Source organism: Mizuhopecten yessoensis, unplaced genomic scaffold (genome assembly GCF_002113885.1).
Source record: "Mizuhopecten yessoensis strain PY_sf001 unplaced genomic scaffold, ASM211388v2 scaffold9109, whole genome shotgun sequence".
Lineage (NCBI taxonomy): Eukaryota > Metazoa > Mollusca > Bivalvia > Pectinida > Pectinidae > Mizuhopecten > Mizuhopecten yessoensis.
The window spans coordinates 1361405-1505583 of NW_018407883.1; the positions used below are offsets into that span (position 1 = coordinate 1361405).

General features: G+C 35.4%; 9 protein-coding genes and 1 long non-coding RNA gene across 13 annotated transcripts in view; 4 read left to right on the top strand and 6 right to left on the bottom strand.

Moving 5' to 3' along the window:
* Window positions 1-692, top strand: part of LOC110457363 (dihydrolipoyllysine-residue acetyltransferase component of pyruvate dehydrogenase complex, mitochondrial-like) — a 15216-nt gene extending 14524 nt beyond the window's left edge. The window contains exon 11 of the mRNA XM_021508590.1: window positions 1-692. This exon is cut by the window's left edge and continues 497 nt beyond it. The gene's annotated coding sequence lies outside the window, so the exon portion shown is untranslated.
* Window positions 693-3574: 2882 nt separating this feature from the next.
* Window positions 3575-12808, bottom strand: LOC110457391 (U11/U12 small nuclear ribonucleoprotein 25 kDa protein-like). 4 transcript variants are annotated; one of them, XM_021508641.1, is made up of 6 exons: window positions 12688-12808; window positions 11645-11870; window positions 7480-7603; window positions 6322-6427; window positions 5626-5700; window positions 3575-5368 (listed from the first exon to the last, which is right to left on the bottom strand). In XM_021508641.1, exons 2-6 carry the CDS (start codon window positions 11840-11842, stop codon window positions 5308-5310), a joined length of 564 nt encoding a protein of 187 aa, XP_021364316.1. In that variant the 5' UTR covers window positions 11843-11870; window positions 12688-12808; the 3' UTR covers window positions 3575-5307. The 4 variants fall into 4 exon arrangements, with proteins under 4 accessions (XP_021364316.1, XP_021364319.1, XP_021364317.1 ...); XM_021508644.1 differs by having other exon boundaries at window positions 12742-12794; XM_021508642.1 differs by lacking the exon at window positions 12688-12808 and adding an exon at window positions 12098-12243.
* A 45-nt stretch (window positions 12809-12853) lies between these two features.
* Window positions 12854-15024, top strand: LOC110457362 (DNA-directed RNA polymerase III subunit RPC10-like). Its single transcript, XM_021508589.1, has 3 exons — window positions 12854-12997; window positions 13377-13464; window positions 14282-15024. Exons 1-3 carry the CDS (start codon window positions 12887-12889, stop codon window positions 14407-14409), a joined length of 327 nt encoding a protein of 108 aa, XP_021364264.1. The 5' UTR covers window positions 12854-12886; the 3' UTR covers window positions 14410-15024.
* A 23061-nt stretch (window positions 15025-38085) lies between these two features.
* On the top strand, window positions 38086-51858 carry LOC110457369 (androgen-induced gene 1 protein-like). The gene is made up of 6 exons (XM_021508602.1): window positions 38086-38252; window positions 41056-41205; window positions 42960-43061; window positions 44930-45045; window positions 47734-47885; window positions 48792-51858. Exons 1-6 carry the CDS (start codon window positions 38100-38102, stop codon window positions 48839-48841), a joined length of 723 nt encoding a protein of 240 aa, XP_021364277.1. The 5' UTR covers window positions 38086-38099; the 3' UTR covers window positions 48842-51858.
* LOC110457370 lies at window positions 45050-46159 on the bottom strand. Its single transcript, XR_002463689.1, has 3 exons — window positions 45880-46159; window positions 45529-45610; window positions 45050-45131 (listed from the first exon to the last, which is right to left on the bottom strand). It is a non-coding gene; the product is annotated as an uncharacterized LOC110457370 (long non-coding RNA).
* Window positions 51859-64151: 12293 nt separating the features above from the next.
* Window positions 64152-81806, top strand: LOC110457328 (calmodulin-A-like). Its single transcript, XM_021508549.1, has 5 exons — window positions 64152-64303; window positions 74104-74172; window positions 75241-75384; window positions 77076-77321; window positions 81289-81806. The coding sequence occupies exons 2-5, from the start codon at window positions 74115-74117 to the stop codon at window positions 81324-81326; spliced, it is 486 nt and encodes a 161-aa protein (XP_021364224.1). The 5' UTR covers window positions 64152-64303; window positions 74104-74114; the 3' UTR covers window positions 81327-81806.
* Window positions 81807-87304: 5498 nt separating this feature from the next.
* Window positions 87305-93583, bottom strand: LOC110457357. Its single transcript, XM_021508585.1, has 7 exons — window positions 93559-93583; window positions 93254-93428; window positions 92455-92491; window positions 88768-88869; window positions 88480-88601; window positions 88086-88310; window positions 87305-87491 (listed from the first exon to the last, which is right to left on the bottom strand). Exons 1-7 carry the CDS (start codon window positions 93581-93583, stop codon window positions 87305-87307), a joined length of 873 nt encoding a protein of 290 aa, XP_021364260.1.
* Window positions 93584-102788: 9205 nt separating this feature from the next.
* On the bottom strand, window positions 102789-107670 carry LOC110457390 (serine protease inhibitor Cvsi-2-like). The gene is made up of 3 exons (XM_021508640.1): window positions 107567-107670; window positions 103510-103644; window positions 102789-102979 (listed from the first exon to the last, which is right to left on the bottom strand). The coding sequence occupies exons 1-3, from the start codon at window positions 107607-107609 to the stop codon at window positions 102873-102875; spliced, it is 285 nt and encodes a 94-aa protein (XP_021364315.1). The 5' UTR covers window positions 107610-107670; the 3' UTR covers window positions 102789-102872.
* A 1137-nt stretch (window positions 107671-108807) lies between these two features.
* Window positions 108808-114262, bottom strand: LOC110457329 (serine protease inhibitor Cvsi-2-like). Its single transcript, XM_021508550.1, has 3 exons — window positions 114134-114262; window positions 111852-111986; window positions 108808-109017 (listed from the first exon to the last, which is right to left on the bottom strand). Exons 1-3 carry the CDS (start codon window positions 114174-114176, stop codon window positions 108875-108877), a joined length of 321 nt encoding a protein of 106 aa, XP_021364225.1. The 5' UTR covers window positions 114177-114262; the 3' UTR covers window positions 108808-108874.
* Window positions 114263-124999: 10737 nt separating this feature from the next.
* LOC110457330 (serine protease inhibitor Cvsi-2-like) lies at window positions 125000-129679 on the bottom strand. Its single transcript, XM_021508551.1, has 3 exons — window positions 129573-129679; window positions 127513-127647; window positions 125000-125227 (listed from the first exon to the last, which is right to left on the bottom strand). The coding sequence occupies exons 1-3, from the start codon at window positions 129613-129615 to the stop codon at window positions 125052-125054; spliced, it is 354 nt and encodes a 117-aa protein (XP_021364226.1). The 5' UTR covers window positions 129616-129679; the 3' UTR covers window positions 125000-125051.
* Window positions 129680-144179: the final 14500 nt, after the last annotated feature.

Consider the following 144179-nt stretch of genomic DNA (forward strand, 5'->3'; position numbering starts at 1 on the left):
ATTTCAGACCGAAATGTCCATCCGATCAAGATACAGCATTTCTCTTCAAGGAATATTAGGTTTCTAGTTTTGTAGAACAATTTTCATGGGAGTTATCAGATCACTTGACTAGCTGCGAACCAGGGGACAATACTCTAATGATATTTGAAGTAGGAGTACAGACTTATGGGCTCACTACGGTAATAGTCACAAACACAACACTACAAGTTTACTTCAGAATTATGGTGGAGAATAATGTATTTTCTCCAATTATAACATGATAAGGAAGTAATAGGGAGTTGTTTTATAGATAGAGGAAGTTTTATATTTTAACAACATGTTACTTTAGTGCTATTTCATTTGACGAACAAGTTATCATGTTGTGTTTTAGGATTAAAATTTTCCCCCAGACTACTAATTATACTTTTGTACTTGTCATTGATGATGAGTAGGTATTTATGAAGACAAACATCCTGTATTCCAGCAGGCAGCACATTTGTGATAACTAGCCACGAATGTGTCGGTTACTGATGGTACTAACCCGATACAGTATGTATGTAGTACATGGAGACGTTGATGTTTTATGCTTTATATTAGAAGGATGTCGGAGGAAGGACCGTGAGGGTGAAAACCGAGACATTGTTAAAATTGTGTTTTACCCAAACATTATGTTTGTATATAATTTATTCAAATTAAATGTTGTAAACAAATAATCTGTAGATTCCAGTTGTTTTTTTGTATTAAAGTTTGGTTTATCACTGTTAACACGTGTGGAGTTTATCCCACCACTGATCTGAATGAGCTACTATATACATGTATATACATCCACTTTATAATCCAGCCACCACCAATTCAATAGTGCTACCAGAACTAACCTTGTAAAAATCCAGTCACTGCACCACTGCTAATCTGGTTGTCCCACTATCCAACCTCATTAATCCAGCCATGTCCCAATTATCTGATTGTGCCATTATCTAGCCTGACATCCTAATATATGGCACCACTTATATATTTATATGATAGTGACACTTTCTAGTGTGTCGTCATAATATATGGCAGCACTTATATAATTATATGATAGTGCCACTATCTAGCCTGTCGTCATAATATATGGCACCACTTATATAATTATATGATAGTGCCACTTTCTAGCCTGTCGTCATTATATATGGCACCAATTGTATGATAGTGACACTATCTGGCCTGACATCATAATATATGGCACCACTTATATAATCATCCGATAGTGCCACTATCTAACATGACATCATAATATATGGCACCACTTATATAATCATCCGATAGTGCCACTATCTAACATGACATCATAATATATGGCACCACTTATATAATCATCCGATAGTGCCACTATCTAACATGACATCATAATATATGGCACCACTTATATAATTGTATGTTAGTGCCACTATCTAGCCTGACATCATAATATATGACACCACTTATATAATTATCCGATAGTGCCACTATCTAACATGACATCATAATATATGGCACCACTTATATAATTATATGATAGTACCACTATCTAGCCTGACATCATAATATATGGCACCACTTATCTGATAGTGCCACTATCTAGCCTGACATCATAATATATGGCACCAATTATATGATAGTTCCACTATCTAACCTGACATCATAATATATGGCACCACTTATCTGATAGTGCCACTTTCTAGCCTGACATCATAATATATGGCACCAATTATATGATAGTGCCACAATCTAGCCTGACATCATAATATATGGCACCACTTATCTGATAGTGCCACTTTCTAGCCTGACATAATAAATGGCACCACTTATCTGATAGTGACACTATCTAGCCTGACATCATAATATATGGCACCAATTATATGATAGTTCCACTATCTAACCTGACATCATAATATATGGCACCACTTATCTGATAGTGACACTATCTAGCCTGACATCATAATATGTCACCACATATCTGATAGTACCACTATCTAGCCTGACATAATATATGGCACCACTTATCTGATAGTGACACTATCTAGCCTGACATCATAATATATGGCACCACTTATCTGATAGTGCCACTATCTAGCTGGTCATCCTAATATATGGCACCACTTATCTGATAGTGCCACTATCTAGCCTGACATCATAATATATGTCACCACATATCTGATAGTGCCACTATCTAGTCCGACATCATAATATATGGCACCACTTATCTGATAGTGCCACTTTCTAGCCTGACATCATAATATATGGCACCACTTATCTGATAGTGACACTATCTAGCTGGTCATCATAATATATGGCACCACTTATCTGATAGTGACACTATCTAGCTGGTCATCATAATATATGGCACCACTTATCTGATAGTGACACTATCTAGCTGGTCATCATAATATATGGCACCACTTATCTGATAGTGACACTATCTAGCTGGTCATCATAATATATGGCACCACTTATCTGATAGTGACACTATCTAGCTGGTCATCATAATATATGGCACCACTTATCTGATAGTGACACTATCTAGCTGGTCATCATAATATATGGCACCACTTATCTGATAGTGACACTATCTAGCTGGTCATCATAATATATGGCACCACTTATCTGATAGTGACACTATCTAGCTGGTCATCATAATATATGGCACCACTTATCTGATAGTGACACTATCTAGCTGGTCATCATAATATATGGCACCACTTATCTGATAGTGACACTATCTAGCTGGTCATCATAATATATGGCACCACTTATCTGATAGTGACACTATCTAGCTGGTCATCATAATATATGGCACCACTTATCTGATAGTGACACTATCTAGCTGGTCATCATAATATATGGCACCACTTATCTGATAGTGACACTATCTAGCTGGTCATCATAATATATGGCACCACTTATCTGATAGTGACACTATCTAGCTGGTCATCATAATATATGGCACCACTTATCTGATAGTGACACTATCTAGCTGGTCATCATAATATATGGCACCACTTATCTGATAGTGACACTATCTAGCTGGTCATCATAATATTTGGCACCACTTATCTGATAGTGACACTATCTAGCCTGACATCATAATATATGGAACACTTATCTGATAGTGACACTATCTAGCTGGTCATCATAATATATGGCACCACTTATCTGATAGTGACACTATCTAGCTGGTCATCCTAATATATGGCACCACTTATCTGATAGTGACACTATCTAGCCTGACATCATAATATATGGCACCACTTATCTGATAGTGTCACTATCTAGCCTGACATCATAATATATGGCACCACTTATCTAATTATGCCACCTTCTAGCCAGCTATTATTCAATTATAGCCTTTGGCTGAGGTTGATAAATCCAGGTATTGACCGAAGTTAAAGGCACAATTATTTTATTATTTTACAAAACAGTAATGTAAGCAATCTGTAAAAAAAAACACAACAGAAAAAGCTTTGGAAGTGGGACGGTGCATTGTTTTGGAGACACGTCATAATTCTATTTATAGAAACATCCAGTCCTTCAACAAAAATCATGAGCTCCAAGTCAATATCAGTTTTTATCGGTGGACACGTGATGCACTTCTAACCAATCACTTGTTTGGGAATAATATGAAAAAATAATAACATAATATATGGCACCATGTATCTGAGTGTGCCACTATCTATCCTTGTTAATCCAGCCACCATGCATTCTGATTGTGCTTTCATATGGAAGCTTGTAACTTTCAACAAATTATGAATTACACATCTAAAAGATGGTTTTCATTCCATTTACATTTAGTTCTTTTGTGAAGAGTGTGCATAGAGAAAATTAACTTAAATCTCTTGAATCATACAGGATATGGACCAGATCTCCCTCAAAATTCTAAAATAAAATGTTTTACAAACTAGAACGTGCCTGCCCCGGAACTATCTAGGTTGTAGTCATTGATGCTACCCTTCACACTGCCAGTGAAATTCATTTAGCCAGTTACCTGTAATGGACTGCTCATACTCTTATAACAGTACACCTCTTGACTTTGTACAAATGTAACTGAGATGAGCCAATAAGTACATGTAGTCTAGATCTGTGTCACATAATCTTTACTATAAAGATGAAAAGGTGTCGCAGATCTACATTTGCAATTCATACGAAGTGAATTCTATACATTATTGTTCCTACATAAGATCTACAATACCATACAGCTATAAATACAGTAACGGGTATAATTAGTGTGAACGCCTCCAGTATCTACAGCTCTAGATTGTGAATCTCTCATCATAAATCCATTGAATCCCTCCAGTATCCTGTGTATTTTAAATATCTTTGTACTGGGACTTGTCAACAATTTGAAAATGATGCTAGGACTCCCCTGAAATATATCCTAAAAAATCACTAGTATCCAGAGCTGAATCATAATGAATCCAGTAAATATGTGATCATGTCTTTATTAAATACCTACAATGTCCATATCTTAATTGAACATGTCCAGTACCATTGTACTCTGTTGGATATCTTCAGTGCCCACACCTCTAGGCTCTAATGAACACCTCCAGTGTCCACATCTCTGTTGAATACTTCGATGCCCACACTTCTAGTGACCACCTCCAGTGTCCACACCTCTATTGAATACTTCCATGCCCACACCTCTAGTGAACACCTCCAGTGTCCACATCTCTGTTGGATATCTTCAGTGCCCACACCTCCAGTGAACACCTCCAGTGTCCAAATCTCTGTTGAATACTTCCATTGAATACCTCAAGCTCTATTGAATACTTTGATGCCCATAGCTCTACTGAACACCTCGAGTATCCATAGTTACATTGAATACATCTCCGAAGTCCACAATTATGTTGACCGTTGATGAGTATCTCTGTTGAATACTTCCAGTGTACACCTCTATTGAATACTTTGATGCCCATAGCTCTACTGAACAGCTCAAGTATCCATAGTAACATTGAATACATCTCCAATGTCCACATTTCTGTTGAGCACCTTCACTGTCCACAGATGTATTGAATACTTCCAGTGTTCATAGCTCTGTTAGATACCTGCAATTTCCACACTTTATTTCCACTTTACAACATGGGACACTGTTTTAATCTTGTATTTGAATATTTGTTCTCTACTCTTGCTGGACAAGATGCTCACCATGTTGTACACAGACCTTTAGACCTGCCACAAGTTGGAGAAACAGGGACAAGTTGTTGATGGTAAAGATCTTTACTGGTCCTGATTCAATGGCCAATAGTGTCTGGAGCTGTTGTGTAGGGTCAGTCCTACATTCAGTATATATTATTTGACGGTAATCAATTAATGCTGTCATCCATGGTCTTTCAATCTCTTCATAAACGTTACCTCGTCCTTGTTTCTAATCTCGTACCTGGCAAATGATATGAAAGAATTTACATTAACTGGAAAACAAATTTAAGATGTCTTTAAGACAAAATGAAAATCATGATATTTACAATAGCATAATAAACCTTTACAAAACTCAAATTCCTCAATTTGAAAACTTCTTAATATCATTATTAAGGTACTCAAATTAAGTAGTGTGATTACTGACAAGCATGATGTGTACATATTTTTTAAATTGTGACAGCTATAAACCCACTTCTATATCAATTTAAACTGACTTACTGCTTCAACGTTTTTCTGTCATCAGAAAGTTTCTGAGAATTGAAGTATAACCAGTACCTCTTCCATATATATCTCCTGTAAAGAGAAGGTCGGACACAACCATAAATAACAAAATCATAATTCAATCTAATTAGTGGATACTGAATATATATGAAAAAAAAATACTAAACCTAAAAGTCTGAATATTATAAACTAGATGGATCTACTAGCTGAATAAAATTCAAACTTGATGCAGAAATTCAAAATTTATCTGGGATCTGATTGCATTCATACATATAAATACAGAACTGTATCTCATTATCAATGCTTATCCTTCGTTTTGTAGAGATAAGATTTTCATATTGGATAACCAATAACCTTGTACAACTATCAGCTACAAAATAATTCAACGTACCCATTTTGATTTTTAAAAAATTCCTGCTTTTAAACTACTCACAGTACTTTAAGTTATCTTTTTAGCAGAAATATACCTCACATTAATATTACTATAAATAAATGCTGATTCAACATACCAGCAGATATTAAACCGATTAGCTGTAAATCAGCCTACATAATATATGTATGCTACAAACTTTTATTCAAACTACATAACAACTATCCGGTATACATAAAACAATGAATAACCTATTCAACCTACAGTGTATGCTACAATATACATATGTATATATATAGTATAAACCCCTTTATTCAACCTACCAGCTAATATGCAGCTTTCCTCCATTTCGCATCTGCCTCAGAGTGATGTAGCGCTTGATTGCATGTTTTAAATCCAGCACTGTTGCATTCTGGGTAACTACTACCGCTACAACAAAAAAGTTCAATCTCAGACAATTTTTTACATAATTAGTTAATATATTAAAGCATCAGTCACCTTTCATGCATGCTGATCTAAATTTTAGTCAGTATGATGACGTACAAGATACGATAGTCCGAATTATTCTGACGTTTTATCGACTTTTTTATATCGGTCTGTCGTCGATTGACGTCAGAACTCCGGCCCTCTATAATATTCGGGAAATAAGCGACCCGCACCCGGGTCGCACCTCAAACTGATATTTTAGAAACAAATCGTCACTTTCACACATGTCGCACATGGATCGAAAGATCTATTCTTTATGCACAAGATGAACATAAAATACATGCCTCAAACAACCAATACAATCACTAAAAACATATTTTTCAAACTTACTCTGTTTTACTCTAGTTTGTTTATAACCCTGCCTTCTAATGCCACGTGACTAAAATCTCGCATGCCTACGTCATAACGTTGCGAAATACCTTCGGTAAAGCGAGAGCTCGTCAAGTCGTGTGACATTGCTCATGCCCTAATTTCCATTAAAAACATGGGTTGGTATAGAAAATGTTGGAAAATACTGTTCGTAATGATCTTTGAAACATGTTATTGATACCACCTGGTGCATAAAGAATAGATCTTTCGATCCATGTGCGACATGTGTGTGAAAGTGACGATTTGTTTCTAAAATATCAGTTTGAAGTGCGACCCGATGCGGGGCGCTTATTTCCCGCATATTACAGAGGGCCGGAGTTCCGACGTTAATTGACGACAGACCGATATAAAAAAAGTCGATAAAACGTCAGAATAATTCGGACTAAAGATACGAGTGACATAGATTACAGTCCTGATTTAGTGCAGTGGGTCAGGGATCCTTAAATAGTGTAGCATATTAACTCATTCACCCCTTAAGACACATTTGAACCCTTTCAATTCAAAGGTTGGAATAGTTCATTGTGAAACTTCAGGGGTGAATGAGTTAATGCAATTGTTATCAATTACTTATATATTATCAATACATTTTGATGTCAGTAAAGCACACTTGCTAGTTACAATCTTACCCATCACCTCGTCATCGGCCCGTCGTACATTCACTACTATTGCTTGTCCATACTCCAGGGCCACACAGGAATTCACCTCCTCTAAGGTCACTTGAGGGGGCAGGTCAGACAACAGTGGGTCCTCCTAGGGTCAAAGGTCAAATATCACTTATCATCAATTGCTAACAAAGTCATTTTATGACAAAGTGGATCAAGTGGGGTATTTTCTGTTTGAATTTTCCATAACCTGCAGGTGAACCTTTAGGATTCCTTTACACCATATCATGTAGTTTGAAAAAAAAATGATTTTGTATTTATGTTAATGCCATACTTGTTAATATAACATTAAAGGAATCAAAATTTAAGACAATCCCAAAAATTTGAAAAAAGTCTTATCCTTCTAACATACAGTCCGGAGATGATCATCACTATCCGTACACAAAGAGGGAGTTACATGTAGTTAGTGTTATGAGATTGGCCATCACTCCGGTACTTGGAATGGACGCTCCACCGCTATGCAAACTTCCGGCTATAAGATTGGCAATCACTCCTGTAATTGGAATGGACCCTCCACCACCAGGTAAACTTACTGTGATCATCACTATCCATACACAAAGAGGGACTTACATGTAGTTAGTGTTAGGAGATTGGCCATCACTTCCTGTACTTGGAATGGTCCCTCATCCCCCGGGTAAACTTACTGTTAGAAGATGGGCAGTCACTCCTGTACTTGATAACCTGCAGGAGAACCTTTAGGATCCTTTACACCATATCAAGAAGTTAAAAAAAAAAATGATTTTGTATTTATGTTAATGCCATACTTGTTAATATAACATTAAAGGAATCAAAATTTAAGACAATCCCAAAAATTTGAAAAAAAGTATTATCCTTCTAACATACAGTCCGGAGATTATCATCGCTATCCGTACACAAAGAGGGAGTTTCATGTAGTTAGTGTTAGGAGATTGGCCATCACTGCCTGTACTTGGAATGAACCCTCAACCCCCTCGTAAACTTACTGTTAGAATATTGGCCATCACCCCTGTACTTGGAATGAACCCTCAACCCCCTCGTAAACTTACTGTTATCATATTGGCCATCACTCTTGTACTTGGAATGGACCCTTTCAATTCAAAGGTTGGAATAGTTCATTGTGAAACTTCAGGGGTGAATGAGTTAATATGCTACACTATTTAATGATCCCTTCCAAGTACATGAGTGACGGCCAATATTATAACGGTAAGTTTACCTGGGGTTGAGGGTCCATTACCAGTACAGGAGTGATGGCCAGTATTATAACAGTAAGGTTACCTGGGGGTTGATGGTCCATTCCAAGTGCAGGAGTGATTGCCAATCTTATAATAGTAAGTTTACCAGGGAGTTGAGGGTCCATTCCATTTCAAGTACAGGAGTGAGGGCCAATATAACAGTAAGTTTTCCGGGGGGTTGAGGGGCCATTCCAAGTACAGTAGTGATGGCCCATATTATAACAGTAAGGTTACCTGGGGGTTGAGGGCCCATTCCAAGTACAGGGGTGATGGCCAATATTCTAACAGTAAGTTTACATGGGGGTTGAGGGTCCATTACCAGTACAGGAGTGATGGCCAATATAACAGTAAGTTTTCCGGGGGGTTGAGGGGCCATTCCAAGTACAGGCGTGATGGCCACTCTTATAACAGTCAGTTTACCTGGAGGTTGATAGTCCATTCCAAGTACCGGAGTGATGGCCAATATTAAAACAGAAGGTTTACCGGGGGGTTAAGGGTCCATTCCAAGTAGAGGTGCGATTGCCAATCTTATAGCCGGAAGTTTGCATAGCGGTGGAGCGTCCATTCCAAGTACAGTAGTGATGGCCAATATTAAAACAGAAGGTTTACCGGGGGGTTGATGGTCCATTCCAAGTACCAGATGCTCGGATTCTGGAATATATGTGATATATTATCGCACCCCAGTACTTGGATTAGAACCTCAACCCCCCGGTAAACTCATTTTTATAATATTGGCCGTCACTCATGTACTTAGATTGGCCATCACTGCCTGTACTTGGAATCGCCCCTCAACCCCTAGGTAAACTTACTGTTATAAGATGGGCCATCACTCCTGGACTTGGAATGGACCCACAACCCCTAGGTAAACTTACTGTGATCATCACTATCCGTCCACAAAGAGGGAGTTTCATGTAGTTAGTGTTAGGAGATTGGCCATCACTGCCTGTACTTGGAATGAACCCTCAACCCCCTCGTAAACTTACTGTTAGAAGATGGGCAGTCACTCCTGGACTTGGAATGGACCCTTTCAATTCAAAGGTTGGAATAGTTCATTGTGAAACTTCAGGGGTGAATGAGTTAATATGCTACACTATTTAAGGATCCCTTCCAAGTACAGGAGCGATTGCCAATCTTATAATAGTAAGTTTACCAGGGGTTGAGGGTCCAATCCAAGTACAGGAGTAATGTCCAATCTTATAACAGTCAGTTTACCTGGAGGTTGATAGTCCATTCCAAGTACGTGCGATAATATATCACATATATAAACTTACTGTTATCATATTGGCCATCACTACTGTACTTGGAATGGTCCCTCATCCCCCGGGTAAACTTACTGTTATAGGATTGGCCATCACTCCTGAACTTGGAATGGACCCTCCACCACCAGGTAAACTTACTTTTATAAGATTGGCCATCTCTCCTGTACTTGGAAGGGATCCTTAAATAGTGTAGCATATTAACTCATTCACCCCTGAAGTTTCACAATGAACTATTCCAACCTTTGAATTGAAAGGGTCCATTCCAAGTTCAGGAGTGATGGCCAGTATTATAACAGTAAGTCTACCAGGGGGTTGAGGGTCCATTCAAATTACAGGAGTGACGGCCCATCTTATACCAGTAAGTTTACCAGTGAGTTGAGGGTCCATTCAAATTACAGGAGTGACGGCCCATCTTATAACAGTAAGATTACCTGGGGGTTGATGGTCCATTCCAAGTAGAGGTGCGATTGCCAATCTTATAGCCGGAAGTTTGCATAGCGGTGGAGCGTCCATTCCAAGTACGTGCGATAATATATCACATATATAAACTTACTGTTATGATATTGGCCATCACTCTTGTACTTGGAATGGACTATCAACCTCCAGGTAAACTGACTGTTATAAGAGTGGCCATCACGCCTGTACTTGGAATCGCCCCTCAACCCCTAGGTAAACTTACTGTTACAAGATTGGCCATCACTGCCTGTACTTGGAATGAACCCTCAACCCCCTGGTAAACTTACTATTATAAGATTGGCAATCACTCCTGCACTTGGAATGGACCATCATCCCCGAGGTAAACTTACTGTTAGAAGATGGGCAGTCACTCCTGGACTTGGAATGGACCCACAACCCCTAGGTAAACTTACTGTTATGATATTGGCCATCACTTCCTGTACTTGGAATGTACCCTCAACCCACAGGTAAACTTACTGTGATCATCACTATCCATACACAAAGAGGGACTTACATGTAGTTAGTGTTAGGAGATTGGCCATCACTTCCTGTACTTGGAATGGGCCCTCAACCCCCAGGTAACCTTACTGTTATAATACTGGCCATCACTCCTGGACTTGGAATGGACCCACAACCCCTAGGTAAACTTACTGTTATGATATTGGCCATCACTTCCTGTACTTGGAATGTACCCTCAACCCACAGGTAAACTTACTGTGATCATCACTATCCATACACAAAGAGGGAGTTTCATGTAGTTAGTGTTAGGAGATTGGCCATCACTTCCTGTACTTGGAATGTACCCTCAACCCACAGGTAAACTTACTGTTATAATATTGGCCGTCACTCATGTACTTGGAATGGACCCTCAACCCCCAGGTAAACTTACTGTTATAATATTGGCCGTCACTCATGTACTTGGAATGGACCCTCAACCCCCAGGTAAACTTACTTTTATAAGATGGGCCATCACTACTGTACTTGGAATGGACGCTCAACCCCCTGGTAAACTTACTGTTATAAGATTGGCAGTCACTCCTGTACTTGGAATGGACCCTCAACCCCTGGTAAACTTACTGTTATAAGATGGGCCATCACTCCTGTACTTGGAATGGACGCTCAACCCCCTGGTAAACTTACTGTTATAATATTGGCCGTCACTCATGTACTTGGAATGGACCCTCAACCCCCTGGTAAACTTACTGTTATAAGATGGGCCATCACTGCCTGTACTTGAGACATGGCTTCTACATGACTCAGAGACTGATCACTGGAGGGAACTATAGCTTGGGATGATGCTGGGACTATGGCCGTCTCCACATTGGACTCCACATCCTGTTCTGTCTCACAGTGGCTATGATCATCACTCTTGGATATCACATTGTTCTCTGTAGAATCCATGACTCAACTTCCGCACTAGGATCGGGTTCTAAAACAAGACAAGATTGCCAGCATGATATTTTAACTGTTTTCACTAATATGATTTTCACAATGAAATTGAATCACAAATCAAAGAGAATGTTAATTTTCTATTAAACCTTTGTTTTTGTATATTGACATTTGAAGAGTTAATCACAGACTTAAATAATTTATACATATGTAACAGGAGCAAAGAAATGCATGGCCGGACTGGGATTCGAACCCAGGACCCTTTACTCTAGATGGAAGATCTATCGATGGAGTCAACGGTGAACGACCCAGTCCAGTTATGCTTCATTCCTCCCTCCTGTTTGCAAGTCTTCAGCCCTAGTAACACTATTTACAACACTGAGCTAATAAAAGGGAAATTCCCTACAGCTGACGCTTGTAAGGCAATTATCGATCCACATCTTTTACAATATTATCGCACCCCCTAGCTTATACTAATAAATCATAATGCTTAATTGGGTTCTGGAATATATGTGATATATTATCGCACCCCACTAGATATCGCACTCCCTTTAAATCATCTGATTTATTAGTATAAGGGGGTGCGATATCTAGGGGTGATGAATTTGTATACGTATGAGGGGTGCGATATCTAGTGGAGTGCGATAATATATCACATATATTCCAGAATCCGAGCATCTGTGACGTACAGGCACTACATACCACAGGGGCTAGCACTGTACGTACAATCAGAGACATAAAGCTAAACGTCTCTGGTACAATGTATATTTCTCATTGACTTGTAAATAATACATTTACTGGTCATGACCCATAGCAACTTAAATGTTCTGTATACAAATATCAATACATTGTTTTACCTTAAAGATTATTTGATCTTTAAAATTTCGTTGCAACTAAACCCTGACAGTTACCACGGAATTAGGTTATCTAAGTCCGTGATTACACACCGCCATTTGAAATCGGGTATACTGGCAAATACTTCCGATTCAAACGCTACAATGGTCACGATGAATTAAGCGTCAAATAGACGGACTTCCGGTTATTGATGTGGCGAAAATGTTGATGTTCTGTCCCACATGTTCTAATGTTTTAGTTGTTGAGGAGGGGGAGAGATGTTACAGGTTCGCGTGTAACACTTGTCCTTATATACAGAACATAAAGCGAAAGGTAAGTAAGTCAATATTAAATGTGAAAACAGACATATGTCAAATTTAGAAGATTCTAATTAAATTATAAGATTTCTATTAGACCAAAGACGTATACTACGTCTCTGATTAGACCTACTGTTCCGTATTGCATCATTTTTATGCAGAACAGACCAGACATGACTCTGTTATTGCGCAAAATTTATTTTTGCTACCATTAAACTATTTCTGATCGAATTTTATTAAATTAAAAGTATTTGCTGTATATATATATGTACACAAACAAAACTTTTACGTTACTTTCCTTTATATTTGCAAATGTATGATTATGATTTGATTTGTTACTTGTTTGCAGTAATAATTGAAAATTACCTTTTAATCGTGATCTATTTGGAAACTAGATTAGTAACAGAAAATATCCTAAGCTGAAAGAAGTGGACGATGTGTTGGGCGGTGCAGCAGCCTGGGAAAATGTGGATAACACAGCAGGTAATTTTAGTTGGATGTAAAACCAATTATAATTGATTCACTAGAATTTTTAATGTGATAGTTAAACTCTGTAGCAGGGGTAAGCTTGCGATAGATTGACTAAAACGATGGAGCGTCCTTAATGTCATCTTCGCTAGCCAAGTGTTCGCTTCGTATACGAACACTTGGCTAGCGAAGATGCATTAATGTATCTTATAAGTGACATACATGACATCTGTTCAAGTGAGTGAGAAATTAATCTTCTGCCAGATTTTTGAACTATAGAACAGTCAATAGCTGACTTTAAACAGTCGACCGATCAGAGTTTTGGAGACTGTGGTCAGTTTTAGCGGACTAGGCCAGAATGGGATTAGAACCCGGGGGACCTGAGGACCCTCAAAATTCTAGAGTGGTGACTAGAGATCAACCTGACATGTTTGTGTGCGGAAAATTTTGTTGTGACGATCGACAATTGTAATCTTGAAAAAGTGCATTATACCTTTATGTTATAATGCATGTGTCAAAAATAAAGTGAAAAAAGTGTGGTAAAATAGTACAGCTGTTGAACTAGATGTCAACCCTGTAATGTCATTTTGCAATATGTACAAGAGAATGCACTCGACTTGGATGAAAATGAATCACTCTTGTTTAAAAACTTAATATTGATTGTGCTATTCATACAACTATATTAATAATTAAAAGTCATATTTTTGTGTTAGAATTTAGTGTTTACTTTAATTTCTGTTGCCATTGCACTAACAACAAAATAAATGAACTTAAATGTATAATTGAATTTAGTAGTTCTACAGTAGAGCTTAATCTTTGGTTTTTTTTCCAGAAACCTGTCCAACATGTGCACATGGCAGAGCATTCTTTATGCAGATACAGACTCGGTCAGCAGACGAACCAATGACAACATTTTATAAGTGCTGTAACATGAAGTGTGGTCATAGATGGAGAGACTGATAGGCCTTTAACTCATATGGTATGAAGTGGGGAACCAACCATTGTGTTCACAGTGGCACCTGTTCCTTAATACAATGGTACTGGTTCACACCAAGACATGCAGTGTACAGCAGAAGATTGTTATTCCATGTACTACATGAAAACTAGAAAACTTATTCTCCTCAGGAATTTATTCTGTGTTTATCTTGAAAAGTACTGCAGTTACTAATTGCAGACTGCTTGTTTCCTGAAAAGAAAAAGACAAATGACATTTGAATTATATGTATCCTGCTGTATTACTGAGTATGTTGAATAGCTTCAGGTCTGTGACCAGTTACATAAAGATATACAGCCGGTGTGGTGATCAATGATTCATTCTGATGGTGGAGCAGTAAGAGACCATGGAGGTTTGTAGCTGAAAATTGATTTCCTTAAACCATGATTTTGTCACTAGAATTCTTGATACAGGTACTGAAGACTCACTGTGATCTCCATGTATGATAGTTCAGTAGAGTAGATGGATGAAGTTGTATGAGAGGGCAATTTGTTTGATTTATATACATTGTACATGTATATACATTGTATCAAGGATGTGAAAATTATTTTTATGTAGGAGTTGGATTAAAACATTCTAAGGAGATTTTTTTATTTATTTGTATAGTGTATACAAGTTTTAGTACATAAGTCTTACAAAGGCTAATTTATTGTGTGTGTTGGTGCAGAATTAACTACATTAAAGAAGATGGATTTGGGAGTTCGCACTGCTTTATACCAACTGTACTGCTTACAAACAAGCACCCATACTAGCTACATCATGTGCATTGCATATACAGTCAGACGTCAAAAGTCTTTCATGTTACATCCCATTAATTTCTATGTAAATTGTTATTATTTTTTGGGGGGGGAAATTTCTTTTTATGACTTCCCTTTCATTTAAAAATTGATGAAAGTTGGCAAAAAGGGAGATAATTATTTAGTGGTTCTGCTGACGATATTTTTTTCCATTTCATAGAATTCCTACCATGATGAGTTGACTGGCCAAAACAACTTTTAAAGCAAAGTTTAACATTGTTTCTGCGGGAACAATGTCTTAATATAATTTTCATGCACGGATGAAAAGTGATATCACAGCATCAGAGCTCGAGGCACATATATTTATAGAAATAATAACACAAGCAACACTTGATAATTCTACAACACAATACTACATTTTATGAAAAGATTAAATAGCTTAACAAAAGGACCAAGTCAGTCTTGAAACATTGCAACACGTTTAATACATACATTGTTTGTGTATAAAATAAAACTGATCAAATACATGTATAACATAGAATACAATGGGAAACTGGCGTATAGTAATATGAAAAACTTGACCTTTGGCAAACTTGGTTTGGTTGTATATATATATATACATGTATGTGTATCCTTGTGTACACGTATGAAGAAGGGCTTCTCAGTTCTGGTTGGTAACAGGATACCAAAGTGGTCAAAATCACTGCATATAAGAGCACTATACACAGAAGCACGAACTTCAATATATAAGTTAAATTTGACAGATTTTCAGCAATAACTAATTTCGACATTTTAAGTGCTTCAATACACCTCAGTAAGACTATATAGCTACTACAATTTGCAATACATGTATACAATTGTAGCAGTAGTCTTTGCTCTCAAGTCAGATGTTTTTAGCTCACCTGAAGGACCAACATGAGCTTATATGCAGTACCACAACATCAATCTATTATTTGATCTTTTTTTCATTAACAATTTCTTCAAGCAACTTCCTTTTCTGAAACACTGACTGGAAAATAAGTTTAAGTGGTGGGGAAATCAAACTTATTCAAATAGAGGGTCTGACCCTAGGATCAGAGCTGGGATATTTAAGTAACTTCTCCTCTGGAACTATGAGATGGATATTGACTGTTTGGTTGGAAGCAAAGGTGGCTTGCTTCATATTTGTACAAATGGTGGGGCTTAGGGTTGTGGCAATAAAAGTGGAAATCATCTAAATGTGGTTGAGATCCTCTAAATATTGTTGTAAGGCGTGAAGAGACTAATAGCATAACTTATAAGAATCGTCTCCCCTTCAGGTCCGACCCTGACCCTGGGGACTTTGTAACTGAATCATAACATGGAAACTCTCAAGATCTCCAGCCCATAAATGTATATTATATTGCAAGTCAGGAATAAAAAATGACATTTACACTATACCATGATTGTTTCGGGGCCCTCATCTGGCCACAGAGACATAATCTGTGGAGCATAGCTCTATCGTCTGGCCCCACCTGTATGGATTTGTCCCAGGGTCATAACATGGAAACTATTGAGATCTGCACTCTTTAACAATACACACGTGTACATATCTCTAACAGTCTTCTATGACGAATCTTTAGTCCTCGGTACATTGGAACCCATTTTAAACAACTCAATGTGTGAAAACATGAAAAGTGTATCAAATCCATTAATTATTGTATACTGATCACTTATTATTCAAAATAACTCTTATCTGGGTCCATTTCCCCTCATAAGAAAATAAATAAATACATTAACTGTTCACGAAATGAGTCGCACCTGCTAGGACACATCATATTTAAAACAGACTGAACAGAGGCAAGAAGATGTAGCATTCCAGATTGCAGCCTTCCTGAAAGGACACCCATTATTCAGCTACAGACTCCATTACAGATGAATACCCTCGGAGTCTTCCTAGATGAAAAACTCATTAGGACGAATAAAACGGTAACGACAGTGCTTGTTCAATCGACTTTGACTGGAATCAAAACAGAAACGAATTGTAGGTGCGGTAAAGTCTGCAAGAACCTTTGGGGCTTGCACATCCATCAAGCAAAAACTGTGTATGGGCGCACGGCACGGCAAGTTAGCAGCAGCGCTCAGGTTTTATATCTGGTGAAACGATGGAGGATCCTAGTAAAGAACAAACCTTCTGTGCTGGGGACCTCTCAGCGACTGAGAGGCTTCGTACCAACACACATCAGTCAGATATGGAGGTACAAGGAGAAGTATTTGATGACGACGAACCACAATCGGCGTTATTAAAAACGCAGAGTGGAAACTCGGACTTACTGCCCGCCATCTAACAGCAGGTCACAAGGCGGATGGAATGCCAAGGAAGCCAAGACTATTCTGTCCCAAGACTGCAGACAAGAAAGCAAGGAAAGATAAAGACGAATACCGTCATCAAATACTTGAGACAATACTTCAAGGTGCCGCTGAACGAAAACTGGAATCCTAAACAAGACGTTTACACCGTCGGGATAGAAAGATTTGGACAGATCCTTCAGAAAACTCCAAAAACAACTGATCAGTCAGACAGAAGGCAGCGGCAGATCAAGGACATCAGTTGTGTTCTGAAGGTCTTATAGAGATATAGAGAGGCCAGGGAAGAGGAGAAGTCACAACTTATAAGCCTTCGCAAGGCAGAGCAGCTGCGTGACAAGAGCAAGAAAAGAGACCAGCGTCGAGCAGAGTTCATATCAAATCCATTCAAGTTCTCCAAAAATCTGATTGATAAAGATAAATCAGGCAAGAGAGATAGCAGTATTGAATAAATCACTCAATTTGTGATGGAAATGCACTCTGATTATATATGTCCGCGACATACCATTGGGTAACTACAAGATGATTGCTTATAACTGCCTATAAGGTATATATAAGATATGTCCAAAGCTTCTACGACAACTTTAGAATATCTTGAACGTGTTTTCGTGGAAAGTCAATGTACCAGATTGTTGGCAATAGAAAGAGGAAATATTTACACCAAAGTAAAGGGGTTCAAAGAACACAATTCAGAACCATCTCTTACCCGGCGTGGAGGGGAAAATATTCTTTGTTATGCTGGCCAAACAAATGACAACTTACCTGATATCAAACCAGTATATTGACACCTCAATGCAGAAAGGAGTACCAGGTTTCTTGGGATGCGTGGAACACACAAGTGCCATCAGATCATCATCAGAGAAGCTTAGGTAAATCACAACGACATCACAGTTGTCTGGCTATACCTCGCCAACGCATATGGTTCTTTACCACACAAGCTTATCGAAACCGCACTGAAGCACTACCACAGCCCATATACTTTTCAATGGATCATCAATTGCTACTCCAACAGTAGGATTCAACTGCGGTTTGCTTTTGGTGAACGGTTAACACTATGGCAGGAGCTTTTCAGTTACTATTTCAGTTGTGTTATTTGTGATGGGGATGGGCTTGATAATCAATGTAGCAAAGAGGGAAACCAGAGGACCAAAGACACCCTCAGGGGTATACCTTCCTTCTAACAGCGGTTTCATACATGTATATGACCTGACCATAACTCCAACGGCACATGTGCAAGTTCTTTGAGTGAGACAGTGACACATGGGCAAAAATGAAGTTCAAACCAAAGAAGTCGAGGAGTCTGGTAATCAAGGGGAATGTCACACAAAGATTCAACCTCCAGGTGCAGGGAGAGGACATGCAATATATAGTAGACAATCCTATAACAAAGTGCCCGGGCAAATGGTATGATGCCAGCCTGAATGACGCATCAAGAACCAACTCCAAGAAGGTCTGAAGCAATAGATCAAACATATCTCCCTGGCAAATTTAAGGCATGACGATTTGAACATGGACTGTTATCAAGACTCATGTTGCCCTTCATGTTATATGATATACCAATTTCTACTGTACATGTGGAAGGCCTTGAAAGAACCATCAACAGATATCTTCACCAGTATATGTCTCTATGGAAGAACCAACAGTTACAACTCCCAATGTCCTCAGTTGTGGAAGAGTGCAAGGTTTAGAAGGCAAGATTAGTTGGAGAAAAGGGACGACTAAGGAAAGATGTTGGTCTTCCAAGAGATTGTCCAGACCACACAGAGGGCAGCCATTGTGATATAGTATGCTAAAGACAAGAAACTGGTGCCAATAGATCTCACTGTCCCATGGGAGTCAAGGTGCGACACGGCATATGCGTGGAAGAAAGCCAAGTATACCGAGCTTCTAGACTAGTGTATTCCCCGCACAATCAGTGTGGAGAAGGCTAAGTGCCTTAGGGATCAATTGAATCGATAGAAATCGAGCTGTTGGGAGCTTGGGCAGTCAGCAGAGAAAGCACCCAGCTGGCCGTGGATCAAGAGCTGGCAGTTAACCACTGGGCAGAAGTGCTTGATAAGTACTGCGCTTCCAGCGCCCGAAGAGTGTCGGATGCAGTGTAATTCATTTGTTTGGCAAATTGTAAATTTTAAAGGTACAATCTACTGTGTATATGTATACATCTATCAACTGTGGACCAAGAATAGAAACTTGTTGAACATCTGAAATTATATCAAACGTTGATCAAGAACAGAACCTTGTGAAACACCTGTAATTATATAAAGGTTGTCAAAGAACAGAACCTTGTTGCACACCTATTATTAATTTAAAGTGGACCAAGAACAGAACCTTGTGGCACTCACAACTAATTGGTTAAACGCACATGCCCTCTATTTCAACAGTAATTTAGACAGTCAGCAGAGAAAGCATTTAAAGTTAGCTGTGGGTCAAGAGGGAGGAAAGCTGGCGCGCAGCTACCCACTGACCTGTTGATAGGCGGCTCCCTGCAGCTGATAAGTCAGTATTTTATGCAGCACACGCTGTATACAACACATTATCAACCCAATATGTGAAAACACGAAAAATGAATTAAATCCATTTTTAGCTCACCTGCCCGAAGCGCTAGTGAACTTATGCAATGGCGCGGCGTCCGTCTGTCGTCCGTCAACTTTTCCTACAAATTGCTAACGTTACTTTTCCTAAACGACCCAACAGATTTTTACCAAATTTGGTCAGAAGCATCCTTAGGGGAAGGGGAACACATTTGTATAAATGGCAGGTCTGGTCCCTGTGGGGGCTGAGGGGCGGGGCCCAATAGGGGAAATATAGCAAATTCTTTAAAATCCTTCTTCTGTAAGAATGAAAGGATGTGTTCCATATTTCGTCTGAAGCGTCCTTGGGTGAAGGGAAACCAATTTTTTATAAACCGTGGGTTTGGCCCCGAAGGGCCAGAGGGGCGGGGCCCAATAGGGAACACTTAGTAAATTCTTTAAAATCCTTCTTCTTCTGTAGGAATGAAAGGATTTGTTCCATATTTGGTCTGAAGCATCCTTGGGTAAAGGGGAGCCAATTTTGTATAAACCGTGAGTCGGGCCCCCGAGGGGCCTGAGGGGCGGGGCCCAATATGGGAAATATAGCAAATTCTTTAAAATCCTTCTTCTGTAAGAATGAAAGGATGTGTTCCATATTTCGTCTGAAGCGTCCTTGGGTGAAGGGAAACCAATTTTTTATAAACCGTGGGTTTGGCCCCGAAGGGCCAGAGGGGCGGGGCCCAATAGGGAACACTTAGCAAATTCTTTAAAATCCTTCTCCTTCTGTAGGAATGAAAGGATGTGTTCCATATTTGGTCTGAAGCGTCCTTGGGTGAAGGGAAACCATATTTTTATAAACCGTGTGTCTGGCCCCGAGGGGCCAGAGGGGCGGGGCCCAATAGGGAACACTTAGCAAATTCTTTAAAATCCTTCTCCTTCTGTAGGAATGAAAGGATGTGTTCCATATTTGGTCTGAAGCATCCCTGGGTAAAGGGGAGCCAATTTTGTATAAACCGTGAGTCTGGCCCCCGAGGGGCCTGAGGGGCGGGGCCCAATATGGGAAATATAGCAAATTCTTTAAAATCCTTCTCCTTCTGTAGGAATGAAAGGATTTGTTCCATATTTGGTCTGAAGCATCCTTAAGTAAAGGGGAACTAATTTTGTATAAACCGTGGGTCTGGCCGCCGAGGGACCTGAGGGGCAGGGCCCAATAGAGAACACAGTAAATTCTTTAAAATCCCTCTTCTGTAGGAATAAAAGGATTTGTTCCATATTTGTTTTGAAGCATCCTTTGGTGAAGGGGAACCAATTTTGTATAAACCGTGGGTCTGGCCCCCTGGGGCCTGAGGCGCGGGGCCGAATAGTGGAAACATAGCTTATTCTGTAGGAATGAAAGGATTTGTTCCATACTTGGTCTGAAGTATCCTTTCGTAAAGGGTCTGGCTCCCCAGGGGCCTGAGTGGCGGGGCAAAAAGGGGGCAATTGGGCTTTATTGATTTAAGCGACTTCATCTCTGGAACTTAAGAGATGAATATTAACCATATTTAACTGGAAGCATCCCTCGGTAGTGGATATTCAAAATTGTACAAATGGTTGGGCTGACCCCAAGAGGGCTGAAGGGCGGGGCCAAAATGGGACAATTTGGCTATATTGCTACAAACTACTTCCTCTGTAGAACTCTGCACTTGATATCAACCATTCTTGACTGGAAGCATCCCTAGGTGGTGGGGATCCAAAATTGTACAAATGGTTGGGCTGAGGGGCGGGGCCAAAAGGGGGTTATTAGGCTATATTGTTATAAACGACTTCTGTAGAATAATGCCATGGATATTGATCATATTTGGTCAGAAGCGTTCATGGGAGGCAGGGATTAAAAATTGTTACAAATGGCTGAAACCCCCCCCCCCCCCTTCTAAAAGGTGGGGCGAAAAAAAGTTTATTACTCGGAAATGATTGAGATCCCCAGAGTATAACCATATATACAATTGTGGAGTATAAAGAGAAGAATGCACATTTGCTTCCAGAATGGCCTAGGGTCTGGCCCCACCCTTTGAGACATAGTCCCTGGGTCATAACTTTGAAACAGTTGAGATCCCCACCCCATAACCGTACATTAAATTGCTCGACATGAAAAATCTAATACAGACATACTACAAGAATTGGCATTGGGGTCTGGCATATTCCCTAGGATCTCATTTAGAGATTTTTTTTTACCATGATTGCTTAGATATTCAGCTGAGCGATACAGGCCCTCTGGGCCTCTTGTTTACTATATGTTCATTATTTATTAATTCAGCGAATTTTAATCTGGTCTATTTCCACAAATAAGATCCGCTTACTAGCAAAACATGTATGGATATATACTTTGTCATTTTAATACGCCAATCGATAGACAGTACATATTATGTTTTCGGTCGGGCATTAGTTTCCGCTCAATAACTTGAGTGATTTTGAATGGATTCATTTTAAACCTAATAGGAAGGATCATTGCTATGAAAGCCCGGACAAATTTGATAACCAAAATTATTTACCAGTTATTTACACAGTTATGGCCCTTTGAAGAATTGCCGAAACAGTTTCCGCTCAATAGCTTCAGTAATTTTGAATGGATTCATTTCTAACTTCATAGGAAGGTTAATTTCTATGAAAGCTTGCACAAGTTCGATAACCATTATCCGCCTGTTATTAAGGGGCCCTTTTATAGAATTGACGTAACGGTTTCTGCTCAATAACTTAAGGTTTATTTCTACGCAAGCTTGCAATAACCAAAACTATTTGCCGATTATTTACGGAGTTATGGCCCTTTGTATAATTGCCGAAACAGTTTCCGCTCAATAACTTGAGTAATTTTGAATGGATTAACTTCAAACTTGGTAGGAAGGTTCATTGCCATGAAAGCTCGGACAAGCTTGATAAGATTTGACGCTTATCTCTTCAAAATTTATGCACTTATGGCCCTTTGTAGATTTGACGCTTATCTCTTCAAAATTTATACACTTATGGCCCTTTGTAGATTTGACGCTTATCTCTTCAAAATTTATGCACTTATGGCCCTTTGTAGCAAACTGCTCATTCTACATCTGATGGGCGTATCATGTACTGTCTCGCGGAACTCTGTACACGAATACGATTGCACCTGATAATACAAATCATATCCACTAATAAACAAAAACTACAAATGAATGTTTTCATTTTCACTTTTCACGAATTAGGTCGCACCTGCTAGGGCAAATCATATCAACGCAATATGTGAAAACATGAAAAATGCATTGAATTCATAATTACTGTGTTATTTACTTTTATAAATCATATTAGTATAAGAGGATGCGATATCTAGTGGGCTACGATACCTAAACAGATGATGTTATGTATATTCCAGAACCCGAGCACCTCCGGTACCAAACGGTGTCATCGAAATCCCTATTTGAGGTGTTGTCGACAGTAGTACTGTTCTTTATTTGGTTGTTTTTTCCTCATCTGTAAAAGACATTTTGTGTAAGTCTACCTATAGTTTCATTTATTGGCTTATATGTTTCCTCCAGTGCATCATTTCCGTCGCTATTGAAATCCCTATTTGAGGTGTATTAAACATCGCCGTGCTCCATTTGAGCGTTCGGTGTTTTCTCATCTGGAAAAGATTACATGTCGTTGTGTGTGGGTCTGCCTATCTTTTCATCGATTTGGTACTAAAGGTCCTCGAGTGCATCACTCCTGCAGGTCTGGGATCGGGAAAAGAATACAGCTGCTGTTACCTACTGCATGTATCGTAGGAGGCGACTAATGGGGAACCCCCTGCAGAATTGGGGATTTGCTTTGGTGTCCTCAATTTGGGGACATAAAGCGACCAAAACAAATCTGCTGCACCCATTGCAATATTTGGGATCTTTATGTTTCTTTTTACTTCTAACTACCTTTTATTTCCTAGGCTCTTGCTTGGAAGCACCTCACTCTTGGCTTTAACGATAACCGTTCGCCCAGGAGAGGAATGCAATGGGTTCTGTCCCCAGGCCGGGACATAAAAAATCCTTAAAAAGTGGTAGTTGTTATTCCCTGCTTAACTTTCAGCATTAAGGGGAACCGCAACAACTGGTTCACCCGTTGTCAGTATAATGTGACCGGGCGGAATGTTGTGCCTGGTTCCTTCGGCATAGTAGTCCAGTGAGATAGCACAATAAAGTCGGCATCAGATCCGCGCTATCACCAGGAGGCAAGCATACTAACATACACTACACACGTCATAAAGGAACATCCGTAAATGACATTAGCTGTTAAAAGGACGTAAAACAAAATTAAACCAAACCAAACTTTTCCTTCGCTATCAGAATTCCTATTTGAGGCGTTGGTTGCACCGTCGTGCTCATTTGTGTTTTTCGTTCTTTTATCGTCTGGTACTGGTACGTTATCGTCCTTGACATAAGCTAAGCAAAATGCGCTGTAAATGTTGTTCTTGAATCATAACACTAGCATAGTGAACCCCTCTGTCTTCTGGATAATAGCCAAAGATTAGACCCATTTCGCGTATTCGGTTCCACCTCAAAGAAAACGACAGGCGCAGATCTGAACCGAGGCTGACCTCAGGAATATTTGGCACGTGTTAATTGAATGGTCCAGACGTGCCTGCCCGAAACTTAAATGTTGGCTATTGCTTGTTTGCGTTATTTCTTTATAAAACAATCGAGATGCAGATTTTAAGATATACGTTATCAGATAATTCAGTGAACGCTTAACATAATGACTTGTTATTCTTGATATAGTGTTATTTATTCTCCAAATCTGTGCATTTTTAACTGTCAACAGTTCGGACCAAGTGCATTCGTTTATCATTGAATATGTCAGCGCCACCTGAACAGTTTCAATCGGGATACGCGAATGCGACCTAAGAACTGGAATGTCCGGATCGTAGCGGCCCGTGTTTGAAACAAGTCGCGGTTATGCAAATCTCACTGGGAATTTGCAACAAAGGCTTTTCAGTTGAATTCCCTACTTATGGCAAACAGGTTTTGTGGTCAACGTATGTGACCTGCCTTGACACTCTGGTTGTGTAGTTCGCTACGCTGTCAATGTCGATGAAAATATTAATTTTGTCGAATATGTTTCACTGCAAAACTTCAGTAGTTATTGTCCAGTACTGTGGATGTCGATGCGAGCTAATTGATTGCATCAAATTGTCAATTTCCAAAATTGGAAGATTTTCATTATGGTTATATTATGGTTATCAATTATCTACGTTCAGGCTGAACGAGTGACATCGCTTTCATCGTCACGACACGTGTAGTATTTCTCTCTGTGGCCACGTTTTTATGTTTTGATCTCCCGTCTTTCTATTTCCTCTTTTGAGGTCATGCTAGTCACGTATTCAACTGGAATCCTGCAGGTAGGGTGTAAGAATGTGTGCTGCCCCCATTGCATGATCGTAAAAGGCGCTTAAATTTGGGATTTTATCTTTTCTCTTCTTTCTAAATAACCTTCTTCTTCCTAATGTCTTCCTTGACAATGCTTCGTTTTTGGCCTATAGTTGAGCGTTCGCCCCTGTCAGGAAGGCTTTGGGTTCTGTCCCCTGGCCGAGACCTACCAGAGTCTGAAAACATGGTAGCTTCTACTCCTGCTTAACGCTCAGCAAATTGGGAGTGGGACGACTGGTTCGGCCGTTGTCAGTATAATGTGACCGGGTGGGGTGTCCTGCTGGGTGTCTTCGGCAGTATGACTCAGTGAGGTAGCACTATAAAGTCGGCATCACTTCCGCGCAACCACAAGGAGACAAACACGAACATATCGCAGCCTCCCAAAACACACACGCATACACTTCACGCATGCATCTTGCACACAGAGAAGGCCGTCCTTAAAATACAATAGCTGTTGATAGGACGTTACTAAATACTAAACCAAACCAAACGTATTCAACTGGAACCCAGTCTGTGATGTTCTCTCCGCCCTTTTTAACATGGACTTTGGATTTACAATATGCTCTGCTCCTTTTTAAAACTGTAGCTAAAAGTACAATATTCTTTTTTGGCATTCTTCTTTTCTTGTATGGTACTTTTATTAGGACTCTCTCGCCTTTGTAGTAGATCAAGCAGCACGTCTTGTTTGAGATCCCCAAAGCGCATCATGCTGATGCCTCGTCTACCCTTTGTCGTATTTGATATAAAGACATTGCTTTACTTTCTTTTCCTATTTCAAAACAAACTCTGAATGGCGTCTGATACCCCAATGTTTCTTTTGACTGGTGATGTTCTTTGCCCAGTTGAATCCCTTTGTTCTGTAAAGAGCAGAATCTGATTTTCTGTGTAATGGATTTATCCATGCGTTCAACTTTTCCTTACGACTGGTGATGATATGGACGTCCTCTTATTATCCTTACACCCTTTTCCGTGAGAAAATTAGAAAAGGTACCACGGAATTTAGGTCCGTTATCACATTGATTGATATCTGGTTACCCATGTCGGTACACATATTCTACTAGGCAGCTTTCTGAACACATGCTACACATTTGTTATGTAATGGTTTCAAGAAAACAATCTTCGAAAATGTTTCGAGGACCATTAAAATGTACCGATATTCCACACCGTTTAGTTTAACTAAGTCCAGGTTAAGGCCTAACAAAGCAAGCTGTACCGTTTCAAATACTCTGCTTGAGTGGATATCTGTGAGAGGAGGCCTTTGAAAAAACGGGCGTTCATACGCCCATGCCGTTTGTTACTGGGCAAATCTCTTTATTCTTCTGTCATTCATTCCAGTATATTTTGTCCTTATCTTGTGCGAGAGAGTCCTTGCTCCGCATCCCTTTGCTCTGTTGAACTTTCCTCAAAACCTTCGTAAAACCTGCCTGATTAAATATTTGTTTTCTTTCGAACCATATTTGTTCTTATCCGTCAATATGTTCTAAAATAAGTGCGTTTCTGTGACGATAAAACTTTAAAAAAAAAAAAAAAAAAGCACTTCGTTCAAACTATTTTGGTCTCCGTTTCTCCCTCATGTTGGAAAATCTTGAGCTGGGAATATTAATGTAAACTTATTTCAGGAATAACAAAATATTTTGAAATGTTATACAGTACTAAGTAATTAACATACGGTGATTAATGGATTTAAAACACTTTTTATGTTTTCACATTTTGGGTTGATATGTCCTTTCAGGTGCAACCAAATTTGTAAAAAACGGAAACAAATATTTTTGATGGTTTTGCTAATTAGCGGATCTCATTTCTTGAAATAACCAAGGATAAACTTGGTTTAAATAATAATTAACTAGCGTACAGTAATAAATGCATATGATTTGTATGATCAGGTGTAACCCAGTTCATGAAAAGTGAAGATTTTTTTTATTTGAACTATTTGCTTATTTGCGGATCACAATTGTGGAAATTGTCCAGATTAGAGTTAGTTGGGTTGTTTTCACACATTGACACGCTACAACCCATTGCTGTGTAAAATAAGAGTGTATGTAGCTTCCCTGAGGACTGGGCCCAAGTCCGTAAATATGCTCTTCTTGAATAGTTTATCACATTTCAACCAAATTTGCTATTTGCTGTATCAGCCGTGAAAAGTCACGATCACTGCGGTCGGAGTCAGAATCATTGTTGTGTGTCGTACTGTGACCTATAGAAACCGCTGCTTTTGGAGGGTTTCGGCCACGTTGTGGAACAGCTTACCATCTGCTACTACAAAGTCAATACCCTGGCCAAATTCAAGAGGGACATCAAAACTCACCTCTTCACGTCTGCATTTTTTGGCTCTTTGCAAAGACGTCAACATACCACCCTTTATTTATTCATGTATGTGCACATTGCGATGATTATCTGATTGCTTAATGTATAAAAGTGATTGTAAGCCTTTGTTTTTGTTTCACAATTATAACCAATACTTTTATGCATATGTTTTAAAGCGCTTTAGAGTAATTTTACAAATTATATAGGGCGCTTTATAAATGTTGTATACTACTGCTATGAAGCCTCCGTTGGACCAAGGAATCGAATGTTCTTTAATAGAAGTATGTTTCTCCCCTTTCTTGTTTAGAAAAGAGTGGCCAATTAAAATCTATCCAAGCACTTGCCACTGATGCTGGTATTGACAGCAGAGTTTGGAAAAGTAAAATGGACATACGCGCTGAGTGTAGGACAGCAACACATATGTATATTCTGGACATATAGTGATACCCTATAATAATGAAGTACAATGTACATGTGGAATATACATGTAACATAAAAGTTTAAAAGCGCCCAACATCCAAAAAGGAAGGTCACGGAATACCCTTAACAGCACTATCCAAATCCAAGGGTTCCGATCTCAATATCCATATCTTCGATACACCATTGGAGCCATTCTCAGGATTGCATTGGTTATACTCGATCACATCCTTGGAATATGTCATTACGGAATCGAAGGTACCGGGAAATCCTTGTATATCTGAAGGATAAAGTGGACAACTTGACGAACACGCCACAGAGTGTGTTATGTTATTCATGTCGCATGTAGAAATAAACACATACACCTGTGTATCATGTCCATATTCCATTTATTCGTTGTCCATGTCACTAAGGCATTTGTCTGAAATGTATCAGTACAAACATTCAGTTTTCTCGCCGACAAATCATACCTATATACAGTCATGAGAAAATAATCTAAGATTGATTACCGAATAACATTTTGACAATAATTCTCAATGAATGGCTTGATAATTACCACACTCATACAGCTGTAATTGTTCATTTACAATTGGTGCACACTTTAAATTTTAGATTACGTGTCGATATTGCCATAAGTTACACTGCAGTAATACGACATATTAACAGTAATCACAAATAATTCGTTCACTATGAACAGTATAACTCACCCTAAGGAAGGTTTGGAGGAATTCACTGTTTTCCTAAATTGAGTAATATCGAACAGCCTGTGGTAAACAAATACAAGCGTTCAATGACACGTACCAATGCACATATCTACAGGATTGAAAAATACAATATAATCAAATTAGCTAATCTCTGGGATTCGATCCAACGACTAAGAGGTACGAATGAACCTGACGATTACACGGCTACGACGTTATCCATTACGCTACTGCACATCCTATGTTATACACAATTAATGAATATACCGATAGACACTTACAATGAGCTACATGCCTATAGATATAGTTGAACACAGATATACATATAGTAACGCACACAAATATGGAGTTGAAACCAATATACCAAATAATCTAAGTAAATCCTATAATTAATACTCCATATACTTATACTCAATCATAAATAGATATATTACTCACGTATTTCTTATATTCCTTGTCGGAGATCGATGAGCTTGAATATATTCCAATTACATTTGTACGTCCGAATGACCAGCTGTCTAATCTGACACTGCTCACCGCTATCCAGGAATTTACATTTGAACTGACCGCTTGATTGTGATTGGCCGAGATAGTTAGTAAATGTCCGTTGATAGAAATTTTAATCAGTATGTATCGGCGATGTAATTAATCCACGTAGCCAATTGAAAAATCATAAACAATATCTATAAAACTAACTAGTAAAAATAACATTAATATAGTGTTAACGTACTTATATGTCACGTTATCGTCACGTAATCCAGACAATTACGGAATCTACGTACTATATTAATAATGTACATTACAGAATAGGTAACAAGTAAATACAGAGCGTGTACAATCCACATTGTTACATTCTTCCCTGCTTAAGGCTGATGTCTCAGCAACCTATTATCTTAAACAAATACAACAGTATCGCTATTAAATTCACCTCTAAACAATGTACAACAAAACCCTTTGAAAGTTGACCGACATTCTCATATGTTTCTTCAAATTAATAACCAAGCTGATTAAGCTACGGAAAATTATTTGACACACATCCTATCCGATACAACCAGCAGAAACATGTACATTACTTACTAAAAGATGAAAAATCGTTAAAACCTCCCTGTAATGTTCGTCCTAACGAACTACTCAGAGATGTGCCTAGCATGGCGACAGTTTCACTGAAATCCTGAAAATTTGGAAGACGACCAGGCCTTAAAAACACCGACATCTCGTTGTCGTTCATAGACGTTGTAGGCTTCACCGCCGACTTAGGAAGGTGATGAGGATTAGAGTGTTGTCCTTTGGTCCGACGTTTGGATTTCCTCCTTCCTGATGCTTGGGTCTCCGCCTCCGTCCCAGTCTCAGAATCAGTTTCTGCTGTGACGTCACTAAGTCGCTGACGTAACTGTTCTCGCGTGATTCCTGCGATGGGAGTTTGCACCGTAGTAGGTTCAACGCGTTTGAGTGACGTTTCATCATCCCTGTCTTCGTTTACAGGCGAACAAGTTTTGACTGACGTTTGATCGCTGTCTCCGACTAGATCGTCCATAGTTTGACGTTTTTCCTGACTCCTCTTCCCTGCTTTGTCAGAAGCGTAGCCCCGAGGGAGTCCACTGTACACGTCCCAGACACTGTCATCGGACTCTTCCGTCATACCACAGATTTCCAGTCCATTTCTGGGCGATTCTCTCTCACCTTCCCCGGCTGTTTTTATGCTGTCCTTAGCATCTTCACCATCATGATCCTCACTGTCAACAAGTTCTCTGGTGTCCAGAATTTCTCTACGTGTCACGGACTTTACTGGTCCAGCCCCGTCCACAAGTTGTATTTGATAAACCTTATCTTGTAATTTACCTACAACTCTATACGGCGTTGATTTCCACGCGTCCTGTATCTTGTTTCGTCCTGCTGGATGGTTCCGAAGGAAAACTCGAGATCCTATAGCAATGGGATGTTCCTTTGTGTTCCTGTTCATATACTCCGATCTCTACACAGCTTTCCTTTTCAATGTTGCTTCTGCCAGTCTCCTAGATTCGGACATACGACGATGATGTAATTCCAGCCACTCATCCACAGTCCTTGTGAGATTATCTTGAGGTCTATTGAATACATGATCAATTGGTTATTTCGGATCACGTCCGAACAACAAGTAAAATGGCGACAACTCCATTGATGCATGCGGTGTTACATTGTTATTGTAAACCAACTCTGTTAGGTATTCCGGCCATTTCCGTTTTTTCTCTGGCGGTAAAGTCTTTAACAAGCCATGCATCGTTCTGTTAAAGCGTTCACACTGAGCGTTCCCCTCTGGATTGTTTGGTGTTGTCCGAGATTTCTTGATGTTGTAGATGTTGCATAACTCTTTGATGATGTTGCTTTCAAAATGTCTGCCCATGCCTAATATATTTATATCAATAGTGTCATAACTGTTTTCATCTGAAGAAAAACATTTTGAAATGCTGCGGTGTCAGATATTTTCATAAACTCGTTTTGGGTACCCGGCAAGCTAAAAAAACTTCAAAGTGAATCTAACTCAAACTCAATGAGCTCAATTCAATTATTAATAGACACATGCGCGCTGGTGATACCAAAGTAAGAAATGAAAGCTAAAAGGCATCTAATGTTTCTTTATTGAAGAAAATGGTGTTTAAGACGCTAAATAGGAAATATTAATAATTTTCTTTAAAAAAAAATCCAATTTGGGTTCATGCACATGCGATCAGGTAACAGTGCTGTTGTCAAGGTTAAGGAATATAATCCGTGTTGTCGACCCTGTATATATCTTAATATGGGCAACTAGGTAAATATATTTAAGAAAATACAACACAATACACCTAAATGAGTAGAAAAATACTACCAAGGATCATTTTTATTTTTGGGCCTACATGTACATGTATGTGAAAATAAATATTTTATTTGGTTTATACTGAGATTATTTTTTAAACATTGATTGTTCTTTTAATTCATCAGCACAAACTCCAAAAATCGTAATTACAGTCGGAAAATGAGCCACAGGAAAAGGGTTACCCTTAAAATTAGTAAGAACGAGGTATTAACTAAAAACCTTAAATTGAGCAAAACTCATCCTAAATAAACAGAAACAGTTTTAGTATCGAGTGTGACGCCCATGACCATCAATTACAGCTTCGCAGCGTTCTTGGCTGAACATTTCCATCCTCGCTAACTTTCGCTCTCTACAATATGTCATAGCAAAAGCGAAGGCTCAATTGTGCACACCTTGTGGATGAGACGAGAATACTAGTTTGGTCCTTTGATGTACATCAAAAGAATCTCGCGGTCGCGTTACGGTAAAACATGACAGTCTTTGAAGTCGGGCGTCGCTCCTTTGTAATCTTCAAAGGACAAGTATCAGCCTTGTGATTGGTCATGGTTTTTTACCTGACGTCAATCAAATAGCTAGCCGCGTTCCTTCATTTTCGCTATGACATATTTTAGGGGTGAAGAGAACGAAAGTCAGCGTAACCACTGGATATCGAGGATGAGCAGCATGCCCCACACATGCTCGATGGGATTTAGATCCGGCGAGCGTGTTGGCCAATCCATTCGTTAAATTGTCTATCTCTTGCCCTAGATACTGCTGTCACTCTTGCTCTATGTGGCCTAGCATTGTCCATAAGGATGAAGTCAGGACCAATAGCGCCAGCTGACATAGGCATCAATTAAGGATTTAATCGCAGTAAATCCGGGCCGTAACGGTACCATTATGGAATAATGTATTACAATAAGTGTATATAACAATAAGTATATTACATACCTCTAGAACGCCGGATTATAGGGGCGCTTGTCGTTCTTTCGTTTTTGTCGTTCCGCCTTGATTTCCCTTTCTGCGCGTGATTGTGCCTTGATAATCGTCTTTTCGTCGTCGCTGTCGTCGGCCAAAGGATTGGTCTCGTACTCACTAACGGCGAGCCAACCTGCCTCGGACGAGTCCGCTAATTTAATTAGTTTTTGACGATGGTAAACAAGTTGCATACCTTGTTCCACTTTTTCCAATACGCTTGGTACGTTCTCGTCGCTCATAGTTGAAACAATAGTCTCCACTTCTTTGAATTTGCTCAACACTTTGACGTTGTGTTTGTTCTGTTCCTCATTGCCACGTTTTTTAAATTTAAAGTCACCACTGATCGAATCTGCAAGTCGTGCATTCTGTGACGTCATTGAGTTAAAAAACGTTTTTCATTTCAGTCATAATAGCGTTCTGTGACTGCGATATTGCTGCTGTAATTTGTGCCTGAATTTGTAAACCCGTGTGTGAGCCCTCCATGATAATTGTGATGTATGATCTAACCTGTATCACATGACCTATGTCACGTACAGAGCGAGTAGCACGAGCCGTTTATACATTTTCCCGGCTTATACTACCGAAACGCGGGGAAATTTAATTGTACCGGGCTAGACCAATTGATGCTTTATTTGACATATTATATTAATATTTTTCCATGGAATGATTTGCAAAATATGGCGACATCGGAAATAAAGTGTCACTGTTATCATTTTGTAAAAAACAACAAACTGGCATAGTAAAATCGATTTCCTCTGAAAAACTTGTCATACCTCGTCTGCGTTGCTGTCCGGTGAGATACCATTGCATAATCTGTTCTTGACGTTTTTACAGTTTTGAGTTTAGCTGGTGAATTCATTTTCTCAGTTTCATCTGGCAAGATAATAATATATATGTGAAATTATCTATTCTAAATTGTCCACTCGGCACGCGACGCCAATATTCAAAAGCCACCCAATTAACCATTCAGCTTGTGTGTTCACAGGAGGGCGGGGTGGGTACTTACCTGGAACGACGATTGGCTTTTTTCGCTGGTGATTGATGGCTAAGAAATTTGCCAGTTTAGTTTAGTTTAGTGAGTGATACACAGCAATACAGACATATTATGGAGGATGGACAATATGTGTAATTATTCATTTGATCTCAGTTGTAAAGCAGAAATTAAAAATTTGGAAAGATTATTCAATTTCCTCTTACTTCTAACAGAAAGTAAATTAATTAATTTAAACATAGACGGTCTAATTCTGTAATATCTGTCAATGTATTGTGTTCTTACTTCGTTGTAAAATGGACAAACAAGAATAAAATGCAATTCGTCCTCTATATCGCCTAAATTACACTTTAAACAAAGTCTTTCATTACGAGGTATTCTCTCATATCTGCCCCTTTCTATACGAAGGTCGTGTGAAGATAATCTAAATTTCGCAATGGTTAAAATACAAGATTCAGGAAAAGATTTACAAAGATAATACTGAAGACAATTAACCTCGGGCAGACATCTATATATTTTGTATAAAAACATCACGTAGACGTAGTTTATCGTCCAATATAAATTGATTCTTACATATCCAAAACCTAGAGACATTAACATTGATTTCACATTACTAAGCCAGTTGGCCTTTGTATTTACTTCAGACAACATATCATTATACAAGGCTTTCAAAATACAGTTATCTGTTTCAAGTAATTTCAACCATTACTTAATTATTCTCATTTTCCGTATTATACAAAGTGGTAATCTACCAAGTTCAGAGTACAACATATTGTTTGGAGTACACCTTCTAACATTAAGTAAGCGCTTACAAAAATCTATGTGCACTTTCTCTACGTCAGGGGCAGCATGGAATCCCCATACTTCACAGCCGTAGTTTAATACACTTGAAACATAAATATCAAATACGTATATTTTTGTTTCAATGTTAAAAAAAATGTTATTACAAATATTCGTTATGCGGTTTACACATTTTCGACCTTGCTGACTAATAATATTCTGAGTTTGGGTAAACTTTCCATTATAAAACAATGTTACACCCAGATAATTGAAGGACTCAACAATTTCAATGGTTTTTCCATTGTAATACCATCTGTTATTATTTGAAAGGTTACCGCCATTACGAAAGACAACGATTTTCGTTTTGGCCACATTGACCTTTATATTCCATGTGGTACTATAGTCATACAAGGTATCAAGCATAGTCTGAAGTCCTTCTATGGACTCAGAAAAAAGGACAGTATCGTCCGCATACATAATCAAAAACAGCGATATATCTCTTAATTCAACACATTCAGTGGTTTTCATGATCAACTCATTTTCCAAATCATTGATATATAGAGAAAAAAGAAAGGGAGATAACCCTTCCCCTTGCATAAGCCCGTTTGTGACATTGAAAAAGGTAGATAACTCCGACTCATATTTTACACAAGATCTAACCATTTCATAGATGGATTTAACGATAGTGTACATTTTTCCAGTGACCATATTCCTTGCTAACTTAAGAAACAATTTCTTACAATTAATAGTGTCAAACGCTTTTTCATAGTCAATGAAACAACAATAGAGTTTTTTCTTTTGTAACAAAAATCTATTAATTACGCCATGAAGTGTAAAAAGAGCGTCAGTTGTCCCAAAATTAGGGCGAAAACCAAACTTAGCGTCTGATACAATATTATTACTATCTGACCACTCTAACAATCTGTGATTAAGAATAGAAGTAAACAGTTTCGACAGACAACTTACTAAAGTTATGCCTCTATAGTTATTGGTATCATTGACATTACCTTTTTTATGTAGTGGAATGATAACACCACGTGACCAACACTCTGGAAATATACCTCCAGTGAAAATCAAATTAAATAATCGTTTTAACAATGGCACAAAAATATCCTTAAAATTCACAAAATATTCATTAAGTAGATTGTCTAAGCCTGGCGACTTATTCGGCTTGGACTTTTTTATGACATTTAAAATTTCAGTCTCTGTGATTTCATTGTCTAATTCGTGAAATATACATTCATCAGAACTATATTCCATATCATCAGAATTATTCTCATCAGCATCAAAAATCTTTTTAAATTGATCATAAAAATCTTTTATAGACAAGTTTGTAACAGCATTTGCATTGCGTTTTTTAAATAAACGATAAAACTGTTTCGGGTTTGCTCTACGCAAGTAATTCATTCTATTACCTTCATGCGTCTTAAATCTTCTTTTCATCTTGCGCTCGTAAATTTTATACATACGCTTATTATTCACCAAAACACTCCTTTTTTCAGGAATACGCGCAAAATTAAAGTCAGCAAGCGCTTTCATATATCTTTTGTATAAAAACTTACAACGATCGTCAAACCAAGGTTTGTCATTAGAGACACATCTACCAGTTCTGTTGGTGCTGGATTTGTACGAAAAAGTCTTGCCACAAAATGGCGTGAATACATCACACAACAAGGAAGACAAGTTTACTACACACTGGTTTACATGTACAGAATTGTTCTCCAGTGACGTAACCATTTCATTTAACTCATTTTGTTTGGTAACTAATACTTCACGCATTCTTTCTATATCAGCGTCGTTCCATCTATACACAGTATGCGTTTCGTTTTTATAAGCAAAATCGGTATCTATTACATTCAGGTTATCACATTGGACACAAAATTCAACTGGTGAATGATCGGACCATACATTAAAATCACAAACTTTCAACCTGTTTACAGTTTTAAAGCATGATTTGTCAGTGAGTACATAATCAATGACACTTGAGCCTAAATGATTAAAAAATGTTAAACGACCAGATACATCATCAGGCTTTCTGCCATTACACACACGAATTCCACTGGATTTACATAATTGGATAAGTCGCCGCCCAAAAGTGTTAACAACCGTATCCTCTGACCGTCGGGTAGGCATAATGACGTCAGCATCATACTCGAACAGGTCAGACAGTCTGTCAGTCAGCGAATCATGTAGAGTCATCAATGTACGTTTTTGTTAGAACAAGAAGTCTATTGTCTACTATTTCGGAAATAGATTATCAGTTTTGACCACATCGTCCTTTGAAAATTGAAATTTAACCCGGGCTACTCAAAATATTTGATAATAAAAGCACGAGCTTACTCCGTGATAAAAGTACATAATCTGTGATGTATACTTGGCTCGGAGACATATAAAGCGATAGTAAGTATCACTTTCTTCTCCTTGGGCTACCTGGACGTTTCATCATTGTGAAATGATAAATTAATTCCATATAAGTTTTCTTTGTCTTCTCACTGAAAAGTTTTAGAATTCGTCTTAATGCAAGTGACTGTCACTTTCGACTTTCTTCATATCATTAAAGCGTTTCTCTAAAACAGATAAGGCCTATGTGGTCAAACAATCCAACATATGGACTTCAATATTTATTTACGTAAAACACATATTTCAATTAACTTATATTTACATATAGACTATTATATAATTTTCAGATTGATGTCACTTTTTTGAGGTGGAAATTGCGTAGTTTTTTGAAAGATACTTAGAAGTTTCCTTTGATTGAACTGTTTTAGCGTTCACATCATCTGCACATCAATAAGCACAAGAAACCTTAATGACATTTTTTAAGATCGTAGACGTGATGGGATTGTAATCGACACATTAACACCAATTAATTCACTTAAAATATATTCATGTTATTTATTAGGAGTTGTGTATAAGTTATGGAGTTATTAAAATTTGGTTATCATAATGTCATTTCCAATGTTTCATGTGTTATGACATCGCAATAACAATGTCGTATATATAAATGAGAAAATAACCAAGAGACATATATATTATATATGTAATATATAATTCTCTGAACAACCTTTTTTTATAGAAAAAACCCAGAGATAGTTAAATATATACAATAAATATATATAAATAAGTCCGATCCTGCTCCGTTTCTGTCCTTTCCTGTAAATCGTCGCCCGTTCCTGCCCGATCCATATCAATACATTACTGTTAACTCGTTGCAATTCTTTTATCAAAAATATCCTATACCCGATAAAAAATATATAATAAATAAATATAGGTCTCATAAGTAATAACGACATAAATATATATATATTTAATTTAGTCCAATTCTGCACCGATCATGTAATTGCAATCCTTTTATCAAATATATCCTATACCCGATAATGATAATTAAATATATCTAATATATATATATCTAATATATATATTCATTAATGTATATAATAATTAATATATTTCTGCCCGTTCCTGTAAATCGTCGAACCTCTCGAAAACACAAATGCAGAAAAAGATTTTCCAATTATAATATAAAATCGATCGAAATTCAAATTAACGAAATATGTGAAACTGGGTTAAAACAGGAATGAAAACACATAATAAAATGATATAAACAAAAAAATGTAAACACATATGTTTATACAGCCGGAACATTTTGATATCGCTACCTAAATCTACAATATTACCGATACTTCCGGTTGAAAGTCGAAGATGTTGCCGGCTTTTTATCATCTTATTGTTTTCTTATTTTTAGCGTATTCTCTTACTTACAACCTTTTAAAGGTTCAGGATGACCCAGGATCCAACGTTTTAACCTACCGGGGATATGGAGGGAAATTCAAATTCCTTACTTTTTGGCTTTTCGTAAGTTTGGTCGTGGTTGGGTAAGCCTACTGGAAAGATCAAAGGTTACTTTCACATGTTCCAGGACGCGGTTCCGTTCCGACAGTGCTTTTTAACGTTTTTTGATTTTGAAGCGATAGCATAAATGAAAAGATAAATGGCAGAGCTTTAAAGTTTTCACGTGTAACTGGAGAAATACAATCTTTATTTAAAGTCGGAAAAGTGTACAACGGATCTCATTTCTCTTTGCATTTCTCTTTCTCTGGATTTCAGAGAAAGAGAAATGCAACGATCAGACGGGGATTCAAACACGGCACTTCCAGACGCTCTACCCAATCCAGTCTAAATAAAAATATGTGTGCGTTTTCTGTTTCGGCTCCAAAAAACAATAGGGTAGGTAGATCGGGAAAACATTTTATTTTACTTTATTTTATTTTTTATTACTGAGGAAGAAAATCTTCTAATTACCTCTCAAACATGTTACTGTTTTCATAAATCATGAATGGCACCAAAATAAAATAAACACCAAAAATAAAATCCCATGCATGCTTAATTTTTGTCTTGAGAAGGCCCAAAAGACGCATTGAAGTAAATTATTATTTGACCCACGTCCTAAATATTTATGGAATAACCAACGTAATTTACAGCAGTGCTGCCACCAGTGTTACATTTCTAAATTATCCCTACTGCTGGACACTAGTTTTTAGTAATCCAAACTCCACTGATGGTCACCAGTGTTACATTCTCTTTTGTTTTACTGATGCTTTCTGTTCTCGATGTCCACTGCCACCAGTTTAAATTAATCGAACAACAAAATAAGCACATTTATATTTACAAAATATATAAATATACAAGTCTTCACCATTGTGAACTCAATTTTTCCACTCTAAACTATCTCCAACTATAAACTGTAAAACTTCACAGATCTACAAACTACAGCTAAAACTACTATTACTTACATCCTCATTCTAACTTTAACTCTAACTTTTTTACTCTCCTCAATACCTAGCTCAACCTCTTTCGTCAGACTCCTCAGTTCAACTCTTTCCTTTATCTCCTAATCTGAACTACATTACTATCAGTACCTTAGCAAAATCCTGCTACATTAAAAATGTTGATGCATTAAAATTGTTGAAGCTGCTGAAATCCTGCAAAAATTTGTCCCCTATATGACTAGGTTAAACTGGCCATAAATCCTGCTTAATTTGACTCCAGCGGTCAGCAGCAACTGGAGGCACAAACAACGACATCATAGACTGGACTCTCCCACCTAGACTACAGTCGGTCACACTAATCTACAGATCCCAACCTATATCAAAAGCACAATTATCTACAGCTACTTATAGCTACTAGCTGTCTTCAAATAAAACTCTGACACTGACCACGAGCAAAGACTAATCAAATGCATAGCAAATTATATATACACTTTGAACAATTAAACGGCTAATAAATGCATAACAGTAACTGTGAAAAACCTATAAAATGTATTGGGGTTGGCATTGAAAAATAGGGTCGTTCTGGAAATGGGAAACAGCTATATTTTTATTTGGCCTAATGTCTTCGCCCCTGAAGACAACTATTTATAACTCGGGTTTGGATACATCCCATTGATAAGCATACATCCAGTGCTTGTAACAAGGGTTGGCAAGCTCACCAATTTTATAACAGAAGAAATAAATGCACAGCTAGACAGGGGTCTCGAACCCAGGACTTTCCAAACTCTAGACCGAAGCTCTACTAATTGAGCTACCTAAATAACAGATAAATTGCTGTAAAGAAATTAAAAATTGCAACAAAAAAGTGAAAACCTTTTATAATGATATAGCTTAGGTTTAGAATTTAAGACTCATCCATGCCCAGGGGCAGGGTGTGGAATACATGAAGGGAAATTCGACCCAAGGTGTGTGTTTTTTTTCGTCGACCAATTTAAAAATCCTGAGGAGGCTATGTCCGAATCCAACACCCCTGGGTACGAACAAGTTTTTTTCTGTCTTTCCATTTACCAGAATTTTAGCTCAGAAACCACAAAAACGCATTAGGTTCTGCATATATTGGCATTGAATTGTTTCCAGTATATTAGCATCACATCCTATATAGTCCCATGATGATGTCACCAAATGAAAATTAAAAAAAAATCAATAATTTACATAGAAAGTGAAAGCACAGGTGAAGTGCGTTCATGATCAGTCGTTAAACATACGAGAGTCTTGGAAAGTCAAAAGGGATTGCCAGGTGTATCTGTATGTAATCATACATAGAAAATTTTCATGTAAAAAGAGAAATTAATGGCAAATGTTTTAATAGACTTTCTTCTGTCCAATGACCAGTCTCATGCATTTATTAAAATGGTATGAATTTTGGAACATTGAGGGCCATGTGGGTGGTATTAGTTAGCCCATGGATAACAGTTTTAATTGGATTGGAAAGTAATGCAAAATGATTAATTGTAATTTCCCATTAGTACCCTTTCTCGTGAACATTATTTCAGAAGCTTGTGTAGATATTAAAACACACAATAACAACAGAATGTTTAAAGAGAAAAACAAAGTTGCATTTTAATTTACATCCACATGAGTCTAAGGAGAGGGGCAATCTATTTCGAAGCACTATTTCGCCCGATATGATTTTAGAACTAGGAGCAAGCAATATATCATTGAGGAAAAGATGAAATTTGTTCTCATTAAAAATCTGGGAAACCATCTTTCAAATTAGGCTAACAATATTCACAAGTTGTTGTAAAAGTTTGGACTTTTCTATTTACATCTTCTTTTTTTATATTGTTTGTTTGTATTAGTTTAATTATATGTATGTTTCCCTTTTCTAGTTACTTCAGACATTCTACTTTGGATTTTCTGTAGTAAATGATATTTTTGGATCCAACATCCGGCCTTCACAGTCAAAGCGCTTCCCTCGCTCTAGATTACAAAGATGGCGGGACACCCTTCTGTCCAGTATTGTTTTTCCAGTAGGATTGGTAAGTAATGTTATATCAGTGCCAAGTTCTTAATCCTTTCGCCACTGTAGATTATAATGGACCTCCCCATATCTATGCCTAGTCGAGTGTTCTAAAGTTACATAGTGGTGAAAGGGTTAAAATACAGATAAGCTTATCAATAATTTATAAAAATGTTTAAATCTAGCATAAGATAAAAAATATCTCGATAACAAACTAAAATTATAGATGTGTATGGATTAAAAACATCATCTCAACACTAGAATATTTATAATTTTTACAGATACTTCTAAAAATTGCATTTAAAAAAAAAATATGTGGTAATGATTTTACAAAGCTTTTAAATCAGGTTTTGAAGAACGGTACCAAGCCCTGGATTTGTATTATTCTAGTATACGTTATGAGAATATGTTGTAAGAGTTCTACACTATAAGAAAGGAAAGTGTTTATTGAACATTGTAAAGGGAGAGAACTCTCTTACAAAATTACTAGGCTCCCTTTTACTGGCAACTCTTGTGTAAGAGTTCAGTGATTCATAAAATAGAAACAAGCCCACAGCCAGTTAAATGCATTGCTATTGTGCTGAAATGGAAGCAACATTTTCACGTGTTAGACAAAATTTTGGTTAAAAATATGAAATAATGAATATTGCAATGAACACTGCCAAAACATTGCATGGAAATCTTCTAGAAATATAGGTGATAAATGTTAAAATTTTATGTGTACATATATACATTTATCACATGATCATCATGTTATTCAGTGAATGTATACACCAATGTCTTACGTGGTACAAACTTATGTAATTTGACTGATTGTGATATATACATAGAGCTAAGATGATAGTTTTTAAATAGACCTGAAAAATGACCTTGCTAGATAGAATAATATTCTCAACATTTGCCAAAAGTTTTAATCATGTAATGAAAAGGATCTTAAGGTCATAGGAGTGTATTGCTAAACGGAAATAGGAAGTACATCCCTAGTTAACATCCAATGTAGGGAGACAGCATCACAATTCCCGCATATTCTAATGTTTAATATTAAACTGATGAATATTGTATGTTTTTTATTGACAGAACAGTGTGTTCTTTCAATATTCAAGTATTTCAAAGCAATCCAGGCATTAATTCAGTTGTTTTTTAATCAGTGAGTCACATGTGTCCATTTTTCTGTACTTCAGGAAACCGGCTACCTATTTATTTCACTAGTGAAGGTTTTCAAGAACGATAACTCTTACATACAATTACTATGTGTATATAGTTTTATTATAAAATGTCAATTTTTAATCGTTTATAGATAATTAATTTTACACAATTTCAGCATTTATGAAATTGATTTAGATTACTACAATACTAATCTATGTCAGTATCATTTTTATTGACATTATTTTGCAAAATGTTGTGCGCTTCAGTTTATTTTCAAAATTATATTCCTTTTTTCATAAATTTCCATTTACAATCCTTAAAATTCTGAAAACCTTATTTTTATTGTGGCAGAAAATTTTCTTTACTTCAAAGCAATATAACTACAAAATTTGAAGAAACTCTACTGAGAAATGGCGACACAATCTTTTTACCTTAACTTGTTTCCAATTTCATTTGAGATTTATGAAAATCATCAAAGTTTTCACTTTGGCTTGCCAAAGTCTTACTATATGAAAAAATCTTTGATTGCAACAAGTTGAATTAAGATCCAATACTATTATGTATTGCATTTAATAATTTTTTCTTAAATCTACTGAATCCTATATCATTTGCTTTTTCTCCTTACAGTTTGTAGTGTGTACATTTTGGGGGATATACCTTGTAGACAGAGAGTTGGTTTATCCTCAAAAGCTAGACAAATTTATTCCATCCTGGCTAAACCATGTAATGGTAAGTATGTGAACTCAACATTTCTCATCCAAAAAAAATGAAACATCAATATTTTTGTCACATGCTGAAGCTAGGTACGTGTTAAATATTAATACCTGGCCTCTTCTGCCAAGGATGACGCAATATATAAAACAAAATCTCTCATCAGAAAGCTACATTATCGCAGCTAGTGCGGCTGTTTTACTTTCCCAGTTTTGTTTGTGCCAGCTGCTGAAGGTTAATGAAATGGTCTTTCATCTTCGAGGTTGAGAACAGTAGGATTGTAATAAAGTTAGATTGGTTTCAGAGGTCCTGGGTTGTAGTTCTGGTTTTGCCATTGAGTGTTTCCTCTCAAGTAACACACTGACAGTATAATTGAACATCATCATGTAAGTTTAAGATGATTGGGGTGATTTCTGATTAAAAGAATCTAATGTGAAATCACTAGTTTTCATAGATTTTCTAATTTCGTTGATTTTGGAGTAATCTTCATCCACATATTCATAGGTGTATGAAGTATTTACAAGTTTGATGAAGCCATTCTCTCGCGAGTGGATACTCGTAATCCACAAATTCATGTACCCATGAAATGGTGTATTGTCGGGAAACCACAAAGTTTGGGCCCAACATAAATATCTGATTTCACAGTAACTCTTACTCCATTCCAAGGCCTTTATAAGCTGTGAAAACGGATTTGTAACCAAAGATTTTAATACATGTATGGAGCGGTAAGGCGGTCGTCCCCAGTATATGGGTGTGGGGACAGGGAACAACTCCACTGCTTTGCCCTAACTTATCTAAATCTGGCCAGCCTTTTACCTTTGCAGAGGTCTTCCACAAAAGCTCACATTTTATCCTGACCCACCTTTCCATATCTCCAATGTCTATCCTCAATCACCCTTGAGACATGACATGCTTTTTTTCATTTTGTCGTTCCAAATGGCCTTTACACTTTCCCACTGTAAATATTTGGTTCATTTATGTAGAGCTGTAAATCAGAGTAGGTCAGTGGCGGATCCAGAGGGGTTTTTTGGGCTTCAGGAAACCCCACCACCCTGAGAAATTTCTTTAAAAATCATGTATTCTCACCATTTTCCTCAATTTTCCCCCACATGGAAACCCCCCCAGATAATTTGGAAACCCCCCCCAGATAGGTCTCTGGATCCGCCACTGTAGGTGTCTTATACTTCATACCAATAGTTTAAGTTTGTATAACTTATCACCAATTTAAGGGAAATAGAACATTTATAGTAGATGCTTGAGATTAAAAAATGGCGGATGTCATTTTTTGTTCAATTGTCACAAAGAACTGGAGAGCTAATGCTATGGTCTGTTGTCCGTCGTCCGGCCGTCATCTGTCAACTTTTTCTTTGAATAACTTCTTCCTATGAACTGGAGGACCTAGCTACCACTATAACATTTGGCCAGTTGGTACCTGGGATAGAGTGCTGTAAAGTTTCCCAAACTACATGACGTTGACTAGTCCGAATTATTCCGACGTTTTATCGACTTTTTTTTATATCAGTCTGTCGTCGGTTAATCGACGACAGACCGATATTAAAATAGTCGATAAAACGTCAGAATAATTTGGACTAGTCGTTGACCTACTTCCACGGTAAAAGGGGTCAAATATATGTAATAACCTTTATACAACTTCTGATGAACTACCAGGGTGATGATATTAGAACAGTTGCATGCTGGGATAGAGTAGTATACTGTTTCATTTAGTCTGATACATTCTTCAGCCAAGGAGACTCAATATATGGAAATATTTACTTAATCTTTTTTATTGGAAACATTTTCCATGATTACTCAACTCTCAAGGTGAGCGATACAGGACCCCTGGACCTCTTCATGATATATAAATTGATCTGTAACTTCCTTTCTAGCACACCACTATATTGCCTCTCCTGCTAGGGGAGATGTGTTTGGTCTACCACCATTTTCCCTCACGCTCCAGAGGGCTGAAGATCCTCATGAGCTTTGCTCTATCATACCTCATTTGGTGAGTGATATTGTAACCGGGGTTTGCAATCACAAATCAGATTCAGTTTAGTCTTTAAATACATTTATTAATCCACTATAAAAACCCTGTTGACAAAACAAATACAACGTATAAATCTTCCATGCAACCAAACATACCTCACATACTTGCATACATAACATAGTAAAAGGGAAATAACTCTTATCGACAAATGCTATTATATAACATATATCTATTTTACCCTATCAAATGAACATATGTACAATGATATTTAATAATGTACTAATTTCTAAATCTTTTAACTTGAATGTATGTATTCAGTTATCTTTTCAAAAAGGTTATAAGTTCATTCTCTAAATAATTACATAAATATCATTACTATCAAACCTATACTTTTACTATTGCAAATTACTCATTTACACTTTTACAATTCCAGATACATTCTACAAATAAAAACATAGTATTATACAGTATTAAAACATTCTGGACCTATTGAACACTCACCCCACAGCTATGGTGTGGAGGTTTCCCTCAATTCCTCTCCATGACAAGTATAATAATTTGAAGTCCAACCAGGAGCTTTACACTAAAATAATATAAATTTACCTGATAAACTATTTGACCATCATGAATTTAATGCCAATTCATAGAAAGTTAAATAACAAAAAGACTTACATTTTTACATACTCAATTTCACTTTGACCTTGAAATTGTTCAATGACAAAATGTCAATTACTTTTAAATAGAAAAAGATAAAATTACATGGCCACAATTGAATTACAAAAACTGGTAAATTCCATACATTTTCTGTTAAATTAGATGTACAAAAACCTATTCAAAAGAGTAAAAACTTACCAGCTAAAGACTTTTGACTTTTTCCAAATTCAAACTTCATGTACAGTCAGCTGGTCAGGAGTGGAGTGCCCAAGTTGGCCAAAGCATTTCCACAAGTAAGCTGAGGCTTCCGTCCCAACCAATCATATGGCCCGTCCTTAGTCCGGTGTCTTAACTCACTCACTCACTCACATGCACACACAGGTAAGTACATGTCACATACACAGGCAGATTCATTAAAGGTCCTTACACCATCTTTCACACCAGACAACATATGCAAATACAAAACATGTATAACAAAACCTAATACCTACAATTTGTATATAAATAATAATTAAGTAATAATCAATTACAATACAAAATATAAACCCTATTACAATATAATACATCGTAACATGTATCAGTAATCATAAGGTTTTATAACAGAACAATCATTAATTTATTACATTGTCATTTCAACTTTTTAGAAAATATTATATGACAAGGGGTGTGTATATGTAGCTAGCAAGCAGGGTGTCAGGGTTTAGTGGGTGTCTGGGTTTAGTGGGTGTCAGGGTTTAGTTGGTGTCAGGGTTTAGTGGGTGTCAGGGTTAAGTGGGTGTCTGGGTTTTATTGGGTGTCTGGGTTTAGTGGGTGTCAGGGTTTAGTGGGTATCTGGGTTTAGTGGGTGTCTGGGTTTAGTGGGTGTCTGGGTTTAGTGGGTGTCTGGGTTCAGTGGGTGTCATGGCTTAGTGGGTGTCTTGGTTTTATTGGGTGTCTGGGTTTAGTGGGGTCAGGGTTTAGTTGGTGTCAGGGTTTAGTGGGTGTCAGGGTTAAGTGGGTGTCAGGGTTTAGTGGGTGTCTGAGTTTAGTGGGTGTCAGGGTTTAGTGGGTGTCGGGGGTGTCGGGGTTTAGTGGGTGTCGGGGTTTAGTGGGTGTCAGGGTTTAGTGGGTGTCTGGGTTCAGTGGGTGTCAGGGTTTAGTGGGTGTCTGGGTTTAGTGGGTGTCAGGGTTTAGTGGGTGTCAGGGTTTAGTGGGTGTCTGGGTTTAGTGGGTGTCTGGGTTTAGTGGGTGTCTGGGTTTAGTGGGTGTCAGGGTTTAGTGGGTGTCAGGGTTTAGTGGGTGTCGGGGTATAGTGGGTGTCAGGGTTTAGCATTCATACCTCTGAGAGATATGTGTCAATGCTGCCACAGAATTGAAATTAAGATATAATCTGTATTACCGTTTGATTGTACAGTGGCTGTATAAAACCTCAATAAGGAGGCAAATCATGTTCTGCAAGTTTACTTAATGATAAGTTTGTAAATGAACATTTTGTCTTTGCCTGATCTGATAGGAAGCAGTTAAATCCAACAAACTTTTAACAACTTGGTGACTAACTGTTCATTATTGCACAAATGAGCATCTTTGCAGTACATTAACTCATTCACCCCTGAAGACAAATTTGAACTCTTTCCAATTCAAAGGTTGGAATAGTTGATTATGAAATTTCAGGGGTGAATGAGTTTAGAGATTTCAACAAGCAGAATTTTTAGTTCTGGACTTCCCATATTAGGTTAAACAATATTGCTATATATCCAAAATATTTTAATTTACCACCTGCAATCGAATAGTTTAAGAGACTTTAAATATTAACAATCATTTCAATTCAGAAATCATTTTCCTATCCCTACAATGCTGTGAACTATATACATACTCTATGAAGAGACTATTTGGGCCTTTACCTTGGTGCTCTCTCTATTCATTTATTATATGACTGTATTATCATTTTGGACTTATCAGTAAATTTTATACATAATTAAATAATGACATCCACCTTGCTGGTATCAACACTTGCTGTTGATATTTACAGACACTGTTGCCTTATTGAAATAAGACTTCTATTTTTTCCTCAAGGATACTTTGGGTGGCCTACTATGCAGATATATGGGTGTATCCGATTCTAAAAATAATGGCACCACATGAGAGGGTCATCTTCATCGCAATCCTGATGGCTCTGTTTGTCAGTATCTACTTGGTGGGGGAAGGCCTAAACAAATTCCTGTGGGGTAAGTGTATTATATCTGGTGCAGAATTCAGGTAATTGAGTTATATCTGGTGCAGTTTTCAGGTAATTGAGTTATATCTGGTGCAGTATTCAGGTAATTGAGTTATATCTGGTGCAGTATTCAGGTAATTGAGTTTTATGTTGCAGTATTCATGTAGTTACGTTATATCTGTTGCAGTTTTCATTTAAATGAGTTATATTTGGTGCAGTATTCATGTAATTGTGTATTATGTACATGTTAAAGAATTCAGGTAATTTTGTTTTACCTGATTAATTATTGTTTCAAGTGTGAAATACTTAGTACTTCGTAAAGTAATCTGTGTGTAATGCATACTTTGTGAATTATTCAGGTACTGAAGTAAATTTAAAACCTCGTTAATTGTCTTGGTAAATGCTTTATTCTTGGTGAAGTGAAGTGTTGTGTTACATCCATAACTTATATAAAATGTATCTTTGTGGAAGGGGTTAAGATCTATTGCTTGTTTTAATGTGGAGGGGGAAGAGGAAGGAAGTACCAACCCATAGCATGTTTAGAATGTGTATGTGTTTGTATACAAATATATGTGTGTGTACTTGTGTGTTCGTTGGGTAATTTGTTCAAAGTCTTTCTCATCTTCACATCATACCCCAGAACTTATTTCACAATTAATACAATGTAGTTGTATATTAATATGAAATTCTGTAAAACAGACGCCGTCGTTAATCCTTAAGCCTGGAGATGATACATTTTTAAACAATACACTAAGAAATGGTGGATCAGTGTGTGTTGTTTAAAGTTATTAGAAGTTGTGTGTTGTACAGGAATGACATGTTACGATACAAATTCCATGTAAGGGTTCAGTATAAACATAAGTCTTTAAAATGTATCTTCTTTGTTTAAACATGTTATAACTTTTTTTTTTAACAGGTAAGGAGAGGAGAAGCTACCAGTTAATGTTGCAGAAATCACGGAGTTGATACATCAGCACACAGACTTAAGGTCTATTGTGATAGGTCCCTGTAACCATAGTGATAAAAGTGATACAGAGGAAGCTGTATAGGGGCCAACAATTCGTACACTTACATTTGAAATTTGTGATTATTTGTGATTATTTGATTAGTGATTATTTGATTTGTGATTGTGTTGTTTGATATATTGCAAATTTGCATAAATTACGTATGGTACATCTAAGCCAGTGTCGCTTTAAGATAAGATGTTATTACATAGGAGAGAAACATTTTTATAACTTATCTTTCTAAACTTTAAATTAAACAGTTTGTATGCTGGTTCCTTCTCATTGTTTAAGTTCAATTGAATACTAATAACACTTAAATAAGTATTTAAATGACTTAAAAAATACTTAATAGTTATGTAAAATTATATTTTAACAATTCTTTATTTAGTTAACCTTACTTTCCAGTGGAAATACAATGTAGTAAATGTGGCTATCTGGAAAAGAGCTTAGAGTTTATGTAAATCAGTTTCTGTGATATTTGAAATGTGTGTAAATCTGGATCTTGATTTTTAACTTGTGATTATGAAAATTCACATTTGATATTCTTAAGTGTTTTTTAGTTTTTAAAATTTGACCTTGATTACTCAAGACCCCAAATTCATATTTTAAGACTATACTAGTCCATAGATAATGTACTCAAGTTCCTAACATCTAGTCAAATTTAACAGCCTTATATGATTTAATATTCTCATTCTCCTTTTGTAATACCATGGAATGTGTTCGTTTTGCATGTTTTACAGGCTAATCAATTGTGTTTATATTCAACAGCATTAATTAAAACAACACTTTTATATATAATGGCAATGTATAGATTATATAAGATGATTTGGTGCATTGTTCGTTTTAGGTAAGTTGTAATTTGTCAGTACAAACCCAACTACTGACGTTCTTTACCCGTATTATAAACAACTTTATAATTACCATATTTATCCTTCAATAAGCCCAGAGGGCCAACATATTATTGCTTACTGAAAGTAGGAGGATGGGCTAATTACATTATTGGCATTTTTCTTCTACAGTAATTTATATTGTTGGGCCTCAATACCAAGCATGGGCTTATTGCCGGGTAAATATTTTCACTCATTATTAATACAGGTAGCATTAATTTTGAAAAGAATTTCAAAATTACTACTGCTTGAAAACCTGTAAAAAGAAGAGATTTTTTTATTGGCATGACGATAGCATTAACAGATCATTTCTAAAAAGAAACCCATACTTTGCGGAACTTTTACTAAGAAATAATAATGACGAAATAAAAAAAAACTAACGTCAACTATGTTCTGTGAGAGAAAAAAACTACATATCCCCAGACCAGGATTCGAACCCTTGACCTCTGATCATTATAAAGTCACTCTAGCCTACTGCAAAAAAGGAGATCGTCGATAGTTACCCTGCCCTGTCAAAGTCCAACTACAGTTACAACGTATATATACAATAGGAGAGGTCACTGTTTGTATGAAAAACTGCGTTTTAAATGAATGTTAGTGAAGTGTTTAAAACACACATGTTACATGTCGGTTAACGTTGTAAATATATATATATATATACATTTCAATGCTAATGCGCAATTTAGTGATATTTTCTCGCTAAATTGTATGGAACATATATATAGAACCAATAATGTTAAAAAGAGTCAAACTTTATAACCTTATGAAGTGTATCGGAGTGGGTTAGTCTGTGGGGTGCTGAGTGGGTTAGCCTGTGGGGTGCTGAGTGGGTTAGCCTGTGGGGTACTGAGAGACCTTAACAACAAGTACACTCTACAATTAAGACTATTTTTAATAGTATTGACAAAGTGGAGCATATCTGAGGCTTGGGTACTTGATTCTTTGGTTTGCTAGGACTCTATGGCAGTGCCTCAGGTACTTGTGGAGTCTGTTAACTTGTAAGTGTGTCCAATTCAATGTCTACAATTTTTCAGTAAGGTTTATGATGTCGTAATAATTGTACAAAAAATATACAAATGATATATTAAACACTTATGTAATGGCGATTGTCTTATGTCTATACTATACAATTTATTACAATATTACATGTATGCGATATTCAATCATTACATGATGACAAATGATGTACTCCTGTTGTATGAGCTAGATGCTGAGCGTGAGTGTATTGTGTATGTTGTATACATTCCTGTATAATGTTTTGTGATGTCTTTGAAATGTGAAGAAAATCAATAAACACTCTGAAATTTAAATAAGAAAGAAATAAAAGTTAAGAATTCACAAGCCCCATGTATTGAATTTGAATTTGGATATATACTGTATCGTAATATGATTATTATAATCTATGCAAGTGTCCAGCTGACCACTTTATTCATATTTTAAAGGACTCTTGAGCAGACAAACCTGTAGTGGCATATTTAGAGAACTCATAGAGTTTCTTGTTACATTCTGTATATATATATATATACACGTATTCAGACTTTTAGGTCTATAAACGTTCTCAAACATTTCTTCAGTATTTTCTCTTTTTGCTTCAATTAACACTGTCATTTGATATATGTCAATCATCTAGATTGGGAAAAAAGACTTTGAAACTTGCTCAAAATCCAACATTCATCAATGAGGCTGAAAAAATATTACTATACGTTAAGTTATTATCAATATCATTTCTGCATATCTGGTGAAAAATAAGCGATGCAATCTAATTTGATGGACTCTCGCTTATTAATCATCAGAACACCTCCTACCCCGAAAATCCATATATCTCTCATAACAACATTCCAAACATATGCTTAATTTTTTAAACAAACAAACCCTAGCATACTCATTGTCTTGCCAAAATACCACTCCATACTTCAACCTCAGTCACAGGTACCAGGTGCTAATTTATGGAAGGTTATATTTTAGAGATAATTGTCACGGTCCTATGCTGTAGTTTTACTGAGTTATCTACCGCGTCTGTCATTCGAGGTCCACATCTGTGTTTATAAAATATATTGGTGTCTTATAATTGCCATGTGAAAGTGGCCAATAAATCAACTTGAAATTATATAATTTTATATTTTATTTTGAATATATCACGAGACTTTATAAACCCGTCGTTACTTTGGACTTTTATTCCGTCTTTGCGTATTGAAGAGTTATCTTCTCTTGTGAGCAGGTATTGATTGTTTGGTCATTGTTTTGTGTGAGAATATTACGTCGTTTTCTAAAAAATGATGACGTTACTCTCACAAACAAATGACGTAACAATCAATAACTGCTCACAAGAGAAGATAACTCTGCAATACGAAAAAACGGAATACGTAGCAGTTAAGGTGTAGCAGCGTCACGAGTGTTTATATTGCTGGAACTACAGGGACCTGATAATCTTGACATACTAGTAGTTTCCAATGTGTATTAAAGGTATTAATTGCATACAGGGGTGATAACAGTACACATTCCTTTCTGCCGTGTTTGAATTGTAAACTCTATATAGGGTCATTGACAGTTCATTGTGAACGAAATTCAGGGAGAAAAACAATACACAAGTGTCAACAAAACCGGAACTCGAACTCAATCAAGGTGTATATAACCAGGTGTGCCGGAAGGGTAAGCGTCTTCTGAGTCATCGATGACACCCACCGAATAAATCTAGGTAATATAAAAATAAGTAATATCACGTCCTCATATTGTGGACCAGTGAGGTGACAACAAAACAGAGCACACTAATGAGCAGATTGAAAAAATACCAAAGTGTCGACCAAATCTTAATTAGGACTCTAAAGCGATAAAGGTAGGGCAAACTATGAACAATGGACAGATTTACATGGATACTTAATTAAGGTGAATAAGACAAGGTGTTCCGGAAGGGTGTGTCTTCTGCTTTATCGACGATACCCGCCATGTTAAATCTAGGTCAAATCCAAATAATGCCACGTCCTCACGTCATATACTTGTCCTAAGCGTGACGTCACGATTGAAACAATTGAAACTAACAACCAATCACAGGGCTGATAGGTCATATTACATGGGTAAATACGCTGAAAATATGACATGGATATATTCACTGGATAACACAGTACATTATGTGATAAAATGTGTTACAGCGCGAAACTAACCTCTATGATACTTTTCTACAGACGAATCGAAAGCTTGGGATATGAATTAGCATTGTCTGACAGCAGACTGTACCGATTTTTCACACTGTGCCTTATTGAGTTGCTTTTAGCCGTTTAGAGTGAAGACTACGGTAATGTAACTCTCTGTTTGACAAAGGAAACAGACGTTTTTGAAATCTCGCAAAATAGATTTCAAATTCCTGTTTGTGTTAAAAACAAAACTTAGTATCATTATTTATACCAAAGTGATGAAACTTATTCCGAATGGTTTGCGATGTGGCCTTAAACAATAGGTGCTTCCCTACATTATAGTCCTCACGTTTGTATAATACATAAAATACATGTTGATGGCAATTTCTATTCAATAAAAGTAAGTCGATTGGAGGACGTTACATGTTTAGTTATAAAATGTGTCAGGGAGATTTCAATTACTCTACTAAAACACAAGAGAATATCGGGGGGTCTTTTCTGCTGTTGAAACGGAAGTGGAGGTGCAACAAAAACACCTTAACTATTTGAATTTCAAACAAAGGAGAAGGACTGGTTAATTTCATTTTATTATGAACCGTGCTACCACTCAAAAGAGATAACTGTGGATATCAAGGTTATGTAACATAAGAAACACATGTATAAGCACCTATACACTTTGTTAATATATATCGTATTCCTGAAATAGATTCCACAGCACCATACAACTGTTTCATCTTTCTAGGCCTAGTCGGTGATGCTAGAGGTAAAAAAGTTGGAAATATTGATCAATTTTTAAACTTTCAAACTCAATGAAAACTTGCATACTTTTATTTCACCGTCGTCAACTTTCGTGCTCAATGGTGACATATCCGCATTACCACTTGTCTTCGGAATCTGTTTTATATACATACATCAGTACATTATCATACTTGGTGTTTTATATAAACACATCAGTACATTATAATACTTGGTGTTTTATATACATACATCAGTACATTATCATACTTGGTGTTTTATATACATACATCAGTACATTATCATACTTGGTGTTTTATATACATACATCAGTACATTATCATACTTGGTGTTTTATATACATACATCAGTACATTATCATACTTGGTGTTTTATATACATACATCAGTACATTATCATACTTGGTGTTTTATATACATACATCAGTACATTATCATACTTGGTGTTTTATATACATACATCAGTACATTATCATACTTGGTGTTTTATATACATACATCAGTACATTATCATACTTGGTGTTTTATATACATACATCAGTACATTATCATACTTGGTGTTTTATATACATACATCAGTACATTATCATACTTGGTGTTTTATATACATACATCAGTACATTATCATACTTGGTGTTTTATATACATACATCAGTACATTATCATACTTGGTGTTTTATATACATACATCAGTACATTATCATACTTGGTGTTTTATATACATACATCAGTACATTATCATACTTGGTGTTTTATATACATACATCAGTACATTATCATACTTGGTGTTTTATATACATACATCAGTACATTATCATACTTGGTGTTTTATATACATACATCAGTACATTATCATACTTGGTGTTTTATATACATACATCAGTACATTATCATACTTGGTGTTTTATATACATACATCAGTACATTATCATACTTGGTGTTTTATATACATACATCAGTACATTATCATACTTGGTGTTTTATATACATACATCAGTACATTATCATACTTGGTGTTTTATATACATACATCAGTACATTATCATACTTGGTGTTTTATATACATACATCAGTACATTATCATACTTGGTGTTTTATATACATACATCAGTACATTATCATACTTGGTGTTTTATATACATACATCAGTACATTATCATACTTGGTGTTTGATATACATACATCAGTAGATTATAATACTTGGTGTTTAATATACATACATCAGTACATTATAATACTTGGTGTTTTATATACACACATCAGTACATTATAATGCTTGGTGTTTTATATACATACATCAGTACATCATAATCTCCGGAATCTGTTTTATATGCATACATCAGTACATTATGATACTTGGTGTTTTATAAACATACATCAGTACATTATAATACTTGGTGTTTTATATACACACATCAGTACATTATGATACTTGGTGTTTTATATGCATACATCAGTACATTATGATACTTGGTGTTTGATATACATACATCAGTACATCATAATCTCCGGAATCTGTTTTATATGCATACATCAGTACATTATGATACTTGGTGTTTTATAAACATACATCAGTACATTATAATACTTGGTGTTTTATATTCATACATCAGTACATTATGATACTTGGTGTTTGATATACATACATCAGTAGATTATAATACTTGGTGTTTAATATACATACATCAGTACATTATAATACTTGGGGTTTTATATACATACATCAATACATTATAATACTTGGTGTTTTATATACATACCTCAGTACATTATCATACTTGGTGTTTTATATATATACATCAGTACATTATGATACTTGGTGTTTGATATACATACATCAGTAGATTATAATTCTTGGTGTTTAATATACATACATCAGTACATTATAATACTTGGCGTTTTATATACATACATCAGTACATTATAATGCTTGGTGTTTTATATACATACATCAGTACATTACAATGCTTGGTGTTTTATATACATACATCAGTACATTATGATACTTATTTTGGTTTTGTTGAATTTATTCTGACATGGTTTACATACATCAGTACATTATCATACTTGGTGTTTGATATACATAAATCAGTAGATTATAATACTTGGTGTTTAATATACATACATCAGTACATTATAATACTTGATGTTTTATATACATACATCAGTACATTATGACACTTGGTGTTTTATATACATACATCAGTACATTATTATACTTGGTGTTTTATATACATACATCAGTACATTATGACACTTGGTGTTTTATATACATACATCAGTACACTATGATACTTGGTGTTTTATATACATACATCAATACATTATAATACTTGGTGTTTTATATACATACCTCAGTACATTATCATACTTGGTGTTTTATATACATTCATCAGTACATTATCATACTTGGTGTTTTATATGCATACATCAGTACATTATGATACTTGGTGTTTGATATACATACATCAGTACATCATAATCTCCGGAATCTGTTTTATATGCATACATCAGTACATTATGATACTTGGTGTTTTATAAACATACATCAGTACATTATAATTCTTGGTGTTTTATATACATACATCAGTACATTACAATGCTTGGTGTTTTATATACATACATCAGTACATCATAATCTCCGGAATCTGTTTTATATGCATACATCAGTACATTATGATACTTGGTGTTTTATAAACATACATCAGTACATTATAATTCTTGGTGTTTTATATACATACATCAGTACATCATAATCTCCGGAATCTGTTTTATATACATACATCAGTACATTATCATACTTATCTTGGTTTTGTTGAATTTATTCTGACATGGTTTACATACATCAGTACATTATCATACTTGGTGTTTAATATACATATATCAGTACATTATCATACTTGGTGTTTTATAAACATACATCAGTACATTATAATACTTGGTGTTTTATATTCATACATCAGTACATTATGATACTTGGTGTTTTATATTCATACATCAATACATTATGATACTTGGTGTTTTATATACATACAACAGTACATTATGATACTTGGTGTTTTATATACACACATCAGTACATTATAATGCTTGGTGTTTTATATACATACATCAGTACATTACAATGCTTGGTGTTTTATATACATACATCAGTACATTATTATACTTGGTGTTTTATATACATACATCAGTACTTTATAATGCTTGGTGTTTTATATACATACATCAGTACATTAAGATACTTGGTGTTTTATATACATACATCAGTACACTATGATACTTGGTGTTTTATATACATACATCAATACATTATGATACTTGGTGTTTTATATACATACACCAGTACATTATAATACTTGGTGTTTTATATACATACATCAATACATTATGATACTTGGTGTTTTATATACATACACCAGTACATTATAAGACTTGGTGTTTTATATACATACATCAGTACATCATAATCTCCGGAATCTGTTTTATATGCATACATCAGTACATTATGATACTTGGTGTTTTATAAACATACATCAGTACATTATAATTCTTGGTGTTTTATATACATACATCAGTACATCATAATCTCCGGAATCTGTTTTATATGCATACATCAGTACATTATGATACTTGGTGTTTGATATACATACATCAGTACATCATAATCTCCGGAATCTGTTTTATATACATACATCAGTACATTATGAGACTTGGTGTTTTATATACATACATCAGTACATCATAATCTCCGGAATCTGTTTTATATGCATACATCAGTACATTATGATACTTGGTGTTTGATATACATACATCAGTACATCATAATCTCCGGAATCTGTTTTATATGCATACATCAGTACATTATGATACTTGGTGTTTTATATACACACATCAGTACATTATGATACTTGGTGTTTTATAAACATACATCAGTACATTATAATTCTTGGTGTTTTATATACATACATCAGTACATTACAATGCTTGGTGTTTTATATACATACATCAGTACATTAAGATACTTGGTGTTTTATATACATACATCAGTCCATTATCATACTTGGTGTTTTATATACATACATCATTACATTATGATACTTGTTGTTTTATATACATACATCAGTACATTATAATACTTGGTGTTTTATATTCATACATCAGTACATTATGATACTTGGTGTTTTATAAACATACATCAGTACATTATAATTCTTGGTGTTTTATATACATACATCAGTACATCATAATCTCCGGAATCTGTTTTATATGCATACATCAGTACATTATGATACTTGGTGTTTTATATACATACATCAGTACATTATGATACTTATTTTGGTTTTGTTGAATTTATTCTGACATGGTTTACATTCGGTACAATGTACCCTACCAAGAAACAAACCTCTTTGGTGCATTTCTACAGACGTCTCGAAAACTTAGGATATGGATTGCGTTTTCTCCCTTCATTATCGTTGATGATGCCTAAAATACCAAGTGCTTCCCTGCGTTGTAGTGTAGCGTACACTATACTGCACGATAAAGGTAGGATGAGATACAACTAGACATATTGTTCAATATAAACCTACATTCATATCAAGCTATACTATATAGTTCTTCCTAATTCCAATAAATATTCATTTAATGTTATCTACCACTCATATGTAAATTTGATAAAATCATCGCATTTTAACATTTTGCAATTTAACCAAAATGCACGAAATGAACTTAATTTAAATAGAGGAAAAGCCCAAATTAAATATCTCAGAGCTAACAATAGCGTCATTAGGAGTAGGTAAGACAGGTGCTTGTAACTCTATCTGATTTGGGTCAACATGAATTAGAGAATGTTTGTGTGGGTACCCACCATACCGTATATACTGTTTGTGTGAGTATCCTCACGGACCATTAATATCAAACTATATGGGATATCGTTGTATCTTTATTGTTAGACTATTATTATTAACTTACTACAGTATGTTGGCGATCTTATTATTCTTTCCTTTTGGTATTGTATGTGTGTCGAAGAGATTGATTTTCTCATTCATTGTTATATGTACAGGGAGACTAATTTGCTACCTTGATAGACTCATTGTTCTTTACCATTATTTTATCAAGCTTCCTTGGTTAAGGCGGTCTTTATTCAAAAGAGCGGTGGACTAATTATTGATCATGAAACCAATACAGGATTTTTTCTTGTATTTATGTCACAACCATCAGATAAACTTATAGATCAATAGTCTAACTTTTTGTTTTCTTTATTTAAAAAAAAAATCATTTCGTTTAAAAACAAAACAATTATTAATTACACTATAACAAATAAATTAGCCGTACTCTTTACATATATCACCAAACGTTGTTGACATAAGCTTTGGGTTAAACAATGTATATAAAAAGACAAAACATTAAATATTTAGGATATTGAAAAATACTATTTTTAAGTAAATGAATTCTTGTTAGAAATAAAATAAAGTACCCGGGAGTGTAGCAGAATGATTCGGGAAAAGATTAGAAATGTTTTGTTTCTTTTACATCAATTTTTGGTTGTAATTACAGTTTGTTGTGTTTACAACATTATAAGGTACTTTTTTCGTTTTTAGCTCGTCTATTCGAAGAAAAAAGGGGGAGGGGCTATAGCAGTACCCACGGCGTCGGCGTCCCACTTGGTTGAATATTTTGGGCTGGCTGTGTTTTGGTGTTGAACTCAACTTTTAATTAATTTTACATTGTAATATGGTTACAACAATTGCTTGGAGGTTCCTAACCAACAAATTGGACCATATTTGCTCAAGATTAGTCCGAAACACAAGTCTTTTGGAATTGGTTAACGTTTTTGGGCAAGTGTTAGTTCTTTTGAAACTACTGGGCAGATTTCAACCAAATTCGGCAGGAAGCTTCCTTAGGGGAAGGGGATTCAAGATGGTACAAATAAATTCCCTGACCTCCCCCCCCCCACCCCCCAGGGGATAGGTGGGTGGGGCCAAAAGGGGTACGTTTGACAGTATGCCTTTAAACGACATCTCCTCCGAAACTATTTGGAAGATTTCAACCAAATTTGACAGGTAGCATCTTTAGGGGAAGGCGATTCACGATTGTACAAATGAAATCCCTGACCCCCAGGGGACAGATGGGCGGGGACAAAAGGGGTAAATTTGACGGTATGCCTTTAAATGACATTGCCTCTAAAAGTACCAGGCAGATTTAGACAAAATATGTCACGAAGCATCCTGAGGGGAAGGGGATTCAATCAGGGAATCAGGGATTCTAAGGGGAAATTTTACAGTTTGCTTTAAACGACATATCCTCCAAAGTAGGACCTTGAAACTTTAAGTCATGGTAGATATATGTATTGGGAAGTGCACAACACTTTTGGATTTTTGATATGACCCATAGGGACCGGGCCAGAAGGGGTGAGGTCATGGGGGTCATGTTTTTTTCTCCAAATATAATCTTATAGCATATCTAATCAAACATAATCATGAGTTCTACATTTTACAGCAATTTATTTTAGCATATGATGATGGGATGGGGAGGGGGAGGGGGGGTTGAACTTAAGGGGTAAATAACGTTTTCTACACTGTTTGAGGTAGGAACTTGAAACTTGTATGCATGGTAGATTTATGTATAGAGGAGTGCACAACACTTTCTGATTTTTGATATAACCCCCAGGAGCCGGTTAAAACACAACAAGTGATGGCTATTTAGATTCACAAATGTTGGCAATAGACGAGCTATGCTGTTCTACGACAGCTCTTGTTGTAACAGCACTGACCAGTTGTACCAAGTTGGAGCTTCAATAGGCCGATAAAGGCAGATATCTGTGGTACCCTTGGGACATTAAATCTGGATTGACATTAGGGTAAATGGATTGACATTAGGGTAAATGGATGGACAGTTGGGTAAATGGGTTGACATTAGGGTAAATGGATGGACAGTTGGGTAAATGGATTGACATTAGGGTAAATGGATGGACATTAGGGTAAATGTATTGACATTAGGGTAAATGGATTGACATTAGGGTAAATGGATGGCATTAGGTTAAATGGATGGACTGTTGGGAAATGGATTGACATTAGGGTAAATGGATGGGCAGATGGGAAAATGGATTGACATTAGGGTAAATGGATGGGCATTAGGGTAAATGTATTGACNGGATGGACAGTTGGGAAAATTGATTGACATTAGGGTAAATGGATGGACAGTTGGGGAAATGGATTGACATTAGGGTAAATGGATGGACAGTTGGGTAAATGGATTGACATTAGGCTAAATGGATGGACAGTTGGGTAAATGGATGGACAGTTGGGTAAATAGATTGACATTAGGGTAAACGGATGGACATTAGGGTAAATGAATGGACAGTTGGGTAAAAGGATTGACATTAGGGTAAATGTATGGACAGTTGGGTAAATGGATGGACATTAGGGTAAATGGATGGGCAGATTGGAAAATGGATTGACATCAGGGTAAATGAATGGACAGTTGGGTAAAAGGATTGACATTAGGGTAAATGGACGGACAGTTAGGAAAATGGATTGACATTAGGGTAAATGTATTGACATTAGGGAAAATGGACGGACAGTTAGGTAAATGGATTGACATTAGGGTAAATAGATAGACAGTTGTGAAATGGATTGACATTAGGGTGAATGGATGGACAGTTGGGTAAATGGATGGACAGTTGGGAAATGGATTGACATTAGGGTAAATGTATTGACATAAGGGTAAATGGACGGACAGTTGGGTAAATGGATTGACATTAGGGTAAATGAATGGACATTAGGGTAAATGAATGGACAGTTGGGTAAAAGGATTGACATTTGGGTAAATGGATGGGCAGATTGGAAAATGGATTGACATTAGGGTAAATGGATGGACAGTTGGGTAAATGGATTGACATTAGGGTAAATGGATGGGCAGATGGGAAAATGGATTGACATTAGGGTAAATGGATGAACAGTTGGGTAAATGGATGGACAGTTGGGTAAATGGATTGACATTAGGGTAAATGGATAGACAGTTGGGAAATGGATTGACATTAGGGTAAATGTATTGACATTAGGGTAAATGGACGGACAGTTGGGTAAATAGATTGACATTAGGGTAAATGGATGGACATTAGGGTAAATGGATGGACAGTTGGGTAAATGGATTGACATTAGGGTAAATGTATGGACAGTTGGGTAAATGGATTGACATTAGGGTAAATGGACGGACAGTTGGGTTAATGGATTGACATTAGGGTAAATGGATGGACAGTTGGGTAAATGGATTGACATTAGGGTAAATGGATGGACAGTTGGGAAATGGATTGACATTAGGGTAAATGTATGGACAGTTGGGTAAATGGATTGACATTAGGGTAAATGGATGGACAGTTGGGAAAATGGATTGACATTAGGGTAAATGGATGGACAGTTGGGTAAATGGATTGACATTAGGGTAAATGGATGGACAGTTGGGTAAATGGATTGACATTAGGGTAAATGGATGGACAGTTGGGTAAATGGATTGACATTAGGGTAAATGGATGGACAGTTGGGAAAATGGATTGACATTAGGGTAAATGGATGGACAGTTGGGTAAATGGATTGACATTAGGGTAAATGGATGGACAGTTGGGTAAATGGATTGACATTAGGGTAAATGGATGGACAGTTGGGTAAATGGATTGACATTAGGGTAAATGGATGGACAGTTGGGTAAATGGATTGACATTAGGGTAAATGGATGGACAGTTGGGTAAATGGATTGACATTAGGGTAAATGGATAGACAGTTGGGAAATGGATTGACATTAGGGTAAATGTATTGACATAAGGGTAAATGGACGGACAGTTGGGTAAATGGATTGACATTAGGGTAAATGAATGGACATTAGGGTAAATGAATGGACAGTTGGGTAAAAGGATTGACATTAGGGTAAATGGATGGGCAGATTGGAAAATGGATTGACATTAGGGTAAATGGATGGGCAGATGGGAAAATGGATTGACATCAGGGTAAATGAATGGACAGTTGGGAAAATGGATTGACATTAGGGTAAATGGATGGACATTAGGGTAAATGGATGGACATTAGGGTAAATGGACGGACAGTTAGGGAAATGGATTGACATTAGGGAAAATGTATGGACAGTTGCGTAAATGGATTGACATTAGGGTAAATGGATGGACAGTTGGGTAAATGGATGGGCAGATGGGAAAATGGTTGCACAGTTGGGTACAAAGATTAACTGATGGGTAAATGGATGGACAGACGGGTAAATGAAAAGACAGATTGGTAAATAAATTGACAGATGGGTAAATGAAAGGACGAATGGGTAAATAGATGGACTAAATGGTAAATGGATGGACAGTGAAATGTATAACAAGTTTAGCACAAGACATTGAAGCTGAGTGGACAGATCGTGTAGATGTGATATTAAGTCGGATACCTTTGACGACAGGACATTCTGGATGGTGGTTTAGATACAAGACAGGACATTCTGGATGGTGGTTTAGATACATGACAGGACATTCTGGATGGTGGTTTAGATACACGACAGGACATTCTGGATGGTGGTTTAGATACACGACAGGACATTCTGGATGGTGGTTTAGATACATGACAGGACATTCTGGATGGTGGTTTAGATACATGACAGGACATTCTGGATGGTGGTTTAGATACATGACAGGACATTCTGGATGGTGGTTTAGATACACGACAGGACATTCTGGATGGTGGTTTAGATACATGACAGGACATTCTGGATAGTGGTTTAGATACATGACCGGACACCAGAGCTTCATACGTTTTGCCACAGATCATTAGACTGGTACTTTTAAAAGATAACCGGACAGATCGAATTAACGTGTTAGTGAGCTCGCAAGTCTACCTCTGGCTGTTGTAGCATGATTTAATAGTATTTTGACCTGTGATCGATAATACACATAGGGCCGGGTGGACTCTCCTGTTTCATTGATACCCCTAGGCCTGTATCCCTAGCCTCATGACACACAGCCGATGTCACCCGATACCCGTAACAAACTGGGAGTTGTGTACGGGGTCACTCGGGTATGGTGTTCACGGCACCTCGTGACAATACCATCTTATGTAGTGTTTATAATATACAGATGGAAGATACCCTTACAAATACACTAACTCTATCCGGCGGTTGAACTCGGGTTGATCACCAATGATTGGCTGATATATCGACCAACTTCGGCTGGTAAAAGAATTGTTAGCTTAGGAAAATTGTTGAAAAAACATCAATGTATGTTAACCAAAATATCACATGTTTCTCATAATTTGAGGTTTAATTAACACGAAGCTGACTACTTGCACAAACAATATTCATTTTCGATTAGATTTTTTTTTTAAATTCCACATGTCAATGTTTTGTATTTAACTAACAAACCTTTTAAGATATGGTTAAAAAATTAACATATACACAGGTAGGTGTGCCCAGCATCTAATAGTCACTGTAACAATAACGTGCTTTGTTTCTTGTGTACAGTATACGCATGCGCAGGAGGGATCAAATCAACGTCAACAAAAGCCGTAATAATGGTTGCATTGTAGTACAGGTAAAAACAACATTTGTACTCGCATACATTTCAGTGAGCCTGACGCTACGGCAGTGATCAGGATATATAGATGAGATCATCATACAGGTGAGTTCGGGTAGATGTTATATAGATAGCGATAACTTTCTCCATCAACACTGTGTGAAGTGAAAACTGGCAGCATTTAGCATGAAATATATAACTAGTTTGTACACTGATGATTATAAATGTTGTTATGTGATTTACAGTGTTAATGCATTGTTGTGGTCTATTGTAATAGTACTGACTTTCATGTTTCGATATCTGCTACCTCAAGTTTTTTTGCAATAGTAGCTGCTTGTCTGAAGTTCACGTTATGATACAGTAGGTGCTTATAATTACCTGAAGTTCACGTAGTGTACAGTAGCTGTGTACCTGAAGATCACGTAATGGTACATGTACAGTAGCCGTGTACTTGAAGTTCACGTAATGGTACAGTAGCCGTGTACATTTACCTGAAGATCACGTAATGGTACAGTAGCCATGTACCTGAAGATCACGTAATGGTACAGTAGCCATGTACCTGAAGATCACGTAATGGTACAGTAGCCGTGTACCTGAAGATCACGTAGTGGTACATCAGCCGTGTACCTGAAGATCACGTAGTGGTACAGCAGCCGTGTACCTGAAGATCACGTAATGGTACAGTAGCCGTGCACCTGAAGATCACGTAGTGGTACAGTAGCCGTGTACCTGAAGATCACGTAATAGTACAGTAGCCGTGTACCTGAAGTTCCCGTAATGGTTCAGTAGCTGTTTACCTGAAGTTCACGTTATGGTACAGTAGCTGTGTACCTGAAGTTCACGTTATGGTACAGTAGCTGTGTACCTGAAGTTCACGTAATGGTACAGTAGCTGTTTACATGAAGTTCACGCTATGGTACAGTAGCTGTTTACCTGAAGTTCACGTTATGGTTCAGTAGCCGTGTACCTGAAGTTCACGTAATGGTACAGTAGCTGTTTACCTGAAGTTCACGTTATGGTTCAGTAGCCGTGTACCTGAAGTTCACGTAATGATACAGTAGCTGTTTACCTGAAGTTCACGTTATGGTACAGTAGCTGTTTACCTGAAGTTCACGTTATGGTACAGTAGCTGTTTACGTGAAGTTCACGTAATGGTACAGTAGCCGTGTACCTGAAGTTCACGTTATGGAACAGTATCCGTGTACCTGAAGTTCACGTTATGGTTCAGTAGCTGTTTACAAGAAGTTCACGCTATGGTACAGTAGCTGTTTACCTGAAGTTCACGCAATGGTACAGTAGCTGTTTACCTGAAGTTCACTTTATGGTACAGTATCCGTGTACCTGAAGTTCACGTTATGGTTCAGTAGCTGTTTACAAGAAGTTCACGTTATGGTACAGTAGCTGTTTACCTGAAGTTCACGTAATGGTACAGTAGCCGTGTACCTGAAGATCACGTAATAGTACAGTAGCCGTGTACCTGAAGTTCACGTAATGGTTCAGTAGCTGTTTACCTGAAGATCACGTTATGGTACAGTAGCTGTGTACCTGAAGATCACGTAATGGTACAGTAGCTGTGTACCTGAAGTTCACGTTATGGTACAGTAGCCGTGTACCTGAAGGTCACGTAATGGTACAGTAGCTGTGTACCTGAAGGTCACGTTATGGTACAGTAGCTGTTTACCTGAAGTTCACGTTATGGTACAGTATCCGTGTACCTGAAGTTCACGTTATGGTACAGTAGCTGTCACCTGAAGTTCACGCTATGGTACAGTAGCTGTTTACCTGAAGTTCACGTAATGGTACAGTAGCTGTTTACCTGAAGTTAACATTATGGTACGGTAGCCGTGTACCTGAAGGTCACGTAATGGTACAGTAGCTGTGTACCTGAAGTTCACGTTATGGTACAGTAGCTGTTTACCTGAAGTTCACGTTATGGTACAGTAGCTGTTTACGTGAAGTTCACGTAATGGTACAATAGCCGTGTACCTGAAGTTCACGTTATGGTACAGTAGCCGTGTACCTGAAGTTCACGTTATGGTACAGTAGCTGTTTACGTGAAGTTCACGCTATGGTACAGTAGCTGTTTACCTGAACTTCACGTTATGGTACAGTAGCTGTTTACCTGAAGTTCACGTAATGGTACAATAGCCGTGTACCTGAAGTTCACGTTATGGTACAGTAGCTGTGTACCTGAAGTTCACATTATGGTAAAGTAGCCGTGTACCTGAAGTTCACGTAATGGTACAGTAACCGTGGACCTGAAGTTCACGTAATGGTACAGTAACCGTGGACCTGAACACCACGTGATGGTACATTAGCTGTGTACCTGAAGATCACGTAATGGTACAGTAGCTGTGTACCTGAAGTTCATGTTATGGTATTTTCTTATCCGAAGTCCCTGTACTGGTAGGTGTTTATAACTCATTGATAATCGGTAGAATTGGTTAAAGTCCTCCAAATATTTCCATAACAATTTGTTTTTCAATAAAACGATTTTCAATTTCAAAAAAGTCACATGGAAAGGGACAGTTTTTGAGATTGTTGAATAGCTGTGTTCATCTGAAACGAAACGTCTAAATTTATAATATTTGTGAACGATTAACGTTTAAATATATAACCTATATATTTATAGTATAGATATGCGTAGTCTTGTAACACATTCCATTTACTTTGCAAATGACATAAAGAGACAAACTGCCTTACACCTTTATCATATTCTAGCATCGACCTTTTTTAACGTGAGTTATACGATGAAGACTTTGTAATGTACAATGTAATAGGTCTGACGTGCCGAGGTTAATACGATATTAACGGTTCATTGTGTTTAACAAAGTTGGTTATGTTTATTCATCGACGCTACGTTTTGCTTTTACTAAAACTATGGCATAAACATCCCTTTGATTTCGACTAAAAGTGATCTATGTCGGGCTTTGTCTCTTACACAAGTAGTACTTTATGACTAACTTAAAAGTTAAATTTTATGCGGGTTTTTTGTGTGAAAGATATATCGATGTGACAACTTTTGTCCTAAATACAGTGAAATGTAAATCGTGTCGTTTTATTAACTTTATCAAATGAAGCGTAAAGCCATGACAAACAGCTATAAACAAAACAAAACATAAACGGGCAATAATACAAATACAATTTACCTATTTAACATAAAACACTTAAGGAGATTTCAAATGAGACTGTTCGCCTTTAGTTTATGTATCATTAATGATGTTCCTCGTCCTTATAGAAGACATTTACTCAGTAAGGATGTTCGGCCTCGTAGCAGATTTCTGACAAATGATGTTGTCCGTCTCTGTAATACATACACTATATTTTAATCCAAGGAAGGACTTTTTGCGTTTTCTTATTGTGTGTTTAACGATAAGGGAAAGAGGATTTTTCTTCCTCAAAGACTTTTATGTTAAGAATCCGTGCCCCACTGTGCTGTGTCTCCTTTCCTACTTCCGTTTAGATATAACAGTAGCGCAGATGGGTGAGGATACATCCAGCGATGGTCTAACAATCTGAAGTTCAGGGTTCGAATCCCAGTCTAACCCTGCTGAAATTTGACCCACAGAAAAATGTTCTTGACATATTTTGTTTATTAAATGTTTGTTATTTCTCATAAATATTCCGATTTTCTTTCCATAAATTATTTATCAAAGATGTAATCATGCCAAAACAGTCTCCAATACTAAAGTTAAAGTTTCAATGATACGAGTGAAAGAAATATTTTTTAAAGAATTTACACACATGACGTATATGTATTCAGCTGTTTAATCGAAATCCACTTTGTTAGAGTAGTACGGAAATGATACAGCATAACAAAATCAAACCTGACAATTTTGTATTTATCTTGCCATGAAAGTAATTACTATAACCTGCTCGTATATTTAAATCTTTTCACGCATGCTATAGTTTAGCTTACATTGATCTGCAAGTCATATGACTTTCCTCATACGTCAGAGAGTAAAATTTATCTGTTATTATAACCAACTGTATGTTTAGATATACATATATATGAAACATTATAACGCAACACTGAAATATTTACTACAGGTTCTTATTGACACCAGAGACGTATACAGCCGGTAGTATATACGTCTTTGTTTACACTAAAGAGCAAACATTGTGCCTTTTTTTTTAAATTAGAAATGAGAGCTACATTGATACAATGAATCATGAGACGTTATTTTAAAGGGTTCGAAGGAATTTGAAACACTTTATCGTAATAATGCTTGCTTGCATTGTGTCCCGTTTGTTTGTGAACAACAATATATTAGAAATCTTTGCCGGATAAGAATCCAGGAAAATCAATTACGTGCTATCGATTTTCTTTACTCTTTTCTTGCCTAGATGTGCAATTACTTTGATATCCCGGCAACCTTTTCCTTGATATATTACCGAGCATCACTGGTCAATTAGAAATGACTCATTCATAAATAATGAAAATCCTTTTTAGATGTCCCGGACAGACAACGTAATTTTCAAATAAAAAGCAGCCTATTCTAAACATTTAATCGTTTTTGGAGTATAATAAGTATTTCCCTATCAACTGAAATGTGTTTTAACAAGCTTATTTATTAATTTAACAGAACATATACTATTACCACATACACATAATGCAAGTTACACTACGAGGAATATGGACACAAACTCAAGCCAAAGATAGAAAGCCTCCTGATTTTATGTTCAAAATTATGAACAACTTTACAAGGCGTATGTAATTTGTATTAATATCTAACTCGTTCTCCCTCATTTGATAAACATTTTTTCATACAAAAATGATTTTGTACAAAGTTTAGAGAAAGGAATATCTAATAGATGAATCTTGTAGTCGATAAGTAATATCTATATAGGATCGATAAGGGACCATTGCAAGTATACACTATTTAAGGAATGCTGTGTTATAGTAAAAAAAGAGGTCAAAATAAGAGCGTATTCATAGCCTGGATTGTTAACAGAGGATAAGTACATATATACACCATAGTTTAAGTACATTTGTATATTATTAGTTTATTAAATATGATATTGTTTAAATTAAAAAAAAAAAAGTTTTATTTTACTGTTTTTTTTGTTTTTTTTAATATTGATAAATTCTGTCCACATAATGACCTATGTTGCTTATGGTAGAGTCTGGAAAGCTCGGTGTGGTATTATACTGTAGAACATCAGTACCATGTGAATCAAATGAGACCCTGCCTGAAAATTGATTTCAAAAATGAACTGTAGCTAGGTATTGTTTGAATACGTAACAAAACAAAGCTTACATATCGATCAAGCTTTTTCAGAATAGGAACGCTCGTATTTGTTTATACGAGCAACAATTGAGATACCCGACACCTCGATCATTGTCAAACCTTTTTCTCAGCAAGCTAGTGCTTTCATTATGTAAAATATTCTTGCCTAGTTTAATGACCGATCGATCGGCGAATTACACAGTGAATGATTGGGTATCATTGAAGATGAAAGCAGAACGGATGAACATTTTACACTGATATTGATATGTTGATAGAAAATATATACTTTCGAATCCAATGTGATGTAAAACATTGTATTAGAAGGTGTGAAATTCTACATACGGGTTTGGGTTGCACATCCATATTACCAGAAACGGTTACACCATCAAGAACAACTCCAGTGTTACCTTCATAGTGCTGTATTTAACCTTATACTGCATAGTTAGTAATATTAGCAGGGCTTAATTTCGCTCTATTCACGGTCACCAAAGAAAGCACGAAATTAATTATTCAGGGAATGTTGATATCATGAATTATTATCTCCATGATATCAAATTTACAGACACAAAAGGAAGAGTCAGGTTATTTCATGCGGAATTTTGAAGAAAAAACAACAATGGAATATTACATTCTAGTTTACTTTTATAAGACACTTGTAACATAAATCCGATCACCCAAATGTAAAAGCATCCTCTTGAGCGCGATATTTTTGACAATCCATATCGCGCGATATAAAATCCCCACGGAGTAGTTCTGGTAGGGACAACCGCAACATATTACACCAACGAATTGAACCAACTATACTACTGTACAGTATTTCCATGCTAACCAATCTAATGTTGTGTATAAGGATCACTCATACAAACACTGTACGAACTGGAAACAGGTTATAACGCCTCAACGACAACCCATTGCTGAAAAGAAACCCATACTTTACGGAACAATTGTGGGGAAAAATTATTAAACAAAAAATATCAACAAAAGTTTTCTGAGATGAGAAATGGGACGGGACTATGCTAGGATTCGAACAATTGACATCCAATCAGGATACAGACTGATCTTACCAACTGAGCTACGGCTGATCTACAGTTAGTAGCTCTCTGGTCTAGTCCCGAAGATCCTGAAGTTATAGCGTTATACTGTAGCTCTATCATGTATAACCGGTGATTCCCGCTGAGATATCTTGAAGCCTCGTATAATGATATTATCATTTAGCCACGGTTGTTTCATTCTGTCAGATAACATACAAACAAGTGATTTATTTACTTATATACTACTCACATTTTGCTAAGGATAACCTATATTTTGAAAAAAAAATCAAAATGTTAGAAATGATATTATATTTTCCCTCTGTACTGTTTTGGGCGAATATGTTAGCCTTCCAAATCGTCCTTTGTGGTTGTGTTCAGTCAACAATAAAAGCGCTTGCACGCTTTTCCACGTGTACATCCCTTTCAAAAGCTAAGCTAGGCTAAGTAAGGCGTTGTTCAAATTGTTAAAGAAATCAATTTGATGAATATTCTTTGCGTGTTTTTGTTTTGATATGGCACAAAGACGAACCAGACGACGGTTAAATGACGGTGAAATAAATAGGGGCATGGGAATGCTGCAAGCTAGCATGTCTCAACGCCAAGTTGCAGCAGACATTGGGGTCTTTCAAAGTGTGGTGGCAAGAATGTGGAATCGTTTCCAAACTAAAGGAAACTGTTTCAGAGGTCATGCTGGAGGTCGTTCTAGGGCTACAACGCAGCGCCAAGACCGCTTTTTGCTCATACAGACACGGCGTCACAGGTTCCAGACTGCCACAGCTTTACGAAATGACCTCCTAAATGCTTCTGGTACCCGGGTAGCCACTCAGACAGTTAGGAACCGTCTTCATGATGCTGGTTTAAGGTCACGTAGACCAACAATACGAGTTCCCTCAACTGCCCGCCATGTTAGGGACCGATTAGATTGGGCCCAAGCTCACAGCACTTGGACTCTTCAGGACTGGGAACCGGTTATTTTTAGTGACGAGTCCAGAAACGTTATGGAACATGATCGATATGGCGGAGGTTCAGTGATGGTGTGGGGAGGCATAAGCCTTCGTGGGAAAACTGACCTCCATATCTTCCATAATGGTACCGTTACGGCCCAGATTTACTGCGATGGAATCCTTGATGCCTATGTCAGACATTACGCTGGCACTATCGGCCCTGACTTCATCCTTATTGACGATAACGCTAGGCCATTTCGAGCAAGGGTGACTGAGCAGAATATACAGCAAGAGACTATTCAACGAATGGATTGGCCAGCCCGACCATCGAGCATGTATGGGACATGCTGCAGACAGCTCTCTCTGCCAGAAATGTTCAGCCAAGAACGCTCCAGCAGCTGGGAACAGCTTTGGCAGCTAAGTGGAACGCTATCCCACAAAACCGGATACGCGATCTCATTTGGGGCATGCGCAGACGTTGTGAAGCTGTGATTGGCACACTCGATACTAAAACAGTTTTTAGTGAATACTTCGTTGTAACCATTTTTTTCTGTGGATCATTTTCCTACTGTATTTACGATTTTTGGAATTTTTGCATGCTAATGAATTAAAAGAACAATACATTTTCAAAAATAATCTCAGTATAAACCAAATAAACTATTTATTTTCACATATGCCCAAAAATAAAACTGATAATTTGCAAAATGTGATTGCTATATTTTGTAATAACTGAATAATTGTTTCCTTACTTTCACATTAAAATGATGATAAATGTTTTCAATGGACATAGTTTCCTCGCCTCCCGATGTGCGTCACTGGTCCGTATGATGATGATAACTGTCATTACCGTGTCGTTTGAATGTCTACAAACTATCGGACGCTACGCATGCTTTTGTACCACAGTCTGACCTTTATCGGCTAACGGATTATCTGCTGGAAAGTTGGAAACATCTCCCAGAGCCTAGCGTGTAGTAAGCATGGTGAACTTACTGACACCTTAATTTTATAATCAGAATCATTTTCTATCATTTCAGCTTACACTCTTTTGTATTGCATAAGGATACATAATTTCGACCAAAAAATAAGTGATAGCAAATATAATTGTGATTTGTTTTAGTCATTCGGAGAAAATATCAGATACGAATTCAGTTAATAGCTCATTAAGCTAATAAGGCTGGCTTAAAGGAATAAGTTAATCAAGTGTATACCTCTAGAGAATAGGTATAACACATTCCTAGCTCGTGTCACACAATCTACATCACACTGTACGGCCTTGTTATTGAAACTAGTCAATCACACTAACGGATCGATGTAAAACAGTAAACAATAGATGTGGATGACGTATAGTAATCTATACTTTAGACTGTATCTATTGTGAATCGGAGTCAGTGGCTTTACGCTGATAGTGTAATGTCAAATGGTGATTTTTTTGTCTAGAATGTCTATGGGTTTTCTCCTGTGAGCTACCTCTGGCTGTCGGATCAGTTGGTGGAGAATGTCATAGAAAGTCGTATTCCGTCTTTGCGTATTGCAGAGTTATCTTCTCTTGTGAGCAGGTATTGATTGTTACGTCATTGGTTTGTGAGACTAACGTCATCGATTTTTGAGAAAACGACGTAATTTTCTCACACAAACCAATGACGTAACAATCAATACCTGCTCACAAGAGAAGATAACTCTGCAGTACGAAAAGACGGAATAATACACATTGTTGTATCCGAACCACTAGTGACGTCACACTCCTTAACGTAGTACATTTGTATCCACATTTATAATGCATGCAACTTTCACTCATTAGGCACTGAAGACACACTTGAACCATTCAAATTCAAAGTTTGGAATAGTTTATTTCCAAATTTCAGGGGTGAATTAGTTGAAATACGATGTATCTAAGATGACCTCAAAAACGTTTCTTAAGTTTTACGATGAATATAACACTTATCACTTTATATATAGCGGCCCTCTATAACTCATTACTATATAAGGTTTACGTAAGAATGGCTGTAGAACTGTACAGACCAACGTGCTTTCAGGTAGGGCGTAAGAATTGTACCTGCTGCCCCCAATTGCATGATCGTAAGAGGCGACTAAATTTGGGACCTTATCTCTTCTCTCCTTTCTAAATAACTTTCTTCTTCCTAATGTCTCCCTTGACAATGCCTCACTTTTGGCCATTTGTTGAGCGTTCGCCCCTGTGAGGAAGGCTTTGGGTTCTGTCCCCTGGCCGAGACATACCAAAGTCTTTAAAAATGGTAGTTTCTACTCCTGCTTAACGCTCAGCAAATTAGGAGTGGGACGACTGGTTCGCCCGTTGTCAGTATAATGTGACCGGGTGGGGCGTCCTGCTGGGTGTCTTCGGCAGTATGTTTCAGTGAGGTAGCACTATAAAGTCGGCATCAGTTCCGCGCTATCACAAGGAGACAAACACGAACATATCGCAGCCTCCCAAAATACACACACATACACTACACGCATGCATCTTGCACACAGGGGAGGCCGTCCTTAAATGACCTTAGCTGTTAATAGGACGTTAAACAAAATCAAACAAACAAACAAACAAACAAACGTGCTTTCATGGATTAGACAGGAAATATCAGGACGGGCACCCCATGTAGTGCATGCATAAAACACATACAAAAGTATAAAATTGATGGTTTGACAACCATTTTATTGACAAATGTAGACATATGTTTTTACAGATTTTCTGAAGATGACAGACAAAAAAATAGCACTGCGCGAACTGCAAGATGAACGCACTTTCAAGAAAGGTACGTACATCTTCATTCTCTGTCTACCGTAAACTCATTAGGATGCATAATCTTTTCCTGAAAAATACAAGGTATCGTTTATAATATTAAGACTAAAGTTGGATTGTCCCTTAATAATAATGAGACTTTTTCAACGCTAGAGGTAGGTAAAAGTGAAAAAAATATTTTACTAAAAATAATAGATAAGATTTACTTTAGGTTCTAGTGAATACATGTAATAAAATATTGCCACATAACGAAACTAAAACATCACGATTTTTGTAACAATTATATGAACGACGGTCATTTTACATGTATCTTTGAAGGCTACATATTGTATGAGATACATTGTTTTACAAGCACTCTGCTCCAACCTAACCAAATGACTATTACAGAAACACTGACGGGCCAAAAATCTATTATTTGCTCATTCGATTCTGTATCAATTCATTATTTTTATTAATCAATTTTGTTTTTTGTCCCATTTTGATTAATTTCGACACACCACTAAACTCTTGGCTGGCGCTACTATGGGTTATGTTTATGTAATAATCCCTTTCTCAGATTTCTTAGCATGTCAATTTTTTGACAAAAACAATTTAACGTTGTCCCATGGAAATGGCGTCAGTAGTAGGGGCTTCTGATCGCTTCCATCTGAGACAGTAATGGTGATAAATGAAAGTTGGAAAAACTTGTTTCATAATTGTTTATACTTGAAATCCTAGAAATTAACCGCAGCGCTATATTGCAAACGGCAAAAACACAGGTGTTTATCCGGTGATGTCCTTTTGCTCCTTTCAATATTTTTCGAGCCCAAGTGATTTCCGGTGTCTTACCCAAAATATTTGTAACTTACTTTTTAATATCCCTGGCCCAAGTCGAAGCATTTCAGCATATTGCAATTTTATCATGAACGTTTTATGATATTTCACAACCCAAAATGTGGCATTTTGTATTACTTTGAGCTTGGTCCTTTCCAGAAGCGTTTGCGTCGAGGTAGCATATATTGATATAGTTCATAGGTTTTTGAAGGGGTACTTCTGATTATTCGTATATACAATTTCCGGTGATTTTACTTTTGTTTTTCAGTGATGAAGCAGCTGTTCCGTCAGTTAGATACAAACGGTAACGGAAGTCTTGGTGTAACGGAAGTTATGACTGCCGCGCGCATGCTTAAAATGAAACCGACACGAGAAGAGGCTATTGCAATGATAAAGAAAGTTGACAAAGACAGTGAGTAATGTTCATTTTACTTGTCTGCGGACACATCATTAGCAAACTGTAAAGGAAAGATCTGTATTTTAAGATTTATTTTGTTTCCCCGGAATAGAAAACTTCATCAGTTTACATAAAGGCTTTGTGCTCAGTTACGAATGTATGTCGGAAAACGTATTTTTATATTGAAACTCAATTATCAGTTTTTGATACGTATGCAAATAGCATTCTAAGCTCGGGCTCTGAAATATGAGGCTTTTATAAAGCCCTAGATATTAAAAAAAAATTACTTTGTTTTGTAAAAGACTTTGTAAACGACTGTTGGGCATAAGAAAAAATACTTGTAATATCATGGTTTATTTAGAACTAGGGAGGTATTTATTGTCATTGGTAAGAAAGTTTAGAATGATTAAATATTTGATTAACTTAAAGAGGACTAATACTTGTATTTTGCAAGCATGATATAAAGATATGTAAGAGAATAAGGATAAATAGGTTTTGAATATAAGAAAATGAGTTATATATAATTGGCCTAGGTTACGTATGGGAAACAGAAATAAGTGATGATATGTGTTATAATGTTATTAGAGAAAGACTTATTGATATATATGGACAAGAATGCAAAGAAAAAGCAAGAACATCTTCAAAGGGATAAATCTTTATAACCAGTTTGATTTACAGTGTTACTTAAGAAAACCATGAACTAGAGAATATTTGAAAGAGATTATAATATGCTCATAATTTAAATATAGAAAAAGGTAGATATCAAAATGTTGAACCTAGTCTTAGATTGTGTACTGTATGTCCATGTTTTTCGGATTTGCGTTTTTTTTTTTAAATTACTATGTAAAACCCCCAAGTATGTTTAAAATGATAAAATTATTTAATGTAAATAAAACAAATGAACATGTCAATTTGGCCAAATATATAAAAGCGGCAAATGTAAGAAGAAACCAATTAACTTAATTTGTTACACTATCCATACTGTTTGTACATTGCTGGTATTGTATTGTATGTATTGTATGATTTGTATTGTATTGTATTGTCTGTAAATATTGTAAATATATCTCACTTTTGAAACCGATGGGTCAAAAGACCCAAGGTTATAAAGAACTTGAACATATTTGAGAGGTTTATGACTTAACGCGAGAATGTCCATGGCAATTAGCGTGACTCTAAAGCGCTGTATATTGTGTTTATTTGAACCATGTTTCTACTACCAGGATACTTTGACAATCAATTTATACATGCTGTTCCATATAGAGAGCGGATGTAGCATAGGACGACAGAATATTAGAGTATTTCCTCGAGCAAGCTACCTCTTAGACGAAACAATATGCAAAACAATGTTGTTGTTTTATAGGGCAACGTTATTGGGATAGTAAACTGTATTGTTGTTCCTTAAAACGTATATAATATATCAGGAACTAAAGGCATTGTGGGTGTTAAATGTGTTGTTTTTACCTTACCAAAAAACGGGTGTATAAGCTTTCGTTATTTTATGGTAATTTTAATGTTGATGCTAAACTGGTCTGTTTTCCCTACATGTATATAAGCAATTTATCAGGTACATAGGGAGAAGCTTTCTTTATATAGTTATCTGAATGCTAAATAATATTTTGTTCCCCTAAGATTAAACGGATAGAAGAGTTAAAGTAAATATATGGCTGTATTAAATGTGTGTCATAATATGTCCTGTTTCCCTATAGAGAACGGATGTATAAGTTACCGGGAGTTTGAAACGATGATGGAAGAGTACGTGTCCCTCCTAGACTTCCAGGACCGAGAGCTGAGACAGGCCTTTTGTACCTTTGATCGGGACGGAAACGGTTACCTGGACAAGGGGGAGCTGAAACAGGTTCTCAAGGGTATGGGAGAAAAACTGTCCGACCAGGAGACGGAAGAGATCTTCAGACTTGTCGATGTCAACAGAGACGGGAAAATTTCAATAGAAGGTAATAATGCATTATCAAGATACCTATACGAGAGTACATGTATCCTCCTCCTCAAACTTCAAGGGTTCTCTTCTCGGAATGCACTGTTGTCTAAACCGCTGATATACTAGTATATAATCGAAGGCTCTATACTATCATACGCTGTGTACCAAAGGAAGAAATATGTTATAAGTTGTATGTGTGATATTGGAATATCATAGACTCCATCAAATGTATCGTATTGGGTGATATACTCCAACATAAGAACTATTATTTCATGTGATTTGGATGATACTGCTACAAGTATGTATACACATAACATGTAGGTACAGGTATGTATACACATTACATGTAGGTACAGGTATGTATACACATTACATGTAACTACAGGTATGTATACACATAACATGTAGCTACAGGTATGGATCCACATAACATGTAGGTACAGGTATGTATACACAAAACATGTAGGTACAGGTATGTATACACATTACATGTAACTACAGGTATGTATACACATTACATGTAACTACAGGTATGTATACACATAACATGTAGCTACAGGTATGTATACACATAACATGTAGGTACAGGTATGTATACACATTACATGTAACTACAGGTATGTATACACATAACATGTAACTACAGGTATGTATACACATAACATGTAGCTACAGGTATGTATACACATAACATGTAGGTACAGGTATGTATACACATAACATGTACATGTGTGAGATGCAGTAATATCATATGCGTTTCATTAGGTGATTATGTTAATACTTGAATATAATTTGTGTCGAATAATGTAAGACATTTAATTAAATATCATATCAACTCATGATACATGTAACGTTAAACTTGCTTATGAATCTGATGACCAATTGTGTACTGAGTTTCTCGTAATTCATCTCATGCGATAAGTTTTTCGTTATGAAACCCCTGTTCGGAACCCCTCTCAGATGGTTAATGAAATGTTAAAGTAGTTACGAATAAAATCTGAAATCATTTTGTTTTAATCTTTTGATCATACACCGATCCACCGCAGACACGATTGACCAATCAGACAGGCTTATTTTATCACGTGATATCTCCCTCGCGCAGATCGCTTCCGGGTTGGACAAACAAATGCAGACGACGCCATTTCCCATAGGCTACAGTGTAAACTTTGTGTTATACACCGTAAAACTTCACCATGGTAAATCACTGTAACCATGGAATGTGCCATACGAACTCCCGATACCTAGAAAAGTTGCTTGTAGCCAAAGTCATCTCCTTTATAAAACATATGCAAGATCTGCAGTGATGTATGAGATGGAATGTCCAAATTTGTCCAACCGACCAAGCAATCTAACGCCAGTCAAAAAAGATATAAAACATACTTATATTCCATGTTATGTTGTTGTTGAACGTCGTTAGTAAGCTTGAGCTTGTGGAGACGTCTAAATATCCTCTTCTGACTTGATACGTTGTTAGCAGAATAGCCTGCCAGCAATGGACTCCGGTTGCGCAGGGATTAAAACTATTTACAATGTATCAAGCTATTACACTATCTTTTATTGTAAATACTTGTTTATTATATTAATTTATGTATGATATAATATATATGTATATACCCGTAATTATACTATAAGGAGTAACTAATATTTTAATGGTAATCTGTTTATTACTAATTCTTTTCATGTAATGTTAGAGATTCCCATGTGAATCATTAATGATAAAAGGAAGGGCAGAACTTCCGGAGGTAATTCTCCACAGTGTGTTTAATTGGTACTTTAACTCATTAAGTGTTTTTGATGACAAAGTTTCCTCTGGTAGACTGTTCCAGACCTTAATCACTCGGTTACTAAAGACATTCTTACTAGTGTTTAGCCTGAAAGGTTTCTTGTATATTTTTTACAGTGTCCTCTAGTGATATTAAGTGGTGTAGGACGAAACATCAGTCCGTAGTCTAACTGGTCGTTAAATATTTTGTACAGCTCAACCACATCTGCCCACTCACGCCTGTATTCAAGAGATGGTAGACCTAATGTTCTTAGGCGTTCATGGTAGGGCATAGTCTGCATTTCTAGTACTATTTTAGTGGCTCTTCGTTGGACATTTTCGATAGCTATTTTGTCTTTATTTAGAAACGGTGATCACACCTGCGTAGCGTATTCCAGATGTGGGCGGATTAGGGACTTGTTCAAGGTTGTAGAAAGAGCTATGTCCATAAAAACATTTGGTTAGCTTTCGACACTGCCGCATTGACTTGGGTTGATAATCCAAGGTCCTTTGCTGTAGCTACATTCTCTATTTCGGTTGTTTGTCCATCTTATATATGTTATATACAGCTTTCCCCAGCTGCTAATATTGATGACCTTTTATTGTTCTTATAGCTGCTGTTGGAACGTATTTGTGGTAGTTCTTTAGTCTAGAGGGCAGCATAATTAACAAGAGGCAGTATATATTTAGTAATATCAGGTATATGTTCCTAGTTTCTCCGTCGTGAAACTGTTCCTGGTCATCACATTTTATCGTTAATCTATTGTATCACACGACAAATGTTTGACAACTCCGAAACTCTTCAAGTTTTAAGGAGCCACAGGTGACAGGAAGGTCATGCTACAAGGTCAGTGATTTAACTTCCAATACCTGAACGGCTGCTTAGGACTTTGATTTCAAAGTGGACAAATGCTGCTTTACTATCGATTGTTAGGTTGTACACCTTTCTGACCTAGCTTTCACTATAACCAGACGACAAAAACCAGATAACCTAACCGCCTCCCTCTTTGTCCCTATCCCCAAACCTCGACATGGATGTCTGCTGTTAATTCTATATCGCTCATTACTCGCAGTTAAACCAAGCAATATTTTTGTAATTTTTGTTTTTCTTAAAGTCGAACTGATCCTGTTTGAGAAGTGTGCAAGGGTGAATTAAAGTACGACAGGCTTATTCCTGCATGATTTTCTTGGTAGAGAGATGGATTTGAGTGAGGACGGTTGAAGGTGGATTTAGAACACTTAGTTAACATAATGATAAAAGTTGTAGGAATTCTTTTTTTTGGGGAAGGGTTAGGGGGTACCAATGCCAAAATTGTAATGTCATCTGTTATCTGATATGTATTTGTCATTGAATTATTCTTTTATTATTGATTGGCTAGACAAGCGACAACGGGATCTGTTTCTGTAATTTTATGTAAGTAGTACGCATGTTACAAGTAATATCATAAATTGCGTATTATTGTGAACTGTGTACTCCCTTAAATTGTGATCAAACGAAAAAATAAAAAGATCACTGGCATTTTATCTATGTCACATTAAAGTAGTTCTTGATGGCCTAATTTTTCACAGAACATTGATTTGGTTTGGTTTTATTTTGTTTAACGTCCTTTTAACAGCTTAGGTCATTAAAGGACATGCCGCCATGTGTAAGTGTGCATGTGTGTATGTGTGTAAGCGTGCATGTGTGTTGTGTAAGCGTGCATGCGTGTATGTGTGTAAACGTGCATGTGCAGGCTATGTTGGTGTACTGGTGACAGGTCACATTATACTGCAAACGGGTGAGCAATGAATCTATGACCATCATGCATGTCCGACATGTAATTATGGTGTCTCCGTTGGCGTATTGATTCAAATACATGTTCCGTGTCTACGTGTCCATGCATGTAGGTTTGTACGTACGCATATATATATGAGTGTATGTATGGTGTCACCTATCTTCATTGATACTGATCTAATTCGTATGTTCCTAACCATGTTTGTAAATATTCATAGTTCACTATATTGCTATTGTTTGCGATGTACCTCCAGGGAGAAGGCTTGTATATAGGCTTTGCCTGTTGCCCAATTCCCATTAAATCTGATTGATTTAATATAATATTTTCAAATGAAAAAACGGGTGAACCACAGATCGATGAACGTGATATTTTTACCTATGCGATTTGAGAATTTGGTATAAAAAGATAACAAAGAAAAATACTAATTGTATTTGTTTATATTTCAGAGTTTGTGAGAGCACTGTCAGCCGAACCTCATGCATGATACTGAGCGTCACGTGATCAACTTCTGTACATATTGACCTTAGAATGATGGCATCATTCATACAGTTGTCTAACATTCTGGTACTACCGGGACGCCGTGTTATTTATTTTTTATCAGTATCACGTGCTTGGAACAACTTGATTCTGTGATACTATTTTATATGATTCTCCGTCATTCGACACGTATTTACATTATTGACTATATATAATCAGATATTGTTATACATCTGAACGTTTTCTGATATTTTTTACCTCATGTAGCTAGCAATTATCGAATTTCAATATATTCTGTGATTATATTTAAATCGGTCACGAAATGTAATATGACTATCATAATATTATCATAATCCCACATTTTTTAATAATCAATAGTCTGATATATTAATAGATTTTTCGTAATTTATTCTCCTTTTTTGATAAATCCTAGATTAAATACAACGTACATGTTTTGTATTCTTTATTTAAGTTGAAATTTCATTTCTGTTCTTGCATGTGTAGTTTTCCATTATGTACTTACAGGTGTAGGTCTCCATTCTATACTTACAGGTGAAGGTCTCCATTCTGTACTTACAGGTGTAGGTTTCCGTTCTGTACTTACAGGTGTAGGTCTCCATTCTGTACTTACAGGTGTAGGTCTCCATTCTGTACTTACAGGTGTAGGTCTCCATTCTGTACTTACAGGTGTAGGTCTTCATTCTGTACTTACAGGTATAGGTCTTCATTCTGTACTTACAGGTGTAGGTCTCCATTCTATACTTACAGGTTTAGGTCTCCATTCTATACTTACAGGTGTAGGTTTTCATTCTATACTTACAGGTGTAGGTATTCATTCTGTACTTACAGGTGTAGGTTTCCATTCTGTACTTACAGGTGCAGGTCTCCATTCTGTACTTACAGGTGTAGGTCTCCATTTTGTACTTACAGGTGAAGGTCTCCATTCTGTACTTACAGGTGAAGGTCTCCATTCTATACTTACAGGTGTAGGTCTCCATTCTGTACTTACAGGTGTAGGTCTCCATTCTGTATTTACAGGTGTAGGTCTCCATTCTGTACTTACAGGTGAAGGTCTCCATTCGGTACTTACAGGTGTAGGTTTCCATTCTGTACTTACAGGTGTAGGTTTCCATTCTGTACTTACAGGTGAAGGTCTTCATTCTATACTTACAGGTGAAGGTCTTCATTCTATACTTACATGTGTAGGTCTCCAGTCTATACTTAAAGGTGTAGGTCTTCAGTCTGTACTTACAGGTGTAGGTCTTCATTCGGTACTTACAGGTGTAGGTTTCCATTCTGTACTTACAGGTGTAGGTCTTCATTCTATACTTACAGGTGTAGGTCTCCATTCTGTACTTACAGGTGTAGGTTTCCATTCTGTACTTACAAATATAGGTTTCGATTCTGGAGTTTTTTCATGATTCATGATGTAAATAAAATTGTTTTTTTGTGACATGTTTTTCTATTTTGCAAAGTTAGATTACGCATGACCAATTTTAGTATTATGATATTCGTTTTAGATATAATGAAATTCAATATTTTAAACTTCTTTCAAATGACAATGTAAAACCATTTTTTGCTGATTCCAACAAACAACAGTGACTTGTGGGCGCCCTCACACAGAATATCATATTGGTAGTGAAGGCAAATATTAAATGACTTTATAGTGAGACTTTATTTTGTAACATATATTCTATAATAGCTTGCCAATTCAAGTTGAAGGCACAGTTCACTGCATAAAGCAATTATTTATAAAAGTAGGTAAGCGGAGTTATTTAAGGAACAATGTAATATTGTGGTAAATAATGTTGCGATAACTCAAGTTAAGCGCAGGAAACTTTATCATAAATGGCAAACTCATGTTGAGCTCTTGTAAATTGAATAGATAGCGACTAAATTTACTCATGTTCAACCAGAAATATCACCTCACTTGAACAAAATAGAAAGCTATATTGTAAAACTCTAAGTCTTTCACCCATAATTTCGTATTTTGACTGCTTTAGTAAATAAATGAAATATCCCATGAACGAGCTTTCGTAGTCACAGTAAAAAAAGTTTGGCGGATTGATTCAAATACATGTTTCAAATATGGCGCCGGACTTCTATGTTAAAGTGTAACCTGAACGAAAATAGAAATGAATATATTATCATTCTATATGATCCTTATACAAAAATGTCGAAAATCGCATTGAAATCGGTCATCCCGATACCGAGATATCGACGTATAAAGTGTAGGATTTTCACCTGTCCTTCTTCTACTAATTAGCATAATCGTAACTCGCGGTGATTTGGCCCCTATCGACTGTGACGTCACAAGTTCAACGCCTGTAGCGGTCAACATCGAAGGAATAGGCGATATCGAGAACAGCCATGGTCATACAGCGTCAGACTGCGAATTCCTTTTTTTTTTTCAGTTTTGAGGAATCAGATTATCCTGAAGATAACATTATGTAGATGGTATCCAGTCATATAAAATTTGCCAGAATTGCCAGACAGTGAGTTTATTTGAAACCAAACTGACGACTCTGAATAGGGTAACACACACTGGTAGCATTGGATGTCCTGATCCTGAGCACTTTTGCGATTTTTTTTCTCGAATGAACGAGTTTGAGGGAAATTAAACAGAAATAGTCTCAATGTTGTCGATCAAAGATATTTTAGCTGGAAAGTCAGTTTGCAATTAGTTTCTTTACTCTATACAGGGATGTATATACTTTATAGGTCTCTGCTCTACAGTAAAAACGTATCCAATCATGTCGTCAATGAACAGCACAATTTCATGACCAGTTTTTGTGCCGGAATATTAAGCTTGCAAAGTTATATACTGTGATACCTCTAGTATCTAGGGTCCAACAATATGGAAATATATCAGTGAACATTTTTTACAAAATAACTTCAACGTTGGTGTCTGCTGTTGTTAAACCACAAGATATTTAGTAATGACAAATCGACGACATTGTGTCTTTCCACGGAATTATATTTCCTTCTTACATGTGCGTGATTACATTTATCTCAAAAATATATTTGAATTATGAGATTCAAACATTTTCGTTTCTCCCTTTACATGTAGCATACACAAGTTATAATTTAACATCTTGGTTAATAATGAAAACCATCTCGATCCACTCCCTTAGCCTACTTAGGTGTAACATGTGTGTACAGGTAAATAACACTTAACACCTGTGTCGAGTAGTGACACCAGGAGGCCCAAGACACACCTGTATACCTGTGTACAGGTTTGACATCAGAGGGATGTCAGCAAGTGGGCAAGGGGGTACCTGAAGTTAGTATGTATATTGCATTTGGTGTAGATGACAATTTAACAACAATGTCCTCAGGCGAGATAACGAGGCAATGTATAAGCAGAGACGTTTATATTACGTCTCTGGAAAAGGATCGATTTCAAGAAAAAAATATTAATAAATGAAATACGTAAGTACTGTCACGGAGTCACATTATATGCAAACCACAATCAGTGCAACTGCATCACTCGACAGATGGAAGTCAGAAACGAGTAAAATAATGCTGGACCATGCTATGCACATTATATATCTGATCAGGATGTTCACTGATCAATTACTTATCTTTGTGAAACTTGAACGGCAGGTTCTCCCACTGCAGTGTTCTTAAAAGTGGTGTGTGTATTTATCATGTGCTAAATTCCTTGGATTGCACAGAGACGTAAGTTTGATGACTGGGAGTAAAAAAGAAAACACGGGTTGCTGCTCATTTTAAGTATAAATTATTGTACCGGTGCATTTTATTTTGTCAATTCCAATCGTATATCTACATATTGCAAAGAATTTGACTCAATATTAAATCAATTGTTTTGTGTTATTTAAAGGTGTTCATCAAATTTTCTAAAGATCAATTTAATAATAAAGAGTATATTATTTAGTCACTAGATTAACCAATTACGTAGCAAAACAGCACATATTCATATAGTTTTTCACCGTTTGCCTCCTCAAGTGGATCTAATTTCTTCATTAAAATTGTAAAAAAAGAATGATTTATATGTATGTAGTCTTTAAATATTATCTACACAAGTAAGTGACGAATTTATATATCAACACCGCGTACAAACGCTTTGTTTCACTGTGGTGCACAGGACATGGAAATAGTGGACTCTTACAAGTATCTGGGGATATGGATGGATGAGCACTTGCATATGAAAAAAAACTGAGGGAGCACTTGGTGCCCTCATTGGAAAACATATATCTCTGGGAGGAATGTCATTTATTGTATTCACCAAACTAAATAACACGGTAATGGAACCGGTTCTTATGCATGGAAGTGCCATTTGGGGTATCAAGGAACATGCATCAATAAATATGGTACAGAACAAAGCTTGCAGATACTTTTTAGCTATTGGAAAATATGCATCTAACACAGCTATCCGCGAAGACATGGGGTGGTTATCATGCTATACAAGACAAAAGATTACATGCTTAGGGCTGATGCGTAAAATCAAAAGAATGGAGGACAGCCGACTAATTAGTAGGATCACGAGATGGTCATCCAGGTATCGGAAGGGATGGTATTTCGCGGTTAACAAATTTATGAATAATATAGATACGTACAATCTAGTGAATAATGTGAACTTTTCTACACAGTATGTCACAAGAAATCTTATGAATAAATTACGTGCAGCAGATAGCACAGAGTGGCAAAGAGTTCTATGGAACGACAATAATAACGTGAACGGAAATAAACTCAGAACATATAGGCAATACAAAAATGATATAGGCACAGATAATTTTGTGAAATCGGACATTCCACGAACCAATAGGCGATACCTGGCCCAGTTTCGCTACGGATGTTTTCCGCTAGCAGTGGAGACTGGAAGATATGCCAGGCCGCCCATTCAACTTCATGATATACTGTGTACCCATTGTGTCATGAGGGAAGTCGAAGACGAAAAACATTACTTAATTGAGTGCAAACTGTACAGTGATTTAAGATATACTTTGGTAAATCATACCTGTGATGTTATATAGGGGTTCTTAATGTAGGACATTGACACAAAGTTCCTCAACATAATGAAAAATCGTGTACTCCAGCCAAATATAGGTCAATTTATTTTTAACGCGTTTAAGCGTAGAAAACTTTACATGCAGCTATCTAAGTAATAAGCATATGTGTGACATTTAACCTGTACATAATTATATATCATCCGATAAAGTAATAAAACCGGTTTCTCTCTAAAGTTGGTAGTACATGAATAGGTAATGAAATATTGTACCGTATAATTTGCTATAAATTATCTATCGGTCTCTTTTAATGTGGTGACTCTAATACAAAATATATTTTAATGTATATTATTGCCTTTTTGGAATCTCTTAAGTCAAATTTACTTCGACACCAATGTGTAACAGTTTTATAATGTCTTATGATAAGCTATAGTAAGCTGACACATATTGGTCTTTTTTACATTTGGTGATACTGACATTTTTTTAAGGTATATTATTGCCTTTTGGAGTTTCAGAAGTCTTAATTAACTTGAACATCAAGGTGCTAGAATAACCTATGGAAAATTGTGATAAGTATTGTTCTCTTAAAATGCGACGCCACTTGCTCTTCTGTATTATATTGCATTTCGGAGTCTCATAAGTCATAATTAATTTTGACAACAATGTATTGAAATAACTTAACTTATGTTTACCCGTTAAAGTAACAATTTTCACTAGAACACGATCTCCAGTGTTGAGAACTGCCTCACGAACACGACTATAGTAATTTCCTGTCCTTTCTGTCTAGCCATGGCCCTAGCTGATGCGATACAGCAATTTCATAGGCGTTAATCAAGCGTTGCCTCAGGTCGTCAATTTACTTTGTCATGGAACCTGCTTCAGCGTCTGTGTTCAAACCAAATGCGAGATATACTGGCAATATGGGGTTCCGTCCAAACATCAAAAATATGGACTCTGACTTGTAGATTCTTGTCGAGTACAGTTGTACGCGTGTACCATACTAGAGACGTGCGATTTACCAGTCCTTCTTCTGTTCTGGTGAAAGAGTTCCGAGCCTTCCGAGGAAAGTACGATTAAAGCGCTCAAATACGCCATTTCCCATGGAATGGTACGGAGATGTGCGCGACTTCTCTATTCCGGTAATTATGCAGAGCTCCTTCATCAGATGACTTGTAACGTTTGGACCCTGGTCCGAATGAATCCTGCGAGGAAATCCATAATAGACGACGAATTGGTTAAAAAATACCTCACAGTGCTCCGAGCTGACATATTCTAAGGAGGTATACCAACTGCATATCGGGTAAAATTGTCTGTGATCACCAGTATAATTTCAACTCCACCTTTCGAAGTCTCAAATGATAGAAAGTTTATACAAACTGATTCCATGGGCTGGAAAGTGTTGATGGCAACAGGTGGAGCACAGGTCTTGTCTGGTGTCTTCCTAAGTACACAACGCGAGCACGACTTTACCCACTCAACTTGTCCTTGGTCATGCCAATCCAGTAGAAACGATCTCATACTAAGGATACGTGCGGTCGCGTCCTTGATGTCCCAATTGTGTAACATAATCAGAACTGTGGGAACCTTGGATCAGGGCACTAGAAATCTGAGTCATTTTGGTATCTCCATCAGATGTTACAACTCTGCACAGAATTTCATCCAGAAGTTTTAGTGTGTCAACGTTCTTCATAATGGCTAAATAACCAGGTCCTGGTGGCAAGTCATCCTTTTTCGGTTTAGCTTCAGACTCCACAAGAGGTACCCAAAATCCTAGCAGAGCATCCTTCCGCTGTTACTCTTGGAGTTCCGGTAAAGATTGGGACGCAGAAGATGAAGACTTATCACAAATAACTTGTGCGGACATGGCGATGGTTTCTATGTATGGCGAGGCCGAGATTCCTTTAGTTATTGCCTTAATGACATCCTCGGAAATGATGACAATTTCCTCCTCATTCTGCAGACAGGGATGGCGGGACATTCCGTCAGCATCGACATTGTTGACACTGGGTCGGTATTGGATGCTAAAATCAAAGTTGGACAGTGCTGCTACCCAACGCTTAGATGTGCTGATGATAGTGCATACGTCAGGGGGTTGTTATAGCAGTAAAAGGACATCCCAAAAGGTAGTCGGCAAACGTATCGGTCACTTCCCACTTCAAAGCAAGAAACTCAAGTCGGTGCGCTGGATACCATCGTTCTGCCTTGGACAACCCGAGACTGGCATACGCTATTACTCTCTTCACTTCGTCCTGTTGTTGGTAGAGAACGGCTCCTAAACCAAGTCCAGAAGCATCTGTGTGTAGACAGAAAGGCTGTTTAAAATCAGAATAGCTGACAATGAGCGGTCCTGACAAACAAGTCTTCAATGCCTCTGCTTGTTCATGTTCCCATTTCCAGGGCCGTGGGGCATAGTCCTTCGTCTTGGTATTCTTTCTAAGTTCTGTATAAAACGGCGAAAATAGCCGACGAATCCCTTACATCATCCGAGTTCTCAGGACGTGGCCATGCTGTCACTTGCTCAACCTTCTCCGGATACGACTCTATCCCATTCTCTGAGACGATGTGCCCGACATATTTGACCTTCCGACGAAAGAAAGAACATTTATCGCAAGGTAACAATAAATGACCAACTTTAGAAACTCATATATTTGAAATTAAGGGAAAGACTATTTATTATGCTTCAAACAAGAACCCCCCCCCCCCCCAAAAACAAACAGGAAAGTTATCTCAGAAATTGAATTAAAGAAATAGAAGCTCAAGAAAATGTAGACTTCAAAGAACAAGAAGAAAAACAAAAAGAATTCTAAAGCTATATGGGTAGAAGAAAGGTACACGAATTTTATGAAAATTATATTCTGCAGATAATGATCTTTATGGGTTTACTTCTGATTTTTTTAATGCTGTTGGAAACAGTTAGCCGAGGCAATTTTTGAAAAACTTGAGACCTCTTTCACTTTAAATATAGTATACAAAATAGCATCAGGTTCAATCGCAAATAGAGTAAAAAATATATTTTAAACAAAATAATTAATACAGATCAATCAGGTTTTATTTCAGGAAGATATATAGGGGAAAACACTGGAAAATTATATGATATCATGCAATATTCTGAAGAAAAGGACATATATGTACCTCGTATGCTACTTTTTATTGATTTTGAGAAAGCTTTCGATTCTGTTAGTTTGGATTTTATTGATAAGGTACTTGATTTTTTTTAAAATTTTGGAAATGATAGTAGAAGTTGGATTAATTTTCTTCACAAATGTTCAAAGTCATCTATTAATCAAGGGGGGAATCTATCACAATTTTTTAAAATTTAACATTGATGTCGTCAAGGTGACCCTATTGCCCCGTTTTTATTTATTTTATGTGCAGAAGTACTAGGTATCAAAAGTAGAAATAATGATAGCATTTAAGGAATAAATATAGAAAACACACCAATATTACTAGCTCAATATGCTTATGATACTTCAGTTATTCTTGACGAATGTGACAAAATTTCGGGATTGAAAATAAACATAACTAAAACTGAAGTAATTTGGATAGGAAGCAAAAATTACATCTTTTTATATCCATTTTTTATTGAATGTTGGTTAAATAATGAACAATTGAGTATGAAAATTAATCTGGTTAGTATTTTGTAATGCTGAAAATGTTTCAAAAGATTTTCTTCATTTTAAAATGATCGAAAAGTTCCTCTCGTTTTGATATTTTGTATGGCGGACTATGTCAAAACGACAGGTGCGTTACATATGCAGCTTTTTAATTTTATTTACTTTCTTAATACCGATGGCTATATGTTTTCATTGTTTAGCTATCTATATTCTTATTAAATGCTCTCATCTTGATAAAAAAAAATCTTTCATCTACTATCCGCGCTATTTGCAGTGGTCATACACTGATAAAAAAAATGTTATGAATAAATATTCAAAACTATTAACCTCACTAGTATCTTTGTCTGAGTTTGAACACAGATGAATATATTTTGTTAACGGGCATGTATCGGAGAGCATTTACTTTGTGTTTCTATATACAGTAGTTTAAGCGAAAGGAAGGGATAAGTTACTGGTTAGTTTAATTTTGCTATGAGGCCCTCCAAGGAGTAACTGTTTTGATGGCCACGGCGTATTCTGTTCTCACCTCTGTTGGTACTCGGGGTCAAATATGATACGTGTGCTAATTATAGATACATAACTTATAATATTCCCGGGATCAGTAAAATTGTATGATTTAATTTTATTTTTGAATTGAACTAATTTTTCTTTTATTTACATGCAAGATTTAAATTAGTACTAATATTAGTACCCGGCCTCCTCTGCCGTGACGACGCAATATATAAGAATACAAAAAATCTCTCATCGTCAGAAAGCTACGTTATCGCAGCTAGATTTAAATATGTTAAAATAACGGGCCAGGATGAATAACTGAGGAAGGAGAACCTACTTATAGTACAAAGAATTGCATAACAAACATATTTTTTAAATCGTTATGTTTCAACAGTTCAAGTTTTCACATGATGTTGACTTAGAATGTATGATCATGCAACAACCTTTTCTCAATGAATATTTAATTTTCGACTTCAGATCGATTCGGATTACGCATTGAAAACGAGGAAAAAATATTTGCTTACGTTGTAAAAATTACACGTGCTGCCGATAACTACGGCTTCTGTTTCGAACAAAAAAGAACTGATAAAAGAAAAGTTGTCTTAACATAAAAAAGGTCCTTTTACAAGTATGCTTTAATCTGTGTAAAGTATTGAAAACAAATAGTTATCAAGTATTTCAACGCGTTCCATATCTGACACATATTCTACATGTACACGTAGTGGTTTTGCCATACACTTTATTCATTTTAACAGAAAGGTTTGTCCCATGGTTGAGGGAAGGTGTACCATCTGTACCGGTCACATTCCGGTAATACATTTTTATATATATTAGTATATATCTACTTCATGTTTATGCCTATTTTCATTGTTGAAATTTTCTTGTAAATGTATGACGAGAGAAGGCTGTGATAAGTTGTAAAAAAAAAATTGTGCCCAATCCCTTGTTAAATTTTATTGGCAATAAATATGTTTAAAGTTAAATAAATTTAAATTCTGAATATTGGCAAGTGTGCAATTAACTTCTGATGATGAATAATTACTGATTCAATAAGTTTAAACGCGGAAATCATATAACTTGGTATCATGGTGCGGTAAGAAGTTGCAGTTGCCTGACGGCCCCTATCTGGGATCCCCTTTGGAAATGTTTCATCTCGGTCAGACCACCTGTTTTAACTGCCTCGTCAGGTGACGTTTGTGGGGCTCTTTTTAACAGGGCCTTCCCGCATAATTTAAGTGGTCAAACTGGACATTTGGAACGGACTATGAATATGGGGATAGCGAGGTAACATTAGGTAGCAGTGTACAGTAGAAATTGCCCTAATCTGATAAACAAGGCACATGTCGAGGAAATGTAAACACAGCGGATTTACCCTACACAACACATGTATACATGCATTTATATTTGTAAACTGCATTACATTTACAATACATATAAAGCACTGAGAAGTGTATAAACCTCTTTTTTCTATGTATGTCACTTGTGTGAAAACCATGGTTACCACATCAAAAATTACCAAAAAATGCCAAAAAATGCTGATTTTGACCCAAAAATGACCCCAGCAACTAGTATTTTTTTCCTAAGTTCTGTCTGAAATTAAAGATTACCTACCTGGTTGCAGAATTATCTGGGTCCCAGTAAAGTTGTAAAACTTTTTATAAAACTTTTTTGGAATTTTGAGTCGGATGCTGTTGTCAAAATTTTACCTCCTGTAAAGCTAGCTTTTCATGTGTAGGCACCCTTTCGGATTATGGCCAACATTTTATTTTCGAACCAGCAAACTCGTCATCATGCTTATACCAATTTTAGTACAGTTTTATTTTTATATTTTTTTTTACATATAATTATACAGGGGTTTGCCATATAATAAAAAATATCACCCATGGCCACAACCCTCTACTGTTTACTGCTACCTATTACATCACCACTTTTTACCAAAATTTAATTAAAACCTTTTAAATGTCTGGAAAATGGCACCATGAACACAACAATGTATCCGTTTCCTTTCTCACTTTATAAGTGACAGAGTAATATGAATTCTCCTGACAGGTTTATTTACATCTTCTGCTGTCAAACTACCATCAACGGGAGGTAATCTGAAAAAATGAAAACTTGAATTGGTTTGTAGTTTTCATGAATAAAATTCCTTTTCGGTGAAATATGATGCTTTGAGATCATGTGCATGTTAAAAGCAAACAGTACAGTGATACTATGATGATACTGTCTTGTTTTATGACGTCATAGTAACTGTGATGTCATCATAACTATGACGTCATCAATGGTTATCTATGACATCATCGAGGATCACTGATATCAAACAATTGAACTCTAGGAAACCCATCTCAACAACAAACTAGCAACAGACACATTTCCCGTAACCGATGAACAGCACAGAAATGTCAGATATTCTGAAAAATCAGACAAGTGCCACCATAGCAACCGTTAAGTGGCAGTGCATACAACACATACATTCATTAAAATAAATATGGCTCTTTCCGTGATGTCCTTTTTGGAAACATTTGAAATAATGTTTTGACCTTCCATCTGAGTCACTTCAAATTTGTTATGGTATGGAAATTGAAGCAAAACAAAGATGTTGTCCAAGCTTAAGATATGTAAACACAATGTAATGTCATAATGTCTCATTTCATTCCACAAGCTAAATGCTTGGAAGCTCCATCTTTCTTTGGATTCTTCCTGGCAAACTCTCTTACAATGTCTGTAACTGGAACTTTCACTGCTCTATGAATGAACATAAGAGCCAGAGAAGTCATTCTCTGCCGTCCCATTGTTGACCGACGATATGTTTTGAGAAGTCTCAGCACACTGATGCTCCGTTCGCATTCACAACTTGTTACTGGAAATGTTCCACATCATGTTCCTTGATAGCAGTTGAAAGGGTGGTGGGCTTATCTGTCTGGTCCGTCCAATACAATTTCCACTGTTGGAATTCTTCATTAAATGTTGATGGTGATGGCATGTCCTCTTTGAAAAGGGCCTTCAGTGAATTCACTTCTACACTATTTTCCAATCCTGAAGGAACAAGTTTCAGTTATGTTGCTCACAGCTGGGATAGTGAATGCCTGTACAATACATCTGTTCAGCTGATGTGCTGTACACTAAACAGGAAGGGCCTTTGGGTATTCCTTTTGGATCCTGGGACCGACTCCTTTGGTTTTCCCTGCCATTTTGCCAGCTCCGTCATAACATTGGCTTCGCATCTTTTGTGGGTCAGGTCAAACACGATCAATCATCTGCAGGAGCTCGTTGGACAAATTCTCTCCAGTAGTGCCCTAACTGACATCCACAAATCCCAGAAAGTCTTCCCTTATGTCACTTGATTGGTCCACAATCCGTATTGTCACAAAAAACGTTTTTGAAAAAGATTAATTTGGTTCACTCTGATATGTGAAGTTCAACATGTACTATGGGGATGTAATAAAGTCCAAAATCTAATTCTTGCTTTCCATGTATGGATCCAAACTACTTGTAATGTGACTTTTAATATATGTAAAAAAAAAAAGATTTTATTTTTGGGGAAATAACACAAAATCAACATCTGAGTGACAGGGCAGAAAAAGTTATAATTCTAAATATGAAGCACTACATATATTGTCAAAAGTGTTTTCGCAAAGAAATTTACCTACCTACTCTAATCAGTAACTAAAAAAACAGTATTAACTATTGAAAGATACATAGCAAAGAATATGACAGGGAAGCTTCCCTTATCAAAGATTTCAATGGCGCTATCATATCGCTTTTAGATAATGATATAAATGTTTACATACCAAACGAAAAAAAAAAATCATTATGGATGACTTGAATACGTATTGAAAGTATGCCTAATTTAGAGAGTATTGATGTAATGGAACGTAACTGATGTTTCCCATCCTCAGACGGTTCCTCATGTGTATGATTTGTCTAGAATTAATACAAATAATAATAATTTTTATTATATATACATTTATTTGTAATAGGTGATTTTGTATTTTTGTTTAGATGTTCAACAAATCCTCTCACCAGATCAATAGTATCTGCATTTATGGTGTATACGTTGTTCGTCTGATCAATCCATGAGAGGTCTTCATTTACGTATAATCTGTTTATCGTTTGGTCATTTTCATGTTAATGTTAACTCGTTCGAGCTGCATGTCACAGTGGTAAAGTAGTGCCCTTCGATAGACGTTGTTCTGGAACCTGATAACATTAACGGAGGCTAAAGATACCATATTAAAACCAGTACCTTTAAAGTCAAAGTTTTGTTGTTTTCAGTTAGAATATCTGTGATCGAGGACTTCGTCTGGCGAAGTTGGGCACACGTGACACTATATGTTTCTCATACGATAGCTCCCAACCCACTGGATAAACCTGATAGGAGAACGTCTTAGTTTTGGTTTTGGTTACCCACTAGTGGCTAACACTCTGGACGTGATTACATTGGTCAGTTGTCTAGTTTTGTGGTAAAGTAACAATTCTTTGCGATGTCATGTTCCATTTTGATGTCATAGTTCGTGGCAATTGTTTGCCCGATAGGGAACAAGAGTAAAGTATTCAAAAGAGAAACATGGTTTTCTAGATATAATATCTGAATGTTGTGGGAGACAAACTGTCCCAAACTCGAGGTGGTTGATTAACATGTTTATCTAACCCACGTTAGATAATGTCCAAACTGTAAACAACAATCGGTAAGACTTGTGTCTTTGAACAATTCAAAAATTACCTAACCTGAGCGAGACAAACATGAAAATTAACCGTTGCTCGTGAGGAACCTCTATTTGATGATTTGCTGTACATACATATAAACAATTTAAATTTAAACGTCCTATAAATACAATTGGAGCACGTATGTGACCCTGAACTGCCTAGATTGTATCTTTTCTCACGAAGAAGATACGAATCCACACTTAACTCTTTGTTTCCTAATACCACAGGAGTAGACATGCCAAAACATCAGGTTCAACTGGTATGTACTGTTATATTGATGTAGGTATACTGTAATAACACTTGGATGTATTGTTGTTGAATTTAGCAATTTATCAATACGCCTTATACTTTAAATGATATTTATATATATATATAGTAAATATATGTTCACTCAACGGTAATGTTTAAATGAATGAACTAAATCTGGAAATCTCTTAATACGCTAACAGTTTAAATGTTATGTAGTATATAATTGTGATACATATTACGTAGTATTGGGATAATGGTGTCTCACCTGTCAACACTGTCCATACATTTCCTATGCAGAGTTCTTAAACATTGTAAAAAGGATTTGATGAAATTGATGCATGTATTGAAATGTGTGACACGTCAATAAAATAATAATAAAAAAACATTGTAAAAATATGCGGTAGTCTTACTTAGGGTAATGAGAATACCTCATATATTTTTTTACATATATTAACACACCTATTTGTTCATGTAATATAATTATGCTCCAGAGGATAGTGCCTGTGGAGTAAGTACATAGAAATATGCTATAGCACACACTTACACTTTCTGTACTTTTGTCTCTCTGTGTCAAAGGGGCTGCTGGATCTGCGTATAAATCGGAGAAGAAATAATCTATATTCTAGATCAATCTTAAAAGACATTGTTTTCATAGGTGGAGTGGACCTGTTATCTCAAAATTCCTTGTGTATTGTAAGTAACTATTACTGTTGTTTTATATAAAACTTGGTATTTAAAGTAACCTATTACTGTTGTATGTTATTAAACTTTGTATTTAAAGTAATGTATTAATGTTGTATGTAATAAAACTTTGTATTGTAAATGACGTGTTACTATTATCTTATTCAAAACTGTGTATTGTAAGTAACGTATTACTGTTGTCTTATATAAAACAGTGTATTGTAAGTAACGTATTACTGTTGTCTTATATAAAACCTTGAATTGTAAGTAACATATTTCTGTTGTCTTATATAAAACTGTGTATTGTAAGTAACGTATTTCTGTTGTCTTATATAAAACTGTGTGTTGTAAATAACGTATTACTGTTGTCTTATTTAAAACTGTGTATTGTAAGTAACGTATAACTGTTGTCTGATATAAAACTGTGTATTGTTAGTAACGTATAACTGTTGTCTTATATAAAACTTTGTATTGTAAGTAACGTATTACTGTTGTCTTATATAAAACCTTGAATTGTAAGTAACGTGTTTCTGTTCTCTTATATAAAACTTTGTATTGTAAGTAACGTATTTCTGTTGTCTTATATAAAACTGTGTATTGTAAGTAACGTATTTCTGTTGTCTTATATAAAACTGTGTATTGTAAATAACGTATTACTGTTGTCTTATATAAAACTGTGTATTGTTAGTAACGTATAACTGTTGTCTTATATAAAACTTTGTATTGTAAGTAACGTATAACTGTTGTCTTATATAAAACTGTGTATTATAAGTTACGTATTACTGGTGTCTTATATAAAACTGTGTATTGTAAGTAACGTATTACTGTTTTCTGATATTAATCTTTGTATTGTTAGTAACGTATAACTGTTGTCTGATATAAAACTGTGTATTATAAGTAACGTATTACTGGTGTCTTATGCAAAACTGTGTAATGTAAGTAACGTATTACTGTTGTCTTATATAAACCTTTGTATTGTTAGTAACGTATTACTGTTTTCTGATATAAAGCTGTATATTGTAAGTAACGTATAACTGTTTTCTGATATTAATCTTTGTATTGTTAGTAACGTATAACTGTTGTCTGATATAAAACTGTGTATTATAAGTAACGTATTACTGGTGTCTTATATAAAACTGTGTATTGTAAGTAACGTATTTCTGTTGTCTTATATAAAACTGTGTATTGTAAATAACGTATTACTGTTGTCTTATATAAAACTGTGTATTGTTAGTAACGTATAACTGTTGTCTGATATAAAACTGTGTATTGTAAGTAACGTATTACTGTTTTCTGATATTAATCTTTGTATTGTTAGTAACGTATAACTGTTGTCTGATATAAAACTGTGTATTATAAGTAACGTATTACTGTTGTCTTATATAAACCTTTGTATTGTTAGTAACGTATTACTGTTTTCTGATATAAAGCTGTATATTGTAAGTAACGTATAACTGTTTTCTGATATTAATCTTTGTATTGTTAGTAACGTATAACTGTTGTCTGATATAAAACTGTGTATTATAAGTAACGTATTACTGGTGTCTTATATAAAACTGTGTATTGTAAGTAACGTATTTCTGTTGTCTTATATAAAACTGTGTATTGTAAGTAACGTATTACTGTTTTCTGATATTAATCTTTGTATTGTTAGTAACGTATAACTGTTGTCTAATATAAAACTGTGTATGATAAGTAACGTATTACTGGTGTCTTATGCAAAACTGTGTAATGTAAGTAACGTATAACATAACTGTTGTCTGATATAAAACTGTGTATTGTTAGTAACGTATAACTGTTTTCCGATATTAATCTTTGTATTGTTAGTAACGTATAACTGGTGTCTTATATAAAACTGTGTATTATAAGTAACGCATTACTGGTGTCTTATATAAACTTTTGAATTGTAAGTAACGTATAACTGTTGTCTTATATAAAACCGTGAATTATAAGTAACGTATTACTGGTGTCTTATATAAAACTGTGTATTATAAGTAACGCATTACTGGTGTCTTATGCAAAACTGTGTAATGTAAGTAACGTATTTCTGGTGTCTTATATAAAGCTGTGTATTGTAAGTACCGTATTACTGTTTTCCGATATTAATCTTTGTATTGTTAGGAACGTATAACTGTTGTCTTATATAAACCTTTGTATTGTTAGTAACGTATAACTGGTGTCTTATATAAAGCTGTGTATTGTAAGTAACGTATTTCTGTTGTCTTATATAAAACTGTGTATTATAAGTAACGTATTACTGGTGTCTTATATAAAACTGTATTTTGTAAGTAACGTATTTCTTTTGTCTTATATAAAACTTTGTATTGTGGATAACATAGTACTATTTTCTGATATTCATATTTGTATTGTAAGTAACGTATAACTTTTGTCTGATATAAAAACCTTAAATTTAAAGTAACGTATTTCTGTTGTCTTATATAAAACTGTGTATTGTAAGTAACGTATTACTTTTGTCTATACAACTTTGCATTGTAAGTAACGTATTACTGTAATTTGATATTAAACTGTGATTGTAAATAACGTAATACTGTTGTCTTATATAAAACTTTATATTGTAAGTAACGTATCAATGTTGTCTGATATAAAACTTTCTATTGCAAGTAACGATTTATTGTTGCCTTTGTGGCACGGTATTCTAGTGGTACTACGCCGGGCTCTTGACCGAAGGGTCGCGGGTTCGAGTTACCGCACGGCACGGCACGGCACTGTGTTGTATCTTTGAGCAAGATACTTTACCTCGCTTGTTCCAGTCTACTCAGCTGTAAATGAGTACGTGGTTGGGCAGTGCTAGAAATATAGAATGCTAGCTGTGAGCGCCGAAATGGCAGCACTGGTTGTATAATCCCCAGAGAGTTGAGAAAGATATTGGCTGGTTGCAAAGGCCCTTTAACCACGGATAATAATTTGTGAACCGCTTTGAGACGATCAAACGAACAAGGTTGTGATAAAGCGGTATATAAGAACCTCGAATTATTATTATTATTGAATGAAACTTTGTATTGTAAGTAACGTATAACTGTTGTCTTATATAGAACTTTGTATTGTAAGTAACGTATAGCTGTTGTCTTATATAGAACTTTGTATTGTAAGTAACGTATAGCTGTTGCTTATATAAAATGTTGTATTGTAAGTAACATATTACTGATGTCTTATATAGAACTTTGTATTGTAAGTAACGTATTTCTGATGTCTTATATAAAACTTTGTATTGTAAGTAACGTATAGCTGTTGCTTATATAAGATGTTGTATTGTAAGTAACATATTACTGATGTATTATATAGAACTTTGTATTGTAAATACCATAGTACTGTTTTCTGATCTTAATCTTTGTATTGTTAGTAACGTATAACTGGTGTCTTATATAAACCCGTGAATTATAAGTAACGTATAGCTCTAGTCTAATATAAAACTGTTTATTGTAAATAACGCATAACTGGTGTCTTTTATAAAACTGTGTGTTGTAAGTAACGCATTACTGTTGTCTTATAATAAACGATGTATTATAAGTAACGTATTAGTCTTATATAGAACTTTGTATTGTAAATACCATAGTACTGTTTTCTAATCTTAATCTTTGTATTGTTAGTTACGTATAACTGTTGTATAATATAAAACTTTGTATTATAAGTAACGTAATACTGTATTGTAAGTAACATATTACTGATGTCTTATATATAACTTTGTATTGTAAATGACGTGTTACTATTATCTTATTCAAAACTGTGTATTGTTAGTAACGTATAACTGGTGTCTTATATAACTTTGCATTGTAAGTAACGTATTTCTGTTGTCTTATATAGAACTTTGTTGTCTTATATAAAACTTTGTATTGCAAGTAACGTATTACTTTTGTCTATACAACTTTGCATTGCACGTAACGTATTACTATAATTTGATATTAAACTGTGATTGTAAATAACGTAATACTGTTGTCTTATATAGAACTTTGTATTGTAAATGACGTGTTACTATTATCTTATTCAAAACTGTGTATTGTAAGTAACGAATAAGTGGTGTCTTATATAACTTTGCATTGTAAGTAACGTATTACTTTTGTCTATACAACTTTGCATTGCACGTAACGTATTACTATAATTTGATATTAAGCTGTGTATTATAAGTACCGTATTACTGGTGTCGTATATAAAACGGTGTATTATAAGTAACGCATAAGTGGTGTCTTATATAACACTGTGTATTATAAGTAGTCTAATATAAAACTGTTTATTGTAAATAACGCATAACTGGTGTCTTTTATAAAACTGTGTGTTGTAAGTAACGCATTACTGTTGTCTTATAATAAACGATGTATTATAAGTAACGTAATACTGTATTGTAAGTAACATATTACTGATGTATTATATAGAACTTTGTATTGTAAATGACGTGTTACTATTATCTTATTCAAAACTGTGTATTGTTAGTAACGTATAACTGTTTTCTGATATTAATCTTTGTATTGTAAGTAAAGTATAGCTGTAGTCTAATATAAAACGTTGTATTATAAGTAACGCATAAGTGGTGTCTTATATAACACTGTGTATTATAAGTAAAGTATAGCTGTAGTCTAATATAAAACATTGAATTGTAAGTAACGTTTTACTGTTGTCTTATAATAAACCATGTATTATAAGTAACGTATAGCTGTAGTCTAATATAAAACTGTGTATTGTAAGTAACGCATAAGTGGTGTCTTATATAAAACTGTGTATTATAAGTAACGTATTACTGGTGTCTTATATAAAACTGTGTATTGTAAGTAACGTATAACTGTTGTCTTATATAAATCTTTGTATTGTAAATAACATAGTACTGTTTTCTGATCTTAATCTTTGTATTGTAAGTAACGTATAACTGTTGTCTAATATAAAACTGTGTATTGTAAGTAACGTATAACTGTTGTCTAAGATAAAACTTTGTATTATAAGTAACGTATTACTAGTGTCTTATATAAAACTGTGTATTGTAAGTAACGTATAACTGTTGTCTTATATAAATCTTTGTATTGTAAATAACATAGTACTGTTTTCTAATCTTAATCTTTGTATTATAAGTAACGTATAGCTGTAGTCTAAAACATTGAATTGTAAGTAACGTATAACTGTTGTCTTATGTAAAACTGTTGTTATAAGTAACGTATAGCTGTAGTCTAATATAAAACATTGAATTGTAAGTAACGTATAACTGTTGTCTAATATAAAACTGTGTATTGTAAGTAACGTATTACTGTTGTCTTATATAAACCTTGGTATTGTCAGTAACGCATTACTGTTGTCTTATATAAACCTTTGTATTGTAAGTAACGTCTCACTGTTGTCTGATATAAATCTTTGTATTGTAAATAACATAGTACTGTTTTCTGATCTTAATCTTTGTATTGTAAGTAACGTATAACTGTTGTCTTATATAAAACTGTGTATTATAAGTAACGTATTACTGTTGTCCTATATAAAACTGTGTATTGTAAGTAACGTATAACTGTTGTCTTATATAAATCTTTGCATTGTAGATAACATAGTACTATTTTCTGATATTCATATTTGTATTGTTAGTAACGTATAGCTGTTGTCTGATATAAAAACCTTAAATTTTAAGTAACGTATTTCTGTTGTCTTATATAAAACTGTGTGTTGTAGATAACATAGTACTGTTTTCTGATATACATATTTGTATTGTAAGTAACATATAACTGTTGTCTGATATAGAACTTTGTACTGTAAGTAACATATAACTGTTGATTTATATAGAACTTTGTATTGTAAGTAACGTACAGCTGTTTTCTTAAATAAAACTGTGTATTGTAAGTAACGCATTACTTTTGTCTTTACAACTTTGCATTGCACGTAACGTATTACTGTAATTTGATATTAAACTGTGTATTATAAGTAACGTAATACTGTTGTCTTATATAAAACTTTATATTGCAAGTAACGATTTATTGTTGCCTTTGTGGCACGGTATTCTAGTGGTACTACGCCGGGCTCAAGACCGAAGGGTCGCGGGTTCGAGTTACCGCACGGCACGGAACTGTGTTGTATCTTTGAGCAAGGTACTTTACCTCGCTTGTTCCAGTCTACTCAGCTGTAAATGAGTACGTGGTTGGGCAGTGCTAGACATATAGAATGCTAGCTGTGAGCGCCGAAATGGCAGCACTGGTTGTATGCTCCCCAGATAGTTGAGAAAGATATTGGCTGGTTGCAAAGGCCCTTTAACCACGGATAATAATATGTGAACCGCTATGAGACGATCAACGAACTAGGTTGTGATAAAGCGGTATATAAGAACCTCGAATTATTATTATTATTGAATAAAACTTTGTATTGTAAGTATCATATAACTGTTGTCTTATATACAACTTTGTATTGTAAGTAACGTATAACTATTGTCTTATATAAAACTTTGTATTGTAAGTAACGTATTACTGTTGCTTATATAAAATGTTGTATTGTAAGTAACGTATTACTTTACTGTTATCTTATGTAAAATTTGTTATTGTAAGTACATTTTAATAGTAATTTTAGTATAATTATAGGATGTCTGGTATCTTGTAGGTCACTTTGTATTGCAATTACTATATGCATTGAAACTCACGGGCTGTTAGACTTCTGGAATGAAGAAACTACACTGAATTAAGTAGCAGTTAGTGTTTTTTACTCCCTAGATCTTAATTTATATCTGTTTGATTTGAAAATGTGTCCGGTCATTGGGACATTCGTATATATCACAGGAACATCAAATATATATATGAAATATTTTTATTGATGACCAAAATATGGTATCAAGGATACATTTATATGTACCCAAATACATTCCAAAGTGCTTTAGAAACATTTACAGGCACTATCCAGACAATGCCATTGTTTGCCAGGTTTGCGGTGGTGTTCAACACATCCCGACAATTGTTCACAATCTGATTTCTGCAAACAAGCTGTGAAGGAAAATCAAACGTATGATATATTTGAATAGTGGTCAGTTACAAACATTTAAAATCCGATTTATCAATCAATTCAAACTTAGTAAAATACGTAACTAATGGCAAACGTTACTTGGTTTCAGTTTCCTGAATATCATTGACGAAGTTCCAGACATCAAAGATTACGTCATTATTGCGAAAAACATGTTTTGGTGTTTCATCGCTAAGATCTCTATAACAAAGTTGAATTCGGGTTGATTAACCCTTTCACCCCTAGGTAACTTTACTAGACTCTACCATACTTTCATCTGGATGAGTCAATTATGGTTTACAGTGGTGAAAGGGTTAAGGTCAAACTTCAAAATCACGATTATGATGATTGGTATTAGAGGCTAATGATGTGTGATTTGTGGCAATAAATACAATCATGATCAGCTGTTCATTTTCCTTTTTGAGGACACATTACTTTGATCTATAAGTGTTTAATTAGAAGTATATAAATGTATACATCTATATATGTGTGTGTGTATGTATTTGGTACTTACGGACATTTGGGTTAATAGCACACGTGCATTCATCATGCGCGCATACCATTATTGTGTTGTTGCCGTTACAGGATGTCAATATACACGTCGCGTCGAGGTCATCATGCTCATGACAGTGCTCACTTACTGCGTACACTGTCAAATACAAACTGTCTGTTCAATTTTCATTTTTCTATAATAATAATGTTTCATAATCATATGTTTTTGCAAAAACTATAAATGTCCGTCGCAATGATGATTAAGACATATACTTAAGTAGAAAATAAGGTCACTTTCAAATATTGGAAAAAACTGTAGTCCATTTGTAGCTGAGCGGAAATTCTACCTTATTGCAATAACGATATGTACTATTTTTTGTGAGGTTTTAGACAGAATATAGTTTTCGAACAATAAAAAATTTCACGAATAATGTAACACTAGTAACTTTAATAAATGTGTATTACATAGGAAAAAATCTGCTTTCATAAATGTTTGTGTATAAAAGTATTCTCTGTATGCATAAAATATAACAAGCTATCATAATCAGTACGATATAAATGGATATGAATGTAAACAGACTGAATCAAATATAAAAATTCTAAATGATTGCTTACTGTATCTCAGACATACCTTGACATGTACTTTGTTATATGTATTTCCAATTATGCCTTGTAATGGAAAGCAAAAAAATGATAGAAAAACAAAAAGGTTATTTCGGAAAAACTTTTTGAAAATATTTAATATACAGGAGAAGGATTAAAAACAAATTCAATTAGACTGGGGCTGTAACAAATAGGTATGCAATGCGTGTGTATACATTTCTATTTCTAATTGAAAAATACGGTTGGAGAGGAACATATTGACATATAAATATAAAGCAGTTTAAAAGTTTAAAAAACCAAAGACTATATGCTATATATAAGACTATATGCTATATATAAGACTATATGTTATATATAAGATTATATGCTATATATAGGAATATATGCTATATATAGGCCTATATGCTATATATAATATTATATGCTATATATAATATTATATGCTATATATAATATTATATGCTATATATAATATTATATGCTATATATAATATTATATGCTATATATAAGAATATATGCTATATATAGGAATATATGCTATATATAAGACTATATGCTATATATAAGGCTATGTGCTATATATAAGACAATATGCTATATATAAGACAATATGCTATATATAAGACTATATGCTATATATAAGATTATATGCTATATATAAGACTATATGCCTTATATAAGACTATATGCTATATATAAGACTATATGCTATACATAAGACTATATGCTATATATAAGAATATATGCTATATATAAGATTATATGCTATATATAAGGCTATGTGCTATATATAAGATTATATGCTATATATAAGACTATATGTTTTATATAAGATTATATTCTATATGTAAGACTATATGCTATATGTAAGATTATATGTTATATATAAGACTATATGCTTTATATAAGACTATATGCTATATATAAGACTATATGCTATATATAAGGCTTTGTGCTATATATAAGACTATATGCTTTATATAAGGCTATGTGCTATATATAAGACTATATGCTATTTATAAGGCTATGTGCTATATATAAGACTTTATGCTATATATAAGGCTATGTGCTATATATAAGGCTATGTGCTATATATAAGAATATATGCTATTTATAAGGCTATGTGCTATAAATAAGACTATATGCTATACATAAGACTATATGCTATATATAAGAATATATGCTATATATAAGATTATATGCTATATATAAGGCTATGTGCTATATATAAGACTATATTCTATACATAAGGTTATGTGCTATATATAAGGCTATGTGCTATATATAAGACTATATGCTATATATAAGGCTATGTTCTATATATAAGGCTATATGCTATATATAAGACTATATGCTATATATAACACTATATGCGATATATAAGACTATATGCTATATATAAGACTATATGCTATATATAAGGATATGTGCTATATATAAGACTGTATGCTTAAATAGGGTTATGTGCTATATATAAGACTATATGCTATATATAAGGCTATGTGCTATATATAAGACTATATGCTATATATAAGGCTATGTGCTATATATAAGGCTATATGCTATATATAAGACTATATGCTATATATAAGGCTATGTGCTATATATAAGGCTATGTGCTATATATAAGACTATATGCTATATATATAAGGCTATGTGCTATATTTAAGGCTATGTGCTATATATAAGGCTATGTGCTATATATAAGGCTATATGCTATATATAAGACTATGTGCTACATATAAGGCTATGTGCTATTGTTAGATGACTGAACTAAAAATACATCCAGGATCAACGCCTGCATCAGAGAAATTAAACATAAAATCCAATACATATATTGGTCAGGAGAATACGATATAAGAGCTGTTTATGCAAGTGACTGAATATAGGATGTAGGATGATATATTGATACACAAAATATATGTTAACATTTTGGTTTTATGTTTAAATGCACAAATGAATGACTGCGTGATAGATAAATACGGAAATCCTTCAGTGAATGTCCACTTGTGGCAACCAATCCATAAATGAATATTTGATTGATTGGCTTAATGAATTAGTGAGTAAAGGAACAATTAACTTTTATACATTCTTAGACATTGTAAATAAAAAGTTTGACTGTGATATAATATAGCGTAAGATACTTTATACGAAGAAGTCATTAAGATATTCACAATCTGTTATGTCATCGGCTGGTTGCAGATGCCCTATAACCACGGATAAGTATTTGTGAACCGCTTTGAGACGACCTACAAACTAGGTTGTGATAAAGCTGTGAATAATGACCTCGAATTATTATTATGTAGGTACATGTATATGCTTAATAAACCAACAAATTATTGCGTTAATCAAATACGAAATATAAACTCATTAAATATTGAGAGTCGCAGCACTTTTCTGTTGAGTGCAGGCATTGATAGTTAACTACCTTTTAAAGTTATGCTATTTACTCTATATTTAATCAACAGTTATTCTCGTATGTAGGATTTTTGATGCTCGAAAGTAGCAACCTTTGGCAAATATCAAGTAAAATCCGAGTAGGTTTGTTTTTCCTTCATGGAAATTCCCCGGATAGAATCAGGGGCAAGGCGAAGCAAAGTTAAAATGAATAAATTTCGCATATAAATATTTGCTATTGTAAAAGCGGGGAAAATTGGAACTCTTCTTCGTTGGAGACCAAGCACAGAGTTCTGGTTTCTATAACTGAAGATAAAGTATTTATACTATTGTTTTTAAAACATGTTAGATTTTTATATACTGTACATGAAGGCTAGTGTATGTCATTTGACAAAATCATCAGATACTTACTTGAAATAACCGAACAATACGTCTACGCGTAACTTCAGCATAATGACCATGTAAAAAACTATTTTGAATGCGCTATAGTCTTAACAAAAAATTAGACGATAATAAGACATTGATGCCAAATAAGTCAAAACGTATCAGTCAATTATAACGATATACTTTTCATAGTGGTATACCAATGGTTATTGTACAGTTTTGAGGTACATAAATATTGTACATTTATTCTTGAGTAGAACCAATATTTTCTTTTTATCTTGGGGTATTACTAAAAAGCAAATATATTGTGATTAACACTCATTTAGATTACTAAGATTTTAAATTCGGTGGTTTATGAATTTAAGTGGCACTGAACTTCATAAAAAATGTGTTAAAGTCAGAAGTTAAGACATGACAGCGAAAAATGCGAAAAAATAAACTAAAACCTCATACGAAAGGACAAACCAGCCGATAAAGAGTTTGTTGCAAAATAATTACCTGAATGTGATTCAATATATCAAAATATATTTTCTAATTTGCTATTTTCACTTGAAACTTCCTTTAACAATGTACTTCTACTTCGACTGCAAAAATAAGTATATTTGAACTAAAAAAAATCAAAAAGAAGGGATGCATGCATATGCGCCCGAGAGGAAAAGAGAGAAAAGGCGCCCAGTACGAGCGAAATATTTACCAAACAAAGCTGCCAGGCTGACGGTAAGGATAACGAACCTCATGGCTATGTTTGGAAATGACGACTGAGCACTGACCCACAGATTGAGATTATATCTATGAACTAGATGTCTTATCAAGCAAGCTAGCAAACGAACAAGCACGATTTCGACCAGGTCAATATTCCTTCAACAGTGCAACAGACACAGAAAGGTCAGGTTCAAAACGACGGCGGGATAACGAACCGTTCGTCATTGTTTCTTAAAGAACCTCATCATATAGTATAATGTATTTAAAAATAATCAACGTATGTGCATGAATTATGTTGAAATATGCGATGAGGGTAAGTCAATGTTTGGAAAAAATAATTAACGATGCGGCCGATTATGGCATTAGTTGGTTATTCTTTTTAAACATTTTAGAATACCGAGTTAAATATGCCATCATAATATACAAACATATGTTGGTTAAATATATTCTACCAAGTAAAATGTTAAGACAATATTGTTTATAACAGTTATTCTTATCATTTGTACAGTGATGCTTATATGTCTGTATTTGACAACAAACTGCACGTTGTTGTCATTTCTGGTCCTGTAGGCAGTTGCCTTATTTTGAGTATTTAAACTGTATATATTTCGAGAGATTTTGCCATTTGCAGTCATTATTTGGTCGACAGTCGATAAACTTACAACAAAACACCTATAAAAACTGTCTGATAAATAAGTTTGTATTGTAACAACTGTATGACTGTTAATTGTCGCTTTGTTTCATGATAAATGCGCAACTTGAATCTAAATTGTTTTTTTTAAAATTACTTTTTGTACTGTATCTTAATTGTATCTTTGCATTATAATTTCAATATTTCTGACGTCTAATAGGTCACATTTGATATAAGTTAATGTATGCCTTGCGTTTTATAGGTTACTTTGAATTGTGTGTAAGGTATTCCAGGCGTCTGATAGGTCACTTTGATTTGTAAGTTCTGTATTCCTGGCGTCTGATAGGTCTTATTGAATTATTAGTACTGTATTCCGTGCGTCAGATAGGTCACTTTGAATGGTGAGTACTGTATTCCTGGCGTCTTATAAGTCACTTTACATGACAATTACTGTATTCCCGGCTTTCAGAGTTAAGAAATCAAATTGAATAAATCGATAATTATTGGATTTCCCTCAATAAAAAAATGATATTGGTTCCTTTCATTAATCCATCTGTAGATATTTCACGGGAATTATAGATAAAGATATACGAAAACAGTTCAACAAATGACGTTTTTATTTCTTCCAAAACCCAAAGTACCCAAGTAGCATATACATTGTAGAGTACTCTAGAAACATTTACAGCGACTGTCCAAACAATGCCATTCCATGCCAGGCTTGGGAGGGGCCCTTCGGTGGTGAGGTGGGTGGTGTGGTCCGTGTTCATCACAGTCGGACGGTAAATGTTCACAATCTGATTTCTGTTGACAAGCTGTAGGGGAAGACAATAGTAGGTAGATGTACGGATAGTGGTCAGTTACAAACATTTAAAATCTTGATTTATCAATCAATTCAAAGTTAGCAAAATATTCAAGTAATGTCAACCGGCACAAAGAGAAGCTCTATGAATATGTTAGACAGATTCCCAGACATCTTTGATGACGTCATTCTAAAGTAATAAGAAACTGAACCTTATTTCTGTAGCGTAAAGCGTTTTTTCATTTTCTAACAAAACACCCTGAAAATCTATTTTTCCTAAATATTAATAAGAACTCTCCCAATATATATTATAGATGTAAAAATATGGAGGAATCTCATGAAAACAAATTTGAAAAATAATTACGTCAAGCAGACAAGCTGTGAGGGAAAGGCAAATGCACATAGTCATTTTATTTGTGTCATGTTACAGATATCCTAATTTTTCAATAATATTGAAAAAAAAAAAGATATCAAAGTTTTTAGAAAAACATTCTATTTTAAAGCAACTGGCTTTTATTTCTGTAAAATAGCCGTTTTTCATTGTCTACAAAACAATATGATAATTTCATTTATCTCAATATCTGTGGGAACCTTCTCATGTATATGTAATCAACATTTCAAAATGTATTTGCAATGACAATAAGGGTGGATCTCATTAGAATACAACAGAAAAATATGATCAAATATGGTGTTAATTGGTTAAGTACGTAAAATACAATGTAATACCGGAAAAACATTCGATATATAAAAACAGCTGTAAAATTTAGCTTCATTAGCGGCATGTGCTCGATATCTGATGTTGATATGTTATTGGTTAATCAAATGTTATGTTAATTGTTTTGCATGTTAATCTATACGAAACGTACAGTCTTTATTTACCTCAATCTTGAAACTTTAAATCCGTCCCAAATCTTCCTACACACCTTATTTTCATTTAAGTCGCTCGAAGAGATGAACAGAATTTTGACAAATATTGAGAAGATATGGAACCCATTTCAGCTGATAAATAAAAAGTTTGTTTCGGACGAAATCTTATCAAGATCCTTTAGAGTTTGTTTCTGAAATCACATTTCCATCAATATGCTGATAGAGGTAACATGATTTTGGCTCTGTTCAAAGCTTCTGTTGACGATATTGCAACACGGCATGAAAAAGAAAATATGTTCATATTTATGATAAAACCTACATTTTCCGTAAATATGCAGTTAGCGCTCTCTGTGTGTTGCCCTTTTTCATTGAAATAAAATTCCAGATATTTATTTTGTTAAACATATCGCTGGCCGAAACTCCATGACGACGCCCTATTTTTGTTTGGTGACAGGTAATAAGCTACATGCATTACGTGACGTCATCATTTTTTGAAGTCTTATTAAGGACTTCCCACCCTTCGTTATAAACATGTTTTCCTGTCGTATTTTCGTGTCGTCATTTCCGTATTGCGTATCGGGCATTCCCATACCGTAGTGAAAATTATAGTAACACCGGATAAACAATAGTACACGTGCGTGACGATTAACTTGGAAATGTGTAATTACACTTACTTCAGAAATAAAGCTTATGATACAATGACATTAATTTACTCACGGGAGGACACTGACATATGATCAGACGACTTCAAGAAGGTCGTAAATGAGGCGCATGAAATGCAGACTGATGTGTTTTGTTTACCGACCTCACCTGTACGTATCACGTGCTAACAGTACTTCACAAGCTCTTGGTCGCTACGACTTTTGTTGTCGAGCGAGTTACGCTCTGTCTGATAAATCGTTTCACAAATGCAATTACAATAACACTGTGAAAATAGTAGTTTGTAAAAAATCAAGATCCCTCTAAAATGCGAGTGCATGTACGTGATACGGCATACCATGCGATAGGCTACGGTTACATATGTACCTGACATGTAAATATACCATGCGTAAGCGGGCTATGGAATGATGTCCAAATGTACATGATTGAGAGTAATTTTGTTCCAATTAAATATAGTAGTTTAATATATTTCCGTCGTTTTTGGTATAGAAAATAAAATAAGTGTTATTGCATAAATTCTATCCCTCTGCAAAAAGTTCCGAAATTTTTCAAGGTAGACACCACTCATCAGGATCAAAGTCATTGTAAAATGTAAAATAAATGAATTATAAAGACTGTGTGTATTTGGTTCAATTTTTCACGCTTTTTGTATGAAACTATGTGTCTTGTTTGCTTTTAGCTTGTATTTAGTAACTTTTATCCATACAATTTCAATAAAAAAAACGTTTTTTGTAACATGTTTTAGATATATTTATGATAAATAAAATATTTGAAGGGTAAATTAGCAATGTTTCTTTTCAATATTTTATTGTTGTAATAGTTATGAACAATGCCACACACTCAAAAAATTTGAAAGTGTTAAATTTGACAAAAAAATATTTTTTCGGTATTTTTTACAAAAAAATCCCAAGTATATCGGAATGCTTAGATATTCATAAAATCGTCTCTACATAGTTACATAGTGACATTACCATTATGTGAAACTTTTATTGAAAACTGCTGGTTAATTGCGAAAGGGTGGAACCTCCTGAAGTGTACAATTTGCCTCTCATTTTTGTGATCTTATCGTTCACAGGGAAACATAATAAAGACATTATATACAGCTGTTCAGTTGTTATAGTCATAGTGCCACAATTTATCTAAAGGAAGTTTTGTTGTCATAAAGAGGTATAGCGATGATTCGAAGGATACTTCTAAGAAACTCTGAAGGAAAAAACGAAATTCGGATTTTGAAACAGATTGGTGGTAGGTGGCAACTGGAATGAGGGGCATTATTACGAGGTTAAATTATATATATATAGCGATGTATTCGTTACTTACTTATATCAGTATCAACAGCACACGTGCACTCATCATGTTCACAAATCATTTTGGTGTTGTTGCCGTTGCAGGCTGTCAGTACACACACCGCCTCTAGATCGTCATGTTCATGGCAACGCTCACTTATCACGAATACTGCCAAGTACAAACAAACATTAACATAACTATAAATATAACAGTGTAGTCCATTTCATTTGATAAAGTAAAAGGCATTTTATAGAAACAGTTGGTATTCTTAGAATTGTGGAGATATTTTCATTAATAACTCATTTTTGTGTTGAGAATTCTGATCGGAACTGTATATCTGTTTATTCATTAACAATACTTACTACTGTTGGCATTCATTACTATTCAATTATATGTTTGTCATTAAATTTGTTTGTTATCATTTGTGGAGAGGGCTTATATCGTGGTGTATTTATTTGTGCGAGTACTTTGGGTACGATTCTGGCAAATATGATATGTTTAATTGATTTATACGTTTATACTTGTTGATTTTATTTACCAATCGTCACATTGGCAAGAATATCACTGTGGAGGCCATCTTAATTTTGTTTTATATAGTTCACACTCTAGACAAAATTTCAGTAAATTAACATATACAATAAAACACATGTATTTTTAAATTACAACTTTCAGTGTGCTATGTGGCCTAACAGTCCTAATGTAGCGACATCTGTTCAGGGATCGCGTACGAATAATAATAATATAGGAATTCGAGGTTCTTATATACCGCTTTATGGTCGTCTCAAAGCGGTTCCCAAATAATTATCCGTGGTTATAGGGTCTTTGCAACCAACCAACATCTTTCTCAACTCCCTGGGGAGCATACAGCCGGTTCTGCCATTTCGGCGCGTACAGCTAGCATTCGACAATTCTAGCACTGCCCAACCATGCACTCATTTACAGCTGAGTAGACTGAAACAAGCGAAGTAAAATCTCTTGCACAAAGATACAACACAGTGCCGCACCGCGACTCGAACCCGCAACCCTTCGGTCATGAGCCCGGCGTCCGACCACTGGACTAACGTGCCTTCTCTGATGAAGGCAGATGGATGTAAAATACACACGCGTGATTGCACCTAACATACGAAGGTGTTCATGAAACCCTGATTCATATTAAACTAAGGTGTACAGGAACATTTCAAATGAGTAAAGAGTGAGTACCGAACCAAACTTCTACTTAAAAGATATAAACTGTGGCTATAAAGGGTAACGGCAAACCTCAGGGACTGTGAAATCCGTAAGTAGTATCTACCACCTTGTATCTTGAAAGATAAACGTAGCAGACACACTCACGTGATTGAACCTATAAAAGTTGGTAATAGGTACAGTACATCAAAAAGAATTAAGCTGCACCATACAGCCGTTCGTCCCTCTAGGACTCATCAGTGATGCTAAAGGTAAACAAGACGGAAATCCAAATTGACCTAAAGAACTGTGTATGTATCGATTGGTTGTTTTGCGACACACAAGACCCCGGCAGGATATTGAAGAGCACCGTAGTATTATTGTTATTGGTTCTTTGTCCGATTGATCTTTTCTCTTCTTTTCTCTTATCTGTTGGATTACAGCTATGGTAACAAGAAATGCATCCTGTGGTATCAAGTTTCTTTCATCGTGAAGCTGTCGTTTGACCTATTTACTAGCATAGTACCACATATGTTACTACGGGAACCTACATTTTTATTTTGATAAATATCAGACAAGAATGGTGGCACTGTTGTTCTTCAGTCCCAGTCTTGAAATGCACCATGCATAACTACATTTCACGAGGAACATAATGACATTTGAGAGAACGATCCCTCAAATACGTGCACAGCAATTTAAACGTTATTTTGATACTTTTATATTTATCAGGGATTTTATTTAGGCTTTATATATTAGTATACTAATAGGCGCAATTCTATGATGATTGATAAAACTGTCAGTGAGTAAATTAATATGAATTAGCATGAACCTATACGCGTCGCCACAACTATTATCAAAATAAATACCCGATGGTCTTGCTAAGTAACAAAATAATGTTGATTTAGTCAAAACGCCTTTGCCAATAATGACAAGATCAATTTCATTATAATATGACAATAGCTCTTTAAGATTATATCAAAAGGGTTGCTATTACTGAAAAAGAAACGAATATGCATACATCATTACTTACAATGTAACTAATTAATATCTTTGAAATCGAACCAATTGATAAAAAGAAAGGAAATGTACCCTGGATGACAGATAGAGAGTAAAAGAAAGATAGAAAAAAAGAGCAATCGTCTGATAATTACCAACATATGCTGCCAGGCAGGCGGTGACGATGAGGAACTTCATGGCTATGTGTGATCACTGACTATTGACCTCTGATGGAGATCACATTTAAGTACTAGGAGCCTTATCAAGCACACGGACAACTGCGGACACGACTGGAAACGTGACAAGTTCTTATACAATGTACTACTATTGTATAATCATATAGACCAGGTTCAAAAGGACGCAAAGATGACGACCCGTTTGCCATTCGGTGACGTCATTGTTTCTGAAAGAACCTAATCATATATAACAAAACAATCTTAACGTGCGTAACGCTAATAATATCAGGTCTATTTCTCTTCAAACTAAATTGACATAGCATATACTACCTGTTAAGCGTTGGAAAAAAGTTGGGCAAGACGAATTTCAGAACGTTTTTTTTATTTAAGCAGATCATTGAGGCATTGTTGTTTTCCCCACCTAAATGTATATGTATCTGTCGCTGACTTACATAACGGTAGTTCTCTAAGTTTTGTAAGAACTGTTAGCCTAGTATTACATAAGTCAATTTATATAGTAAGAACTGTAAGTCCGATATCTTAATTGCCTGATTGTATAGTAAGAACAGTAAGTTTTGTAGGAACGGTAAGCCCGATTTCTTATAAGTCATTTTGTATTATATTTACTGTGTGCTTAGTATTTTATAAGACATTTTGTATCATAATTGCTGTAAGCTCGGTAATTTATAAGTCAACATGTATTATAATTACTGTAAGCCCGATATCTTATCAGACACGTGCACTTTTCTATTATTAATTATGAAAAGTTTTTTTTTATAAAACAAATCAAATTTTCTATGTGATGTTTCGATGACAAGTACGATATGTACACAGTCAACTTCATCAGCATTGAAGGTGACAGTGTACATATCGTACTAGTCATCGAAACGTCGAATAGAAAATGTTATTGGCTGTGTAAAAAGAAATGTAACCCCGGTATTTTATAAGTCATATTGTATTATAATAACTGTAAGCTCGGTATTTTATATCTCACTTTGTATTATAATAACTGTAAGCTCGGTATTTTATATGTCACTTTGTATTATAATAACTGTAAGCTCAATATTTTATAAGTCATTTTGTATTATAATAACTGTAAGCTCGGTATTTTATATGTCACTTTGTATTATAATAACTGTAAGCTCGGTATTTTATAAGTCATTTTGTATTATTATAACTGTAAGCTCGGTATTTTATAAGTCATTTTGTATGGATTGAAGTGTTAGAGGGGCGATAACTCTGTTATCGTTCCTCTGAACGAAATGTTAACACGGCTAAATGTAGCTAATTTGCCGGATATAACAGCGATTTGAGTGCGAAAAAAACGGCTCCATAACTTTTACTCAGCGCGATCTACCTCCTTGTATATCTGTTATATCTAAGGAAAATCTAGTTATGGAGATATTTGGGGTCAAACACGCCAAAATCGGCATTTTGACCATCAGTTACTATATAATTCACCCTGGAGAATTAACGCTTGAAGCTGACAAATTGAAACTCCAAACATAGGTAGTCCAAGTTATTCTGAAGAAAATGTTAGATTTGGTTTTTCGATATCTTTCACAGAACGATCCGATTTCTCCGTAGTCAAGCGTCAATTTGGGTACCCCCTCTAGGCTAGAATTGAGATAAAAGCTTTTGCGCATGCGTTAAATACGAAGAAATGTTCTAGCCGCTTATCCGGTTCAACTTGTAGCGGTGAGTTGGATTGAACTTTTACTAGTGCCAGTAATTTCAAAGGCGATGTTCTAGGTTATGGCTATTTTACTACGATCAATGTTTGCTGCTGATCACAATCATGCATGTACGATATGACCCAGCGTTTAAAATCTCTAGCAAAATCCCGTAGGTCTACTGTAGCCTACATGTTTGTTAACGTTGCAGACGCGGAACAATACTTTGTTTTTTTCAATATTTACTTTCGTGGTAATCTCTCATCTGTGATACTTTGTTTACGTCTAAAAATAGCAACGGTAATCCCCAGTTAGAGTATACATTCCAGAATTCTTGGAGGCTAATCTGTGAGTTTTGTAATCATTTCAAGGGAATTGAGGTGAAAATAAGGGAGGTTTTATTCGCGGCGTTTTTCACGGCAAAAAGACTATCTTACTCAACTAAATTAGTGAAATAAAGCACAAAATCTTTAAGAAAGGAACTTTGTTTTGACGTTGGCATTTTGTTTGTTTGTATATATTGAATATGATTATATACATTTAATAGCACAAAGTTAACAAAACAAAATGACATGCCCCTTATATATTTACCGGCCGTGTTTTGTTTTGTGCTAATTCTACTGACAGTGTAATGTATCAACTTCACGGGAAATTTTGATGCTGAAGCGGACACTGTCGCGTAGTGGTTAAGACTAAGAATACAGGCATTCTGTAGTATCACGGAAATTTATGGCAACAATAAGAAAGGATCACACTAAATCTTTAATATTAATTAATTTGAATTGTTCTGATAGATTACTAATTGTAAAAGACACCGATATCAACTCACAATTTCAACCCGGCCATTTCAACCAGCTAAATTTTCCGGAAGTTATCGGAAGAGCTCTTCGATCACATGACCAATCACATGACAGCCACTCGAGAGCTCTGGTGATTTATTGCTGAAAGCATTGTGGAATAGCGTAAGACTGTGAGTAAACAACCACAGGAAAATGGTTCACCGATCGATCATTAAAAAACGTGAGGGTATGAGGACTTTCCGTAAATTCGTGTCCCAAGCCGTGAGACTTTATCGGAGGTGAAAATCTGTGAGATGTTGTCTCACGCCGTCAGTTCTGGCATGCATGCTTGAGTAGATTTAATAGACATCAAGTACACGCGCAACGGTTATAAGGATAATTAATTACTGTAGGCGTTCCTACAGGAATTAAAAGATAATGAGCATTACAAAGGTTATAGGGTCAATTACAGCGATGACTGTAAATGAGTCATTATCAGAAATTGTCACATTTTTTAGGAAAAGGAAAACTCAAAACAAAAGTGCTGTTACTGCATTTTTTAAATTTCATTTACAGTATAAACACATCAAATGAATTTTGATAAACATTTCAAGTGTTATTTCCTAAAATTTGTTGTTTTGTTAGGTATAACCAAAAATTACCACACTTATAGCATGTTCCATTTAGCGGAACGTACCGATACGTACTATCCGTTCCGTTAAATGGAATGCAACGTTCCGCCGAAACGAACCGGTTTGTCCGGAACGTTTCATTTAAGAGTACCAAGTTGGAACCAATATGGCCGTCAATGAAATATTTTCAATTCTGATGTCCAGCATATGCGATATATATGTATGTATAATATGTTAAACACTATTTCAGCTGTTCCATATATTTTTACATACCTGAACTGCGAGAATCTTAATTGTGTTGCAGTTTTTACGACTGAACCATTCAGGTTATATCCGGAAAAAATGTTTTTCCGTCAGCAAACACAGCAAAAAAGGACAGCAGATGATAAGTATGATCAAAATTTATAGTACTTTCAGTGCGCTACGTGTCAAATGAATCACAGGTGCTTAAAAGTATCCATAAGTTGTTGATATAATTGCCAGCAGACGACAGATGCAGACTCTTCTCACGCAGACCCATCATCTGACAAAAAGTTACAGCCAATTTCAGACAACTTACTCTGAAGGGGGGCAATGGAATATTCAATATATCAATAACAAATAGGGACTCTGACCGCTTATGCACCAGTAAGTTGAATAAATTGACGCTAAAATAGATCGCAGGAGCTTGTTACATGAAATATCCTAATTCAAGTATAAAAGAATGTACTTTGTAGAGTTTGTTTGGGGTGGGGCACAAGAGCGCGTGACAACATGTCGAGAAATTAGTATGCACATGGGTCAAAGAACCTATAAACATGTACATTTATTATCTGTGACCCATATCAGTAGTACTAGATCATGTATGTGTTATAGATATTTGTAGTGTGGGGTTATAATCGCCTACGCAAGGGTAACAAAGATGGAACATTTTTCATATCAGTGATCATGATGCAACATTTTTATTTTGTAATACAAATCAGACATATACAGAAAAGCCACTCTGTAGTATATACGTCTGTACAAATGAATGGTTTATAATCAAAATTATTATAGTTTAAAGCAATGATTAGAGAACATTTTATCAGTCTACCTCTTTTATTTGCTCATGAACTCAATTGAAATTTAATTTTAAAAAATGAAATGAAAAAACCCATGGAAATAGTACAGCTTGACGACATAATATTTATTATATTTAAACTGAAATATCTTGTTAAATGACTGTTTTGATTAATAAATGACTAAAATTGATCAGAAAGTGTATAAACGTTCATGAAATAAAGAAGCAAACTACATATACTGTAGTTGCGTTTAGTATGATATATAAAAAAAACTAGTCAGTCTGGCAAGAAGTTTTCAATTTTACTAGTCCTGACTCCATGTGTAAATTCCACGAAACAAATATTATTCAACATGTTAATTGATAACAAATTTTGACTAGACGATGTGGGCTAGTAGTTTTTATAACCACTACTGTAGTCGAGATGGAGATTTCACTAGTCGTAGGCCAGCAGGTTACCCTTATTGTCCAGCCCTGCATAGTACATGGTTTATAATAATTCAATGAATTTGTTTCCAAATAAATTTAACCTGCAGATCCAATATGACCAAATATGGCCTATCAAGTGTTGGCCCATAAAGAAGACCTGAGCTCCATACTGGTTGGGCCATATCTGTTGGAAGTGGAAGGTAATTCTTTCAATCATTATTGATAATTTGTTTTTAATACATGCATGTCCATTATAAGTTGTTCGAATTCTGATTTCTTTTCTTTACTGATTTTCAAAAAGTGTCAGGCAAAACAACTTTAAAAAAATATATGTTTGTTTAATAAGGTTCCGTGTATTCCTGGAAGATTTTGACCTTAAAATGTCAACCCTGAATGTTTTATTAGTTTTATACAAGGTTAAAATAATTCAAAAAATATTTAACCTGCATATTCCTCATCTAATTGATACTAGATATTCTTACAGTGAAAATCATACATAATTGACTGAAATATTATCAACTGTTGATGTCGAGTTAATGAACTAGTATTACATTATGTAATTAAGGTGACACAGACACAAACAATGCTGCAAAGGAGGCAACAGGAAGCCAGTCTGTCGATAAAGTTACAGGTAAGTGGTAAAGTATCAATGAAAGGAAAATTCACAACTCATATGGTATAATATATATTTGAACATCTATATTTCAATATTGGTAGTTTGGTACATTGACCAAGATGGAATCCACCATTTTTCTTAATATCTCTTTCTATTCAAACACATCCTCTAATCAATTATTTGATTGTATGCTTTAAACATCTATCACTGTATAATTATATAAATAATGACAAAATATGATTATCACTGGTTGACAATACATGATTATCACTGGTATGACTTCACAATTTGTTATAATTATTCAAATAGTAATATAATTGGTTTGATGTATTATTTGTGAATGTTACTAGCATATATTTATTTTTGGAATAGATGATGCAAGTACAGAAGCAGATGGTAAAACTACCTATGTTTATTGGTATTAAATGAATATATGGAAACACATTTTAATGTCTCCATTTAAGGTAAAGGGTACATTTAAGTTTAAATACCGAATTACAGTTGTTTGAAATATGAGGTTTTAAAACCAAAAATAAATTATATGTAGGTCAAACTCGGGGCTTGTTCTCTGCCAATAGTACGCTCATACCTACCTAAAACGCTATCCGAAAATTAAAATTTCACACCATCAAAATGGGAGATTATTGCCTTGAAAAGGGAAGTAATTTCTAAGCCAGAAAATACAACTCTAAAATGGAACTCTTCTTTCAAATTATAACTGGTGCAATGGTACCCTCTACCTTAAATTTATTTAGTTAAATTAATAAAATTGTTATATAAAGCTCTGTCAAAATTTTAAAAATGTATCAGTTTTGTTGCAATGGTGTCTACAACAGCCAACACAGACATTAACTCCAGGCCCAGTCGTATTACAGTTATAGTTACGTTACTGCGTTCTTGGCTCATGGACATTGATCACTGTCAGACATATTTACATTGGTATAATTTATGCAAGCTCACATATATATGTCATTATTGTATTGTTAAAAACCTTTGCTTTTATTTGCAAATTGAACAAAAGTTGAATCTACACATTTAAAAAAAATCAATATCAAATTTATCAAAGGGAGATAATTTGTCTTATTTTCTCTTACTAATGCCTCTGACATGTAAATGATATTCTTGGGCTTTTTAAGCGATTTTTTGTTTTTAATAACATTTGTTTCTTAAAGCTGAGATACCACATCTTTACATTAAGAACAAATTCAAATATTACTTTGTGATAAAAAAATATATATCTAAAAACCTACGGTTCACCTCAAAGCTATAGCATATAACTGTAATGTATGACATGTCTTTGAATTGAACATCTTTTTTTTCCAGAAAAATTCAACTGGACAGTTGAAACAACAAGTCTGTTGATAAGTTTAAGGCAGGACCACCAAGCCATGTTTGACAGTGCAAACTTAACAAAAAAGGGTGTGGCAAATTATTGCAAAGAAATTTTCAAAAAATGCAAATCCAGCATTTACTGGAGTCAACTTACAGGAAAGTGGGTAAAGATTGAGAGAAAGTTAAAGGATGTTAAGGGTGTGAATGGTAAGAGTGGAAGTGGAAGAAGAGAGTTTTTGTATGAAAGGGAAAAGGAGGAGGCCATTGGGGGTAATCCCAATATTACTCCCATGGCCACCTACAGCTCTATGAATGATGAATGTGTCGGTGAGAATAGTGTGTGTGAAAATAGCAACAGTTTGAGTGAGAAGACTAATGTAAGTAAGGGAGTGAAGAGAAAGAGAGAAAACATGTGTGACCGGAATGAGAGAGGAAAAGAAGAAGCAGCATGAGGAGAAAATGGAGATTATGAACAAATTCTTAAACATATTCTCAAGAATGGTACCAGGAAATGAACAGTAACTTTGATCAATGAAATGTATGCTTTCTCTAGAATGTGTTTAATTTTTGTTTTTTACAACAGCAAATCAGCTTCATGATCACTCTTATGAACACCAGTGCTGTTCATGTTGTCGGCCTGGGTTTCATCATCTCCGTCTTCCTCAACCTCAGGTTCTGGAAGCATATCTGGACCGTCCTCTGATATAAACTGAAATTGTGCAAGACACAGCTTGCACAAATTACCCTACACATGCTATCTTCATTTATCATTTCAAGATGATGGAGACGTCACCATTTTATTTTGAGAAAACCAAAGGCCCTATCCATAGTTGCGCTGCTTGGGTGACAGATGGCCATTGTCCCTATATGGTGTCATCATTGTCCTGAAATATATCTTTTTTCATTTTTTAAGTACACAGCTAAGAATGTTTACCATACCCACCCTGTATCAAATAAGTGGTGAATAATATACAATTATGGACTTTTGTGCTGGTGAATATGATGTGATATGAACCTGAAAGAGTGATATTGACCGAGGCGAAGCCAAGGTCAATATCACTTGTTCAGGTTCATATCACATCTTATTTAACAGCACAAAAACCCATAACTGTTTTATTATATGCTTCAACAATAAAATATAATACAAAACAAAACTCAAGGTTCTGTTTTTTGTACGCGAGCCTCCGTGTAAAATTTAGCCAGGTTTGAATTCAACAGTTCAGCACCGTGGCTTTCGAAGACATCGTCTAGGTACTTTTTCTCAGTACTCCAATTTCTTGCATTTATAAGTATAGTATGAGATTGATAATACATCTACTGTTATATCTCTTCCGTGTTATATTAATTTTAATTATCTTTGTTGCGTTAACAATAAACTATTTTGAAATTATATATGACAATGAACATCATATTTGTTGAGAAGCTAAGGTTGAGACAGAACAGTTGGGTACTGTTTTTTTTCTCTCTCTAGCTTGGTTCACCCAAACCAGAGCGGCACTGTGCCACTGTGCTAACTTTATCATACAAATTCCGATTCAACATGTTAACAACATAATCCCCAACACATCACAAATGGGGATTCACTAGATAACAAGGGAAGCACAAGGTATTTTATAAACAGTGGATGGTTGTTCATTTAACTGGTCGTCTTTAACGGAGGTTGCATTATAAAACGGCAATTAGACAGTACTCTACCCTAAACACACCATTTACAACAGGTCGCATGTACCAGTGTATAAGTAACCATGTCAGTGGTCAATTTGGTCAAAATAACCTGTCAATGATATATTATAACATTTGCTACCCGAAAAGTTATTTATTGTGCACCAAATTGTGCTTGAACATTTATACCTGTACTTTTGACTTTCAACTGCTAACTTATGACTTTAGGTTTAAGAACCTTTTTTGTACAATGTATGTACAGTATTCAATTCAACTAGTTGTGTTCACGTTTGTCCCCAGATGAAGATGAGTTGATTTTAACGTTTTTACCATATTCAGTTTGGAACATCACACCTTATTTTGTTTTTAATATACATTTTTGCCTGTATTTTAGCCCACCATCATCAGGTCAAATCGTTCTTCGTGCGTGGTTCGTCGACCGTGGTCCATCGTCCATCCGTTCGTAAACAATCCTTGTTATCGCTATTGCTTTGGAAGTACTGAAATAATTTTTCTCAAACTTCATATGTAGGTTCCCCTTGGTCCCTTGTTGTGACCATTTAATTTTGAGACTGATCTTAAAACAAACAACAACAAAATAAAATAAAAAAAGGCCGACAGGCAGCAATGTTATATTTTGAGAGTTGAATTTAGTTATCGCTAATTTCTTGAAAAGCACTAGACGGATATTTGTATTTGTCAAACTCCATATATAGGTTCCCATTGGTCCCTGGTTGTGACCATTAGATTTTGAGTTTGATCAGGAATACAAAATTGCTGACAGGCAGCCATCTTGGATTTTGACAGTTGAAGTTTGTTATTTATGCTATTTCTTCTTCGCAAAAAGTTCTTTTTAGATCCTTCGTAGATTTCATATGTAGATTCCCCTTATTGTCAAACTAACATACATGTATAATCAATAAAGATCATTCCATGGTGGCGCCAAAATCCCCCTGGGATCTTTTTCTTCTTCTTAACTATCTCAAACACCCCGGCCGTTCAAGTTAATAGCAGTTTAACCATATAAATTTAAAGAAACGAATAGGTTCTATTGATACTATCTCCCTAATATAGTAGTACTAATGTGACGTGGACATACACGTGGCGCACCTGGTAACACTTGACCAACTGACTGATACAGATTTTATTTGTAATAGTCCTATGTCAAGTGTATGATCTCCTAATACATTTTCCTTCCAATTTTCACTAAATTGCCTCCATTGATTTTAGTTAGCGCCATCACAATTTTGTTAACCTTCGGTACATATTTATGCACATGTATGCAAATTGATAGGATTACGTACGTCTGTTTGGCATGGCAGGAACGGGAAAACACTACTCCTCTGCACGCATTCTCTCCCGCAAAGGTGTCGCATTTCTATTTAATTCGAAATGCTTAATACTTAATGTGAGCCCGGTATCGTATAAGTCACATTGTATTGCAAGAAATGTGAGCCCGGTATCGTATAAGTCACTTTGTATTGCAAGAAATGTAACCCCGGTATTGTATAAGTCACTTTGTATTATATTTACTGTAAGCGCAGTATTTTATATGTCGCTTTGTATTATGATTACTGTAATCTCGGCATTTTACAAGTCACCTTGTATTAAAATTAATGTAAGCCGGGTATCGTAAAAGTCACTATGTATTGTAAGAACTGTAAATCCGGTATTTTATAAGTCACCTTGTATTAAAATTAATGTAAGCCGGGTATCGTATACGTCACTTTGTATTATAAGAACTGTAAGCCCGATTTCTTATAATTCATTTTGTATTATAATTATTATTAGCTCGATAATGTATAGGTCACTTTGTATTATAATACGAAATGACGTATAAAATATCGAGCTTACAGTTATTATAATACAAAGTGACTTATAAAATCGTATAAGACACTTTGTATTATATATACGTTAAGCTCGTTATTTTACAAGTCACTTTGTATTTTAAGAACTGTATACCCGGTATCTTATAAGTCACTTTGTATTGTAAGAACTGTATACCCGATATCGTATAAGTCACTTTGTATTCTAAGAACTGTATACCCGATATCGTATAAGTCACTTTGTATTGTAAGAACTGTATACCCGATATCGTATAAGTCACCTTGTATTGTAAGAACTTTATACCCGATATCGTATAAGTCACTTTGTATTGTAAGAACTGAATACCCGATATCGTATAACTCACTTTGTATTGTAAGAACTGTATACCCGATATCGTATAAGTCACTTTGTATTGTAAGAACTGAATACCCGATATCGTATAAGTCACTTTGTATTGTAAGAACTGTATACCCGATCTCGTATAAGTCACTTTGTATTGTAAGAACTTTATACCCGATATCGTATAAGTCACTTTGTATTGTAAGAACTTTATATCCGATATCGTATAAGTCACTTTGTATTGTAAGAACTTTATACCCGTTATCTTATAATTCACTGTGTATTTTTAGAATTGTATACCCGGTATCTTATCAATTACAATGTGTTGTAAGTACTATATGCCTTGAATCTCACATACCGCAAGGCTTCCGGAATCATGACGTTATACATCAACATGCTTGATTATTTGACTCTCTATAATGCAGTATCTATTTGTTATGAAAATAGAAATCAGTTGCTTTCATGTGAACAGATGTAGATACTACAGAATGTTTGTAATATATATGAACACATCATGTTTATGTTCCAGTATTTGGTTTTATTTTATCAAAAACACATTAAAAGTAACCCTAGAAACATGAACATTTAGTGTCCAAACAATGCCAAATCACACCATCATCATGGCCATGAGGTGTATGGTGGTGTCCAGGACCATCAGGACCCCCATGACCCCCAGGACCCTCATGACCCGTTACTTTACATTCAGTCAATGGCAAAACATCACAGTCAGCCCTCGAGGAACAATCTGTGAAAGAAAGGCAAAAGGTTAAAGGTATAATTTTTTTTTTTACGTCAAAAGCAATAATTGTGTTTTCATCAATTCAAAGGTGAAATATCAAATTAATGACTACACGAGACACACTTTAAGAATGTTTCTGACAATTTTTGTTCATATAATGTGTTGTGTTTGCTGTATTTAACATTCCATACAATCTTACATTGAAACATTACGCATAATCTTTCATAATTCTACCACACAATCACCCATAATGTAGCATTCCACACAACCTTACATTGAAACATTACGCATAATCTTTCATAATTCTACCACACAATCACCCATAATGTAGCATTCCAAACAATCTTACACTGTACATAATTTTATGTTCCAAACAATCTTATATAATGTAACATTACACACAATTCTACATAATATAATGCAACTGATCAATGCTCTATTTAAGAATATGAGCATTTGTGTTACATTTATGAAATTAGGAGTTTTGAAATTATATTGTACATTCTTAACAAAACTCTTTTTGAATTTTTTACTGAATTCTTGGCAAATGTCTTTTTGACTTAAGTTCTTGAAAAATAGTTAAAAAAAGCAAGAGAATAGCGAATACTCAACAAAACCATAATTCGAACGCAAAATCTAAAACTAGGGCAAAAAAATAACCAAAGGAAAGTTTACATATAGACCCTTGATAAAGCACGAGTAGAATAAGACCAGGTGTTCCGGAAGGATATACGTCTTCTGCTTCATCGATGACACCCGCCATGTAAATCCAACTAAACGTATCTCATATGTTTGCTTTATGATACATGTACAATTATATAACCTGTATCACACGTTTTATCTGTCTTATTATTAATTTATACCGTGGAGGCACGGACGTATAGTGGTAGCACGCCGGGCTCGTGACCTAAAGGTTGCGTGTTCGAGTTACGTCACGACACTGTCTTGTATCTTTGAACAAGATACTTTTCTCCGCTTGTTCCAGTCTACTCCGCTGTAAATGAGAATGCGGTTGTGCAGTGCTAAATTTATTGAATGCTAGCTGTGAGCGCCGAAATGACAGCGCCGGCTGTATGCTACCCAGGGATTTGAAAAATATATTGGCTGGTGGCAAAGACTATAACCACGGATAATACTTTGTGAACCGCTTTGAGACGACCTACGAAACAAGCGGTATATAAGAACCTCGAATGATAATTATTAATATTTTTACATAAAATTATATATCCTCTTACCGCAGCACACATACATGTTGATCAAGGCGTTATATATGTGTTACACATATTGGTAACCCAAAGGTCAGGGCTACTAGGCCAACAACACATGAGTTATCAAATCATTAATTTATAAATAAAAACGAACAAAATACCAAACTGTTATAAGAAGGTATTCATTGCAAAAAGTAATAAATAGAATTATGTAGCAGGTTCAATAATAGATCAACGAGGAACAAAGGCAGATACAATTATATCCGATTGATAAATAAAGGACACCGTAGCAATTAACGTAATTACTGGAACGATGTTTTTTGAAACAATGCTTGACCTAACGTTATTGTAAATAGCATATTTACGTTCATTTAAGTGACATGTGTCAAATCTAAATAGTTACATATGAACAAATCAAAATTGTCAATATATTTATAAATTTTTGGACAACAATTTATGAAACAAGTTAAATCAATTGATATTAATTAATAAATGTAATCCGATGGTAATTGCCTATATCAATTTATTTGTAAATCGGCCATTAGAGGGCCACACAATGCGAGCAAAACGTTTTGCATTCCACACGAAAGACATGGTATGTTGATATCTACATGTAACTATGTTATTATCTTTTGTATGAGTTGGTCGAATGAAACACGCATCTTCCTTGACAGCCGATCAAGGGTATCTGCACCACAGCCTACATTGTCGGTTGAGGTCAAAATATTTGAGTTATGACGTCTCTCTTGGTCATTTGTGGGATTATACACGATGGTTTGACCAAACAATGCAAACATTTTTAGAGATATTTTTTTAAGAAATTGTCGCCAATTTCATTGTAAGTAATCAAGGAAATAAGTTTTAGCGGTCGCGCTGTTGGCTCCAATCAGGATCCACCGCTTTTTCATTGGCTTAACGAGGCTGGCAATCTGTTCATGTTATTTTTGGGAACACATTTCTTTGTTCCTTTGGTGTCTCCGAAATCACCCTTTTAATTTTGAATTGTCAGAGTGACCATACCACCCTGTGATAGTGACTTGGTCAATATATGTATACACCTATGTAGATGTATCCTGTACTTACATATATCGGTGTTGATAATGCACGTGCATTCACTATGCTCACAACTTTTTACTGTGTTGTTGCCGTTGCAGCTTATCAAATCGCACACCACGTCAACGTCATCGTCTTTATGGCATGTCTCCGTTATCACGTATGCTGTCGAGTACAAAATGTATAAGTATTTATTCAACCTTTGAAAATGCAAAAATCACATATCCCATACGGATCAACCCATGTTATTTAACTCAAAGCAATATAGATGCACTTAGTAACCCCGGTTTGGAAACTATTTTTTTTTTTAAAATCTTCATTAGGGAGTGCATAAAAACAAACGTTAGAGTTCAAATGTTAAGTACAGTTTCGGCTCATGTGCTGATACGTGACGTCTACATTGTACATTCCTTTCAAACGGAATAAACATACCCTAAGAAAATGCTCTCCATTCCATTTTCATTCAAATATATATATATATGACCATCCCTTCAAACCAAATAAGAAATAACACATTTTAAGAGATAAGCAAGTAAGTTACTAAATTTCCTGCAAACATGACGCTTTAAAATACAATACAATTTGTATAACTAAATAATTAAAAATGATGTTTTAGTAACAAATCAATGAGTTATGTTACAATTATATACATTGTTTTGTGTTTCCTTTTTATATGCAACCCTATTAACGGAATAATCTTGTCAACAACAATTGATTCGGATGTATTAACTGGTTTATTTAAATAATACCTCTAATTGTCATCTGCTATGAACGATATCTTAATTTGTTTTCCATATATGGAAGGCATGTGTGTATATCTAAGTAATGGACGTTTTGTAGAGTGGTGTTGTAGTCCCATGACTTCACCATCTAACTGACTAAGATGGTCTTGTTTGGTAGAGATTTATACTTATCAGTAACCAATAACAATGCATGTTTTAGCATATTTTACTTACTTTTACTCTTTAATAGAATAGTTTTGTGTTTTCATTTCATGTTCCAAATGTCATTAAAGCCATTCAAATCACATTTTATTTCAGTCAGATGTTTACGTTATAATAGTGGATATATTTATCACAATATACTCAAAAGGTGGTGTATACTTTATTCATTACACTTACCGAATGCAGAGCAAATGAAGTATACAAAAATACAACAACACCATGTAACAAAATACAGAAGTCGGAATATTGGCCTCTTATATTTTCCCACGGCCCAATTTCTCATTTATTCCTTTTGGAGTTGATTTTTTCAACTTTTTAGGAAGCAGCACAGGCACACACTTTTGTTCACTAGTCTAGGTAAACATGTTAACAGTATATACATATATGTAATATGGGGGCAAAGAAGTAATTTCAACAGTGTGAACAAGTTTAGGTTGTCAAATTTTCGGAGCGATCCGCTCCTTTATCAAGACACAGTGAAACAGAACAGTTACATGTACATATACATAATATTACAAGAAGATAGAACTGATATACTTTAATTTAAAATATAGCTTTTATATAAAACCAATAGTCCCCTCGGCTAAAGACAGCCAAAGGCATATATGTAATAGATACATGCTATGATGGAACGTCACTTTTCCGACCTATTCCCAGGATCTGCATGTACAACTTCATATTCTCTTCACGTTAGCTAAGACAGGTATAACTTCCCTATTAAACACTTAATACGATGATTCAGCGCATCGTACTTCACATCAAACCCAAAATCAAGCTTTTCGTCTAAAATCGAACAAATTACAAAAATTCGATGACAATTCTTTCACTGATATGATCTGCTTCCATCATGAGACATATCCAAATTAATGTATTAAATTGTGTCCATTACATACTTCTAAACCTTCAGCACTACAGCCAATCTTCAGTTATTTTCGAAGTATTAATCATCTTAAAACGCCCCAGTTTTATTGAAAAAGACAATTTTTATAATCTATAATTACTGCCGTGGTCCGTTCACCATAGAGTTTGAAGGTGTGTTTTTGTTGACATTCCTTTGCACTCATTCTACGTACACATTATCAGTCATAATAAAAACACTATCAAAGGTAAAGCATTAATAAGGAAAAGCAGATCTCCAATAGTTACCGACAAAAGCTGCCAGGCAGGCGGTGATGATGAGGAACCTCATATCAATGTGCAGCAATGACGTGTAAACAGACAACACTGATACCTCTGCAAAAGGCAGCCTTTATAGGTAACACGACGTAATCTTATCTATAACAAAAACGACAAGGTCAGAAGTCACGGTTGGTTGTAGATCAGTAATAAGAATTCATTTGACGACTCATTAGCAACGTTATTTTGCAGTTAACACAATGGTGCCTGGATTGTTCGATCGTGGGATTAGACCTCTGTTAAGCTAATAAAACAACTATCGTTTATATGGTAACCAGCTATACAGAAACATTTACGTAAGACACACATACAGTTCGGAAATAGAAACAGAATGACAAACGTTAATTGCACTACACCATAAAGCTCTTTTCTCTTTCTTGAACTCATCGTAGGCACTACGGGCCAAAAAGGTCCAAATTCGAATCTGTGTAAACTCCTGGTGAAACGGAAGGGAAGGTGTGCAAAGCAGTTAATTATCATAAGAATTCAAAAAGTTATAGGAGTGTTCTTAAATATGAACCGTACTGCTCAAAAGAAACTGAAGAGTTTTGTAGAGCCGTGAACATGTAAGATACATTGTAACTCCTACACACCCAAGTCCTCAAGAAAACATAGATGGCCCGGTCTTTTGTAAAGGTAATCATACATAGCCGGGGCCTCTGAACAGTACACTTTACATAACTCAGACAAAATTAACGTTAAATTCTGAACTTAGCTTAAAGTGTCAATACAAACATTTCAATCGGAATACAATAAAACCATTAAATAAGGAATAACTAGTCTTTGCAATTGCATTAGAACAATTAATCATGCAAGTCCATAGGGTAAAAATAACCCCCGTGTCACGTACTAGCCTCCATATCTTCGATTTATGCTTATTTAAAATTTACGCAATGTGCAATAAATACGACAACATACTTCGATTAATTTGACCAATTTTACATAAATAATGGCTTATTATTTTTCAAAGAAGAAGTTTACGATTACATCACGCGTAGCATGTTAAGAGATGAAATACAATCGATTATGCTTAAGAAAACCCGGCTAAAATATGATTCCAGATGTGTCTGCAGAGTTTAGGTACAGTATTTTCAGTCCAAATCATTTCCTTAATATTTTCTTGACTAACATATTTGCATGATTTATCACATTCATCGGTACACCCGTTCATACATATGTAATTTAATGAATTTCGTTAGAGTTGGAATCCTAGTGAAATGCAATAGCAAAAGAAAGGAAAACGACAATGCATTAGTAATATGAATGGTAGCCATTGACGTCATTGACGCCTACTCTTTTGAACCTTGCTTTAGGTTAAAAAGAGTAGGTGTTCAATCGCCGGTTTTACCACTCACAACGTCGTCATGACTTCAATGGCTACTATTCAAATTACTACTGCATTGTCGTTTTCTTTTGTTTTGCTATTGCACAGGACTATTTTCATAGCGCGAATAATAGCCAGAAGGCCTCATATATATAATGATATTAAAAGTCATCGCGTCTCCTTGATGATTGTTTTGTCCAAAATACACAAAAGCATTTTAGAGGATATTGTTCTTTCTATTTGAAATTGATTAAGTACCATTCCTATTGTAAGTATTCATTTATAATACTGGTCATCTGCAAGAGTTCAGGTGTTTTTCTTTTGCTAAATTGCTTTACTTTTTTGTGTGTGATAACAACGCTTAATGTAGGACACGAACAGCAATTGCAATTGTACTGAGAGACCTTACGTTATTGTACGTCCCAACCATTTCACACTCGTGGTCAGTTTCTCCTCTGAAACGAGAATGACAGCTGTAGTTACAGAGGTTGCCTAAGATACTACCAATGTAATAGCTAATATAAACTAATTAAATAAAACAAAAAAACACCAGCGTCATTGAATAAAACGTCATGCATAAATTCGCACCAATAACTATATCAAAGCGACTACTCATATTTCCTTTGTTTATTCATTTTGAGGAATCTCCAACATATATGACATCGATGTTCAGTACACTAAGGCCCTCAGATATCGCAGAGAAACTGCAATGAAATGCCACTGTCTGAAAAGGTCATGGTTAATGCAAAACCTGGCTGCACTTTATAAAACAAATTCTAAAGTCTGTCTCTAAAATTGTGATGTATCTATATTGGCTCATGCTAATGCATTTCTTTTGAAACTATTTTTGATATTGATGTTGATTTATAATGGCTAGGCAATACTCATAAACATGTGTATTGAGCAGATTTTGCAGCATTCATCATTATAAACTATGTGCTGCAATTCGTAAATGGTGTGAAATGTAACGAGCAAGATTGTGTTTGGTTGGTGACCGCTACCACAGTTCATTTACCTCGGCCTTTTGTAGGCATACAAGCATCATAGGGATCAACTAGACATAAGCCGCAATTTCACTAGCACTTCAATAAACATTCTTTAAGAGTTGATGTGATCACCAAGTCACACGTTTTGCAATATCTTTGCAAAGACACAAACAGCATGCCAAGAACAAAATCTAACCGTTCTTGCTGTTGCATAAACCTATTATAGTATATCGTATTGAACACGGGTAAACTTGATTTCATAAAAGAAAAATCAAATGTTCACCATAGGTATGACATACATGTGGATAATATTATATATATAACTCAATTACCCCTTGAGATGACATTTTTTCTATTCAAAGAACAGACATTGGAGTTTCTGTCAACTTTGACATTACTAGCATTCATTTCCACAAATGATGGTAGACATTAAAAGACATGTGGTTAAAGAAGGACGATTCATAACAAAAGCTATATTCATAGATAACCCATTTAAGGCAGCATATCAGACAAGATATAAACTTTAAACTTTATTTATTTAATAACAATTATGAAACAAGTTATTTCAACTTATATTAATCACTCTTGTTGGCCCTGTCGTCGAGATATGGATTACGTGACGGTAGGGAGGTCGGGACATTTGAATCTTTTGTTTTTGGGCTTCAAAGATGGGTGTAGGTATTGTTTATGCATACTAAAGTTATGGTAAGTATTACATCATGAAAATTGGTTTTACTTCAAAAAACTCAATTTTACGAGATAACTAGGTTTGGTATGTTTTAGGGAAGATCTTCGGAAAATGAAGTATATCAAGGATAAACATTGTAAGTTCAACAACAGATAAACCTACATGGAACATAACACCTTTGTTTCTCTCGCCAATATATAGTTGGTAAATAAAATTATAATAAATAATATAATAATTCGAGGTTTTTATACCGCTTTAACACAACCTAGTTCATTGGTTGTCTCAAAGCGGTTCACAAATTATTATCCGTGGTTATAGATCCTTTGCAACCAGCTAATATCTGCCATTTCGGCGCTAACATCTAGCATTTAACAATTATAGATATGCTCAACCACATACTCATCAGATAGGTAGACTGGAACAAGCGGAGTAAAGTATCTTGTTCAAATTTACAACACAGTGCCGCGACGTGACTCGAACCCGCAACCTTTCAGTCACGAGCCCGGCGTCCGACCACTAGACTGTCGTGCCTCTTTCAACATTTAACCAGCTTTAAACATTACTAATGTGGAAAGTGCGTGATTCACAAAATCAAAATGGCAGCAGATACAATGACAGTCAAACCTCCTGTACGATGAACGTAAGACACGCACATGTGACTGCACCTATTTGGTAATAGATACAGTATGCCAATGATTAATTACACTGCATCAAACAGCTGTTTCGTCCTGTTCGGAATCATCGGAGATGCTAGGACCAAAATTTTTGAAATCCAAATTTGTCGAAACTAAAGGGGGCGGGGGTAGGTGCGTAAAACCCCTTAGTTATATTAATTTCAAAAATTGAAATAGAACTGGTTAATTTCCAATTAAACCATCAAGCAACACACCTACTCTAAGCATGACAACAATACACCGGCAGTTCTGGTGTCGGCTATGGTACAGAACTGGGACAACTCACAAAGTAACGGCACGATTAACCTAGAAATAGAATACATGCCATGTGGTAGCTCACACTAAAGATTACACATAACCTGTGGCTTCCTTTCCCTGGACAAAAGTATGTAACGTATCCCAAATATACAGGTGCTGATTGGTGCCATTTCGTTTATTCGCAGCAAAACATCCATAGTTATCGTCTGTATACTCCTCTTTACATTGTCTTTTACAACGAAATAGAACACAATAATATAATAATAATAATAATAATTCGAGGTTCTTATATACCGCTTTATTTCAACCTAGTTCGTAGGTCGTCTCAAAGCGGTTCACAAATTATTATCCGTGGTTATAGGGCCTTTGCAACCAGCCAATATCTTTTTCAAAACCCTAGGGAGCATACAGCCGGTGCTGCCATTTCGGCGCTCACAGCTAGCATTCTACAATTCTAGCACTGCCCAACCACGTACTCATTAACAGCTAAGTATGCTGGAACAAGCGGAGTAAAGTATATTGCTCAAAGATACAACACATGCAGTGCCATGCCGCGACTCGAACCCGCAACCCTTCGGTCACGAGCCCCGCGTCCTACCACTAGACTACTGTGATGTACAAGAAGGAAACAACACGCGAAGTCGTTTGATGACCCGACGACACACCTCTCCCATAAAGATAACATAAACATAGATTCAATTCTGTTTTAGTTCTAGGACATGTCATGCACCAGACCCATATCGAGATCGATAACAACGGAAGTGGATCATCCAATAAAACAACTTGACTAGCATATATAAAGTCGACCTACAGCTAAAAGTCAATGTAAACAAATAATACCGTAACATAGTGATTTTAATTTGCTATTTAAAATTTACAATACAAAACTTTTTCTCATTGACGTAATTGCTACTCTAAACAACCAGTTTTTATAAAACTACACCTTCAATTAACTCCTCCATGCTAAGTAAAACATTTGAAGGAACGGGAGAGGGATGGCAGAGCAGCTGCTTAAACATTAAGCAACATACTAAATAAACGACTGCAAATCAAATGCAGAAAAAACTTCATAAACCCTACTCGGACATTTAAGTACATTAACTTAATCTGCTTTATCGATCAAAATTTTAAAAGAAAATTAAAATAAACTAAATCTCAAGTGTATTGATATCTAAATATATTGATTTAAACTCAAATCTATCAAACTGGGGCAAAATAATAACTAAAGGAAGAGACGCTTGAAAAGTACAAAAGAGTAAGACCAGCTCCTAAAGAAGGTTAATCGTCTACTACTTCAACAACGACTCCCGCCACATGTAAAACTAGGTGAAATCTAAGTAATGTCACGTCCACATATACACCGCCTGGGTGGTAACAATTAATAAATAACACCGACCTTCATATCACAATAAAAATGGCACATGTACCCGAGCAATACTGATGGCGACCGTAAAATTTGTCCATAGCTACCCAACAGGCATCTTTGGAAACCCCTGTGTTGTAAAATTTTCCGTCAGAAGTCCACATCTGTCACGGAGGTCATGATACCCGGAGCAAGCACTTGAGTACTGCATCAAATGCGACATGTAAACACCGTATGTAAAGGACGCGGGTATGTTATAGTCTGGAAAGGGAAAAATTTACAATAGGAATATCAAACTCATCCCGCTTATCATGCATGTTGTAATTAGCTACCCTGTGTGCTATCTTTTAATTAAAGATCGAGGAAGGCGGCGGTGACGTAGACGAGTTGGTTTCTTATTTATCTGAATGCGAAATAGAATGACTAGGCTGCTAGATTTTTGTTGCCAATACTGATAAGCTCATAAATAAATTCAGCACCATGAAAACAAACACAAGTCGGTCAGGAGAAGTTCGCCACTTGTTCCCATGGTTATGTCTACAGTCTGCTGAAAAATCTTGCCATCGAAATTCAATCAATCTCAAAATAAGTCTTCCTTCATAAACCTCCTCTTTAAACTTATCACTAAATGTCACCGAGTGTGTCTACAGTGCAAAAAACCTACGTTAACAGAAACAAATAAATAGGAATTTGTGTTTTTATAATTTTTTATGTGTTACTGTTTTGTAAGCTTGTCCGACGTCATCGTCAGTCAATCGGAATTTTATAGCAATGTTACTGCGATCGGTACACATACTTTGGTATTCAACATTAGGCCGGTCACTTTGAACACACGTATGCTCTCTCCACAAATCAAGCTTTATTATACAAGGTTCATCAACACAGAGGGGTTTATGCTAAAAACACGCGTCAACATGAAAACTATAGGCAGCTTTGATAAGTGATATCTTCTGGAACAAACCAACAGTTTGCAGGTTTTCTAGAACTGTGGAGACATTTACTGTTTCTCAAAGAGACATTGACTAAAGGTATATTATTATAGTAATTTCTCGTGTTGGCTTGAAGTCAATGCAATTCAACAGGAAGTGTTATACTGTGAATGGTTCATGACATACTATGCATTGATGCTTGTCATCGATCTTCAATCGATAGGAACTGGTAATGTATGATACCCATCTTGAGACGGACGAGGACCACTTCGTCTCGCTGCCATTCTGTACAGCACGGATACCGTTCACCGAGTACGGGTTTTATAAGTGTCTTCGCTTTGATAACAATGCTTTGACTTGACAAAAGTTGTTATAAGCGGTTTAAAGTATGTAAAATGAAGTTTATAAACAGGAGGTGGCAGCAATAAAGCCTTTTAATCACATGTCCTGGAATCCAACAGAATGAATATGACATTTTTAGGTAATACTATGTAAAAATGTTAAAGTTTTATTAATGTAAATATTCTGCAAGGTTTTGTTGCGAAGGCCATGAAAAACAAATACATGTTGAAACCAGAATAGAAAATTGATTCGATTTGATTTGTTGAAAAGGACAAAATGGATTAGCTCCTGCAGATGACATTGATGCGTCGTTTTGAAGCCGGCATCTAAAAGCAGCCTATTTCACAACCACAGTTGCGGTGACTTTATGGTCTTCGTCCAAACCATCGGTATAAAGTGATTCAAAGTCATAATAGTTAAACAGCGGGTTCGATTCACGAAAGGCAAACATTTAATGTCAGATTTCACTGTCTCGTGAAATGCAATATTATCGAAGGAATATCGCTAAATATCACTATCAATGCCGCTTGGATGGCGTCCTTATCAATTTTGTCTTTTTTTTGAGAAGGAATCAAACGTGAGTATTACGCTGTAAGACTGACTATATAATCACATTTAATACCAATTGTTCCTGATTATATGTTTAGTATACGTGGTGTTTAGAGTATTTGTACGTGGTATCTCCGGTTATATAAACGTGGTGTATACTAGTTTTGCTTTGGTAAGTAGGTATGTTCCTTATGTTGTTCTTGTTTCGACCGAGGAGAATATAATCGTTCGTGGATAAACAAATACCCTGAAAAAGTGTCAGGAAATGATTTTGATTACATATAACTATGTAAAAATATGTTTTTATAATTTTCAGTTATATAAATCCTACGTCATTCCGGAAACACATGGCAATTAAAATCTGTTGGATGGAATCATATTTATTTTTTCTTAAAACAATAATGTTTGTTATTATTGATTCATAAATTTCATTGAATTCATCTGACCAATTTGTTTCTGAATAAAGAGTTAATTAACACGTCCATGATTACTAATATAATTTTACAATTTCTATAAAAAATCGATGGCTTTTGTAACTAAAATTAATGAGGATGAATTTAAGCAGATGGAATTAAGTTGAATAAACTTTCTCGATGTTTACTGACCGTGTCTGCAGTGCACTAAAGCCTATTGTTGTTGCAGTCCGAGCTTAACCATTGTTAACACATCACAGACGGCATTGTGGTTTATTCTGATAGCATTAAGTAAAGAAACTCTCACTCTTCTATTCTAAAAATGAACATCAGTACTATTATCACCCAATGTGACATTGCCAATGATTGTAACGACCAATCATAATTTAAATATTCATATATTAATGGGTGTTATGCACCTTCCCTTCTGTTTCAATTGAAGTGTACACCAACCTTCTGGTTCCTTATCGATGAGTCCTAGGACGAGCAGCTGTATGATGCTGTATTTCTGGCTTACAGTACCATGTACCAAATGTTAAATGTACAATCACCTATGAATGTTCTACGTACTTCTGACAATGATTGATCAGGTAAGATGCCTGTAGGATACACAATGTCAACACAAAAACAGGTTTATATGTTCACAAACGTTATCTTTGGTGATGCCACATCATCAAATGGCAGACGACAACAACAATAATGTCACCTCCACCATCTATTCAAATAGGATTTACGTTTAAAAATTAATAATAATAATTAATATTAATTCGAGGTTCTGATATACCGCGTTATCACAACCTAGTTCGTAGGTCGTCTTAAAGCGGTTCACATATTGTTATCCGTGGATATAGGGCCTTTGCAACCAGCCAATATCTTTCTCAACTCCCTGGGGAGCATACGGCGCTCGCAGCTAGCATTCAACAATTCCAGTTCTTCCCAACCACGTACTCAATTACAGCTGAGTACACTAGACAAAGCGGAGTAAAGTATCTTGTTCAAAGATAAAACGCAGTGCCGTGACGTAACTCGAACCCACAACCCTTCCGTGCATCACTCCCTCTGTAAAATATTGTCGCTTAGAAATTGTGTCTATAGTCAGGTATTGTCGCCTGCAGTCAAGGACAGGTAGAAAATTTACTGAATAGACGGTATCCAGAAACTATTCTGAAATTAATATGTGTTGCATTTAAATATCTATAGCATTTATAAGAATGTTTGTCTTGCAATGTCACATGCCTTGTTAACAATGAGGATTTCTTCAGTTCGAAACGGAGAGACCGTGACGATTTGATATGATGATAAAACGACCTCGTCCACTTTTGATGTTTGATTAAAACGTTTAGTACACCTAGTTTATTATCCAAATTTAAGAGGACCATTGATCGGTTATTGTACAGAGATGATACAATAAACGTTAACAAATGGAGACTGACGTCACTGTACCCTAAAAGGGGCACCAAGAAACTGTCCTACATTGCAAAGAAGTACTTTTATGCATTAAGTGTTCATTTGATGATACTTTTATGACACTTTAAATGTATTTAAGCTTCATTGGTTGCCGATTATTGTTTCATGGACAATTTAAAGGTAAGAATACTTACCGAAACAAAACTTTCCCTGATTTACGTGCCGTGCGAAGCTATTTATTTGGATATCATTTTCAAAAGTCTGTTTTATCAAAACTGATGCTAGTTTAGAGACGAAATTTAATCAGAACCCTATTTAACTCCAAAATATTTGAACACTTGTCTGCTGATATTGATCGTTTATCCCCGAATATTAGCCAATATACCGAAGTGTCTCTTTCAGGGTACAGTAACACCGGTTCAAGGGCTCACATAACCCTGTTAGTGTTTTCCGTTTTATTTATGAAACCACGCGCCCAAAATACCAACTTGCAATAGGTATGAAAAGTGGAAAGTATCATTTTATGAACAATGAACAAACGTTTTAGATGTGATAGTATAGTATAAAAAACATTGATATTTATCAAAAAAGTGTCCAGATTTGGATACAGTGATGTTATTGTCTTGCATTATTGCACCATCTTGTCTTAATGACGTTTTTGCTCACAGATGTGCTCTCCTGAGGGTTATATCTCATTAAAATATCGTTGTGATCTAGTTTTACCTGATTTTATCTAATTCAGCTAAGTATCATAACTATGGCTTGCAGACCATTTCTAATTATAAAACAAGGGACTTATATGGCGGTAATTTTTTAAAATATTATTTCTTGTCATCCAAGCAATACCAGAATTTCAACTTTTTCTTATTAATGTCGCCATCATTAATCACAGCAAGTAAATTCTTGCTGTATTTATATCAACTGAAGCCTTTTTGTTTCTCAATCCCGCAAAAGTTGAAAAAGACACAAAAATATTGCAAAAAAGAAGCATAAGGACCCGTTTTTGACAGTTTTAAAAAGAGAAACGCATTTACTCTTATACTAATAATGACAATATAAAACATTTAATACAGCACCCTATATAACTAGAATAAGCTACTTCAAAGCGCTCTATAGTAAATAGATATACAATTTATACAATCAATACAATTTGCATATACATTAATCAATATTGAGGAATTGGCAGGAACTGCCTTATCAGGCGCTTACTATTAAACCTATGCCACATGGCTAGTATCTCCCTATGTGTATATAACTGCATGTGTGCTGGAGATCTAAACTTATTCGATTAATAAGTAGGTAATCAGAACTGTTAACGTTAATCGTTAAATCAGCAAAAGTTAAAAATAGGCTTCTTTATTTACAAATAAGGGTAAGGGTTACATGTATCTTAGTTGTTTTTCTAAGATCAGAAAAGGATTTGAAGACTTTTTAATTTCATAATAAGGCAGAAAATACTATTTTTACAAATTGCGAAAAGTCATAGATTATTGGTAAATTCGCATTTTTGACCGACCTTTGTTACACAAATTTATTTTTTATTGTTTATTTTATTTTTTTATTTTTTTTCATATCTCAACTTCAGAATCAGAAGAAAATACTTACTTACTTGTATAAGACGAGCCGATTCCTAATAAAACACAGTTTACTTTTAGAAACTCATTTTCGACATTTAATATTTTTCCTACGGTTGCTTCGTAATGTCTCATTTCCACATAAACTGACCAATATCGCGGGCTTCAAAATTCTGATCAGTCGCCTTTTCAATACGAAGATATCCCCCTCAATTTGACGACATCGATTGTTGGAGATTTTTGCAGCAATGGATGAGAATATACAAATAATTATATACCGTTTGGTTCATTTCACAATCACGTGATTTGCCGTCATGTCATCGGCAGAACAGATTCAGATATGTCGACATGCTAAAAACACATATGGCAATAAGATATGCTCGTGATTAAAAACACATGAGGTACTATCAAAGTATCAAAGTAACTTTCCCATACACAAACTCCTTACTAAGCATTTATCAATAAAAAATTGTTATACATTTAGTTTATTTAAGTTTCAATTAAACACATTGCCGTGAAGTATATGTGAATGTTGACGGTTGACAAAATGAAATCTTCCTTTTTCATAAGGAATAAAATAATACAAGAACAATTGCTAATAAATACATAGACACTCGAAATGCTTGACGCTGTAAAAGTTATTTGGGTTTTAGGTATAATAATTCAAAATGTTTGGTCGCGGAAAATGCCTTAAAACGCGTTAAGCATTGTATGAAAATTAGTTAACTGCATAGACTGAATGTTCATCTAATGTCACTGAAGACTTAATTATTAAAACAAAGTAAAAGTGTAAAACACACTTAAAGGAAATACAATATTAGTGTAAAACACACTTAATGGAAATATAATATTAGTGTAAAACACACTTAATGGAAATATAATATAAGTGTAAAACACACTTAATAGAAATATAATATTAGTGTAAAACACACTTAGGTAGCAGTGTACAGTAGAGGGTTGTGGCCATGGGTGATATTTTTGTTAAATGGCTAACCCCTGTATAATGATATGTAAAAAAAATATAAAAAATAAAACTGTACTAAAATTGGTATAAGCATGATGAAGTGGGCTATGTGAGCTTCACATTTGTAAAAAAGAAAGAAGATTTCTTTGGTTCGAGAATAAAATTTTGGCCATAATACGAAAGGGTGCGTACACATGAAAAGCTAGCTTTACAGGAGGTAAAATTTTGACAACAGCACACGACGCAAAATTGCAAAAAATCAAGTTCTACAATTTTACTGCGACCCAGATAATTCTGCAACCAGGTAGGTAATCTTTAATTTCAGACAGAGCTTAGGAAAAAAATTACTACTTGCGGGGGTCAAATTTTGGGTTAAAAATAGCATTTTTTGGCATTTTTTGGTAATTTTTGATGTGGTAACCATGGTTTTCACACAAGTGACATACATAGAAAAAAGAGGTTTATACACTTCTCAGTGCTTTATATGTATTGTAAATGTAATGCAGTTTACAAATATATATACATGTATACATGTGTTGTGTAGGGTAAATCCGCTGTGTTTACATTTCCTCGACAAGTGCCTTGTTTATCAGAGTCGGGCCATTTCTACTGTATTCTGCTACCTTAATGGAATTATAATATTAGTGTAAAACACACTTAATGAAAATATAATACAAGTGTAAAATACACTTAATGGAAATATAATATAAGTGTAAAACACACTTAATGGAAATATGATATAAGTGTAAAACACACTTAATGGAAATATAATATAAGTGTAAAACACACGTAATAGAAATATAATATTAGTGTAAAACACACTTAATGGAAATATAATATAAGTGTAAAACACACTTAATGGAAATATAATATGAGATTCAAGTTATTCACACATGTTTATTAGTATAATGATGTCCAGATATAAACGTTACACGTGGATGCACTTGCACGTGCCATCGAGACAGTGCATCTCTAGAACGGCTTTTACTACTGGCTCCACGTGGTGGTGGTGATGCTCATCTGGTCTAGGTGGTTCTGGATGGTGGTGTTCCGGTTCTGGATGGTGGTGATGGTGGGCCTCTGTCGTAGTGGGGGCGACGGTGGTGGTGGTCCCACAGGACCCGACGCAGTCGGTTTTACTGAAACACGCTGTAGAATTTCTTGATTATACAACCATGCCCAGGTATCGCAAAAAATGTTACAAATGAAAATAAGTCTTGCTGTAGTAGGAGGGAGTAAGATTGCTATATGCTGTTACATGTAGCTGAATCTTGTTTGTTTTTCCAGAAAACAACTATGTCAGAGGAAGCAATATATCATGTTATTCTGAAGGCCGTTTCCTCGTTTTATGCAGTAAGACTCTTACAGTTTTGTACAACTTGATTAATATTTTGTTGACATGGAAGACAGTTGACGATTGGTTTCAATCGCATGGTAATAACATAGTTTCAGTATCTATAACGCTTTGGTAAGCAAAACATATAGATGATAGCAGAAAGCAATAGAATTTCACTAAGTAGCCGATTCAAAATGGCGTACAGCCATGTTGTCAAGCGCGACGTCATGGTGATAAATATTACGCTACAATTATTTTTCAAAGTCTTAAGCGGCGCAAATTGCTTGAGAGGTTCTATCTGTAAAGATTGTTTCCATGTTTTCGTCCATATCATCAATTGTCCGTTTAAAAAAAAAAAAAAAAAAATCCTAGCTTTTATGACATATATATATACATACAATGTACATGGACGTCTCGAATCGCATTTAAATAATGTACATACTGTGATATTTTCACATATTCATATTTTACACACTGATCAGTACATGTACATCTTTCATTCGCCTTCACATTTCACATTCAATTTTCCGCTTGATGAAAACTTATATTTTAACAAGTGAAGATAGGATTCTTAGTATTGACAAAGCAGACGGTACTTTCTATTCACTGGAAAGATTTTCAGTTTATACCTCAGATGAAGCGACAGCATAAGAAACAGATTTGTTTTTCACCTTCACATTCAATATATTTTTGTCTACATCAATACGCTGTGTTATTCCACTCTCAGATCATTGTATAAACTTGCAGACTGTTTAATAAATATGAGCTATACACCACACGTGGTATATGACCTTCCGTAGTTTTGATTGGTCGAGAAGATGAGCCTTGACCGGACGACTTTTTTCACGCGCTTTTTGCCGCGTGCTGTTTTGTTTACGTCGTCTGCTGTCAACATCCGGCAAATGTTGCTGATTTTTGTGAGGTTGTGCGATGGAAAAAGCGGGTTATTAAGGCAATAACAAAAGAAGATGATGCTTAAAGATTTGATCGCTAGTTTCAGGCAAAATTGCTACAGACGTTCGATATCGTTTCGACGCCATACCGTCGCATGTCCAGGTCGTGAAACCCAAACAAGATATGTAACAGTGTCGGAAAATATTTCGTTCTCCCCACGTCCCGTTTTCAATATTTGGAGGGCCTGTCTACTGCGGCACTCTCACAATAAACGTCAATAATAGAACCTCACGAAGAAACGTCCCAGGCCTATGGTTTTGGACATTGACAGCGATTAGTTCGTCTTCATCACTTGGCGGGAGGCAGACTTCGAACGATATGCTTACGCGCATATAGTCCGTGGTTAATTTATATTAATTAATGCAATATTGCATACTCTCAATATTTAAAGTCGTTCATCTATTATATTTTTTCACGAAGTTGTTGTCGACACATTAATTTTGAAAATTATTAAATTTGTAAAAAAACATATTTTTGAATATTAATGAGTGACTTTTTGCATGTTGCATATCACTACGCCAGCATTGTCAACACACACACGTGTGTATGTTATTCAAATCAGGAAATACTCCAGCTGTTTCCGACTGAGATTGTGATAGAAACAGATCACACGACTCGTGGTCGTTGAGTATGGTACTTATTTCACTCTCGTTAGTTAATTTTCAAAAGTTACAGAAAGACACTCGCTAAAGCTCGTGTTTTTTGTAAATTTTGAAAATAAACAATTCGAGTGAAATAAATACCATATCCAACAACCACTCGTTGTGTAACATCTATATAACTACACAAATGATATTTTTTTTGTTGGGAAATATT

Coding starts and splice junctions, on each gene's coding strand:
- LOC110457391 (XM_021508641.1), bottom strand. CDS start 11,842: ATGGATTCTACAGAGAACAATGTGATATCCAAGAGTGATGATCATAGC. Junction 7,604..11,644: donor TGATGGCCCATCTTATAACA/GTAAGTTTACCA, acceptor CTTTGACCCTAG/GAGGACCCACTGTTGTCTGA. Junction 5,369..5,625: donor GACAGAAAAACGTTGAAGCA/GTAAGTCAGTTT, acceptor ATCATTTGCCAG/GTACGAGATTAGAAACAAGG.
- LOC110457362 (XM_021508589.1), top strand. CDS start 12,887: ATGTTGATGTTCTGTCCCACATGTTCTAATGTTTTAGTTGTTGAGGAG. Junction 12,998..13,376: donor TACAGAACATAAAGCGAAAG/GTAAGTAAGTCA, acceptor TTTGGAAACTAG/ATTAGTAACAGAAAATATCC. Junction 13,465..14,281: donor AAATGTGGATAACACAGCAG/GTAATTTTAGTT, acceptor TTTTTTTTCCAG/AAACCTGTCCAACATGTGCA.
- LOC110457369 (XM_021508602.1), top strand. CDS start 38,100: ATGTTGCCGGCTTTTTATCATCTTATTGTTTTCTTATTTTTAGCGTAT. Junction 41,206..42,959: donor TTGTTTTTCCAGTAGGATTG/GTAAGTAATGTT, acceptor TTCTCCTTACAG/TTTGTAGTGTGTACATTTTG. Junction 43,062..44,929: donor CCTGGCTAAACCATGTAATG/GTAAGTATGTGA, acceptor CTTCCTTTCTAG/CACACCACTATATTGCCTCT.
- LOC110457328 (XM_021508549.1), top strand. CDS start 74,115: ATGACAGACAAAAAAATAGCACTGCGCGAACTGCAAGATGAACGCACT. Junction 74,173..75,240: donor TGAACGCACTTTCAAGAAAG/GTACGTACATCT, acceptor TTTGTTTTTCAG/TGATGAAGCAGCTGTTCCGT. Junction 77,322..81,288: donor CGGGAAAATTTCAATAGAAG/GTAATAATGCAT, acceptor TTTATATTTCAG/AGTTTGTGAGAGCACTGTCA.
- LOC110457357 (XM_021508585.1), bottom strand. CDS start 93,583: ATGGCAGGGAAAACCAAAGGAGTCG. Junction 93,429..93,558: donor AGGGAAAACCAAAGGAGTCG/GTCCCAGGATCC, acceptor TTGTTCCTTCAG/GATTGGAAAATAGTGTAGAA. Junction 88,870..92,454: donor GTAGTTTGACAGCAGAAGAT/GTAAATAAACCT, acceptor TTTCGTCGGAAG/GTCAAATATGTCGGGCACAT.
- LOC110457390 (XM_021508640.1), bottom strand. CDS start 107,609: ATGAGGTTCGTTATCCTTACCGTCAGCCTGGCAGCTTTGTTTG. Junction 103,645..107,566: donor CAGCCTGGCAGCTTTGTTTG/GTAAATATTTCG, acceptor TGTATTTGACAG/TGTACGCAGTAAGTGAGCAC. Junction 102,980..103,509: donor TGCTATTAACCCAAATGTCC/GTAAGTACCAAA, acceptor TTTCCTTCACAG/CTTGTTTGCAGAAATCAGAT.
- LOC110457329 (XM_021508550.1), bottom strand. CDS start 114,176: ATGAAGTTCCTCATCGTCACCGCCTGCCTGGCAGCATATGTTG. Junction 111,987..114,133: donor CTGCCTGGCAGCATATGTTG/GTAATTATCAGA, acceptor TGTACTTGGCAG/TATTCGTGATAAGTGAGCGT. Junction 109,018..111,851: donor TGCTGTTGATACTGATATAA/GTAAGTAACGAA, acceptor CTTCCCCTACAG/CTTGTCAACAGAAATCAGAT.
- LOC110457330 (XM_021508551.1), bottom strand. CDS start 129,615: ATGAGGTTCCTCATCATCACCGCCTGCCTGGCAGCTTTTGTCG. Junction 127,648..129,572: donor CTGCCTGGCAGCTTTTGTCG/GTAACTATTGGA, acceptor TGTACTCGACAG/CATACGTGATAACGGAGACA. Junction 125,228..127,512: donor CATTATCAACACCGATATAT/GTAAGTACAGGA, acceptor TTTCTTTCACAG/ATTGTTCCTCGAGGGCTGAC.